Here is a 144,179-nt window from a genome sequence, read left to right on the forward strand (position 1 = left end):
ATGACTCAGTGTGACCTTATTTGAGAAGGATCCAATATGTGCCCAGCCCTTCTGGCCATCATCTATTTGTCTGTAGGTTAGTGGCTGTTAGTACATACCGTACTCTCCTCCCACCTTCAAATCCTGACCTGAGGATTTGTCATGAACCTCCAATCATGGCCAGAGAAAGCACCTAAAGATGAAAATTATATTCACCTCAGGCAGGTGTTTTATAGAGAATCCCTCATTTGCTATTCACAGAAACTACTTCTTGTATTGTATAGGTGAGGTAATTTTCTGCTTTGTTTTAGAGATAAGAAGAGTATAAGGGACTCCTCCAAGGGCACACAAAGAATGCATGGTGAATTTGACACTTGAACATGGGTTCCTGGCTTCATATTGTGTTCTTCCTCTCATTTACCTTAGAGATCTTGGAACTACTTGACCAGCGTATGATAGAGACTACTTCTCACTTTCTGTTTGCATCATCCCATGGCTGAATTTCTGATTCCAAACTCACTATTCAGGATTGACTGCTCCTTCTTTTCCAGTAGCAAGGTAAGCTTCTATATTCTATCTGCACTCTTAGAAATGTAATTCAAGCGAAACCAATAGGGCATCTATACCTGCTACAGGTTATTTAAGCACAGAAATAAATTTCTAAAGCAGTGAGTTGAGGCTGGATATATGTATCAAAACTTCCATCTACAGGGAGTTTACTGATAATTGTGAAACATTATCATGCCATTCTTCTAAATGAGATTAGTAAAAATAAGATGGATAGGTTATGTTCTGATTAAATAGGTCTTAATTTTATCTCAACCACTATCTGTCAAAAGAATTAAGGAGAACTGCAGTAAACCAATGATTAACAAAGTGACAAATGACCTTCTAAAGTCTATCAAGTCAAATGTAAAGAAAAAAGAAAACAAAATTCCTACATACAAGATTACATTCAAATAAAGTATATTAAGACATGTAATGGGCCCAAACACAGATCTACAAGCTAAAGATACCAGCAAACTAGAAACCTCCACCCATTGATCCCTGTGATTCAACTATGGGATAACCATAAAGATAAATAATGAGTCTAAGAAAGGGGACACTTTTGGAGCTCCTGGGTGGTTCTGTGGGTTAGATGTCTGCCTTTGGCTCAAGTCATGGTCTCAGGGTCCTGGGATCCAGCCCTGAGTCTGCTTCTCCCATTCTCTCTGCCCCTCACTCTTGCTAATGCACATTCTCTTTCTCAAATAAAGAAAATCATTTTTAAAAAGGGGGTGGGGACACTGTCAACCCAAGCTAAAACATGGGTGTTCAGAAAGAAATCAAGCCAAACCATGACTCACATGCAGGCACTGGAACAGCCACTCAGGCAGGCAGAGGACAGACAGATTGAGCAACACTAAGGACACAGAAGGTCCCAGGGGACCAAGTGTGCGCTATAGGCCATACTGAAGATGGAGGCTAACAAAGCTTTGAACATCATCCCGGACATTTCTGAAACCACCAGAGAGGCTACCTTTCTATCCTAATACTGACATTATACCTTACACTGATCAGGCTGTGTTAAATATTTGGCATTTTGGTTACTGGTTTTATATATCATTTACTTCTTCTAATAATACCTTGAGTGAGGTCTCATTACTATTTCCATGTTGTAGATGAAGAAAAACAGGTTCTGGGAGTTAAGTTAGTACCAATGACCCTTCAGGAGAGAATGGTAGGGCTGACATGCCCCTGGTCTCAGAACCCAAGCTTTACTCTAGATGATGCCCACCCCTCAGACTGCCTCTGCTGGTTGTCTGAGACCCTGCTGCTGCCATATCCCAGTGCATGGTCTATGCACATCTTTCTCTGTTACTTCACTGTGAAACCCCAAACTCAGAGTTCAGGACATGGGAGACATAGAGTGATTGTTAACTGAGTTAAATTCAATTTGATTTAAATTCAGTTGAGATCAATGGGCTTGGGAATCACTCTGCCTAGGCAAAAGTTTCAGCTAACCAGTAATAATTTTGTAAACTCTGGACGCCTGGTGGCTTAATAGTTGAGCATCTGCTTTTGCTCAGGTCATGAATCTGGGATCCTGGAATCAAGTCCCACATCAGGCTCCCTACAGATAGCCCACTTCTCTCTCTGCCTGTGTTTCTGCCTTTCTCTGTGTTTCTCTTATGAATATATAAATAAAATCTTTTTAAAAATAATTTTGTAAACTCAAGCTCTGTGCCTCATAAGTTAAATGGGGATAACGAGTAATCAATCTCATGGATTTGTTGAAAGTAATAAATGACTATTCAGATAAAGTATCTAGAGCAGTTCCTGGCCCATAAGAAGTGTAGATATAAGCATTTTCTTGATTCAGAGAACTGAACCGACAGATTCATTCAAGACCTCTCATAATCAAGATGTTATATTTTCTACATCTCAGCTTATGAATTTACAAAATTGAAAACTTGGAAAATAATCTGTGAAGATCTTTGACTTCAAAACATGAAACTCAACTGATATTTTGTGCCTTAAATTATTTTATCTAGTCCATATTTTGGATCTGGAGAATCTTGAAGTACAGATTATTACTATAATGAAATACTGTGTATTTAAGGATTGTGTAAATGTATATATATGAATTTCACTTCAGTCCCCAATTTATTTATGATTCTGTCCTTTTATTTCTCATCTCTATAAGGCACCTTGTGATTCCCAAACAACGTCCATGGAGAACAACACAAAAGTGACTGAGTTCATCCTAGTGGGACTAACCAATACCCCAGAGCTGCAGATCCCCCTCTTTATCATGTTCACCCTCATTTACCTCTTCACTCTGGCTGGGAACCTGGGCATGGTGGTGCTGATTCTCTTGGACTCCCGTCTCCACACTCCCATGTACTTTTTTCTCAGTAACCTGTCTCTGGTGGACTTTGGTTACTCTACAGCTGTCACTCCCAAGGTCATGGCTGGGTTACTTAGAGGAGACCAGGTCATCTCCTACAATGCATGTGCTGCTCAAATGTTCTTTTTTGTAGCCTTTGCCACTGTGGAAAATTATCTCTTGACCTCAATGGCCTATGACCGCTATGTGGCCGTGTGCAAACCCCTCCATTACACCACCACCATGACAACAGGGGTGTGTGCTTGGCTATCCGTAGGCTGCTACTTCTGTGGATTTCTAAACACCTCAATCCATACTTGGAACATTTTTAGGCTCTCCTTCTGTAATTCCAATGTGATCCATCACTTTTTCTGTGATGTACCGGCAGTCATGACTCTCTCTTGCTCTAATAGACATGTCAGTGAGCTGGTTCTTGTCTTTGTAGCAGTCTTCAACATATTTTTTGCTCTCCTCATTATCTTGATTTCCTACTTGTTCATTTTTATCACCATCCTGAAGATGCCCTCAGTGGAGGGATACCTGAAGGCCGTATCCACCTGCGCCTCCCACCTCACTGCAGTGTCCATCTTCTATGGGTCATTCATCTTCATGTACATACAGCCCACCTCCAGCTACTCTATGGACACAGATAAAATCGCATCTGTGTTCTATTCTATGATCATCCCCATGCTGAATCCCCTGGTCTATAGCCTGAGGAACAAAGAGGTCAAGAATGCTTTCAATAAAGTTGTTGAGAAGGTAAAACTGCCTTTAAGCTTCACCTCTTAGGGCTGTAGGATCCACAGTCACCTAGCTTCATCTTTGTCAGATTTTCATCATGCACAAACTCACAGTTTACAGCCCACAGTGCATTTAAATTACTGACATGATACTTTCCTCTTCAAAATTCTGTTACTAAAAAAAAAGAATATGTCCAGTTGTGTAACATCTGGATGAGAATAGCCATGAGGACTTTAAATATTTAATGATCATGCTTACCATGAACCTTATTAATTATAACTGATTTATTCATACTGTTCACATTTTCTCCACCACACGCTGATGCAAGCATATATGTAAAACAGGCTCAAGCCCATGAAAAGAAGTGCGTGCAAGGATCCATGTGTGCACAAACATACAAGAGTGGGAAATTTGTTAAAGGAGGGAGCTGAGGAATATTCCATAGTATACATAAATCAGCCATTAGAAATGACAAATACCCACCATTTGCTTCAACGTGGATGGAACTGGAGGATATTATGCTGAGTGAAATAAGTCAATCGGAGAAGGACAAACATTATATGGTCTCATTCATTCGGAGAATATAAAAAATAGTGAAAGGGAATAAAGGGGAAAAGAGAAAATAAGTGGGAAATATCAGAAAGGGAGACAGAACATGAAAGACTCCTAACTCTGGGAAACAAACTAGGGATGGTGGAAGGGGAGGTGGGCGGGGGGTGGGGGTGACTGGGTGATGGGCACTTGACGGGATGAGTACTGGGTGTTATTCTACATGTTGGCTAATTGAACTCCAATAAAAATAAATTTATTAATAAAAGAATTTAACTAAGAAGAATCAGTTTCTAAATGTGAAAGTGTAAAACAGTAATAGTTACATGTTACATGATATGTAATGTAAATATATCATTGCAGCTAATGAATAAATATCATGAGTACAAAAAAAAGGAGGGAGCTGAAACATGGCTAGCTTTTAATAAAAAGTTAAAATAATTAATTGTGGATCAAAGTATAAGTTAAAATATAGGATTTTTTATTTCTCTACTTAAAAAACTACTCCAAGAATCTAAATGAAGAACATGACATGGATTTTTAAATAATGGTAGACCTGCACCCCAATGTTCATAGCAGCAATGTCCACAATAGCCAAACTGTGGAAAGAGCCAAGATGTCCTTCAATAGATGGATGGATAAAGAAGATGTGGTGTATGTATACAATGGAATATTATTTAGCAATCAGAAAGGATTTACACTGGTGTGGATGGAACTGGAGAGTATTATGCTAAGTGAAATGAGTCAATCAGAGAAATGCAATCATTATATGGTCTCACTCAAATGTGGAATATAAGAAATAGTGAAAGGAACCATAAGGGAAGGAGGGGAAACTGAATGGGGAAAAATCAGAGAGGTAGGCAAACCATGAGAGACTCCTAATTCTGAGAAACAAACTGAGGGTTGCAGGAGGGGAGGGGAGTGGGGGGATGGGGGAACAGTGACGGGCATTAAGGAGGGGACATGTGATGTGATGAGCACTGGGTGTTATATGCAACTGATGAATTATTGAAAACTGCTTCTGAAACTAATGATATGTTGGCTAATTGAATTTAAATTTAAAAAAAGAATATTTTGGGACACGTGGGTGGCTCAGTGGTTGAGTGTCTGCCTTCAGCCCAGGGTGTGATCCTGGAATCCCGAGATCGAGTCCCACATCGGGCTCCCTGCATGAAGCCTGCTTCTCTCTCTGCTTATGTCTCTGCCTCTGTGTGTGTGTCTCTCATGAATACATAAATAAATAAAAATTTTTAAAACTTTTTAAAAATTAAAAAAATAAATAAAAGAATATTTGGAAGGGAGCCTAGTATAATTAAACCATTGAAAAATAAAGAAATAAATAAAGGTAGATTTTGTTAGCCTCTATTTTTTCAGAGCTATAATATCCTAAAGGAGTGAATATTTGTCCTCAGCAAGTCGTTTGGTAGAAAAAGTAGGGTCACATGATAGCTTTCAAAATCAAGAAGGTCAGAGAACAAGAAAAGGGGATTGATTGATAATAAAGCAATTTGTCAATTTTTCTATGGAGGACTACCAACTCTTCAACTGTATAAGATAAATGCCCTAAGTAATGATCATGTTATCTATTTTTCCCTCTGGAAATTCTATGAGATGGCTAGTGACCTCATGCAGGGACACTTCAGTTTCAGATGAGCGACATCATGTCCTGCCACCCTTCTCCCTCCCTCCACTTCACTCCCACTGAATTCCCTGGTGTTTCTGGAAAAATCTCAGCTCCTTCCTACCTCAGGGCCTTTATATTTGCTATTGCCAATGCTCAGAAAGCTCCCTCACTTCCCTCAAGGCTTTGCTTAAATGTTATCAAATCCTCAGTGGACACTGTTCCAAACTTGTTCTATTCTTCACAGTCCCTATCAGTAGTCAACTATTATTATCATTATATTTAGTCTGTTCATCTGTCCATCTTCTTCTCTACCTAGAACATACTGTACACAAGAAGCGTGACTTTGATACTTTACTGACGACTTCCCCTCCAATACATACTTTATAGTCAGGTTCACACTAATTTCTCAGTAAAGGTTTGTTAAATTTTCAATTAATCAATTAATTAAGCATAAGTCCAACAGCCAATATATTTGAACCACTGATAAGATAGTTTATCACCTACTATACAAGTCTTTAGAAAAGAATTTAGAGCATTTACTATGATGCAACTAGGGTTTTTTTTCTATTTTCCACTCAGGAGTTGTAAAGCCCACATTAGAAAAGTTAGTCTGTTGAAAACCCACACTATCAAGTAGTTAACATGTAACCATCTTTTAAGCTAGGAGTTTTTCATTAAGTGGTAAATAACAAATCAACTGCATTCCATTTACTAAGGCATAAAAAGACAAAGTACAAGACTATGAGAAGTTTTCTACTTGATTCAATTTTCAAAATTTCTTCATACGTATTGATGATTTCTTCTTTCTAGACAGTCATAAAAAATGTAAGCATCACAATACGTTCCAACACTAAATATAACGTGCTCAATATGCTAACTTGACTTATAATAATTATGTATTTTATTTTGCTCCTTCAGTGAGTTGTGATATGAAAAGTCCCCAAGGAGATTTGCACTCCTGAATCTTCCCCATTACTATAAAATTAGAGACATTGGACATATCAAGGTTTATAAAACTGTGCCTGAGTGTCCTGAGAGGGTCATTTTAATGTTAGTGTGAGGAATGTGGTATAACACGAATATCCCTTTCTGGGCCTAACGTCTATGAAAGTGGTGATTTCTCCTCTGAAACCAGTTTTAAGTAGTTACTTTAAATATATTATTAAATTTTAGAATAATTCTGGATATAAGAAAATTTTACTGTGACACGACAAGTCTCGCCTATTTTAACATTTTTTTCCTATTTTTCCGTTTTCCCCTATTGTAATATCCTAGTTTAGAGGTGCCAGGAAGGCTCACTTATTTAAATGTCTGCCTTTAGCTCACATCATTATCTCAGGGTTCTGGAATCGAGCCCCATGTCAGGCTCTCTGCTCAGCAGAGAGTCTGCTTCTCCCTCTCCGTCTGTGTACTCGCTCTCTCTTTCTCTCCCTCTCTCTCAAGTAAATAAATAAAATCTCTTAATAAAAAAGAAAAAAGTATCATTCTAGTTTATTGTGATACATATGTCAAAACCGAGAAACTTGGTTACTCATTACTATTGCTACATTACTATTATCTAAACTTCAAATATTTTTTTCAGATTTTATTATTTTTCAATTAATGTCCTTTTCCTCCTAAAAGTTCCAAGCCAGGATACAACACTGAATGGAGTCTTTATGCTCCGTAGTCTATGACAATTTCTCAGTCTTTATTTGTTTTTCATTACCATAATAGCTTTGAGAAATACTGGTCAGGTATTTTGTCTAATGGTTTTTCAATTTGCCCTTGGTATTTTTTTCCTCATGATTAGACAGGAGTTATAGATTTTGAGCAAGAATAAGAAATGTCTTTCTTGCCATGTCCTCTCAGGGCATGTATGTTACCAATGTGACTTATCACTGAGGATGTTAACCTTGATCATTCCACCAAGATATTTTTGCTGCTGTATTCACTGTAAAGTTATTTGTTTTCCGTGTTGTATACTCCATTCTTTGTAACTTGGTAACAATGTCCAGTCCACACTCAAAGTGGCTGAGTAATAGACTCCCACTCTGGGGAGAGGGGGGTGCTAAATATATCATTTAGAATTCTTCTAAAACAAAGTCTCTTGTATTTTACTTTGTTTCTTTGTTGGTTTTCATAGGCATGGGTTCATGCATCTTTGTTCTACACTCTGGTAATAATTCCATACTCTGTTATTTGTTTTATTACTCATCTTTCTCCATCATGGCCATGGAGGGCATCTTCCATGTGATTTGTTTCCTTCGGACATGTCTCAATCCTTCTCTTTATGTTTTTGGTTTTGTTTTGCTTTGTTTTTTTTTTCTTTCTGTAAGGATCAGTTGCTCTAGGCTTAGCTTGTATTTTTCCTGTCTCAGCCCTAAAATCAGTGATTTGTACTATTTCTTTTAATTAGAGAATTATAATTAGGAAAAAAGATCTGAGGACTGGGTGTTCTTGTTGCTACTGGGGAGTCACTTCTAGGCCAACTAGGCAAATAGTTATCACATGTGTGTGTGTGTATATGCTCCTGTGTATACAAACAAATCTATCAAATCTACAGTTTTTGTATCTATAATATATATCAAGAGAGAGAGGAGAGAGTGAGAAACATGACTTCATAGGGATGTCTTTAATATAAGCCCTTTTATTTCAGCCTTTCTGCTTACTTCTCTGACCAATTCCAGTTTTTTTTTCAACTCTAGAATATATGTAAAGCCATTCAAAATTGTTAACTAGTGCCACCGTGGGCAACAATTTACCAACTAGGAGATCCCTGGGTGGCGCAGCGGTTTGGCGCCTGCCTTGGCCCAGGGCGCGATCCTGGAGACTCGGGATCAAATCCCACATCAAGCTCCCGGTGCATGGAGCCTGCTTCTCCCTCTGCCTATGTCTCTGCCTCTCTCTCTTTCCCTCTCTGTGACTATCATAAATAAATGAAAATTTAAAAAAAAATTTTTTTTTAAATTTACCAACTAGAGTACGCTCTTTCTGGAATGTTCCTTCTATTTTTAGCCTGTGAAGTTGATAACTTCCAATCAACACATTGTATCAACTATTTTTTCCTCCCCCTTCCTGTGCCTTATTTTGTAATAGTTTGCATTCTGGTCCACAGCCCTCTCACCTTCTAGTTGATTTTTTTTTTTTTTACTTGTAAAGTGATGTGTAAAGTGTAAAGCTTGAAGTGATGTATAATTGTATAGGGCTTGATAAATCCATACGTTCATGTATCTGCCATCCCAATACCATGCAGGATAATTCTATCCCTCTAAAAACTCCCCTATCTGTCTCTTTGTGGACAACAACTTACTCTTCTCTTAACCCCTGGATACAACTGAACTATCATTCATCCTTATAGGTTTTCCTTCTCCAGAATATCATATGCACAGAATTATATAACATGTGGTCTGATTCTTTTACTCTCTGATTTGGGTCTGAATCTTTCACTTATTAAAATACACTTAAAATTATTTATTTTGGGGGCACCTGGGTGGCTCAGTCAGTTAAGCATCTACCTTTGGCTCATGTCATGATCTCAGGGTCCTGGGATTGAGTCCTGCATTGGGCTCCCTGCTCAGCAGGAAGTCTTCTTCTCCCTCTCCCTCTGTCCCTCCCCTTGCTCATGCTCTCTGTCTCAAATAAATAGATAATAAATAAATAAATAAATAAATAAATAAAATCTCTTAAAAGCCAATTATGTTGTTCTAAGAATCATCAGCTCATATCTTTTTATTACTGAATAGTATTCCATTTACCTACCACTCAACCAGTTTACTTAACCATTCACCTTTGGGAGTACATCTGGTTGCCTCCTAGTCTTGATGATTATCCATGAAGCTGCTATAAACATTTGCAAGCAGCATTTTGGGGACATGCACTTTCAGTTTACTGTGGTAAATACCTAAGGGTACAAGTGCTGGGTCATATACCAAGTCCATGCATAACTTGATAAGGAATTGCCAAATTGTTTTTCTTTTGAATTACCACAATGCAAAATGACTGATTATTCCTATGACTCCAAATCTTTATAGTATTGGATACTGTCAGGCTTGGGTTTTGGGGTTTTTTTTGACATTTTAATAGATGCATGGTGATAACCTTTGGGGTTTTAGTATATATTTTTCTAACACCAAATTCTATTGAGCATCTTTTCATTTGTATATTTCCCATTTCTATCTCTTCTGGTAAAAGTTCTGACCATTTGCACATTTTTTGGAATTGTTTGTTTCTTATTGTTGTGTTTTAGGGGTACTCTAAATTTCTATAAAAGAATCTTTTATGCAGTGACATCAGCAAATGGCAGAGTATGAGATACCAACTTCATCCTCCCAATAAAACAACAATTAGCTATCCATGAACAGAAATATCCCTGGGAGGGCTTGAGAATCCACAGTAACACAGTGGAGTAAAGCACCGAGAATAACTGCTCAGACAGCTGAGACATTTGGAGCCCTGCCAGGAACAAAGGTGTGGGTTCTCAGTGTCAGCCACACAGAGAGTGCTACCCTGGTCTCCAGTGCCACTAGGACTCCCCACAGCCTTGGCAGCGGAGGACCCCTGTGAGCCCCAATGCATTTGTTAGTGCAGACCCAAGAGCCTACTCCACAGAGGACAACTGTGGCTTAAGCCACTGAGGTAACCAACAACCGTTGCAGCTGTAGACTCTCTAGAGAGGGAGACAGTGCTGTGTGCCCCACCCCCCAGAAAGAGCCACATTTTTACCCCCTTGGCTTTGGGGCCGCTCCCCCTCCAACAGTTCAGCATCCAGGGCTCAAGAGCCACATGGCTCAGGGCACCCCCGCTGTAGATGCCAGCTCCATGGTGGTTTTGCATGTGCCTGCCTTCTAGACTCTGCATCCATAGCCACTCTGCATGCCCCACCCTTCAGCCACCAGAACCACTGTCAATGCAGACTAGCCTGCTCCTGGAGTCCCAGGGTACAGCAGCTCTGCACATGCCTCCCAGCTGCTCAGCCTCTCCACCAGTGTCTGCACATACAATGCCCAAGCCATCATTCCAACAGGCACGTCCACACACCAGACCCCAGTGCTGTGTTCACTATAGGCATGGCCCTTCTCCAGATACCAGCTCCATGTCTGCTCTGCAAACATTCAGACTTAAAGCACCAAGCTACAGGCACCAGGAGTGCTCATGACTCAGACCCTGAAGCTGCCATACCTCTGACCTATGCCCTCTCTACACTCTGCTCCATAGAGCAAGAAAAGATCCCTAGTAGCTAAAGCAACTTGAGAAAGAAGATCATACTTCCTGATTTCAAACCATATTTAAAAGCTGTAGTAATTGAAACAGCATGACTGTTCCATAAAAACAGACCCATAGAACTATGGAACAGAAGACAGAGCCCAGAAATAAATCAACATACATACAGTCAATTGACCTTTAACAGAAGTGCCAAGAATAAAGAGCGAAGAGTGGGAAAAGAACAGTCTCTTCAATAAATGGTAGTGGGAAAACTGGATATCCACATGCAAAAGAATGAAATGGGACACTCATCTTAACCCAGATGCAAAAATGAATTCGATGGATTAAAGACTTAAACATAAGATCTGAAACCATAAAACACCTAGAAGAAAACACAAAAGTAAATCTCCCTGACATTGGTCTTAACAATGAGTTTTTTGGGTTTGACACCAAAAACACAGGCACAAAAGTAAAAATAAATAAACAAGACTATGCCAGGGGTGCCTGGGTAGCTCAGTTGGTTATACATCTGCCTTTGGCTCGGGTCACGATCTCAGGGTCCTGGGATCGAGTCCTACATCATGGTCCCTGCTCTGCAAAGAGCCTACCTCTCCTTTGGCTTCTGCCTCTCTCTCTATATCTATCTCTCATGAATAAATAAATAAAATCTTTAAAAACAAAACACAAGACTATGCCAAACTAAAAAGTTTCTGGTCCAGCCACTCTGGAAAACTGTGTGGAGGTTCCTCAAAGAGTTAAAAATAGATCTGCCCTACGACCCAGCAATTGTACTGCTGGGGATTTACCCCAAAGATACAGATGCAATGAAACACCGGGACACCTGCACCCCGATGTTTATAGCAGCAATGTCCACAGTAGCCAAACTGTGGAAGGAGCCTCCGTGTCCATCGAAAGATGAATGGATAAAGAAGATGTGGTTTATGTATACAATGGAATATTACTCAGCCATTAGAAACGACAGATACCCACCATTTGCTTCGATGTGGATGGAACTGGAAAGTATTATGCTGAGTGAAATAAGTCAATCGGAGAAGGAAAAAAATTACATGGTCTCATTCATTTGGGGAATATAAAAAACAGTGAAAGGGAATAAAGGGGAAAGGAGAAAAAATAAGTGGGAAATATCAGAAAGGGAGACAGAACATGAAGACTCCTAACTCTGGGAAATGAACTAGGGGTGGTGGAAGGGGAGGTAGGCGGGGGGTGGGGATGACTGGGTGGCCGGCACTGAGGGGGGCACTTGACAGGATAAGCACTGGGTGTTATTCTGTATGTTTTTTTTGTGTGTGTGTTATTCTGTATGTTGACAGATTGAACACCAATAAAAAATAAATTTATTTAAAAAATAAAATAAAATAATAAAAAACAAAAAGTTTCTACACAACAAAGGAAACAATCAACAAAATAAAAAGACAGCCTATGGAATGGGAGAAAATATTTTCAAACCATATATCCAATAATAGGTTAGTATGCAAAATATATAAGGAACAAATACAACTCAATAGCAAGGATAGAAATAACTGGATTTAAAAAACAACGAAATACCTGAGTTTGCATTATTCCAAAAAGATATACAAATGACCAACAGGCATATGAGAAGGTGCTCAGTATCACTGATTATTAGGAAAATGCAAATAAAGATCACAATGAGTTATCCTCCTCACACCTTACACCTGTGTGGATGGCTATATTACAGATGTGAGGTAGATTTTGAGGTTCATTTATTTTGTATATGGACATCAACTCTTGAGCACTAATGTTGTGGGCCAAAGGGGCACCTGCACCCAATGTTTATTGCACTACAATAGTCAAACTATGGAAAGAGCCCAGATGTCCATCAACAGAAGAATGGATATAGATGTGAGATAGATGATAGATAGATAGGTGATAGGTAGATATAGAGATAGACAGATAGATATAGAGATATATGATAGATAGATAGATGATAGATAGATAGATAGATAGATAGATAGATAGATAGATAGATAGATGATAGATAGATGATAGATGATAGATGAAATCTTGCCATTTGCAATGGCATGGATGCAACTAGAGGGTATTATGCTAAGCAAAGTAAGTCAGTCAGAGAAAGACAAATACCATATCATTTCACTCATATGTGGAATTTAAGAAACAAAACTAATGAATATAGGGGCAGGGAGGGAAAAATAAAATAAAATGAAATCAGAGAGGGAGACAGACCATAAGAGACTCTTAACTATAGGAAAAAAACTGAGGGTTGATGGAGGGGAGTTGGGTGAGGGGATGGGGTAACTGGGTGATAGGCATTAAGGAAGGCACATGATGGGGATCCCTGGGTGGCGCAGCGGTTTAGCACCTGCCTTTGGCCCAGGGCGCGATCCTGGAGACCTGGGATCGAATCTAACATCGGGCTCCCGGTGCATGGAGCCTGCTTCTCCCTCTGCCTGCGTCTCTGCCTCTCTCTCTCTCTCTCTGTGACTATCATACATAAATAAATAAAAATTAAAAAAAAAAGGAAGGCACATGATGTAATGAGCCCTGGGTGTTATATGCAACTCATGAATTACTGAACTCTATATATGAAACTAATGATACACTATATGTTAACTAATTGAATTTAAATAAAATAAGTTTAAAAAAAGAATATTACTTTTCCATTTAAATGTTGTGGCATCTTTGTCAAAAATCAGTTGACTATATTGTGTGGTTTTACTTTTGGGATCTCTGATCTGTTCAACGGATTTAAGTATCTACTCTTTCACCAATGCACACTTTTTTTTAGCTTCACCTTAATTTATTTTGCTCCAATACCTATCTATGCGCTGCTAATATTAAGTGATAACATTAATTTAAAACAAATACACCAGAATGTAAACATGCATAGTTTCTTCGAAAAAATAGCCTCAAAAGATTTTTAAGGATGCTTGACAATGGCCTTCATAGCCTGTGGCACATGTTCAGATTTATTCAGTTGAAATAGATCTTGGTCATTGAAGTATAGACAAGGTGTTTGGGAATAGCCACATGCCAATTAGAACCACGTCAACAAATAAGACAAGCATTAAAGGTCATAAATTTTGCCTTAAAAATGAAGTGTAACAATTAGGAAATGAGAATGATTTTCTTGAGGGTCTTGTAATTAGTTCTGAAGGCAATTCTCATTCTTAGAGATTTCTAAAAATTGTTTTGAGTATAGTTGACATACAATGTTACATCAGTTTCAAGTATACATCATGGACATGCATCTTCTCTACACATTATGCTATGCCCACCACAACTGTAGCTACCATCTGTCAGTTTAATAGAGCTTTAGAGTAAGTCATGAAATCAACTAAGAGGCATAATTCAGCTTCTTCTATTTAAGTATTCTAGTAGCTTTGCCCCTTCATGTAAATTTTCAATCAGCTTGTCAGTATTCCCAAAATTCTTCCTCAGATATTGGTTGAGATTAAGTTGAATCTGTAAATCAGCACAAGGAAATTAATATATTAAAGTCTTCCAATCCATGAACATGATATACTTCTCCTGCTGTATAGCTTCTCCTTGATTCTTTTCATTGGTGTTTTTAGTTTTCTACTTTCCAGTATAGCACATGTTAAGTTAGATTCTACCTAATTGCAAATTTATGAACAAGACATGATTATTGTCTTTAGGGTCCACCAATGAACGCATGATTATCTCCAATGTCTATACCCTTATATTAACCACAATAGTCACGTATTTGCTATATGGGGTAACATTATACATTCCAGGCAATAGGATCAGATATTTACCCACAGGAAATTAAACCTCCTTTTAGGAAAAAAAATTGACAACTGTTTAGATACACTTTAATTCCTAGGCATTAGAAACTACCCAGTGTCTCCCAAATGGGATTGGATAAACAATCTATAGTGTCCATATAATAAAATATAGCCAGCAATGAAAAACAAAATTTACTACTAACACGTTATAGGTTGTATTGTGTCCCTCAAGCTTTATATGTTGAAGTCCTAACCCTCAGTATTTCAGAATGTCATATTGTTTGAAAGTAGGGTCATCTTAGTTATATTAGTTAACATGAGGTCCTACTGTAACAGAGTGGAATTCTGGGTCAATATCACTGATGTTTTCATAAAAAGGGAAAACTTGGAGACATAACACAAGGAGAACACCATGGGAAGATGAACACAGAGATCAGGATGAGGCAGCAGAAGACAAGGAACACCAAAGATAGCCAGCAAACCACCCAGCAGCTAAGAGAAAAACATGAAGCAGATGCACCCTTACAGCTTTCAGAGGGACCCAACAGAACCACGTTGCCAGTTCCTTGATCTCAGACTTCTAGCTCCAGAAATGTGAGACAATAAATTTCCATTATATAAGCCATTCAGTTAGTGGTACTTTGTTATGGCAGCTCTAGGAAATTAATACGGCTAACAGTATGGATGGGTCTCAGATGCACCATGCTAACTGGAAGAAGCCAGAGTCAAAAAGGCTCCATGTGTTAAGATTCTCTTTAAATGACCTTCTTGGGCAGCCTGGGTGCCTCAGCACTGCCTTTAGCCCAGGGCGTGATCCTGGAGACCCAGGATCAAGTCCCACATCAAGTTCCCTGCATGGAACCTGCTTCTCCCTCTGCCTGTGTCTCTTCCTCTCTCTCTGTCTCTCTCATGAATAAATAAATAAAATATTTTTTAAAAATGACCTTCTTGCAAAGGCAAAGCAATATAAGCAGAAAATGGTTTAGTGGTCACCATGGGCATTAGGTAAGAAAGGGGTTGATGGCAAAGAAGCTCAAAGATTTTCTTTAGATGATGGAACTCTTCCACATCATGATTGTGTTAGTGGTTCCATGACCATAGAAATTTGACCACTTTGAACAGTTGTTCAAACTATAATTTAAATATACTAAAAAACTTACTGTTTATAAATTACACTTTAATTAGAAAGTAGGGGGAAAACAAAAACATGCATGCACCGTTAACACATACAACTAAGTCCCCATAGGCAATTTAATTTATTCTTTAGTAGGAAAATAAGAGCTACAAATGCCCTCCTAGGGGACATCCCCAGAGAGTTCATGTCTTTGGAACTCCCTCCTGATCCCTATGAGTTAGTCTCTAAAACTCCCAAGATGACTCAATGTGACCTCATTTGAGAAGGACCCAACATGTGCTGAGCCCCTCTGGCCTCCATCTATTTGTCTGAAGGTTAGGAGTTGTTAGTACATGCAGTACTCTCCTCTCACCCTCAAATTCTGACCTGAGGATTTGTCATGAACCTCCAATCATGGCCAGGGAAAACACCTCAGATTAAAATTATATTCATTGACTTTAGAATGACAACCTCTCCGGCAGGTGTTTTATAGAGGATCCTTCATTTGCTATTCACCAACACTATTCCTTGAATTGTGTAGGAGAAGTAATTTTCTGTTTTGTTTTAGAGATAAGATAAGGAACTTCTCCAAGGTTATACAAAGAATGCGTGGTGGATTCAACACTCGAACATGGGTTCCTGGCTCCATATTGTGCTCTTCCTGTTATTGACCTTAGAGATCTTGGAACTATTTGACCAGCAACAGGTAGAGAATACCTCTCACATTACGTTTGCATCTTCCCATGGCTGAATTTCTGATGCCAAACTCACTCTTCAGGATTGACTGCCCCTTTTTTTCCAATAGCAAGGTAAGCTTCTGTGTTCTATCTGCACTTTTAGTGAGAAATGTAATTCAAGAAAAGGCAGTGGTACAGTTATACCTAACTGTACCTGCTATAAGTTATAATCAATTTTAAAATATTTTGATAAAACAGTTGAGTTGAGGCTGGACATAAACATCAAAATTTCCATCAGAAAGGAATTTAGTGATACCTCTGAAACATTATCATGTTTCTCTTCTGCAAGAAATTAGTAAAAACAGTAGTAAATGGATAAATAGTAAATGGATGAATAGTTAATGGATAAATAGTAAATGGATAAAAACCTAATCAGATTGAATAGGTTTAATTTAATTTTATCTTATTTACTGTATCTTGATTTCTCATTGAAGGTAAAAAAAAAAAAAGAAAGAAAAGATGAATGTGGTGGAATAAGCCTCCTTTAAACTATGAAAGGACTGTAATTGAATTAGTGAGGTCCATCTCCTTTTCCCCATAATCTCACTGTAATTATTACTAACACATCTATAAATACTTGCAGTGAAGTCACTAAAAGCACAGCCTTTGACTTGATCACAGCGGGTTTGAATCTTAAATCTTGACTTTTCCTCACATGAACTGCAATTATAGAGCTTTACACAGCATCTCAGAGCTTCAGTTCCCTTCATGGTAAAATGAGAATAATAGTGCTTACGTTATGCAGATAGTGCCTGGCCTATGATGACTTGATTTTTATATGTTGACATTTCAATGGTGCAAAAGTGATATGCATTCAGGAGAAAGTGTACTTGGAATTTTGAATTTGGATCTTCCCCTCCTAGTGATATGCAGTATGATGTTGATTTGTGAAGCTGGGCAGCAGCAGTGAGTCTCAGCTGCCAGTCAGTCCATGGTCATGTGGGTAACTAACCAACACACAACCGTTCTGGGCCTATATGACCATTCTGTGTTTCACTTTCAGTACAATGCTCAATAAGCACATGACATATTCAATGTTTTGTTATAAAATAGGCCTTGTGTGTGGTGATTTGGGCCACTGCAGACTAGTGTAAGTGTTCTGAGTGCATGTAAAGCTGGCTAGGTGAAACTATGATATTTGATAGGTTAGGTGTATAACGTGCATTTTATACTTATGATATTTTCCATTTATGATGTGCTTATCTGTACTTAACCCTAGTGTAAGTCAAGGAAAATCTGTAATGTTATCATGAGGATTAAATGTAAAGGCCCCTGTGTGTATGTATGTAGGTATTACTGATTGTGGAACACAGCATACTTACAAGTGGTTGTGATCATCAGTGTTGGAAAGCACAAAGACTCTACAGGGGAGGCATGTCCAGTGAAGGTGTTAAAGAACTAAGGAGGCCTGCAGTAAACTGATAATTAGCAAGTGACAAGTGCCCTTCCAAGTCTTCCAATTCAAATGCAAGTATTAAAAACAAGATTCTTACATACAAGATTACATTCAAATAAACTATATTAAGACACATAGTGGGCCCAAATACAGATCTACAAGCTAAAGACACCAGCAAGCTAGATACTTCCACCCATTGATCCCTGTGATTCAACTGTGAGGTAACCATAATGAGAGAAAGAATAAGTTTAAAGGGACACTTCTGGAGCTCCTGCATCGTTCAGTTGGTTGGACATCTGCCTTCAACTCAAGTCAGGGTCTCAGGGTCCTGGGATCCACCCCTCAGTTGGGCTTCCTGCACAGCAGGGAGTCTGCTTCTCTCTCTCCTTCTGCCCCTCATCCCTGATCATGAGCATTCCCTGTTTCTCAAATAAATGCAGAAAATCTTTTTTAAAAGGTGGGGACACTTTCAACACAAGCTAATTTCTTCAGAAAGAAATTAAGCAAAAACAATGACTCACATGCAGGTGCTGGAACAGCCACTCAGGCAGGCAGAGGACAGACAGATTGAGCAACACTGAGGACACAGAAGATCCCAAGAGACCAAGTGTGTGCTATAAGCCATACTGAAGACGGAGGCTAACGAAACCTTGAACATCACCCCTGACATTTCTGCAACCACCAAAGAGGCCACCTTTCCATCCTAATACTGACATTATACCTTACACTGACCAGGCTGTGTTAAATACTTGGCATTTTGGTTACTGGTTTTATGTATCATTTACTTCTTCTAATAATACCTTGAGTGAGGTCTCATTACTATTTCCATGTTGTAGATGAAGAAAAACAGGTTCTGGGAGTTAAGTTAGTACCAATGACCCTTCAGGAGAGAATGGTAGGGCTGACATGTCCCTGATCCCAGAGCCCAAGCTTTACTCTAGATGATGCCCACCCCTCAGACTGCCTCTGCTGGCTGTCTGAGACCCTGCTGCTGCCATATCCCAGTGCATGGTCTATGCACATCTCTCCCTGTTACTTCACTGTGAAACCCCAAACTCAGAGTTCAGGACATGGGAGACATAGAGTGATTGTTAACTGAGTTAAATTCAATTTGATTTAAATTCAGTTGAGATCAATGGGCTTGGGAATCACTCTGCCTAGGCAAAAGTTTCAGCTAACCAGTAATAATTTTGTAAACTCTGGACGCCTGGTGGCTTAATAGTTGAGCATCTGCTTTTGCTCAGGTCATGAATCTGGGATCCTGGAATCAAGTCCCACATCAGGCTCCCTACAGATAGCCCACTTCTCCCTCTGCCTGTGTTTCTGCCTTTCTCTGTGTTTCTCTTATGAATATATAAATAAAATCTTTTTAAAAATAATTTTGTAAACTCAAGCTCTGTGCCTCATAAGTTAAATGGGGATAACGAGTAATCAATCTCATGGATTTGTTGAAAGTAATAAATGACTATTCAGATAAAGTATCTAGAGCAGTTCCTGGCCCATAAGAAGTGTAGATATAAGCATTTTCTTGATTCAGAGAACTGAACCGACAGATTCATTCAAGACCTCTCATAATCAAGATGTTATATTTTCTACATCTCAGCTTATGAATTTACAAAATTGAAAACTTGGAAAATAATCTGTGAAGATCTTTGACTTCAAAACATGAAACTCAACTGATATTTTGTGCCTTAAATTATTTTATCTAGTCCATATTTTGGATCTGGAGAATCTTGAAGTACAGATTATTACTATAATGAAATACTGTGTATTTAAGGATTGTGTAAATGTATATGTATGAATTTCACTTCAGTCCCCAATTTATTTATGATTCTGTCCTTTTATTTCTCATCTCTATAAGGCACCTTGTGATTCCCAAACAACGTCCATGGAGAACAACACAAAAGTGACTGAGTTCATCCTAGTGGGACTAACCAATACCCCAGAGCTGCAGATCCCCCTCTTTATCATGTTCACCCTCATTTACCTCTTCACTCTGGCTGGGAACCTGGGCATGGTGGTGCTGATTCTCTTGGACTCCCATCTCCACACTCCCATGTACTTTTTTCTCAGTAACCTGTCTCTGGTGGACTTTGGTTACTCTACAGCTGTCACTCCCAAGGTCATGGCTGGGTTACTTAGAGGAGACCAGGTCATCTCCTACAATGCATGTGCTGCTCAAATGTTCTTTTTTGTAGCCTTTGCCACTGTGGAAAATTATCTCTTGACCTCAATGGCCTATGACCGCTCTGTGGCCGTGTGCAAACCCCTCCATTACACCACCACCATGACAACAGGGGTGTGTGCTCGTCTAGCCATAGGCTCCTATATGTCTGGTTTTCTGAATGCTCCTGTAGATGTTGGAGATACATTCCATCTCTCCTTCTGTAATTCCAATGTGATCCATCACTTTTTCTGTGATGTACCGGCAGTCATGGCTCTCTCTTGCTCTAATAGACATGTCAGTGAGCTGGTTCTTGTCTTTGTAGCAAGCTTCCACATCTTTCTTGCTCTCCTCATTATCTTGATTTCCTACTTATTCATTTTTATCACCATCCTGAAAATGCCCTCAGTGGAGGGATACCTGAAGGCCGTATCCACCTGCGCCTCTCACCTCACTGCTGTATCCATCTTCTATGGGACAGTCATCTTCATGTACTCCCAGCCCACCTCCAACCACTCTATGGACACAGACAAAATCGTATCTGTGTTCTATACTGTAATCATCCCCATGCTAAATCCCATGGTGTATAGCCTGAGGAACAAAGAGGTAAAGAATGGTTTCAAGAAGGTTGTTGAGAAGGTAAAACTGTCTCTAAGCTTCACCTCTTAGGGCTGTAAAATCCAAAGTGATCCGGTTTCATCTTTGTCAGATCTTCATCATGCACAAACTCACAGTTTACAGCCCAGCATTTAAATTACTGACATGGTATTTCCCTCTCTGATGTTTGTCACTAAAAAAAAAAGCTAGTATGTCCAATTGTGTAACATCTGGATGAGAATACTCATGAATACCTTAAAAATTTAAAAAGTTCATGCTTATCATGCATTTTATGATTTATATTCAATTTATTCATATGTTCACTTTTTCTCCACCATATGCTAATGCAAGTATATTTGTAAAATAGGGCTCAAACCCATGAAGACAACTGCAAGGATCCATGTGTGCACATACACACAAAAGTGGGAACTTTGTTAAACAAATTAGCTGGAATATGGCTATTTTTAATAAAAGGTTAAAATAATTGATTGTGGATTACAGAATAAATTGATGTCTAGCATTTTTAAATTTTTTCTCCAAAAACTCCTCCAAGATTCAAAAATGAATAACATGATATGAATTTCTTAACAAAAATATGTACTTTTTGTTGGAACACTTTTTCCAGAGCTAAAATCCTGAAGCAGTTAATATTTGTGTCTTAAGTAGGTAGAAAGTCATTAGGTAGAAAAAGTATGGTCACATGATAATTTTCAAAGGAAGGCCAGAGAATGAGAAAAGGATATCAAGTGATAATAAAGAAATATCTCAATTTTTCTATATAGGACTACTGACTCTTCAATTTTGTAAGATAAATGCCTGGAGTAATAATGATGTCATCCTTTTTTCTCTCTGAAAATACTATGAGATGCTAGTGCCTCTCATTCAAGGACATTTTAGTTTCAGATGAGCTATGTCATGTCTTGCCATTCTCCTACTCATTCCTTCCGCATCATTCACAGTGAGTTCCCTGCTGTTCCTGGACAATCCTAGCTCCCTCCTGCCACAGGTCCTTTGTACTTGCTACTGCCAATGTTTGAGAAGCTCCCTCACTTCCCTCAGGTCTTTAAATGTTACTGTATCACAGTCAATCTACTCCCCAGCCCCCACCGGCACTGTTCTGAACTTGCTTTATTCTTTATGGTTCTGATCACTCCTCAACTATTTTTATTTATCTTTTTGTTCATTTGTTTATCAATTTACCTATCTACCTAGAATGTACACTCTGTAAAAAAAAAAATGATTTTGTCTTCTTTATTAACAACTTCATCCCCAGCATATAAAGTGTAGCCTAGTTCACACTAATTTCTCAGTAAACATTTGTTAAATTAATCAATTAATTAAGCTTTGAGTCCAACAGTTACTATATTTGAACTACGGATAATTTAGTTCATTACCTATTATATAATTCTTCAGAAAAGAATTTTAAAACATTTCATAGACACAACTAGTTTTCCTTCTATTTTCTCATTCACTACGTGTATTCTCCACTTTTAGAAAAATTGGTCTTTTGAAAACTGCATTGCCAAATGGATAATATAACCATCTTTTAAATTAAAATTTTCTCATTAAATGGCATATAACACATGAAACTAATTCTATTTAAGAAATCATACAAAGACAAAGTATATACACTTACTGAATTGACAGAGCTTTAAAGTAAGTCATGAAATAAAGTAAGGAGCATATTTCAACTTTCTTCTTTTTTAAGAACTACTTTAAGTATTCTAGTAACTTTACCCCTTCATGTAAATTACTCAATCAATTTGTCAACATTTCTAAAATTCTTCCTCAGATTTTGATTGAGATTAAGTTGAATCTGTAAATAAGCATGAGGAAATTGACACATTAAAGTCTTCCAATCCATGAACATGATATATCTCTACTGCTGCATAGCTTCTCCTTGATTCTTTTCATTGGTGTTTTTGATTTTCTACTTCCCAGTACTGCACATATTAAGTTAGATTCTACTTAATTGCAAACTAATGACCAAAGAGGCTCTGCAAACAGTATGTCCCTCTAGAATGACATCATGTGGAACCATGTTGGGATTTCAGAGGCTAATGAATAAGAATGAGAAGGGACTTCTAAACCCATGGAGTTCTCAGGAGAATAGGACTCCTTTGAGGGCATCCAGGTTTCCTCATCCAACTTCCTTAAAGAAGAAACAGTTAAACTGTTTCTAGGGACTTTGCTTGATTTGTTAAATGAGCACACAGACACATTTGCCATATGTTGTCATTTCTTCTTTTCCTATTTTTGAAAGACATAAGTAATATAATATAAAGTTGTACTTTTCAGTTTGCTCATTCCTGAGAGTCTGTATAAATGTATATAGTACACCACCCAGATTCATATACAAAACAGTTCTATCCACCCAAAACTTCCTTCTGCTTCCTTTGTGGTTAACTCCTCCCATCCTCCAGACCCTCATAATCTCTGATCTGCTGACCACCTCCCCCCTGCATAGAGTTTTCCTTTTCAGATTATCATATAAGTGGAATGAAACAATATGCAGCTTCTAGAGTCTGGCTTCTTTCACTTAGCATAATGCAATTAGGATACATGAATTTCCTTGCTTGTAACAGTAGTAGGTTCCTGTTGTAAACCCATATTCCTTTTTTTGATATGTAATTCATATACTGTAAAAGTCACCAAAGTATACCATGCACTGGTGTTTAGTACACTTACAAATTTGTGCAATCATTACCCTGGTTAATTCTTGAATATTTCCATCACCTCAGAAAGACTCTACACATGCAACTAGCAGTCAATGTGTATCAAAGGGCATTATCAAGAATGTGAAAAGGCCACCCATAAAATGGAAGAAAATACTTGTTATGCACATATCTGATAAGGGACTAATATCCAGAATATATGAAGAACATTTACAAATCAATATTAAAACAATAAATAACTCGATTTAAAAATGGGCATGCTATTTAAATAGTTATTCAAATAAGGTACACTAGTGGCCAATAAGCACAGAGAAGAAATGTGTGGGAAATATCAGGAAGGGAGACAGAACATAAAGACTCCTAACTCTGGGAAACAAACTAGTGGTGGTGGAAGGGGAGGAGGGCGGGGGGTTGGGGGGAATGGGTGACAGGCACTGAGGCGGACACTTGACAGGATGAGCACTGGGTGTTTTTCTGTATGTTGGTAAATTGAACACCAATAAAAATTAATTTATTAAAAAAAAAAGCACAGAAAAAGATGCTCAACATCATAGTCACTAGAGAAATGCAAGTAAAAACCACAATATACCACTATGTATCTTGTAGGATGACTATAAAAAGAAAATGAGAACAACAAATTTTGGAGAGGTTGTGGACAAATAACTCTAATTTATTGCTGAGAATGAAAAATGGTGTAGCTGCTATGGGAAAACATTTGATAATTCTCAAAAAGTTAAACATAGAGGTTCCTGGGTGGCTCAGTCAGCTAAGCATCCAACTCTTGTTTTTGGCTCAGGTCATGATCTCAGGGTTGTGAGATCAAGTCCCACATCAGGCTGTGCATGAGCATGGAGCCTGAGATTCTCTCTCTCCCTCTCCTTCTTCTCCTCCACTCATACTCTCTCTCTTTCTCAAAAAAAAAAAAAGTTAAACATAGAGTTACCATATGACCCCATAATTTCACTTGTAGGTTTACGTCCAGAAGAATTGAAAATATACAGACACTTGTACAATAACACTCATAGAAGCATTATTCACAATTGCCAAAAAGTTGAAAGATTCCAAATATCCATCAACTGATGAATCAAATGTATCCTCAAAAAATTATGCTAAGTGAAAGAAACTGGACATAAAAGGACAAATATTGTTTGATTCCACTTTTATGAATTAGCTAAAATAGGTAAGCCAATAAAAACAAAAATTTTATTACTCATTGACAGGGGATTAGGGAATAGGAGGAATGAGAGTAAAGCTAATGTATATTGGGTTTAATTTTACAGTGATGGAAGTGTTCAGGAATAAGATACATATGATAATTACAAAATATGAAAGGTGACTGTAGACTTTGAAATGGTCTATCTTATGTGAATTATATCTCAATAAAAAATATTGCAAATAGTGGAAGGGGAGGTGGGCGGGGGGATGGGGTGACTGGGTGACGGGCACTGAGGGCGGCACTTGACAGGATGAGCACTGTTGTTATACTATATGTTGCCAAATCGAACTCCAATAAAAATATTTTTAATAAATAAATAAAAAGATAATATGTAAATGAATGGGTGTGGCTGTGTTCCAATAAAACATTTTTTTAAGATTTTATTTATTTGTTCATGAGAGACAGAGAGAGAAAGGCAGAGACACAGGAAGAGGGAGAAGCAGGCTCCTTGCAGGGAGCCCAATGTGGGACTCGATCCGGTTCTCCAGGATCACACCCTGGGCTGAAGACAGTGCTAAACCGCTGAGCCACTAAGGCTGCCCCCAATAAAACAATTTAGCAAAAAAAAAAAAAAAAAAGAAGAAGAAGAAGGAAATAGAGGACCTTCTTCACACCACATACAAAAATCAACCCAAAATATAAACGTGAATATAAAAGTTATATCTCTAAGACTCTTGGGAGAAAATACAGGAATAAATCTTTGTAAACTTCAGTTGGGCAAAATCTTTTTACATATATAACCAAAAGCACAAGCAACAAGAGAAAAGGTATGTATATTGCATTTCATCAAAATTAAAATATTTATACTTCAGAAAGCACCATCTAGAAAATGATAAGTCAATCTATCATTTGGCAAAAATGAAAGGAACTATTTGAAATCTTAGATAAAAATCTGACATAAAGGAATGGAGTATTGATATATGGTAAAAACTGGATAAACCTTGAAAATGTTATTCCAAGTGCAAGAACCCACTCAGAGATAATCACATATTGTATGATTATATTTATATGAAATTTCCATACAAGGCAAATCTATGGAGATAGAATTAAATTTGTGGTTTCCTAGGGCTGGGGTGCAGGTGGAAGGCAATGGCACTGACAGCTAATCAGTACAGTTTCTTTCCCAGGTGATGAAAATGGTCTTAAATTGACTGTGGTGATGATTACACAACTCTGAACATGCTAAAAAATCATTGGATTATAAACTTTAACAGGTCAATTTTATTTTTTAAGATTTTATTTATTTATTTCTAGAGAGAGTGTGTGTGCACAAGTTGAGGGAGAGGGCAGTGTTTCCTTAAGGACATCCTTCACTAGTTTTAACCACACATCAAAATAGGCAGAGGGAGAGAGAGAGAGATAATCTCAGATAGACTCCTTGCTAAGCATAGAGCCCAACATGGGGCTCTATTCATGACCCAACATCATGACCTGAGCTGAAGCCGAGTTGGATGCTCAACTGACTGAGCCACCCAGGGGGCCCAAGGGGTGAATTTTATAGTTTCTTAATTATCATAACAGTAAAGCTATAATTTTAAAAAGACGTAACAATGATAAGGGGACCAGTACTCAAGGATTAAAAAAAAGACACAGACAACAAAACATGCATAGCTTATTATATGTGTATTAGGCATGAGAAACCATATCATTTGCAGTACCAAATCAGCCTCAAAGTCCAGAGATTTAACACAACAAAGGCTTATTTCTCACTTCTCTTACTACATGTGACTCACAGGTTATGCAGGAAAGATGAAGTCTTTCTGAGTATGTTCATTCAAACACAGCCAATGGAGGTTTTGCCATCTGTAGCTACACTGTCTGGAAGAAGAAGCCTCCTCAGGTATCATGGCAGGGGAGAGGCATTGCATAGGTGGGCACTGGCTTTTCTATACTTCAACCCAGAAATGACACACATCACTTCTTTTTTGACCTATTATGCGGAACTGGTTCATGGCTCTACCTACTTGCTAGGGGACAAGGAAATGTGGGGAGCAGATGCAATGTTTGAGTGCCACTATTTCTGTTCCATGTAATTTGTCATTTTTACTGATGAGAAAGTAGTATGACTTAAATTTATTGACCTCTTGATATGTGCTAGACATCTCATTTAATCTTTAGGATGCTCCTATGAGGGATATATAGTATTATCCTTCTTTTTATAGGTGATACTTTAAAAGTTTTGAGAGACTGAATAACTTGGCCAAGGCCATCCTGCAACGGATGGAAGAACTAGAATTTGAAGGCAGGCCCCATGACTGCACAGCCCAAACTTACAGCAGCAACACTGGAAGGCATTTATGAAGGAGATATAATTCTGTCTGCTGCTTGTTTGTGGTCAAAGATGATTATGCAGAGAAAAGAATGGATCCATACCCTTAGTTCTAAAAATAGGGGGGCAGGAGTCCCCTAAATATCCCCAAAACAGCTCTTTAGCAGTAAGACAAGTGAGTATTTTGTTTTAAAAAACATTTCTAGAGGGGTGCTTGGGTGGCTCAATCAGTTAAGCATCCGACTCTTGATTTCAACTCAGGTCATGATCTCAAGATTGTGAGATCAAGCCCCATGTCAGGCTCTGTACTCAGTATGTACTCTGCTTGATTTGAGATTCTCTCTCTCCCTCTCCCTCCTGCTCCTCCACCCCATTCCTCTCAAATAAATAAATAAAATCTTTTTAAATTTTTTTAAATAAAAAACATTCCTAGGGACAACTGTAAGCCTTTAAGAAAGACATAGATTTGAGAAATCCAGCATGAGTTCCTGATATCACCTAAGCCAAGATTTTAGTGAGGTTTTTATTTTTGTTGCCCAGCATGGCTATGGCGCTGCCTTGCTCATTGGAGGCTCCTCTCTCTAAGCTTCCATTTCCTCGTGTCTTCAAAAGCACTCTCAGACATTATTCTCTGAGAGCTCCTGTCATGTTCAGGGCAAGAGGACTAATCCTGGATCTGGAGCCTCCTGAGATATCCACTCACACAACACTAAATGTTCCCCTGAGATGTGTGGTGTGAAAAGATCACTGTCTCAGCCCTGATGTCTGTAAGAGTGCAAGTTAGGTTCCACAACATAGTGCTCCACAGGTGGGGACGAGCTTCTCCGGCATTAAACTTTTCTGGATGTGGGCTTCTGGTCAACAGTGTGACCATGAAGGTTTTCCATACTCCTTGCCTTGTACTCTTCTTTGTCTGATCCTAGGACAGAAGTAAGTATCAAGAAAACACACAACTGTAACTTATTAGAAAGGAAAGGGTAGTTCTAGAAGGTCCAATCATGTCCATTTTACAAATGAGGAAAACAAAGCCAAATCAGCTAGATCGTAGACACCTTGCTAGCTGGTTATTCATTCCACCACTCTTTCCACTGATTGCAATCAGATATCTTCAATGAATGGTTGGAGTAACTGAGTCAAAAGGGGAGACTGTGACTTCTTGTTTCTTTTATTTAGAATATGCTAGAGGAATAGCGGTGCAAATATCATAGCTCCCTTTCTGAATATCAGGGGTTGCAGAACTTTCAACATCTGTTTGGGTATCTCAATGTAAAGTCATTTTCTATGGGAATGTCAAAGTTTAGACTTTCAGTTTTATTGGCTGAATATCCTGCAGTAATCAAGAGATGAGATAGACCATGGAAAGTAATGGCTCCGATTGTTTAACTAAAATGTTAGCATCTTTTATGCTTTTCAAAGAATTTGCATATTTTTTGTCACATCAGAGCAGGAGAGCAACTTATGAGGGAGATAGCATTTTTTTCACCTTGTATATTAAGAAGATATGGCCAACAGCAAGTCTATACCCTACTGGTTATAAGCAGAACTAGGATAGAATTGAGCTTGTATTTGTGGTACAATCATAGCCACACCCCTACACCTCAAGTTCCTGCATCAGAAGGAGCTGTTTTGTGTCCTAATGTAACTACAGACCATATAGATATGAAATTTGGTCAATATGTTGGCCATTCCTAGTACATCAGTGGAATACAGATACTAACTTTTTTTTTCAAAAATAAGTACAGTTGTATTTGCATGTTTGTGCATTTGGGCCAAATCCGGAAACTCTAGCAAGACATTAAAGAATCGAGGAATCATTAATGGAGGAGGAAGGAGGAAGTAACTTCATTGTCAATAGGGTATTCTGGCACATTCTGGGCACTTTCATAATCATTTTGTAATACTTTAAACACACTTTTATAAAAGTACTTATCACTTTGGGAGAGTAATTTCTAAGGCCAGCTGACTCACCTCCTATAGAAAGTTGGGAATCTTGTTACTCATTTTGTAATACCAGCTGCTGAAACAGAGGTGGCTTATGTGCAAAGCCAGCTATGAGGAGAACAAGAGGGAATTGACACTGAATACATGCCATGTGCCAGGCATCATATTAGTAGGGCTCCATAAATCATTTAATTTCATCTTTTCAGCTGTGTAAAATAGATATATTGGGCGTTACATGAATGAGGTGTTTCACAGACAATGAACTGAGGTTTGCAGAGTATAAGTAATGTTCCCAAGGTTACATCCCATCTAGGTTGCTAATCACTGAGTGATAATTATCTATACTTATATGCCTCTGTTATATGTGGCATAAATAGTCACCTTGGGCTCTTCTTCTAAAAGGTTGTATTTGTTCTATCACCAGATACATTTTTTCCACTCATTCTTTTAGGGTTCACACCTATCTCATTTCTACCAATTACTTTTGCACATCACTCCTTAATTGAGATTTTGATTATTCCATGTATTTTACTGATAACTAATATGTATCTGCTTATAACTGCCTATTTATACAATTGTGCTGACAGGTCCATGCTTTTATCCATGATGTTTCTTCTGCCTGGTATAGTAATAGTGGTAGTAACAGCTTGAATTAGTTGAGTACCTGCTGTGTAATTGACATTATTTTAAGTGCTTTGCATGATCTAAGTTATTCTATTCATCTATTTCAAAAGATGAAAATTGTGATCACTCCCACTTGAAAAACCAGGAACCCGAACTACAGGAAAGATTATTACCTTGACCCACTATTTTGAGAAGGGTTATTTATTTATTTAGAAATTTAATTTATTTATTTGACAGAGAGAGAGAGAGAGAGAGAGCACAAGCAGGGAGAGCGGCGAGCAGGGGGAGAGGGAGAAGCAGGCTCCCTGCTGAGAAGAGAGCCTGATGTGGGGCTCTATCCCAGGATCCCAGGACCATGACCCAAGCCAAAAGCAGACCCTTAACTGACCGAGCCACTCAGGTGCCCCAAGAAGGTTATTTAATATTATGGATTTTAGACAATATTGGCTGTGTTTGAATCTCAGTTCTACCACCAGATTTGCTACTTAGGCAAGTAACTTCTTTCAGCCTCAGTTCCATTTAAAGTAAAATGGGGGCAATAACATTATTTGCCTCCCAGAATTGCTAAATGAGTTAACATATGTAAACAGCTTAGAACAGTTTCCTGACACAAAGCAAGTACTAAGTATTTGTTACTATAATAACTAATAAGCGTTATTATATTTATTGAATTTCCAAAGCCACGACTCAGGAGTAATCATCTCCAGAGATTTTTTCCTGAGTCCCTGTGTTGGGCTTATCATACATCCTTACTTCTTCCAAAGCACCCTGGACATACATACCTCTAATACTTTAAGAATACATTAGAATGAACATATCTTTTGGATAATAGGTCTCTCTCATTTGGCTATTCTCTTTTTTTAAGACTTTATTTATTTATTCATGAATAACACAGAGAGAGAGGCAAAGACATAGGCAGAGGGAGAAGCAGACTCCCTGCAGGAAGCCCAATGTAAGACTTGATCCCAGGACACCGGGATCACAACCTGAGCCAAAGGCAGACACTCAACCACTAAGCCACCCAGGTACCCCTTTCACTAGGCTATTCTTTTTTTTTTTTTTAATATGGACTGCTTCAAGAATTTGCATGTCATCCTTGCGCAGGGACCATGCTAATCTTCTCTGTATAGTTCCAATTTTAGTATATGTGCTGCCAAAGCAAGCACTCACTAGGCTATTCTTAAAGGCAGGGGTATATCATATCCTTCCTTCAGGATGAAGGATTTTTATTTTTTTAAAAGATTTTATTCCTTTATTCATGAGAGACACACACACACAGAGAGGCAGAGACACAGACAGAGGGAGAAGCAGGCTCCATGCAGGAAATCCTGTGTGGGACTCAATCCGGGGTCTCCAGAATCACGCCCTGGGCTGAAGGTAGCACTAAACCGCTGAGCCACCCAGGCTGCCCAGTATGAAGGATTTTTAATCCAGGAGAAATGAATGTGATATATTTGAGTCAAAAGAGTCTCTCGGGTTGAGAGGGCTTCTCATATTTATTCTCATGAAACCCACAGTAAGCTGTTAGGTGAGCACAGCCAAATAGAGCAGATGACATGGATAGACATCCACAGCTTGGCAGAGGATACAAAGTCTCTAGGTGAGAATGAAAGTGACTCTTCTATCTCCCTCATTCTCCATCCTCATGAATAAATCAAAGACAAAGAGATAGAATACATCAGCCTGGGAGAAAAATAAAGACAGTGACAAAGAGAAAACAACTAAAGTTTTGCTTCCACCTTTCAAAAAATAATTCCTTCTTTTTTAGAGTTACTGAAAGATGCCAAAATGTTGCTAAGAAAATGCCAGAAATCATAAAGCTTCCTTCAGGGTCCAATGGTTAAAATGGAGCACTTGATTAAGGGCCCTGGTGAATTAGAAAGAGCAGAGCTGGGTCCCAAATCACTGTATATCTTCAACTATTATGAACAACTCAGTGAGGGTCCCTCAGAGACAGGAAATGTATTTGATGAAGCTTATCCTATCACATGCCAATGACTTTCTTTTCCTTTCTGTTGATTAAGCTTTCTACGTACTTGTAATAAGAGTGCTTGTGAGATCCAGCAAGTAGTGTGAAGGAGTCCTGTTAGTTTAGTGTAATAAAGCATACCGTACAGCAGGCAAGCTGAAATGTGCCTCCAGAGTCATAATATAGTCCCCTTGTGGCAGCACAGTCAGCAAGGACATTCCAGTGTCCTTCCACATCACTTCTAGATGATTGGCCTCGCTTAACCCACCCCTACCTGGTGTTCAGCCCAACTGGTTGCACACAGGCTCCTGCCCTTGACAGGAAGCTGACACATGTGGGCAAAAGACCCTGTTCACAGTTAGTTCCCATGCTAGTGATCAAACAGCATTATCTTGTGTTTGCTCATCTTCTCATAGGTGCCTCTCATGATGACTCCTGAATGACTTTGATGGAGAACGTTTCAGAGGTGACTGAATTCATTCTTGTGGGGTTAACAGATGCCCTGGAGATGCAGGTCCCTTTATTTACAGTCTTCACTATCATTTACTTCATCATTCTGGTTGGGAATGTTGGGATGATCGTGTTGATTCTGCTGGATTCTCGTCTCCACACTCCCATGTACTTCTTCCTCAGCAACCTCTCCTTTGTGGACTGTGTTTATGCCTCAGCTGTCACTCCCAAGGTAATGGTGGGATTTCTCACAAAAGACAAGATCATCTCCTACAATGCATGTGCTGCCCAGATGTTCTTCTTTTCAGCCTTTGCCACTATTGAAAGTTTCCTTTTGGCCTCAATGGCTTTTGACCGCCACGCAGCAGTGTGTAAACCCCTGCATTACGCCACCATCATGACAAGTGCTATGTATACCTCACTGGCCACTGGTTCCTACATCTCTGGACTCTTGCAGTCCTCCATCCATGTTGCCCTCACCTTTCACCTCTCTTTCTGTCGTTCCAACATAATTAATCACTTTTTCTGTGACATTCCCGCACTGTTGGCTCTCTCTTGCTCTGATATCTACATGAATGAGATTGTGCTCTTCATATTGGCAGCATTCAATGTCCTTTTCACCCTCTTGGTTATCTTGAATTCTTATCTGTTCATTTTTATTGCTATCCTGGGAATGCACTCAGCTGAGGGACAGAAGAAGGCTTTCTCCACCTGTGCATCCCACCTGACCACTGTCTCCATCTTCTATGGGACAATCATCTTCATGTACTTACAGCCAACTTCTAGTCATTCCATGGATACAGACAAAATGGCATCCATATTCTACACCATGGTCATCCCCATGCTGAACCCTTTGATCTATAGTCTAAGGAACAAAGAAGTCAAGAGTGCATTTCAGAAAGTGGTTGGAAAAGCAAAGTCTTCACTGGGTTTAGCGTACTAATTAAAAATAGCAAGCAAACCATTGGACTTCTGGTATCTAAGAATTTTTTAAATTTTAATTCTTTCTCATCTTTAACTTCTCTGAGAAGTTTCCTCCCAAATGAGGCTGGGTCTATTCGTGCTTTGGGAATGTGACTGGGTAGGAAAGGTTTTAGAAATCTTTCCAGAAAGAGAATGTTGCTTCTATCTTAAAGTGAAGATTATAACCCTGGATACTATAAGATCTCACACCAAATTGTCTAAAGAGTTTTGCAGATGAATCTCATAAGTGTATGATACCAGAATTATATTTTTAATTACTATAATTCAAAATAACTTTATGATTTTTGTACATGGTATAGAGGCATGATTCTCAGACATTCATGCTCTTAAGAATTCCCTTGAGAGACATTGCAATGCAGAATTCCAGGAGCTATCCAGATAATATAATTTAGTTTATTTATGGTAGAGCCTAGAAATCTGTAGAATTATCCCCCACTATCCACATATACCTGGATCCTGAACTTAGCAAAGTGCCAGTGGTGAGTATAAATAATGAGGGATGCTATGTGACCTTAATCTATTTGGTCCCTGAATTTAATAAAGAAAAATATAGTTTAGAGGGTGAAAATATATCCCTACCTATTCCTTACCTCTCATAAAGTTCATATAAGAGAGTTTGGATAGGGAGGACTGCCTGCATTCTTAACAAGTTTCACCTATATTTCAGATGAGTCCAGTATGCAGATCGCACTATGAGAATTATTTCCCTGGAGCAGTGGTTCAAAAGTATCATTGCAAGATCAGCAGCATCAGCTTCACCTGGAGTTATTTAGAAGTGCCAATTATAGAAACCCCCATCCTACACCTACAGGATCAGACACTCCAGGAATATGGTCTAGCTATTTGTGCCTTAGCAAGCCCTCCTGGTGATTACAAAGCATGCTTAGGTTTGGAAACCACTGGACTCAACCTAGAAACACTAATGTAGAACAGGGTTTCTCAACCTTGGCTGCACATGATAATAATCTAGAAGAGATTTTTTAAAATGCTGCTGCCTGAATCCATCTCCAGAATATAGGGTTAAATAGATCTAGGGATAAGACCTGGCCACCAAGAGATTGTCAAATGCAGTCACTTCCCCAGAGCCTGAGACCAAAGAAAAGAGATAATATTTATTTAGCATCTAATGTCTGCTCATTATTTGCATATGTGAACTCATTCAGATCCCACACTACCTCTGAGGGCATCGACCATATAGAGATGAGGAAATGGCAGCTTAGACACAGGCAAATGGTGGCAAAGTGAGAATTTTGAACCCAAATCCTTGAGACTCCAAAGCATACCCTCTCCAGTTTAGTTCAGCTAACAATTGTTTAACACCATAATAGAATGTAATGGGCATAAAGGATATAAAGATGAAGAATTTTTCTCTTTTGGAGCACCTGGGTGTCTCAGTTGGTTAAGCATCTAATTCATGATTTCCAGTTGAGTCATGATCTCATGGTCATGGGATCAAGCCCTGTCTCCACACTCAGTGGGGAGTCTGTTTGGAATTCTATCTCTCCTCCCTCTGCCCTTCCCTCAGATATAAAAATTAAAAATTTTTTGAAAAGAATTTTTCTCTTTTATCAAAGGCCACTAGTCTTCTCAGTATAACACAATTATCTTTGTAACTAAAGCACTAGGACACAAGGAGACATGAAAAATCACAATAATATTGATCTAACGTCTCCTTGCAACTGCTTAAATATCCTTCCGTGTTGACATTCTCAAGACCCCAAATCCCCATGCTCATCACAGCTCAAAGCAGGAGCACATTAAACAACATTAGTCTTCGAGGCCATCAGAGGTGTGTAAAGGGCACCAGAGCCCATGTGTTCTGTCCATGTATTGCTGCTACTTACACTGAAGCCCTTGCTTTCTGGAAAGGCTTGTCATCCTTATCTTCTAGAAGTTTTGTGTTACATACTCACTTAAATAAAGAAGCTTAACTGGGAATCCTACATGCTCCAGTGAATATCTACTCTTAGTAAGGTGGCAAACCATGAACCTGAACATCAATTGTGCTCGCCTTCACCAAATCCCAAATGACTCATTGCCTTATTGGAAAGAAATAGGAAAAATAAAATAAAAGGCAAATATGTGCCCAGAAAGCCTCCATGCCCTGACCTTCAAAGTCCTTGTGGGCTGGTTATGGGGTATTGGTCACAAGGGCTGTGTCGCACATTCAGCAGGCAGGTTTAGACACTGATTTAACCATGTCTAACACCAAGTCTAACACCCTGTCATGGACATCAATAAAGTAATGTAGCAATTCATCTCCTCTCAAAAATGCTTCTGTAACTTTTTAATAAAAGTGTGTAATAAATGTATGGAACTAAAAGCTTCTGTCGAATTATTTCTGGGAATGGGACATGCTGTAGACTGAATGTGTGCCCCCAACTTTCATATATTAAATCCTAACACCCCATGTGATGGTAGGAGGAGATGGGTGTTTCAGAGGAGGCAGTTTAAGTGTCTGTTGAATGGGATTAATGCTCTTTAAAAAGAGATCCCAGAGGTACCTGGGTGGCTCAGTTGGTTAAGCATCTGCCTTTGGCTCAGGTCATGATCCCAGAATCCTGGGACTGAGCCCCGCATGGGACTCCCTGCTCAGTGGAGAGCCTACTCCTCCCTTCCACTTGTGCTCCCTCTCACCATCTCTCTCTCAAATAAATAAAATCTCTAAAAATTTTTAATTAAAAAAGAGAAAGAGATGTCCCTTGCTCCTTCCACCATGTGCTGAAGTTTGCAAAAAAGACAGCCATCTATGAATCAAATCAAGAAACAGGCTCTCATCAGACACAAAATCTTCCAACGCCTTGACCTGGGACTCCTCAGCCTCCAAAACTGTGAGAAGAAATAAATTTATGTTGTTTATAAGTCACCCAATCTATGATGTTTTGTTACAGCCATCTGAGTGAACTAAGATGAAAGCATTAGGAACAGCCGAATGAACTCAAGCCCTCCCTCAAACTAGTAACTGTGACTTTGATTTTAACAAGACACTGAACTTCAGATCAACTGTGAGGGAAAATCTTTTTAGTTTAGCCACAGAAGAATTAAATGATATCCTTAGCCAGTCAGGTTCAGTCAGGCCAAGAGAGAGTCAAAAGATAATCCCTGGACCTGGCATCTGATGGGAATTGTACACATGCCTGGGGGCTGCTATTAACTCATACATCCACTCTCTCATCTGTACCAGTCTTGATTTTTAATAGGAACCATTAAATGCTTATTCAGTGGAAAATTCAACTAATGAGTGAGGGAATGTGTGACTGGATGATTACACTAGTGGATAAATGAATGAGTGAATGAACTGAGGTTGAGTAAATGAGTCAGCAGCAAGCTGGATCCCTAATAGCTAATTACAGGACTCAAGATTTGCTCATTTTGTGTGCCCAAATAGAAGGCATCTCTCAGATCACCCTGCAATGTTCTTTCTTCCCTCATCCCGTAGAAGTACAAACCATATTCCTTTTCACTAACTAAACCCTACGCTTATATGTTAGAATAGAGTCCACCTGTCACCCTGCAAGCTTTTGAGACATTGCAGGTGATCATGAAATTCAAGAAATTAAAAATGATTAGTTTGAGTCTAACATAGAAACAATAAACAACAGGATGTCCAACCCTTATAAGAGAACCTCTACAGGTAATTATGGAATAGAAAAAAAAAGAAAAGACCCAGGGTGCCTAGTTAAGTGGCTGACTCTTGATTTAAGCTCAAGTTGTGATCTCAGGATCCTGGCATCGAGCCCTGCATCTGGCCCTGCACTCAGTGAGGGGGTCTGCTTGAGTATTCTCTCTCCCTCTCCCTCTGCCCCTCCCTACACTTGTGCACTATCTCTCTCTTTCTCTCTAAAATAAATAAATAAATCTTTAAAAAAAATAATGACTCAATCTTTTCTACCCCCTGGCCTGATAGCCAGAAAGGAAAGCAGAGGTGATAAGAACTAGCATCCATTGAAGGCTCTCACCATAATAGTGCAAGATACTCTAAAGTCTAGATGACAGTGAAAGTCTTTATTCCTTATGGAATCCTCATAGCTCAAGTCATCACTCCTTGAAAATCAGACTGCAAGGACAAGACTTTTTTTCTCTCAGGAATTCTCATTAGGAAGACAAACATCCAGAAAAGGAAGCACTAACAGCCTTACAACCATAAGGAAAATTGTTTCATGAATTCTCTATTCTGAAGGAGTCTCTTGCTCTAGTAGTTGAGAAGAAAGAAAGAAGGAAAGAAGCAAGCAAGCAAGCATGAAAGAAAGAAAGAAAGAAAGAAAGAAAGAAAGAAAGAAAGAAAGAAAAAGGGAGAGATAGAGGAAAGAAAGAAAGAAGGAAGAGAGGGAAAGAGGAAGGAGTACTAATGCAATAGTTAAAAGCCTTTGATATGAGACAATCTGGATTCAAGCCATGTTAATAGTGCCTCAGTTACTCTGTTTGCAAAAGTGCATAATAATAGTCTACTTCTTAGAGTTGGGATAGGATTTAATGAGACAATACATTTTATATACTTAGTATAGCACTTGGAATACTGTCAAGAAATAAATTTTAAAATTATTTTTATTATACCTTTAGCAAAAGTAATAGAGGCAGAATTGGACCATGAATCTCTCTGCCCCATTCTCACTTCATAAGCACCTCACCTTATTTCTCCTCTCTTGCAGGTTCTTGAACTTTCTGCCCCACACCTTTGTTTATATACTACCTCCACCTGAGGACATCTTCCTGGGGCCAAGGACCGTACGGGGAAACGATAGCAAAGACCAAGTTCTCCATCTGACTTTGTTTAACCCACCCAGTGAAGATAGGCTTCATATTGTGATCTCTGTGAGTACTTCATAAAAGTAGCCATTTCTAATGTTCTAGCAAGAGAGAGCCAGGTGTGCTTTGCTGTAGCATGTGTGCATCTTACTGATGGCTTTCCCAAAGGAGTACTATTTGCTGAGAATGTGGATGAAGGGTGAAAAGAAGAGGGAGGATGGGGCAGAGATGATGCTGAGTACGTGTGGATGTGAGAGACTACTCCCGTCACATCCTGCTATGAAGAAGTTGCTTCTTCGAGTTGTTTGAAAACCCTTCCATATAGTTTTTGATGAATTCATCAAGAATCATTTATTCCAATTCCAAACTCTACCATGAGTGTGTCAACATAATTATACAGGCAAACACTTCTGAAATTCTTTTTTGTTTTGTTTTGTTTTTACTTTTTTATTTTTTGTCTTTTGTATATATTTTTTATTGGAGTTCTATTTGCCAACATATAGCATAACACCCAGTGCTCATCCCTCCAAGTTGGGATAAGCCTTACTGATTCGAGGGTTAGAGCATTTGGAACCCATTGAAGGTAATCTGCAACATGGATAAGGTGCTATTTGTACAAACTACTGCAGAACTGTGAGTATATCTCAATGACAAGACTGTTATGCCTGCATCAGGCTAAGTAAGCACTGTCCATCAATCAAGGAAGCTAGCTAGCATTTACTGAGTGGATATCCTTATCAATATTTTTCTTTTTGGATCAAGTGAAATTTCATCAGTAATTGTCCATCTGACATCTAAGAAGAAAGTAATGAGAAAAATCTTCTTCCACTACTCTAAATACATAGAAACTGCATACCATGTATTTTAAAATACATGCTTTTGCTCAAATGTTATGACAGAACTTATAACCTGCTCATGATAGGCTGAAAGTGCTCTGGTAACTTAGTTGGGTGGATGCCAAAATAACATGCTTGCTCATGGCCAAGGTATTCAAATACACAATAGCTAAGTCAAGCCACCCATTGCTTGGGGCATGAAATTATAAATATAAGCACAAACATGGTATCTCATTATAAATGTAATTTCCAAATTAATTATCATCACAGAAATGAATGGAAATGGGGCACATTTCAGCCCCATTGTAGGATGGGATTGACAGGGGAAATGAGAAACTTACAAGTAAGAGATGGGACACAGTTCTTCCACATGTTCTATATTCCTTGAGAAAGAAGTAGAAATTGTAGAGTTTTAAGGTGAGAGAGGACCATAAACATCATCTCATCTAGTCCAACCACTCATAATATAAATGAGAAAATTCAAATATAAAAACCTTTAAAATTTGCCTGAGGTAACTTAGCATTTGAGTGGCAAAGCTCAGCCTAAAATTCACATTCCCAATTGCCCAGGCAAGGATAGTTTTAATGCAGTTTAATACACCTTCTGGGAACCCTGAGCTAGCATGAAAATTTCCCACATATTGAATTTTCCAGGATACCTATCCATAAGTTCCTATGCATTGGATAGATAGGAAGGAGGACAAAACCCTGAGGTCCCCAGATGACAGTTGTCTGTGATTATCATGTGAAGAGTTGCCCATTAACTTTGTCACAGCTGATCAACCCAGAAAATTTCCTCCCAGGTTTTTTTTTTTTTTTAGTTGGATTTGGTTTAAGAAAGGCCACTGGGGAAAATTCCTCCTCTTGGGGACCCATTATTTTAAAACATCCTATAGGGCACTAAAACATCTGGCTAAATCAGACAAGAATGGCCTCTGAGTAAAGAGAAGAGTGCAGAAAAGTATCCTGGTCCTCCATGCAGGACTCCAGCTTAGAATAATTCCAAAGTATCCCTACTTTCCTTGTATTCCTCTTCATCCTGCCCTATCCCGAGAATGGCTTTCTAAAACCCGACTCCTCCTGAACACCAGCACATTCTTTCCCATGCACATCTAGATGTTACAAAGACATCGCCTACTGGTCACTTTTCATTTCTAGGGGATTATACACATCTGGATCCCATGTATCCTTATTTCGTTTCATCCTTAAAGAACAGAATACAGAGGGTCAGGAAGCATTCTGGGAGAGTTGCCTTAATCATCCATAGGCAGAAACAAAAAATTTGCCTTTATGAGTGTTCTTTGATGGCTAACAGAATGCAGTGAATTGCCAAGAGGTAAGGAAACATTTTCAGAGACTTCACTTTCTAAAAACTAATGATTGTTTTTTACCTAATTGATGTTAACTTGCTGTGTGGAATACTTTAGAGCAAGGGTTGGCAAACTAGACTACAGACCAAATACAGCCTCTTTTGGTACAGCCCTTGAGCTAAGAATGTATTTTGTACTTTAAGAGAAAAGAATGAAAGAAAGAGGGAGGAGGTGGGGAATGAGGGAAGCAGAAGAACAGAGAGAGGAAGGAAAGGAGGAAGGGAGGAAGGAAGGGAGGAGGGAGAGAGGGGAGGTAGGGAAGGAGAGAGAGAGAGGGAGAGAGGGAGAAATGGGAGGTAGAGAGGGAGGGAGAGAGGGAGGGAGGGACAGAGGGAGATACACAACACACAAGGAACCCAAGTAGACTACAATACCTAAAATATTTGCTATCTGGTTCTTTATAGAAAAAGCTTGCTAATCTCTACTTTAGAGTGAAGGGGGTAATTTCAACGTACATGTAAGAAGGGTTAAATAAATCAAATGGCTTAATGGGAAAAAATGGCTTAATGGTTTGGGTATAACTATCTGCACTTCCCAAATAAGTAAAATGAGGCTTAGGTTGTCCAATATGGTGTAACTGGGAAGTGGTGAAGCCAGGGCTCAAGCTTAGATCTTTCTTTTCTAGATCCAAAATGCTTGAGCTTGCATCACAACTCCACCACTAAACTAGCTGTTTAATCTCAGACTAATCTTTTGGGACCTCAGTTCTTCATCTGTAAAATAGGCATAACATATTACCTGCCTCATGGTATAGTCATGAAGTGCATCTGAATTAATACATGCAAAGAATTTAGAAGAATACCTTCACCTTATGGCACAAGCTATTATTACTATGTTTGAATATGATTCCAATATGATTCTAAATACTTAGAAGAGTATTTCCCAAATTCTGTTAAACATCAAATCTCCCTTGCATGATTAAGAACACAGATCTTTTTTTTTTTTTCAACAGATTTTATTTACTTAAGAGAAGAAAGCATGAGCAGGGACCGGCAGAGGGAGAGGGAGAAGCAAACTCCCCATTGAGCAGGGAGCCCAACTCAGAGCTTGATCCCAGAACCCTGGGATCATGACCTGAGCCAAACACAGATGCTTAACTGAATGAACCACCCAGGAACCCCTTATTTTTTTTAATTTCTCACAATTATGGTCAAATAATAAATGTTTTGTGAATGCTTAAACACAGATCATTTTTTAATATTTTTTCAAATTTTCCCCAGAGCTGAGACTAAGATTTCGGTAGACATTAGGCACCCAGTATATGCTAGCTAGCTTCCTTGATTGATTGACAGTGCTTACTTAGCCTGATGCAGGCATAACAGTCTTGTCATTGAGATATACTCACAGTTCTGCAGTAGTTCATACAAACAGCACCTTGTCCAGAAGTGCAGAAAGGATGAGAATCAGGAATGCTTCCTGGATAGTTGATTCCTGAATAGGACCCTACCGAAAGTAGGAAGAATGGAAGGAAAAGTCATCCAGGCTGAAGGGCTTTCCATGATTGCAGGAGATACAAGATAGTTTTAAAGTGATTGGAGAGAGTGAACAGTGGGAAGATATGAGCCCCTGTTTTAAAAGTAGACATACTAAGTGAAATAAACCAGTCACAAAGAGTCACACTATATGGTCCCCAGACCACTCATATGACATACCCAGAGTAGTCAAAATCATAGATGTAGAAAGTAGAATGGTGGTTGCCAGGAGGTGGGAAGAGGGGAGATGGTGAGTTATTTAATGGTAATAGAGCTTAACTTATGCAAGATGAAAAGATTTCTGTCAATAATGGTGTTGATAGTTGCACAAAAATATGAACATACTTAATACCATTAAACTATACACTAAAAAATGGCTTAAATTGTAAATGTTGTATTATGTATATTTTACAGTAAGAAATGTTTGAGAGGCAGGAAGAGCTAGGCACAACACAAGGCACTCCGTGTGTATTTTTTTTAAAAAAGAGCGGGGAAGGGACAGAGGGAAAGAGGGACTCTTAAGCAGGCTCCATGCTCAGCACAGAGTCCTACTCCAGGCTCTATCTTGACCCTGAGATCATGACCTGAGCAGAAGTTAAGATACTTACCCCACCCAGTCACCCTGCTCATGGGACCGTCTTGTATATATTTTTATTAACAAGCATATGAACACTGCAGATTGTCAGCTAAGGAAATTGAGCTTTGTAGGCTCACTTATTGAGTAAGTAAATGTCCAAGGCCAGAGAGCTGGCATGTGGGAGAGCCTGGATTCAAATGCAGGCAGAAGGACTTTAAAGCCTGTAAGTTTTCTCAAATGAATAATTAACTCAAGAATTTCCTTCACAGTGGTCAATGGACAATATGACGGGGACAGTATGGGGCAGTAGAGATTTCCTCAGGCTTCTCACATCACCCTGTGTAGATTTCCTCCCTCTCCAACATGCATAGATCCAGACAGAGTTTGATACTTGTATCAGATGCTCCAACAGAATTGTTCTGGCTAATCTATCTTTTCTGTGTAGGTCTTTGCAATGTCTTGGACTAAATTACAAAGCAGTTGATACAAGCTAAAAGAGCAAAATCCAAGAACCAAAAAGTATAGGGTAGATTCTACTTTCTAATAGCCAACCTAGCAGAGTCAAAGTCTTCATTTTGTTCTTAACTGTATGCTCTTCTAATTCCTTTACAATTTCACTTTTGAAGAATATGCTTTTTGGCTATTCAAATCAACTTCAGTATAGGGTCAAGAAATTAATGTTAAAATGAACGTTTGTCCATTATTCTATACTGGGGTTATCTGAAAAATCATAAGAGTTAACACTTATTGAGTGTTTATTGAGCACCATATCAAGTGCTTTTAATGTATTTTCACTATATAGTCACAGAAACCCTATAGAGTAAGTGCATTCATTATCACTCCCATGTTATAGATTTAAAAATTGAGGTACACAGATTTTATGTAAAATGTCCATGGTTACTTCAAACTCAATCAGTCTGATGACAAAAAATATGCTTTTAACCATTCTGCTATGCTGCCTTGTATCATGTATTGGAGACTCATATATTTATGGGTATTTTCTGTTTTATGAACTCTCTATTCCTGCACTGATTTTTTAATTGATATAATTTTGATATATGATATCTTATAATTTATGCTACAATTTAATATTTTTTAAAGATTTTATTTGTTTATTCATGAGAGACACAGAGAGAGAGAGAGAGAGAGAATGGCAGAGACACAGGCAGAGGAAGAAGCAGGCTCCATGCAGGGAGCCTGACGCGGGACTCCATCCTGGGTCTCCAGGATCACACCCTGGGCTGAAGGCGGCACTAAACTGCTGAGCCACCCAGGCTGCCCTACAATTTAATATTTAAAGCAAGCCTCAACCTTGTTCTTTTATGAACATCTACTTATTCTCATTTGGCTGTTCTTCCAAATAAACTTTAAATTCACATTATGAAGCACATGCACACACAAGCACACACAAATGCACACTCAAATTATCTTGGGATTTTTATCAGATTCATACCAACTATATGCGTTACTTTTAAGATACATAATATTTCTAAAATATTGAATTTTCTCATCAAAAACAACTGTAAACAGTTGCTTTAAATTTGTCTTACAATTACATTTATTGACATTTTATATTTGTGTGTGTATGCTATTGGGATTAGAATGTACTTAGTTATTGCTGATACGGAAAAAACTTTTGTGTTTTATGTGAAGTAAAAGCCCTACAGCAAAACAGTGCCGAATCAGTTCATTGAAAAGTAGTTACCAAAAAATTAATTTTAAATTTATTTATTCCTTACAATTTTAACGTATAATTCCATAAACACATGCAAAACATATTATTGCATTTTTTTACCCCCAGCCAAACCATTTCTGTGTGTTTGCTTTTGGTTGGCTGATTATTGAAAACTGCAGTGTTTTCTTACCTAAACCACACTTATTAGTCATCATTTGTAGTTTTCAAGTCAGAAAAATACAAGTATCATATGATTTCATGCATTAAAAAAATATTTTTCATGTTCGTAGTTCAACATTTTGTACACTATTTTATTAATTTGAACAATATCAAATGTACTTGGCTTATTACAGTTGGAAACAAAAACAATGGACTTGATAAGCAAAAACCTCAACTGGAGGGAATGTAAATGCTCAGATGTATGGAAATGAAGACTACTCACCTAGGATTAACTCAGTGTACTGTGGACACTCAATATGCTATTTTACATACAGAAAGGAGATCAAGGTGGTTAAGTACAAATCAGTTAACTACTAGCCATCGTAAAACCTTTCCTTATAAGGTCCTAACAACTTCTCAGTTGGCCACCTTGGGGTTTTCATAGAGACAATCAGATGCCTGTCATGTCTTTTGGTTGGGGATTGTGGTTTATTTCATGTTTTGGAATTTCCAGAACATTTTCAGATAAAAAGAGTGGTAGTTTTATGTGACACTGTATTTTCTTAAAAATATTTTGTTTCTTAACTAAATCTGAACATCTTTATGTTTTAATACAGTATAATGCCCATCTGTATCTATTGTCCTAATTGATAATGTGTCATTCTGCATCTGACAACATTGCTTAAAAGATTTTTGTTCTATGGAATTCTGCTTCCATTTTGTCCTTCTTTTTCTTTTGAATGATACCTTCCTTCTCTCATTTTTCTCTTCAATTTTGGGTAAAGACATATATATTTATATTATATATATGTAGAAAAATAGTCTTTTGTGCTTAACAGTAAAGCGATTAGTATTAAATTGTTAAAGAATAAAGAATAAACTTTTCTCTAATCCTCCTTTCCTCTCTCTCCTTTCCCTTCCCCATTTCTTATATTTTTTTACATCAGTTGAGAGGCTTTAGATCTGGATTGCTATTAAACCTTATTTTTCATAATGAATGTCTTAAGAATTATATCTGAAATTTCTGTTCTTTATAATACAATATTTGAAAGAATATATTTAGATACAATAGTGTTTTACTATGTTTTACTCCTCACGACTTTTATATCACAAAATACCCAACACTTACTTTTTATTTTAATTTTTTAATTTATTTGAGTAATTGAGCTATTGTTTCTGCACAAAACAAATCTTGCGATCCTTTATTTTACTCAAGCAATAAAGCAATTTGGCAGAGGGAGATTCAGCACTTCCCCACTCTTCCTTTGCAGGACACATGTTTGCTAGGAGCCCTGTCCTCAACCAATCCGGCCCCACTGAGTTCTTCTTCCGCGTGTTGACCACCGTCCCAGAATTCCAGGCCCTGCTCTTCCTCCTCTTCCTCCTCCTCTACTTGATGATCCTCTGTGGCAACACAGCCATCATCTGGGTGGTGTGCACGCACAGCTCCCTCCGCACCCCCATGTACTTCTTCCTCTGCAACCTGGCCTTCCTGGAAATCTGCTACACCACGGTGGTGGTGCCTTTGATGCTTTCCAACATTTGGGGGGCCCCGAAGCCCATCCCCCTGGCTGGCTGTGGCGCCCAGATGTTCTTTTTTGTCACCCTCGGCAGCACTGACTGCTTTCTCTTGGCAATCATGGCATACGATCGCTACGTGGCCATCTGCCACCCGCTGCACTACACCCTCATCATGACCCAGAAGCTGTGCGCCCAGATGGTGGCGTGCGCGGTGGGCCTGGCCCTGGTCCTCTCCCTGCAGCTCACGTCCTTAATCTTCACCCTGCCCTTCTGCGGACACCGCCGGGAGATCAACCACTTCCTGTGCGATGTGCCCCCGGTCCTGCGGCTGGCCTGCGCCGACATCCGCGTGCACCAGGCCGTGCTCTACGTGGTGGGCATCCTCGTGCTGACGGTCCCCTTCCTGCTCATCTGTGTGTCCTATGTGTTCATCGCCTCGGCCATCCTGCGCATCCGCTCCGCCGAGGGCCGCCGCCGGGCCTTCTCCACCTGCTCCTCGCACCTCACCGTGGTCCTGCTGCAGTACCGCTTCTGTGCCGTGGTCTACCTGCGGCCCCAGTCTACCTCCTTGGTGGATGAGGACCGCCAGTTTGCCCTGGTCTACACCTTTGTCACCCCCCCTCCTCAACCCGCTGATATACACCCTCAGAAACAAGGATGTCAAAGGTGCCCTGAAAAAGGCCATCAGTAGCAAAGCAGCATCTGAAGCTCTCTGAGGTTTTAGGGGGACTTGAAGGAGGTACTTGAGCATGTGGCAACAGGGGAACTCTTACATACAAATGCTAGATACACATTTAATTCTCCAAAGTTTGGATTTTCATTAACTCTGTTCCTAACATGTTTGGTTGCTACACTTCATTTTTTTTTTTTTTTAAGTTCTCTGAAACCTTAAAACTGAAAACTGGACAGGGATACTGTAGGCTATTGTTCAATTAGCCACAAATTAAAAGTCTACATTTCCTTTGAAGCAATATCATTATCTTTGAAGCCTTTCCTCTTGAGAAACAATGGTCTTCATTGATTCCTTGAAAAATATTCATAAGGAAATTTCACCTAATATGCCTTATTCTTGTGTTTGTCTTTAAAGTATGATAAGTAAATGCCTGGTCAATTTACCCATTTCCTTTATAAGCCTCTTTCACATGTTACAAGGTCCCTGTTGGTGGGTCTAATCTATGCTCCTACATTTCAATCCAGGAATGTACAAGTAGATTAGGAAAGGTGGAGCAGAGCCAGTTTGCTCTGAGAATTAACATGTGTTGAGAGTAAACTGCCAGATTTCCAAGATAAGACCCTAAATTGTGGGAAAACAAGAGTGGATCATCAAGCGTCACAGTCAAACTCTCTAGTGGTCATCCTCTGTATTGGTCAGCATGATTTGGAGAAACAGGATCAGTAGGTTAGAGAGAGGTGTTTTTAAGCAGTTGGTTCATGTGATTGTGGAGTTTGGCAAATCCAAAATGTTCAGCCCAGGCCAGCAGGTTGGAAGTTCCAGCAGGTCTCTTTGTTGCCATCTTGAGTTTGAAGGCAATGGAAGAAGAAACCCTTCCTTTTCTAGGTATCTCAGCCTTTTATCTCAAGACCTAAGTGATTAGATAAGACCCATTCACATTATAGAGGGTAAGCTGCTCTGCACAAAGTCTACTTATTTACCTGTTAATCACATCTAAAAGAACACCTTCACAGCAGCATCTTGATTGGTGTTTGACTAAATGACTGAGTACTATGGCCTAGCCAAGTACTACCCCTTGTCTGTTTGGCACTCGGACTCATCTCCTTAAACCATACTTGATCTCATAAAGACAAGAACAAAGTCATACATCTGCTCACCTGATATAATTATCCTGCATATAACCAAATATTGCTAGCCCTTTCCCCAGAAAAGAACAGACAAGAAAAAAGTCATACATCTGCTCACCTGATATAATTATCCTGCATATAACCAAATATTGCCAGCCCTTTCCCCAGAAAAGAATGCAAAGTCCTTGGGTGATGTTCACCTTTCTCCTTTTTACTCTGTAACTTAAACACTATTATGTAAAGTTAAAACATTTTATGTTAAATTGCAACAGGATGAGAGAGGGAAAAAATACACACATACATGCACACAAACATATTCATTAAAAATATAGAAAAGTACACTCAACTATTACAGTCCTCATTTCTGCAAATGGTATGTGTTCAAAACTGGTATTTATAAATCCCTTCTTCCAATACCCATTCCATATTCCCCTTTTCCTCAGAAAGTATCACAGCTTGTTATGGTTCTTTGCCTAGTAGAGTGACCAAAAATTTTCCTTCCTGAAAGCTCTGGGACTTTAGCAGGACTTTAGCAGTCCTGCTTGAATTGGGTATTATAGTGGTCCATTAATTTTAACCACAGGGCATTGTAGTGCTAAGAAATACCTGATGGGATCTCCTGTATTAAAGGCATACTCTTCATTACCTCCACTGTGGAGCAGCAGTGAATCCCCCCTTCATAATCAGGATCAAGTACCCAAGTCGTGTATTTACCTGTTGATACAGGGTCATGAGGAGCGCAAAATGGCCAGGTGACAGCCTTAATTTCCGGTTCAATAGAATCATTTTTGCATCTCCTGGTGGAATCATTCCTCCCACTAGTACAAAGACCTGACAAAGACCTGTTGACCGGGCAGCCCAGGTGGCTCAGCGGTTTAGCACTGCCTTCGGCCCAGGGCATGATCCTGGGGACCTGGCATTGAGTCCCACGTTGGGCTCCCTGCATGGAGCCTGCTTCTCCCTCTGCCTGTGTCTCATCCTCTCTCTCTCTCTCTCTCTCTCTCTGTCTGTCTGTCTCTCATGAATAAATAAAGAAAACAAATCTTTAAAAAAATCAAAGACCTGTTGACCAGCAGAACTTAAAGTCATGGGGGCAGAAAGCAATAATTTTGCAAGTGGATAACCAGAGTGCCACTCCCATTTCCACCCATTGATTTGTAAGTCCTCGTTATGGAAGGACTAGCTGGCGCCGTAACTAAATCTTTAAAAGGTCATTCACTTCAAGAAGCCAGATGCTTCAGAATGGTGCAGAACATGGTAAGACCATGAACATGGACCCATTTATGTGATTCATTTACTATAAAGTAAGTTCCTTAAGAAAAAAAAAATGTATGGAACACCATGACTGTAAATGAAACACTCTGTAAGTATGTAGTTTTGGTAGAAGCATTATGTGCAGGGAAGACAAGCTCATATCCATAAGTGCCAGTATGCTTCCCAAACAGGATGGGATAAGGGACCCACTGGACACACTGTGTGATAAATTTGGGTTTAAAAATCCATTAATCAACTGGCATCCAGAAGCACCTACTCTGACTAGGGATTCCAGCAACTTCTGGTTTTCCTGGAGCTAGTGTCATTCACTGCTGGGGTATAGCAGTCCTAAAAATTCTGATTATTTTCTTCCTCACAATGTAGTCATTTTGCTAAAGGTCTATAGGTCTGTTTGGAGAATTCAGGGGAAAAGCTTAATGGTATAAATTTTGGCAGCACACTGAGATCCTTCCTCATGAGGACTTAGTCTCCCCTTCATTCCAGGGGTTCTAGGTCTGTACACTAACTTAAGTCTGGGAATTGATTCTCTGTTTTATGATTCCAGTTAGACTTTTGTTTACTTGACCTGAAACTACTCCACATATACAGATCAAGTAAGAATGTAGTAGACTTCTCAACCATTTCACTTCTAGGAACACTGTGATCCACTAGCCAAGGCCATAAGTCTCTGTAATCAGACAATTCTGACCACTGCTTTGGCTCTCTGTGCATTATGGCAACCACACCCACCTTGCCTTTCACAATTATGTACTATCACTTGGTTCTCACCACCCTGGGACCCAATTATTTTTACTGTACATTTCCCAATTTAGTGGCAGCAGATCTTACTGTACTTTCTCTTAGGATTTTCTTTATTTATTTAAAATAGAGAGAGTGCTTACACACATGTGCATAAGCAGAGGGAAGGGCATAGGGAGAAGCAAGCTCTCTGCTGAACAGGGAGCTGGACATGATACTCCATCCCAGGACCCTGGGATCATGACCTGATCCAAAGACAGGTCAACTGATTGAACCACCCAGGCATCTATCAAGGTTTTCTGACAGAGGAAAAAGCAATCACTCAGCTCTTGAAAAATACTGGGGCTCCCCTTACAAATTTTTTTCTCACTATCATTATGAAAGGTTTGTCTTCTGGACTCTCCTGGGGTAGATAAGCAGGTTTTAAATGACAAATCCACTCTCATATCTTATCTCCTGAAGCCTTTGAATTATTTTCTCTATGGTATACCAAGACAGGGCTGGTATTTCAACTCATTTTGGTGTAGACCACCTAACAATCAAATTGTTAGAGCCCTTTCTAATACCCCAAGCTGTAAAATTAATCTAGAATCCATGCTTTGATGGGCCCATGTCATTAAGCTCAGCCTGATTCAGCATTGTGTACCTACCATCATTAACCCACATATGTAATATCCATTTCTACACATATTCCCACAGATATTTGTGTAAATTGTAAAAAATCATGTAGCTCTTTTACAGTGCAATGTACCTGTTCATAATAGGTTAGACCTTGTACCTCACTGGGTACTTGAGACTAGTTATAGGTCTAGAAGCAAAGAAGAATTGTGGGAATGAGTCCTATGGAAAACCAGCAGTGTCTCACAAGGCAAATCCCTCAGAGGAGACCATTACAGACAAGTGTAGGATTAATCTCCTCAGTGGGAGTAGTATGGCTCATTCTGTTGGCAAAGAAAACTCAGAATTTAGAGGTTCTATGCCCCAGATTCATCAGCATTATCCCGTATATCCCAATTCCAACTTTCAAGATCCCATTCCTTCCCAATTATTTTTTTCAGTTTTTTTAAAACTTAAATTCAACTTGCCAACATATAACACCCAGTTCTCATCTCATCAAGTTTCCTCTTCAGTGCCTGTCACTCAGCTACCCCATCCGCCTACCCACCCACCTCACCCTCCCCTTTGGCAACCCTTTGTTTCCTTGAGTTAGTCTTTCATGATTTGTTTCCCTCTCTAATTTTTCCCACTCAGTTCCCCTCCTTTCCCTTAAATGGCCAGTGACTTAGTCATGGGCCAAAACCAGGGGTGGAGGCAGAAGAGGCCTAGAAGCCCCACACTGCTCTGACTAGTGATTCTCATCCCTCAGCACATCCCCCAGCATGCCCTTTCCTGGAAAAGGCAACGTCTGCACTGAAACTACCTCTGCCACCTAGCTTCACTTCACAATCTGGCCTGGGGAACTTGATGGAATATTCTCTACAAGTGAGCAGAAGAATGAAAAGATGGTCTTCAAAAAAAAAAAATGGCAAATTGAATTTTATAAAGGACTATAAAGGAACTATTTCTTATATTCTACGTATGAGTAAAACCATATGATGATTATCCTTCTCCAATTGACTTATTTCACTCAACCTAATACCCTTCAGTTCCATCCACATCATTCCTTCCCAATTAATGCCTTTGGGTTTCAGGAGGAAACCCTGTGAGGTTGGGAATCTCATTTGCATTGCAAATCAGCCATTCACGGAATGAGATTCTGGGTTTGGTTTTCAGAAACCTCAGCTCTGCAACTATAGGACACACTGGTCTCTCAGGGCAGACATGGAAGTTTTCAGGTCATTTATGCAACAGTTGAGAATCAGGATTCTCCAGGAAGCAGAATCAATAGGTTGTATGGGGAGAAAGAGGGGGGAAAAAAGAAAAATTTATTTTACAAAATTGGCTCAGGCAACTGTGGGTCTAGTGAGTTCAAAATCTGCAGGGTAGGCCAGCAGGCTGAAGACCCAGGGAAGAGTTGATGTTACAACTTGAATGTGAAGTTAGTCTAGAGGCAGAATTCCCTTTTCCTCAGGGGAGCCCAGTTTTTTTTCTCTTAAAGCTATCAACTAATTAGATGAGATCCATCCACATAACAGATGGTACTGTGCTTTTCTCAAATCCTCCTGATTTAATGGTTAATCTACCTTATAAATACCTTCAGGAAAATAAGACAAACCGTGAGAGTCTCCTAACTCTAGGAAACAAACAAAGGGTTGCAGAAGGGGAGGTGGAGCGGGGGACGGGGTAACTGGGTGACAGGCATTAAGGAGGCCCCATGATGAGATGACCACTGGGTTAGTTATACTATATGTTGGCAAATTGAATTTAATTTTTAAAAAGTACCTTCACAAGTAATATCCAGACTGGCATTTGATCAAATATTTAGGGACTGTGTCCCAGCCAAGTTAACACATAAAATTGACTACTGAGGCCCAGGAAATGACAAAAAAGGATCTGATATAACTTCAAATCACAGTGGTATTATTTATCTTTCTATATTATAAAACTGTGAGGAAATGCCTTTAACAGCATTTTATTCACTAGGAACTCATAAAGTATTACTTCAAAATGTGCAGTCATCTAGGTCTTAGAACTATATTGAATTTCAAAAAATTCTCACTCTGATTAGTTTTAATCTTCAGAAAAAGATTAAAGCTTTAGTCTAAGTTGTTGAAAGCAGTGTGACATTCTTTTAAAAATAGATAATCTTTTTCTACTCAATTCCCTTGGGATCCTGAGCCACTGAGTTTTCATGCTCAATATTCAGTGGACATTATTAGATGAAATCACAAGAACCAAGTTAGTTCTATTTTTGCCACCGACTTGTTGGATGCTATACAAATCAGGTCACTTCTCTGCATCTCATTTTCTTAATGAAGGTCCCTGGATGATAGGATATCCAAAATCCTCATGCCTGGATATGCTTAAATTTCACTATTTTTTATTTTAGGAATGCTGGGTTTGTTTTTTGTTTGTTTATTTTTCAGTTCTGAGTTCTTTATTACTTCCATTGCATTTGTCTCTGTTTGAATTGCTTTCTTCCCAAGATTTCATGGCTAACTTCTTATCATATATGTTTCAGGTCAAATGTCACCTCCTCAAAAAAAGGTTTTTGATGACCTTCCTCCTCTAATCATTATCTATCTCTTTAACTTGCTATATTTTCTTCATGGTAATCATCACTATCTGATAATATCTAACTGACTTATTTACCATGTTTATTGCCTGTTTCACTAGCAACAATGTTAGCTCCTTGAAAGCAGGAATCATGCTTGTCTTATCTGTCTTTGTTCCCAGACTCAACAGTGATGGGCACATCATATTACATAAATACTTGTTTAATCAATCAATCAATGATGAACCAAACTCTAAATGAGTGTACCCTAAGTCTGTGTAATTATTAACTATCAAAAAGACTGTATCCACTGTGTGTTCCATTGTGAAAGATCTAACAGACTAATGGAGGCAAGGGAAAGAGAAATGCAATAAAGGTAAAGATATTAAAAATTTGCAAGTTTAGTATAGCAAAGTAATATCTGAGCAGAGACATGATCGAAGCTAGAAAGTCTGTATGGTACATCAAGTGAAAATATATGGTTTATTCAAATTCTGGAAGACCACACTAAGGGAGTTATTCAAAAAGTAACAGGAAAGCTAAATATCTGCCCAGTATCCCCCTCAATTCATTCCTTTATGTTCAACCAAGGTTACTAGGGCCCCTTTTTCCATTTAAAATATAAAATACAGTCTTAGTTCCCCAGGGTGATAATAATTTGGGACTTGGGCTGGCCCAGCTATGACAATATGATGAGAGTCAATTCCCTGAAGCAGGAGGCACAAATGACCTTGATTAGCAACCTTCCTATTTCTCAGGAAATTATACTGGATGCTGAGAATGTTGATAAAGGGTTTAATACTGGTCTTCACTTTGACAAGCATACAGCAGCTCTTCCATTGACAGGAGATCCCAAGTGCAGGGACAGTTTTGATTTGGACTCATTATCTAGTAACAAGGGAGATCAACAACCATCCAACTACCTCCTGGGAGATGGAACTTATAGGACAAGACTCTAAATAGCAGAGCAATTTACTCCTCCCACAGCTTTTGGCTCTCCAGGCTCACAGTCCTCCTCTCTCCCTCTTCACCAAAGCAGTCAGACCTCACCTGCTGGTTTCCATCCCTTATGGACATAACCAAGGAGACTGGCTTGGTACACTCCTTTCTCTTCTCATGATGAAGGTAAGAGGAAGTCTTTTTCTGCCTCCTTCTAGAGTCACTATAATCCAGGCACTCGGTGACACCAGGCTAGAAAATAAGTAATGTTTACATATAGAGATTCTAGGGTTTCAGAGCTCCTTCTGCCAACAGCTTACAGCATTTCTCTGAATTCACTTGGAAGGCCTGTTCTTCTGATTAAAATGGTAATAACTAATCTTAGCCTAAAAAATACTGAATGAGTAGCTAACGTAAATTTGGAAAAGGTTTCAGGATTAATAAAAACCCTTTTCTTAAAAAGCACTTCATTTAATCCTCTGCTATGAAGCAGGTATTATTAATATCAATCCTTTAAAAGATTCAAAGAAAAGAGAGAAAAATTAACATTTATTATGCAACTTAATAGGTTTCACACATCAAACCAAGTGTTACTAAGTATTTTATCCCACTTAATGTCACCACAGCTCCATTAGGTGGAATATTATTACTTACATCTTCTAAATATAAGGAAACAGAAATTAATATGAGTTGATCTTCCCCAGTGACATTGCTATTAATAGTAGATTGAGATTCTACCTCAACCTGGTATTGCCAAATCCACCAACCCCCTTGTTTTACACGATGCAAACTTGATATCAAGAGCCACTCTAGTGTAGACTCCCTGTATTTCCAGAATGCACATGGACAAGGTTTCCCACAACACTCTTGCCACCTGGGGCTGGACTGGCTGGAGAGGTAAGAAGGAAAATGCAGATACAGATGTGGGATGTGACTTGGAGACATTGAGGCAGGTGTGAATTCATGAACAGATGCCAGCCTAGACAGATTTCCGGAGATGATGCTAAAGTGCTTTTATTTCACATCTGCCCTAGGCAACATGTTTAGTAACAACTTGGAATAACAAGTTGATGATATGTGGATTTAATAACCTTCACTCTCTTTGAGCCACAAAATCTACTATTTCATCTGTCTAGAATATAGACCCCATTACTGTGCCTACCTCTCTTCTTCTAGTTAATTCCTGCTTTTCAGATGTAAGCTTAAATATTACTTCTTCTAGAAAGCCATTTCAGAATTTCCTAATCAAAACTATGCCAGAGCCACATGGTGTATAATCTTATAACACATTGCTCCTTTACAGCATTTAATCACAGATTATATATATATGTAAAATAGCAAACATATAAGATATATGTAATATATTATCAATCACAAATACAAATATAAATACAGCAGATTGTTTAACAGCCTCTCTGTTTAGGATATACAACTACTTGGTACAACTGTGCCATTTTGATTACCATTGTTATGTGGAGCTTAGCACTTAATCAATACAAAATAAAAATGAGGGATTGCAGGAAGGATAGTTAAGGATAGTTAAGTCACAAATTGTGGAATTTTTTTAAATGTCAATTTCAGGGATGCCTGGGTGGCTCAGCAGTTGGGCATCTGCCTTCCTTTGGCTCAGGGCCTGATCCTGGAGTTCCAGTGTCATCATAAAATTCTCCAAAGTCATCATTAGCACACAGATTCCAAAGCCCTCTATCAAATATAAGTGGAAAACTAGCCCTAGATGTGTTTGTTGTAACTTTCTACATGTTATGTTCCTGAATGGCAGCATTTTTTTCACAATGCAGCCTAATGTTGGTTACCATGTTGTTTTCCATAAGGCTCTTAAATAGGTGATTTAATTATGAAATCATCTCAAAAGTAAAAGGAAAATGAAAAAAAAATGTACATTAGGCTTGGTGATATGGGAGATGAAAATGTAGTTCAGGGAAGATGGCTGCCCTTGAATTTACAAAAAATAATAATCTGTTATTAGGCTGCTTTTGCTATTGCAGTAGATACTTTACATAATGATCTCTTTTACTCCAAACAACAGCCCCAGAACTAAGCATAAATGCTATCCCTATTTCTCAAATAAAGAAACTAAGACCTAGAGAAATTAGATATTGCCTAGCATCACAGAGCCAGGACTTGGGATTATACAAGCCACATCATTTAATTTCAAAAGTCATCTCACACACTGATGCACTGCCTCTACTCCTCATGTTTTAATAAAATGTTGAATATGACAGATGATGTTAGAAATCATTTGGAACATGATTGAAGTTCAAAAAAGGAAAATAGAATGAATAGCTTTTCATGCCCTGGGCTGTTCTGAATATTTGTGACAGTCTAATTACATTTCCCCCTATGCTTGTGACACAGAGCTGGGTCTATTTGGATGATTTGTCCTGGAGTGGTGCTTCTGGATTAAGATTTTTCTTCAAAGCTCATCATAAATAATTAATGTTGAAAATAGGCAAATTGAAACAATATCACACTTTTTCCTTCTTGAATATGAGGTGATCTTGGGAAAACAGTGGAATGGATGCCCTATGAGAGTCATGTCTGTTTATCTCAAAGTCTTTAAGGAAACAACAAATCCAAGAAGGAAGCTGGATTTCCCTTTAGCTCCTTAGAAGAGAAGAAAAATAGAGGGATACTGAGTGTCTTTCCTATTCACCCTCACACTCAGGGGGAGGATTCTTAGATCTCCAACAGCTTATGTTCACACATTTCCCTATACTGCCACAAGTCAGGAGGAGCCCTATGATAAATCTCCCTGTTTCCTTCAAGTCCTGCACTTCTGATTGGATATGGATAGAGAAACCAGGAAAGGCTTTGTATTCCGAGGTTCATCTCTGATATATCTATCTCAGACCTATGTGAACTCTTTGTCCATGGGCATCTTTTTCTTTCTTAATTTTCCATCATTAGACTAGCTTTTCAGTGTTACATCTATATACATGTGTCAATACCTCAGGAGGCATTGTGTGTAAATAAATGTATGAATGAACAAGTGAATGAATGAATAGCTTCCTGCCCTCACCTTAATGACCCCCGTTTTCAAGAATTCTTGACACTTGTTAATTTGCTGAAAGAATTAACTTTCACTGCACTTCCACTAAAAATCATTTTGAAGACCATAAACTTACTTTGCCTCTTCTTCTCAAAAAATTCTTACACAACTCTTGGGACTTAGAAATTAGGTTGTAGATACTTATGTCAGGAGATTTCATGAAAGAGGAAGAAAAGAAAGAATTAGCTCTAATAATTCTAAGTTTCTAACTCCAGACCTATTAGATTAGAATATGGCTCAGAGTGTGAACTAATATATTATTGGTCTGATTTTTCTTCCTGTCTTTATAACTCTTGGCAGAAAACACTCTATTAACTCAATGACCTGGGGAAATCGCTCACTGTTGATGGAATTTGAGTTCCTGGCCTATCCCTCCCACCCAGAGCTCCGTGTCTTGTCCTTCGTTGGAGTCAGCCTAGTTTATACCTTGATCATCAGTGGGAATGTCCTAATTGTAGTGGCCATCCAGACAGAAGCCCGCCTACACACACCCATGTACTATTTCTTGGGAAGCCTCTCGGGAATAGAAATATGCTACACTGCTGTGGTGGTGCCCCACATCTTGGCCAACATCCTACGGCCAGAGAAGACCATCACCCTCCTGGGCTGTGCCACTCAGATGATCTTCTTCATCGGGCTCGGCAGTGCGGATTGCTTCCTCTTGGCTGCCATGGCCTATGACCGGTATGTTGCTATTTGCCACCCTTTGCAGTACCCTCTCACCATGACTTTAACTCTCTGTGTCCGCTTGGTCATGGCCTCTGTGGTCATTGGCTTGTTCCTGTCCACACAACTGGTGGCTTTCATCTTCTCTCTGCCATTCTGCCGGGCTCGGAGTATCGAGCATTTCTTTTGTGATGTCCCACCAGTGATGCGTCTTGTTTGTGCCAACAGCCACGTCCATGAGCAGTCAGTGCTGGTAGCAGCCACACTGGCCATTGCCATGCCTTTCTTCCTCATTGCCACTTCCTACACCTTCATTGTGGCCGCTGTGCTCAAGATTCACTCAACAGCTGGGCGTCACCGGGCCTTCTCCACCTGCTCTTCCCACCTCTCTGTGGTACTGCTGCAGTATGGCTGTTGCGCCTTCATGTACCTGCGCCCCAACTCCAGCTACTATCCCAAGCAAGATCAGTTCATCTCACTGGTATACACATTGGGAACCCCACTGCTCAACCCACTTATCTATACCCTGAGGAACAGTGAAATGAAGGGGACCTTGGGGAGAGTTCTTACCAGGAATTGCCTCTCCCAGAACAACTAAGGGAGGGTACAACCTTCAGGAAAGAGTTTGGTTCCAACTGGTGCAAATCTCCATGCCACTGGGATTTCTCCCAGACAATGTTAAAAGTAATCTTTAAAAAATGGTATAAACTATCTGGATACCATCTAGCTATGTGTGTGCCAGAGACCTTTAAAATGCTTCTACTATTTTACTCAGTAATTCTGTTCTAGAAAGGAAATTAACAAATGAGCATAACAATAGGAAGTGACAAGTATAACACTGCATCTCAGGTATCATCTGGAAAGATAGCTCAGTCAATAAATTCTGACTGAAATAAAATAATAAAAGGATTATATAGAGAAGTATGAGTAAAGGAACCAACATGGATGGCAACACACTTACATACTAGCCATAGCAGGAAGTCATGATCACTCTTAGACCTCAGGCACATAAGAGCATACAGTATTATCAGAGATCAGTAAGAGCTAGATTTATTGAGAGAAAACATTTGGGAGGAACTGTGGCTTTAGGCAGGAAAAGTAACAATTGACAGAACTACAGACATGCAAGTAGAAAGTAGGAAGGTAAATACCCCAACATCTCCCTGCTCCTACCATCCTAAACCTTTATCCTGTCTCCCATTGGCCAAACCCAACTGGAAGCAAGGGGGCAGTGTTGACCAAATGTTCAGTTCTCAGAAATTAGCCTATTGGAGCAAGACAGTGCAGAAAAGGACGTTGAGAATTAGAGGCAAGCAGAAAATAACCAGAAAAAGATTACTATATAGTATTTTATGTAGAAAAGAAAATATGTTAATAATCCCATAATAAAGTATTGGCTAAACAATTAATGTATGTAACAATATTGTTCAGACCCTCTGCCCTCTGATGCATGTCCTCCAACCAACTCTTATTTTCCTGGAAGAGTGAAAGTAGCTTCCATGCTACCTTACTGAATTCTTGTTTTCCCATCACTTATATGTGGTAATACTTTGTTATCTTGTCAGTGTTTGGGGTTTTTAAGGAGATGATTTTTTTATGTTTTTTTTTTTAATATTCTCTATGTCATCTAGCATTTTAAGTAGCAATTGACTTCTTAGTAAGTTCATTTATCAGTGATATTCTATAGTCAATAATCTCTAGTTATATAATTAAAGTAGTGGTTTTCATGCAAGTTTACAGATAGGCAATGAAAAAAGATTTGTGGCACAGCACAAACCTTAAAACCACACTACCTGGGTTTGTATCTTTCTACCTGTGTGACAAGGTAAAAATCACTTAAACTCTCAATGCTTTGATTTTATTTTCAATCAAATGGAAATTACAATAAATCTATCACTAAAGGATCAAATGAATTAATACAGGTTTTATAATAAGCCCTATATACATGATATCAATTATTATTACTATCATTTGGGGGGGGGGTACACAGAGGTAAAACAAAGGAAGAGAATTGGAGAGAATATTTTCACAGGTGATGTTATGAGAGGTTCCCCAACCATCTTCTCTATATTCACTCAGAATGTTCTTCTGAGTTCATCAAATAGAGTTTAGTTCTACACCATTTTCAGGCTTGAGGGTGTTAGCAATAACAATGAAAGGTAAATTTACCTGAGATAATTCCTTATTTGGGGGATTTACCAAAAATTTAAGCCATTTGTGATACTTTGAGGTGAAAGAATTGTATTTTAATTGTAATTTTTAAAGTAGTAATGAATGTAATGACTTTTTAATTTTTTATTTAAATTCAATTAGCCAACATACAGTACATCATTAGTTTCAGATGTAGACTTCTGTTATTCATCAGTTGCATATAACACCCAGTGCTCATTACATCAAGTGGCCTCCTTAATGCCCATCACCCAGTTACCCCATCCCCATACTCATTTCCCCTCCAGTAATCCTGTTTGTTTCCTATAGTTGAGTCTCTTACAGTTTGTCTTCCTCTCTGATTTTGTCTGATTTTATTTTTCCCTCCCTTCCCCTATGATCCTCTGTTTTGTTTCTTAAGTTCCACGTGTGAGTGAAACCATATGATAATTGTCTTTCTCAATTAACTTATTTCATTCAGCATAATACCCTCCAGTTCCATCCACATCAAAGGAAATGGTAATATTTCATCCTTTTTGATGGCTGAGTGGTATTCTATTGTGTATATACATTACTTCTTCATCAAGTCATCTGTTGATGAACACCTAGGTTGTTTCCGCAGTTGGCTGGATGTAGTGATTTTAAAGGAAACCTTTCTCATTCTACCTAAATCTATTGAAATGATCAACAAAATACATATGTTTTAGTCAATTTGGGCTGCTATAACAGCATACTACAAATTGGGGTGCTGAAACAGTAGAAATTTAATCGTTACATTCTGGAGGCTAGGAAGTCCAAAATCAATGTGCAGCAGATCCAGTGCCTGGTGAAGATACAATTCCTGGTTTGCAGACAGCTGTCTTCTTATTGTCACTTCATATTGTGGGGAAAGAAAGAATTCCAGTCTCTTTCTCTTCTTATATGGACACTAATCCATTCATTATGGCTCCACCCTCATGAGCTAGTTATCTATCAAAGACTCCATCTCCAAATACTACAACAGTGGGGATTAGGCTTCAACATTTAAACAGAGAGGTGGGGGTGGGAACACAAACAAAACAAAACAAAACAAAAACAACAACAAAAAACAATGGTAGAAGACATAACCAGGGATCAAACCCAGGCAATATGGCATCAGAGTCCATACACTTAATCAATATGCTCTATTGCTCTTCCCAGAACAGCTTAGTGTCCAGTGCCCAGTGAACCAAACAGCAAGGAGGCAGTGTTACTTGAGACACAGGGTGAAGCAGAGAGCAACAGAGACTGGTCTCAAGACCCTGTACTTGAGACACAGGGTGAAGCAGAGAGCAACAGAGAGCAACAGAGATAAGATAAAATATGGCAGAAGACAAGATAAGAGATTACAGAAAGTCAAAATCATGGAGCAATTTATAGATCATGGTAAGAACTTTGATTTTACCCAAAGTAAGGTGCAAGGCCACCAAAGAGATTTGAGCAGAGTAGAAGCATTATTAGGCTTACATTTTAAGTTATTCACTCTGCCTGCAGAGTAGAAAATATGCTATTAAAGAGGAAAGAGGGGATCAGAGTCTTGTTAGGCATCTATTGTAACAATCTAGGCACAAGTAATCATATTTTGGATATCTTTGAAGGCAAAGCCAGTAGGATTTTAAACAGACTGGACCTGGGATGTGAGTAGAAGAGGGGAGTCAAAGATGACTCCAAAATTTTGTGACCTGTAGAAGTGGAATAATGAGATGCTATTTACTAAAATTGAGAATCCTATGAGAAAATAAAATTTAGTGCAGAAAATCAAGAATTGTTCAAGAATTTTGGGTATGTTGCATTTGAAATATGCTTTGGATATCTAGATCAGAAAAAAAGAAGGCTGGTACCATCACAAATTCACAATGATCAATACCTGGATGGTACTTCATTAAGCTTCCCTGTCCTTATTTTCATCCTCCTCACACTCCTTGGCTAGATTCTTTATTGTCCTGACACCCAAATGTTGGTGCACCCCAGGCCTCAGTCCTTGGTCTTTTTCTTTCTGACTTCACTCACTTCTTAAAGTAATCTCTCTTGATGCCATAGTTTTAATATATTTGTATATTTATATATACTTAAAATTCCTGCAATTGGCTGGCATACAGTAATCATTCAGAAAATATTAGCAATGTTATAAGCTATTCCCCCTGCACTGGACCCAGGGACCTCACAGAAGATTTCATGATACTAAGCTTGGACCAGTGTCATTGCAATTACTGTGGAGCATGCTTGATTATGTGGTATTGAATTTGTTGAGGCTGATTCTACTGAATTCCAAAACCTGGAACTTTATTAAGGAGTCCTCATGAAAGGCAAATAAGTCTATAAAGATCACTGATATGTACTTACTATAATTGAGTTAATTAGATACCATTGTTGGCAAATACCATAAATGATTTCTATAGAACTTTTCCTGATGTTTTAAAAATACCCTTGCTGTACTTTAAAAAGATTTATTGCGGTTCTAAAAAAAATTAATTGTGGCAAGAACACAACATGAAATTTATCCTATGAAATGTGAAGTGTATACTATATCATAATTACCTTCTAAATCATTCAAAAATGTCCCTGTAAACTAAGTATAGGGGCAATAAGTAAGTGTTTCAGATGATTAAAGGAATCAATCTAAATTAGCTACGTATTTATCTGAAATACTAAAAAATAAAAACCACTAAATGTCCAATATTAGGGAATAGTTTAATAAATTGTGGAATATCAATACTACTTATTAGTCGCAAAAAGTGTAAGTGTGAACATGATATTTAAAAAGGAAGACATTCAGGGCACCTGGGTGGCTCAGTGGTTGAGCATCTGCCTTTGGCTCAAGTCGTGATCCTCAGGTCCTGGGATGGAGTCCCACATCAGGCTCCCCATAGGGAGCCTGCTTCTCCTTCTGCCTATGTCTCTGCCTCTCCATCTGTTCTCTCATGAATAAATAAATAAATTTTTTAAATTAATTAATAAAATAATAAAATAAAAATAAAAGGGAAGACATTTAGAGGCACCTGGGTTGCTCAGTCAGTTGATCATCCAACTCGTGATTTTGGCTCAAGTCACAATCTCAGGGTCCTAGGATCAAGCCTGCATCAGGCTCTGCACAGGGCAGGGATGTCTGCTTGTGGATTCTCTCCCTCCCTCTCCTTATGGCCCTCCCTCCACACTCTCACTCTCTGCGTGTGTGTGTGTGTGTGTGTGTGTGTGTGTGTGTGTGTGTGTATGTCTCTCTCTTTCATTAAAATAAATAAATCTTTTAAGATAAAAAGAATAAAAGAAAAGGAAGGAAGGAAAGAAGGAAGGGAAGGAGAGAGGGGACATACTGTTACATGGAAACTATTGCAAGAGTGTAAAATGTTTGTAGGAATGAGGTCATCTGAACAAGTAAATGTATCTGTGTTGGAGAAAAAAGGAAAAAAATCTGAATGCAACCTCCCTATGCACTTGCCCACTCCCTCAGTTATAAGAACTGGCATAGACTTACATGTCCATTGTCATGAATATAAAAAGGCAAACTGTCTTCATTCACATGGACTTTAGATATTTTGGAGCTTTATGGATAAGTTTGATTTGCTTATTTTGACTTTAGAGGAGATCTTTTCATGTGAAGTTGCCTGTACCCTAAGTTTTCCCTTCTTTCCCCTGGCTGGTATGTCATTTCATAGATTAGTTGAATGCCTGGCAGAGGCCTTCCCAGGACACAGGGTAAGTAACCCTTGTATCCCACTTGTCTACAACATCACTGTCTTCCGCTGTCTCTCCCACTGCCCTTACCTTCTTCTGCTTCTTTTCTATAGCACCCATCCCTCCAGCACATTATTAAATGAGCTTATTCTTATTTATTGCTTATGATCTGTCTTCTTCCCTCCAAGAACATAATCTCTATGAGGATAAAATAATTGTCTGTTTTGTATTCTGAAGGATCCCAAGGATCAGAAGTAGGGCCTGGATGACCACAGGAATTCAATAAATATTTGTTAGATATTGAATAAAAACTCATCTTTGATAATGGACATGAAACAAGGAGGCTGAACATGGCTAAAAATTAGTGGCAGCAATGATAAGAAAGTATGTGATTTAAGCCCATGAAGTCTGGAGGAAGGTGGAAAAGGAAGAAACAGAGAAGAAAAACATGGTAAGGCAGAGTTGGAAATATCACTATAACAACAACAACAACAACAACACCTTTTAATGAGTAGGAAAGTATCCACAGGAGAAAAAACTTGATCAAGAAACAAAAATAAGTAAGACAAAAGAAAATGAAGCCAAAGATCAGAAAGAATGATTATGGGAAAATCCTTCATAAATTTTCTGCTTCTCAAGAAAAAGGTACCCACCATTCACATAACTTTAGAGCTATAAGGATCCATGACATCCATTTAATACCATACCTCACATCCCAAATCAGGAGCCCACATGAGAGCTTCAGAACTTGCCTGAGGTCAAAGTACCACACAGCAGAGCACTAACTGGACTCCAGATCCCCAGATGCCTAGGCTAGGGCTGAATTAGTGCATCACACATGGGCCATGAGCTCAGGCTGAAATGAATGTGTGCATTCAACAATGTCACTGGGTGGTTGTCTGGAATACAACATTGAAAAATTCCCCAGTGTGTGCAGGTAAGGAATGAGGATACCCTCATGGAATTCCCAGATAGTAATTGTCTATAGTGACCACTTAGAAGACTTGTCCAGTAATCTGGCTTAGTTGATCAACTTGGGAAATTTTCCTCAAATTCTTTCTACTTGGGTTCAGTTGAAGGGAAAACCACGGGGGAAATTCCTCCTCTTTGGGGACCCATTAATTTTAAAGACATTTCATAAAGGACACTAAACAATCTGATTAAATCAGGCAAGACTGGACTCTGAGTGGATGTATCAGAATCTATTTTCTATCACTAAGAAAGAGACAGCTCTCCTAATTCAGAATTTGAATTAGGATTATTCCATAGTATCATCCTTCCAAAGGACAGCTCTCTCACTCAGCTCCACCTTGATCATAAATTTATAAGAGATGTCTCTTCTCCTGGCTTTTAGTATGTAAAGGACACTTCTCTGTTTTTATCTGGACATTACAGAGGTATCATATACATCTAATTGTCCTCTCCAGGAGATACTGTGCAACACAAAGTCCATGGATCTTCATTGTGTTTTACCCTAAAAAAGTCAGTGGACTCTCCTTATTTTCCATGGCAAGAACTCAACATCTCAGGAAAAGAGTTAACCTTCTCTTTAGTGAATTTCCTTAGGTGGCTGATGGATTGAAGTAAATCTCAAAGCGGTAAGGGAGCATCTCAAGAGACTTCATTCCTTTGATTGATTTGATTTTGATTTGATTTTTAAAAATGGTAATAAGACTGGAACACATGGGTGACTCAGCAGTTGAGCCTCTGTCTTTGGCTGGGGCATGATCCCAGACCCGGGATGGAGTCCCACATCAGGCTCCCTACCGGGAGCCTGCTTCCCTCTCTGCCTGTGTCTCATCCTTTCTCTCTGTGTCTCTCGTGAACAAATAAATAAAATCTTTAAGAAATAAAAATAAAAATGGTAATAAGAGACACAAATTCCTCTCAGGTTTTACTACTGGAGAAAAACATTCCTATATATCAATATTGAATTGTGGAAAACCAATGAGTTATCAGAGTGGCTGTTACTATCCACTTGTGCAGATATAGAAAAGATAACTCTGATAAGTGGTTGATTTGCTCAGTATCATATAGCTAGTAAGTGTAAAACCATAATAAAATAGATCTTTTGCCTTTTCTTTCAATATTTCTTCCATGGGACCACCCTAAAGAGTATAGCATGATATTCACTTTTTTCAAGTAGCATTATTAAACCCTAAGCATTATTAAACCATTCAATGGTGCTATGTGAGGGGGAAATAGTCCATGGTCAAAAGAGTTGGAAATTTTTCAAGTAAAACGAACCTGTTTGCTCTACAATAGGACCTCAGAGAACTTTGTTGTGCTAATATGCATTGGAAATCTTGAGAGGAAGTGACAAAGTTTTCAATTTTCTCATGAAAACTCATTTCTGAAACATTGTGAAGAGCTCATGTTCTAAGGAACACAGTTTAAGAATTAGTTCCTCAAAGGATGTTTCAATTCTTTTTTTTTTTTTTAAGATTTTATTTTATTCGTGAGAGACACAGAATGAGAGAAAGGTGGAGACACAGGCAGAGGGAGAAGCAGGCTCCATGCACGAAGCCCAATGTGGAACTCGATACCAGGACCCCAGATCACCCCCTGAGCCAAAGGCAGGTGCTCAACCAGGTGTCCCAAATGTTTAAATTCTTTTGTTATGTGCCTTGTTTCCTTATGAGGCTGAAGTTGGCAATTATGTCATAATTTTCCTATGTCTATCCACATAGCTGAGCCCAAGACTTTAGTTCATAATGGGCACTCAATAAATATTCGCTTGATTCATTTATGGGGAGGGCACAGTATCTTAGAGTTAGGGTGAGGAGGAGGTTCTCTGGAAGTTCATAGAAGGTGCACCTATCTCTAGATTTGGGAGAAAATGACAATCAGGGAAAGCTTTCTGGGGGAGATGTCACCTGAGCTGAGCTCCAAAAGGATGTATCTAGGGAGAGTGAAGGGATACTCTTGTACAAAGTAGCCAGAACAGATACTGTGAAGTCCCCAGAACAAGACCATGGAAAGGAACTGAAAGTGTTCTGTAGAGCCGGGGTAGAAAGAGCAGTAAAGAGAATGGGAAAAGAGCAACTCTTAGAAATTGGGCAGAACATTTAATGCACACTACTGTTAATTCTCACCATAGCTCCAAAAGGTAACTAGAGTGTAGTTAGAATTCTGAGATTACTAGTCTATCGCAGAACCAGAACACTCACTCTTGTTGGGAGATCTCCTAAAAGCGTAATTAACTTGATAATGGTGTGGTGAGCACCATTACGGGAAAGACCTTGGGGCAGGAGATGTACTGAAGAGTTCTCAAAATATTCAATAAAAGATGTTTCTTCCCTTACCGGTGTGCACAGTGCTCACCTGAGTCTGGACATGCTTTTCAGTAGCAGTACCAGACTCACACTAACTATCCTTTCTGCCTGGATGTTTGCACCCTCTAAGTTAAGTAGCCTTTGATGTAAATGAAAAAAAGAGCTAGAGAGACATATATATAGAGTCCAGTCTCTGCTAACTAATACACTGAATGTGGATGCTGGCTTCAGGTATGCCCATCACCAGCCATATGCCTTTGGACAGGCTTAGTCTTGGCGGACCTCGGTTTTTGCATGTAGGATACAAAAGGATAGAACTGGTCACTCTTGAGTCCCCTTAACAATTCCCAGATACAGATTTGACTTTCTGTATGTTTTATAAATGAGCACACATTTAACCTATGACTAGACCTTGCTGTGGGTTTCGTGGTTCCTTGAATTTCCCAACATTATCAAACTTATTGGTTCAACAAGTACATCAAGAGTTTAATTACTATCCTTCCCACCATTCATTTGTCAACTGAATGTGTACTACCCAAACCCTTCAACGTGTAGTGGATAAATAACCATTGGCTTGAGAAAGCCTCAGTCTATGTGGAGCTGAAGTAATTGCAGGATAACTGGGCTGTAGAAGGAGCCACTGAGTGTTGGCTCTGAAAGGAAGTTTAAAGGGCATGACATTTAACTACAAAAGAATTCAATTTAGTTCAAATCAAATCAATCATGATAGGGATATACTGGTAAACAAGACAGATGTTCTTGCCCTTGTAGAGCCTAAATATGGCCCTGACTGATATGTTTCTCAGACTGGTGCTGCCAGAGTGGAGTGCTTAAACATCAAATCCCCAAGGAAGGAATACAAGCACCCAAAATTGAGTGAATTCACAGGTAGCGATGGTAACAGGGTTGGGAGGTTCTCAGAATAGTTGAGTGAAAAACCTTTGAAAGTGAACGCTGGAGAGGAAAATCCTAATTTGTAAATACAAATTCTGATGTGTTTGGTTTTTCAATAGGCTATAGTCTCACCTTGGATATGTGTGTGAGTTTGTCCTTGAAATCACTCTGTAGTCACTTGTCCTAGCAGACATCACTCTCAAAATACTACATGTCTTGCTTTATCTCCAAATTATGTTTTGCACCAAATGTTGTATGTTCGTATTTAGGTACGATGTTGCTCATTTGAGGTTCATGTCTTACTAAGATAGAATCATCTTTAAATGTTTTCCTGAATCCAGATCTAGCTTATGTGGTTTTCATCATATATAATTAAAATTATTTCACTAAAATCTCTTTTCTTTTTTGTTTTATTTTCTCTGTTGCTCATTTTATTATTCACAGTTTAGCAGAGCAACTGAAAGGCCTGGAGGGACTCAGCTCTAGAAGAATCTCACTATCCATTCTGGAAAAGATAAGAACCAAAGGGTAAATATCTAGAGAAAACTCACTATCCTGAAAAAAAGAGGGGAGGGCACTTACATTCATTGGACGCTTGTTATGTCTCAGACACATTATATATTTGAAATATTTAATCTTCACAAATTCCGTATAAGGCTCCATATTCACATCCCCAATCACACATCAAAGAACCAAGGCTTACCAAGCAACACAATCAGCATAAAATTAAATTAGCAAAAAAAATTAAATTAGCAAATAAGGGGACTAGATTTCAACTCTATATCTAATTGAGTCCAAAAATCCATGTGGTTGACACCCTACCAGCTTTCCTTCCCAACACCATGTTGAAATACCAATGAATAAAGGAAACCTGCTAATTTACTATATATTTGCCAAATTGCGTGTGTTCATTGTAAAATTTGTAAATGCAGAAAAGCATGTCATAAACAAAAAGATTTGCAATCCGACTCATTCTGCAATATCCATTATTAATATTTTCAAAAATGTTCTTTCGTATTTTTATGAACAGATATCATTATTTTTAATGGAATCATGATGTAATGCTTTTTTATAACCTGCTTTTCATGAGCCATCCTCATCTTATTAAGTATATTTATGCAGCATCATTTTCAAATGATTGCTTGTCCTATCACATGGAGAGGCCACAATTAATTTAAGGTTTTTCCTATTACTGATATTTTGGTTGATAGTTTTCACCACAATATAGAACAGTGGTATAATTTTATGCACAGACTCATGGTTAGTTTATTAGAATAAATTCCTTAAAATAATATTGCTGAAGCAAAGCATATGCATCTCTTTAAGTCTTTTATTACATATCACCAAATTGCACTTCACAAATTTTTCTAGCACCTTATACTTCCACTAGCAATATTTGGGGATGTGTCTCTCCTTGCAACTTTAACAACAGCAGATACTATCTTTTTTTTCCCACTGTCAGTTTGTAAGTAGAAAATAGTACCTGATACTATCTTTTTTTTCCCACTGTCAGTTTGTAAGTAGAAAATAGTATCTGATTCTGCTTCATTGTATGTTTATTTGAATATTAATGAGGTTGAATTTGTATGTTTGTATTTGTGTTTTCATATTTCTTTTTTGAATTGCCTATTCAGATCCTCTATTCCTTTTTTCTAATGAGGGATTTTTTTTGCCAGATTATATAAAATTTCATCTTCTACTCAGTTTGCTTATTGTGTTTTTGACCCACAGATCTTTTAAATTTTTATTCTGTCAAAATATCAACATTTTTGTGGATTCTGCTTATTTGCTTGCAAATCATTTGTAGTCTTAGGTCTGAAAAAAGTTCATCTACATTATCTTGTGGTTTTCTTCCTGTTTTTTAAATATTTGAATCTCAAGTCCACCAGAAATAAATTTTGATGCATAACGCATTAGGGAGTTCTTTTTTTTTTTTTTTTTTTTTTAATGATTCACCCATTGCCCTAAGTCCATATTAGGAAATTGATCCTCTCTAACTGATTTGAATAGTGACAATAGTGAATATACATTGACTGTGTACTCTATGCCTTGACTGTTCTAAGTACTTTTACAAAATAATTCGAGTCTCACAACAACCTGAGAAATAGGTACATTTATTTTCAGATCCATTTTACAGATGATAAAACTGATGCAAAAAATAGAGGAAATATAATGCAGTGATTAAGACAAGAGACTCTGGAGGCAGCCCATATTTTTTTCTTTGTTTGTTTTGTTTTTTCCAGCCCATGTTTATTTTTTTTTTAATTTTTTTATTTATTTATGATAGTCACAGAGAGAGAGAGAGAGGCAGAGACACAGGCGGAGGGAGAAGCAGGCTCCATGCACCGGGAGCCTGATGTGGGATTCGATCCTGGGTCTCCAGGATCGCGCCCTGGGCCAAAGGCAGGCGCCAAACCGCTGCGCCACCCAGGGATCCCATCCAGCCCATGTTTAAATTGTCATTCCAACACTTGCTAGCTGTGTGACATTGGGTAAGTCATTTACCCACTCTGTGCATTAATTTTCTCATATGTAAAGCAAGTGTAAGAACCCCTTTCTAGAGGACCATTGTGAAATAAATTAAGAAATGGAAAGTGCCCAAATTAATGCCTGACCCAATGAGTACTATAGAACACTTGGCTACTATCAATGGTTCTTTCTGTTCTAGTGTGCTGGAGCTCTAGTGCTCTGCAGATACCATTTTGATTTATGATATAACATAAGATATATTTTATAACATATGATTGTGATATGTTTTAATGTCTCATGATGCAAATTTTGTTCTGTTTTGGCACATTTTTTTAACATTCTCTTGTTCATTCTTCCAGGGATTTTGATAGAATTATATAGAAGTCACACGTTACTTCAGAGCCAATTAACACTAAAATATTGGGTTTTCCGTACAGGCATATGTATATATATATATACATAGCTTAGCAGTTTTCTTCGAGTAGTTCCTGCTTGTTAGTTTTTAGGTTGATTCACTGGCCTATTTATTATTCACCTATTCATTTTTGTGGTTGTTTGAGGGAAGGGCATTTTCTAACTAACATTGATAGAAAACAGAAAGTCCTACGATCCAAAGCATGGACTACATACTTAATCATTTTACTTTAACTTAAAATATTCCAATTGGCATTTATTTATCAACCTTTTGATATAAAGCCAGGGGCTTTGAGTTTGTATCACCTAAAATCGAAGCCTTTCTTCTCAGACATTACCTACTAATTCCAGTGTTAGCTTTTGTAACAACAGAGTGAACATTTAGACTCACGTTCAATATAAATATTAAGTTATTCCAAATTTCCCTCTAAGTCTTTTATTGTGGTCCAGCTCATATGTTATTCCACAAAAAGTTTTGGCAACTCATAATTATCAAGCACTCAACTCTTAGATTTTGTAATACTTGAGAAAATTACATAATTACAACACAAATACAAGTAATATAAGTTGGTTTGGGAAAAATCCAACTGCCATGTATGCAATTCAGACATAGTAAAATAGCAACAGGTCTCTTGTGTTCAGTATATTATGGTCACCATTTAGTATGTTGAATAGATGTAATGAACAGTGTGATTAATCTGAAACAGCAGTTCAGTGAAGATTATTAGTTAAGAGATCCTCTGCTACATGTCTTTTGGATCTAGCCACTCCAATGACTATTTTATTAGTCCAAATTTTTCAGTTGGTTCTGTTGTGTTTTCAGCTAGATAGTCAAATCTAACTCCTGCCTAACTTTGTCTCCTTCCATTGGTTAGATCACAGAACACACAACGCTAAACTAAAGCAATGCTAGCCTTCCTTTGTCACTGTATGTGCACCTGGTGGATTATATAAATATGAAATTCCATCTTTAATAGAACACAAACTTCATTTAAACTTATTTTCAGAAGTTAAATATTTACTTTTCTTATTTAAGCTATTTTATCTTATATGCTTGCTCACATTTTCTTTGTTTGAGCCTTCTGTTCCCTGTACTATCTTTACTTTTTAAATCAGATCATTTGGAATGGATATGCTGACTTTTATTCTACTGATGATCCTTGTTCAGAAATATATGTTTGAATAGGTATTTCTCTGATTAGTCACATCTAAATGAAATATCTCTTGAGTCTTTCCTTATATAGGCTGTGGAAATTATTTCAGGATTATTTTATTTCCCCCATCCTTCCCTATCAATTTCCTAATGCTACAGTTCATGGTTTTAAATGTGCAGGGTTGTTTTAATTTTTGCATTTTGCATTATGAATATTTTCAAGAACTATCCTCAGAACTTTTTTTTTAATTAATTTTTATTGGTGTTCAATTTACCAACATACAGAAAAACACCCAGTGCTCATCCCGTCAAGTGTCCACCTCAGTGCCCGTCACCCATTCCCTTCCAAAACCCGCCCTCCTCCCCTTCCACCACCCCTAGTTCGTTTCTCCGAGTTAGGAGTCTTTATGTTCTGTCTCCCTTCCTGATATTTCCCAACATTTCCTCAGAACTTTTTAACAATATTTTTTGCATCAAACATTTGGTGTTAAATATATATTTGACTCTTTGATTTCTCAAATCCAATTTTTACATTACAACTTCTCCAGTCCTGGATTATGTGTTCTGATTAATCCCCCAGCAATCAGGAGTCTTTGTTGAGGAATTGTTTTCATTGTATTTGGTCTGAGAAAGTCTGTTGCTTTTGAACATAAGTCACTAAAACCTGGGTACAGAATTCTTTCACACCAATTTGTTTTTCTTAGAACTATAGATACTACTTTATCATCTCTTGGGTTATTACATTGAAAAGTTGTAGTATTTTTTTGTATATTTTTTTTGGAGTTCAATTGAACTGAAGTTGCTTAGTCTATAGGTACTTTTCCCTTCCCAGATTCTTTTAAAGCTCTTTTCTTATTCACCTGTGTGTTCTGATGTCTATTTCAATTCTGTTATTGTATTTTTCATTTCATTATTATCTTTTCTTATCTTGGGCAGCCGCAACTTAATTATTCCTTAGTCCCTACAGTCCCCTACTATGTGCATCTGTCCAAGTCCAAAAGTTTAGGTTCATGACTGGAAATTTAGAAAAAAAAATAAGCAAACAAAAGGATTTATATTAAAAGTGCATATTGGGGGGTACCTGGGTGGCTCAGTTGGTTAGGCATCTGCCTTCAGCTTGGGTCAAGATCCTGGGGTCCTGGGATTGAGCCTTGCATTGGGGGGGGGGGGGGGTCCCAGCACAGCAAGGAGTCTGCTTCTCCCTCTCCTCCCCGCTGCTGTTCTCTCTATCTCTGTTGCTATCTCTGTACCTCTCAAATAAATAAAATCTTTTAAAAATAAATAAATAAAATAAAAGTGTATATCGGAAGGATTGGAATAAAAGGGGTTTGCCCAGTTTTATATGAGCCAAAATAACTCGATGAGAAGTGAACTCATGAATAAATTATAGCCCAGCCATAAAATGGGATATTATAAAACAACAGAAAGCAGAGTCTTGGTACTCAGAACATCAAGAATAACTTTTGTAGACACAGTGTTGCAGCCAGTTAAGATATGATACATACTCTATCATTACACATATGAATTGAAACAGAAACTGATCTGCAGTGACAAGAGTCAAAGAATAATTCACCTTTGTGAGGTAGAAAGGAGATGAAAGGGCATTGAGGGGGACACTTGATGGGATGAGCACTGGATGTTATGCTATATGTTGGCAAATCAAACTCCAATAAAAAAAAATACACAAAAAAAAAAAGATGCTTGTAGGGTTCCTGGAATTGTTCAGTTTGTTCATGTTGGTGATGGTTATACTAGTGTAGTTACTATGTAAAAAAAAACAAAAATCAAAAAACAAAAACTGTACCTTACGATTCATGAACTTCTCTGTATATTTCAATAAGAATGTTTACCAAAAAAGTGAGCAATACATCCATTTGTCTAATTTTGAAAATATCTGCAACTACACAACTCTTCCATTAAATACAAGCAAAGAATTAGCCCTTGTCAATGAGATGTAAAATATCAGAGCAAAAAAAAAAAAAAAAAAAAAGACATTTCACCAAGAATAGCTACATGTCTTTGACATCAGAAAATTCTACAGAGGAGTAGCTATGTCATTTATGGAGATTTCCATGGAAAAAGATTCCATACTCTCTAGTGGGAATCACCCCAAGTGCTGAAATCGGAAAGTAGATACTAAATGCTAAATCAAAGATCAAATTTACAATTCTGCTTTTCTTCCCACAACAAAACAGTTTGGCAGAGGGAGATTCAGCACTTCCCCACTCTTCCTTTGCAGGACACATGTTTGCTAGGAGCCTCAACCAATCCGGCCCCCCTGAGTTCTTCTTCCGCGTGTTGACCACCGTCCCAGAATTCCAGGCCCTGCTCTTCCTCCTCTTCCTCCTCCTCTACTTGATGATCCTCTGTGGCAACACAGCCATCATCTGGGTGGTGTGCACGCACAGCTCCCTCCGCACCCCCATGTACTTCTTCCTCTGCAACCTGGCCTTCCTGGAAATCTGCTACACCACGGTGGTGGTACCTCTGATGCTTTCCAACATTTGGGGGGCCCCGAAGCCCATCCCCCTGGCTGGCTGTGGCGCCCAGATGTTCTTTTTTGTCACCCTCGGCAGCACTGACTGCTTTCTCTTGGCAATCATGGCATACGATCGCTACGTGGCCATCTGCCACCCGCTGCACTACACCCTCATCATGACCCAGAAGCTGTGCGCCCAGATGGTGGCGTGCGCGGTGGGCCTGGCCCTGGTCCTCTCCCTGCAGCTCACGTCCTTAATCTTCACCCTGCCCTTCTGCGGACACCGCCGGGAGATCAACCACTTCCTGTGCGATGTGCCCCCGGTCCTGCGGCTGGCCTGCGCGGACATCCGCGTGCACCAGGCCGTGCTCTACGTGGTGGGCATCCTCGTGCTGACGGTCCCCTTCCTGCTCATCTGTGTGTCCTATGTGTTCATCGCCTCGGCCATCCTGCGCATCCGCTCCGCCGAGGGCCGCCGCCGGGCCTTCTCCACCTGCTCCTCGCACCTCACCGTGGTCCTGCTACAGTACGGCTGCTGCAGCCTCGTCTACCTGCGGCCCCGCTCCAGCTCCTCGGTGGACGAGGACCGCCAGATCGCCCTGGTCTACACCTTTGTCACCCCCCTCCTCAACCCGCTGATTTACACCCTCAGGAACAAGGATGTCAAAGGTGCCCTGAGGAATGCCGTCCTCCATAAAGCAGCCTCTGGTGCCAGTTGAAGCTCCAGGGGCCTGGGGAGGCTGTCTGTCAGTTGCCATGACGATGAACTCTGAGCAACGAATATGGAATTAGAGTACTTACTTTCCCACACTTTGAGTTGCTCGTTCTTTTGCCATATTTGTCCCCTTGTCTCCATTCTGCACTTAGTTCCTTGAAGCGCTCTGAATAAGACTGGAAATTTTAGGCAAAACTTTCAATGCAGGACCTCGAGTCTGCTGGCCCTACAGTTTTTTTTTTAAGATTTTATTTATTTATTCATGAGAGATAGATAGATAGATAGATAGATAGATAGATAGATAGAGAAAGAGAGAGAGAGAGAGGCAGAGACACAGGCAGAGGGAGAAGCAGGCTCCATGCAGGAACCTGATGTGGGACTGGATTCCGGGTCTCCAGGATCATGCCCCAGCTGAAGGCAGGCACTAAACTGCTGAGCCACCCAGGGATCCCCTGCTGGCCCTACTTTAAAGGTTCACGGCTCAACCATGGCAATTGCTCTATCAGGACCCCTACCCCCACCCCATGCATGCTATGAATAAAGGCTGGTACCTTCTGACGCCCTGCCTCCTATGAGGGTGAGGTTGCTAAGATCTATTCAGAGACATATATCTTACTAAAAGAAATATATTTAATTGTTGTTTTAGATTAAAAGGGGAGTGTATTTTTTTTTAAGATTTTACTTATTTATTCATGAGAGATACAGAGAGAGAGAGAGGCAGAGACATAGGCAGAGGGAGAAGCAGGCTCCACGCAGGGAGCCTGATGCAGGACTGAATCCCAGGACCCCAGGATCATGACCTGAGCCAAAGGCAGACGCTCAACTACTGGGCCACCCAGGTGCCCGAAACAGGAGCATATTTAATGGATCAATTTCCTTCCTTCCATACATCCCGACTGGTATCCTTCCTTGTCTTTCATTCCTGGGTGTCAGGAAGTGGTCAGACTTGGCATCCATTGACTAAGCACGTACAGGGAGCCATTCATGCTGTGGTGTGGAAGCTGCATCTGCTGATGTCTGTATAAGCCATCTGTACTGCTGGCCTTCGCATGGCTGGTGCTCTTCTTCCTCACCTCTATCCGTGCTTTCTGAATGGTTGTTGTTTGCAGACCCACTCAGCAGGTGGCGCCACTGGTCCTGCCACCGCAGCATTGTCCTGCTGGCAGGTGGCGGTTCCCTGCTCCTGGACCTGTGCCTGGACCACAAACAACCCTCTGTAGAATTGGCTTCTTCTGTGCTTTGCACAGCGGACATCACGTTGCCCAACCTTCTCATTTACCCTGCGGAACAATGAGGTAAAGAGGGCTCCAAGGACAGTTCTTACCCAGAAATGACCTGTTCCAGAACAGCTTGGGGCCTGTCAGGAAAGGGTCTGGATCCAGCCCACAAAGTGACTTTAGTTAGCAATCCCAGGAAGAGCGAGAGTGTCCTCCAGTGAGTACTATAATTAATGTCAGGACTTGGTATGACCTTTTTAAATGCCATAGGGCTAATTATACCAAAGCCCTAAACACGTTCCTTTTCATTGATTCAATAATTCTTGTTCTAAAATCATAACCCCCAAAAATTAAGTCAAAAACTAAAACTATAAGGCTGACATTTATAAAATGAAAAGATGTTAAAATCTCACTCCCAGTGTTGGACACATGACTACAACATACTTACCATTGTATATAAATTGATGTTTTATAATAAGGGACAATACTTATCATTATAATAGTAAGTGATAAGAGCTAGGTATAAAACTGCATTTACAAGAGCCCAGTTTAGTAAAAATATAAGTGCAGAATAATGAACAGAAGAACACCAGAAAGTTAGTGGTTCTCATCTGTGATCTGTAGAATTATAGATAATAGTTTCTTCTTTATTAATTTATTCATTTTTCCATGTTTTGTAAAATGAGGCTGTATTACTCTCATAAGCAGAAAAATGATAATTTCTGAAAGGAATCCAAGGCTAAATATAGATTTATTTTGCCACAGAACTCAGAGCATGATCCTCCACCTTTCATATTTTTCCTAGGCTAGCACTTTTTGTTTCAGTTACTTCTCTTTGAAACTACTGTTTTTGTTTTTTTTTTTTTTTTGAAACTACTGTTTTTGATGCTTTTAGTTTTTTTTAAGATTTTATTTATTTAAGAGAAAAAGAAAGCACAAGCAGGGGGAGGGGCAAAGGGAGAGGGACAAGCAGACTTCCCACTGGGCTCAGAGCTCCATGTGGGGCTCAATCCTTAGACCCCAAGATCATGACCTGAGCTGAAGTCAGATGCTTAACTGACTGAGCCATACAGACTCCCTGATGCTTTTAATTTTTTACATGATACCACATGGGAATAAGGAGAAGGACTACACAGTGTTAATTATTCTGGGAACTGTCATGGGTTTTAACAATGTATTAGAAATGCCTTTGCTTCTACCTGAATGCTAGAGGAGAGGAAAAAAACTCCTTGGTTGGCAGGTTGCTTATCAACCTACGCAGGCCAAGCCACATCAGGACAGAATGAATCATTAAATGTACACACTGTGCGAGGCATTGTCGGAAAAGCAAACACAAGGAAAGCTTCCAACTGTGTTTCCATGCCTCCTTTCATTTTTATCTAATGTCACAAATCATATAGAAAATTAACTTGGAACCCAAAAAGAAGATGAACTGTTACTCTATCAGGAAGAAGGCTCTAGAGCGATGATCAGTCCTTTCAGCTGAAATCCTAGGCTGCTGTCCCAGTTACCTTGTTCTACAGTTTTTAGCTGAATTAAAGTTCTTTTTTTCCTTTTTCTTTTTAAATTAAACACCACATTACATGCAGTACAATATGAGAATCACTTCCATTCCCTGAAATCACAGTGTTTACAAATAACTTTGCTAGAAACATCATCATGTCTTCTTCTTCTTTTTTTTTTTTTTTTTTGTATTTTTTTTTTATTGGAGCTCAACTTGCCAGCATATAGAATAATCATGTCTTCTTAAACTTTTTATCACTGATACCTTGACACGCTGGATTTCTCCAGCTCCTTTCTTATGATTCAATCAGTACATGAAGGAAGGGTTAGCCACAGTGGTGGGAGTAGGGTTTCCACGTGGGAATTTCTTCCCTGCATTTCTCAAAAACAATTATTTATTTTCAAACCCAAATTCTCAGAAAAGGTAGATGAGAAATTTGGAAAACTGGAAAAGGTATTATAACTCTCCTGCAAGAATTAAAGTATAGTAAGCAACACAGAGAGGCTACTGGTTTAGAGGAATCCACTCTAGTTGAGGGCAAAACAAGAGCAGGAAACATGACACTCAGAGTCAAAGGTTAAATTTATGTTTCAGCAATGAGGACAAGAAGCACTGGGTGAGAAAGAGTCACAACTGGAGCAGTCTTGCTGGTAGCTGTTTCCATGTGTGAGTTCATGGCCCTGTCTGCTGCTAACAGTGAATCATCCTCGCAAATAAAATAAACATTCATAAGTGTATATGCCTAGGAAACTTTATACAAATCCAAGAGTGATATTCCAAGAAATAACACATTTTGGAAGCAAATAAGTCCTTAGATTGGTGGTTTTGACATGTGATTCTGCACAGTACTGTTAATGTTAAAGGGAGATCTGAATGTTTCTTTATACAGATACCACCCAGTAATGTTCATGGGAATTTTCCAGCATTTGAGTATTTTCTGCAGTCTGCAGTACTTGGTAAATACCAATACACCTAATATTAGTAATTATTAAATTTTAAATACCTATAATAATGAGTAAAGAGGAGAAAGAATGGCGAGAATCTTTTTACATGGCTTAATTTTTTGCATTCCTGAAAATCTCTAGGAATTCCAATTTCTCCTTCCCTTATGTTGAAGACCAAGGAAACCATATAAGGAGTGTATGTTTGTGCATGTGTGTATTGTCCAGTTACAGCTAATGAGTGCAGATGGAGAGATGGCGACATAAGAGAAGGATGGAATGAAAGAGATGAAGCAACAACACATCTTGGGCAGATTGTTTGCTTTGTGGATATTATATGCATCAGAAATAAACTACAGTATCACACCATCAAGCATTGCAACAGACATTTTCATAATGACAATCACATTCCCATTCCTCACCCCCTCTCTCCCTCTCCTTTTCCCTCTCCTAGTAGTTACTTTGAAAACCACATTATAAAATTATGGATTTTAATGAAAATAATTAGAAGCTTGAAATATGGTGGTATTGCCTGAGCCTCTCTTTGCCCACCAGCTTCAATCTGAGAATTGTTCTAGTCGCTTCTTCTTGATTTCAGTCCAGCTCTCATAAGCAGGAAAAAGCATGGTGATCATAGCATTGGGAAAAAGAAGCTACTCAACAGAGATGGTGTACAATGTTGTGTAACCATCCCCAGAGACCACAGATCATATACTTGGTGATCTTTATGAAACTATTTTAGAAAGACACTTTGATGCCATAATACAATTGCTTCAATAAATATTTATTGTGGGCATTCATTTACTCATTTTTAAACAAATATTTAGAGAGAATCTACTATTTGCCAAAGTTTCTGATTCCATGGATCTAATATTCATGAGGGGTAAAAAAAAAAGACAATACATAAATAGACAAATGCTATGAAAATAAGGAGAAGAGGGCAGGGATTTGGGATAAAGAAGAGTGTTGAAGGATGGTGACTTGGAGATGATAAAGAGCCTATATTATGTACCTGGTACTGGGCTATGCGCTTGAATTCATAGACAAAACATAAGATACCTGCTTTCAAGGAGGCTACCAACTATGGGGAACAGAAACACACAATTATAAGTCAATCTTTTTTTTCTAAAGTGGAGAAGAATAATATATGCAAGAAGCCCATGGTATAAGATATGCCCATGCCTTCCTCAATGTAAGTTTTGGTAAGTTCTTGCATGTGTTCTCAAAGAAAGGTTTATATCATTTTCCATGACCAAGGAGCTCTTAGAAACACTGACTCCAAAATGTCTAAGATTCCCTCCACTTGCACATATGAGACCACAAGCCTCCAGCAAATCCCTGTAAGTATATGTAAGTGTCCACTGGCTTGTTATATCTTGACTCTTCTTATTTCTGAGAAACTGCCACATATCTGGTCTCCTCTCTTGTCCAGTGTGGACTAACTTCCTATTAGACCATCTTGGAGGATGATAGCTTCTCTCTGGATGTTACTATAAGAGCATCCTTGGCTTCACACTGCCTCCTAGCTTCTGTTTCCAAAAATCCCACCAAAGATTTAATATCTCACCCTTTGCTTATCTGGGAGAAAAGACAAGGCAAAAAAAGATTTTTCCATGAACTCCAATGTGAACGTAATTCAAATTTCACTTTAAGCAAAAAGGAAAATGTAGTGAGCTTACTTTGTTTTTATTATATTTCAATCAAAATGTAAATAACATACAATAAAATACATAGATTTCAAATGGTTCAGTTTGACGTATTTGGGCAATTGTATTCAATAATAAAATCTTTCCATCACCCTGGAAATTTGTCTTGTTCCTCTTTCCAATCAATTCCTCTCCCTGCCGATCGACCACTGTTCTGACTTTTATCCCCAAAGACAAGTGTGCCCATTCAGGAATTTCATATGAATGGAACTCATATAGTAAGTATTCTTTTGCATCTGGCTTCTGTCGCTTAACATGATGTTTTTGAGACTTGTACAGGTGGCTGTGTATTTCAGCAATTTGTTCTATTTAATACCTGAATCGTATTCCATTGTATGAATATACCACAATTTGTTAATACAATTTCTTTACCCACTGTAAGCTTGATTCTAATGTCTCCTCTGCACTCCTGTTTCTGAATCTTTTATGCTTGACACATGAAATGGGCACTTATCATTGGATAGGTACTCTGACCCCCATAATCCAGATCTTCTGCATTCCCATGCTTCACAGGCCAGAGCCTAACACACGTGTCTCAACCAGGCCTTTCTGGAGATATTTTGTTATCTGAGCTGTTGGTGATTTTTATCAGTGTTTATCTCAGACCAGCTGAAAGAGGAGGCTGGGAGTGTGGAGCTCTTAAGATATACTCCCAAGGCTGCTGACACCTCAGAACAAACAAAAGAGAAGGGCCTAGTGTCTGTTGAGCTGCTAAGTAGGTTCCAGGGACCATAATCACCAGTTTTTTTGGTATGCAAATAGGGGATCTTATAGGTTAAGTGACATGCCTAAGGTCACACACCCATTAGGTGGCAGAGCTAGAGGTCAAAGCCAGGTCTGTCTCACTTCAAAGTCCCTGCTGCTTCTACTACCTCTGCATCAAAGAGCATAACCAGAAAACACTTGGATTGGAAACCACTTCATGTGGTTCTACTTTTGGTTCTAAGCCAAAACTAATCAACTGATGTTAACAAGTCATCCACCCCTCAATTTACTCATTTGTACAATGAGTGATGCCTTAGTTGAGCTTTGCAGTGCCCTCCAGCTCTAGATTCCATGACTGTTTGTGGAATAACTCCACACTGCGGAATTTATAAGTGACTAGAAATGATTAGTAAGGAAATGGTAAATGCAAAAGCAGCACCTTTCCCCGTCATTAAAAGCGTGCCAGGATCAGGTTCTAAGTTACAACTTTTCAACTTTACTCTTCTTTTTAGAAGCCTCCATATTAGCAACATTGGTCTCTTTACTGAACCCAGGTCATGGGATACAGTCTTACAGCCTGGCCTCTGCTCATACCATCCTCCAGCTTCAGACTCCCTCTCTGTGTCTTCCCACTTATGTAAACCCTACCTATGTTAAAAGAATGCCTCTAGTTTATGCCCACCATGAAATATTTACTTATTACCCCAGACTACAGATAGTTCTCTCTCTGAATTCCTGCAGCATTTTCCCTACTGTGCTTGGTATCTGACAGCAAACACTGTATTTGTCTCCTCCTGCCACTGGTAACTTTAAGCTCTTACTTCTTGATCACATCTTCTATCTGCAAGTCCACTATAGACTCCTGGAAGGTAGAACCTGAGTGTTAGCCCTCAGACTTCTCCATAATACTTAGGCCAGAACAAGAACAGGATATGGAGAAAAGCCGAAGTAATGTTTTATTAATAAACTTTGAACAGATCAAATATAGTTGGAAGCTTAGGAGATTTTCCTAAGTCCTTTTTTGAGAGGGCTAACCCTCAGTTTCTACCTTCACAATTTCACAGCATGGCAGAAAAAAGGGACTCCCAGTTCCTGAAACCTTGAATCAGGATAATTCCGAACTCTGGAGGAAAGACTGTAATGAACAATCACAACAACCAGAACCTGAAAGGTCAGGACAACTAAGTATTCATACCCCTCAGGGGAACAGAAGACAACAGAGATCAGCCAAAATGTGAGCCAAGAGCTAGGGAATCTAATGAAAGATGAAAAAGAGAGATGAAGAATCTCAGTCAGAGCCTTTAGGGCCAGCTACAGGCAGGAGGACTGTGACTTGTTTTGCTAACACTCTTGCTGCAATTTTCCAAGAGATCAAGACTGACCACCTCCTTGCAGGGATCTCCACAGGGACATCATCACCCCCACGTGGACAAAAATTAGTAGTCGGAGCTGAAAAAAGAATCTTAGATTTTTTTTTTTTTTTTTTTAGTGGGGGTTGAGAAGCAAAGGGAAAGGAAGAGAGAGAATCTTAAACAGGCTCCACGCCCAGTACAGAACCTAGTGCAGGACTAGATCTCATAACCCAGAGATCATGAAGTGGGTCAAAATCAAGAGTCAGACACTTAACCAACTGAGCTACCCAGGCACCCCAAAAATCTTAAATATTTTATCCATTTGTGGCTCTCCAAAGCTCATCCCTATCTGACAAAATCTTATTCTGTAGTATTTACTTTCATAGGAGCTGGACAGGATTGAAGATAAAAGATATAAAGGGTCTTTAAGAGATCACTAATGGAGGATAGTCAGAAGAAAGGCAGGATAGGGGCCCTATCCTAAGAGGAAACTACCCTTAAATGGAAAAAGATCCCATCTTGTTATTCCACACCACCCTGAAAGGAGCCGAGTAAACAACTACCTGATGGGTAGATGAGCATGTGAACAAAAACTTGATTGGGTGACAGGTGCATGGAGGGTTAATCAGATTAAAACAGCTCACCAACAATCTCATAAAATCCCTAGACTTAGAAACTCCAACAGCAACCCCTCAGGTCCTCTCCCTCTTTGGGAGCTTTGTACTATCGTCCAGTAAACTTTGCTTTGCTACCCACCACTCTTCATCTGCCTACCTCTTCCTCTCCAAGAACCCCATGCACTGAAGGAAAAGAAATCCTGAACCAGTACCTGGGCAATAATGAATACAAGATTGAGAAATGCTGCTCTTGACTGACCGAGCTTATATTTCCCTTCTCGGAGTATTTTTACTCTCTTGGAAAAATGGAGGCCCCACAGTGTGGTATGAAATGTAGAGATGAAAGCAGCATGAGTACAGCTGAGTAGCACAGAGGTGGGTGAATTAGACACTAACCCTATAAATACCGTCTCATTTCTAAGGACACTGCTTGCCTCCCAAACTCTCTTTCCAAGGCCTGAGCCAGCAGACATCCACAAGAACCCAAATACCAAACCTGCTAACACAAAGCTCCCCTCGTCTTCCAGACTCAGATTAATAGCCATGTTTCAGAACATGGTTCCTGACTTCCTGTGGGGCCTGTAGAAACATAACTCCAGCTGATTAGGTGGTGAGGGAGCTCTCTTGAATGAGATTAGTGCCCTAAGTGCAGCTTTTGGAATCACTTGCCCCAAGACTTCATTGCAGTTTCAACATCAAACTGGAATTTTAAACCAATCTTGGATTATCTGATCAGCAGCAGTGAGGTCATCCATGAGGTGGGTTCTCTTCCCCATGAGAAGATGAGGTGAACTATACAACAAGATCTCCAGCCCTTCCTCCTAAGGGAATATGGCCTTGCCTTGAAACAATCCTTTTCTTTTATTAAGAACTTCCTTGTCTCTCCTCCTACTTTCTTTAAAAACTTCCCATTTTGTACAGATCCTCAGAATTCTCCTCTACTTGCTAGTGCAATGGCACTCAATTTATGAATCCCTTAGTAAAGCAAATCAGATTTTCAAATGTACTTGGTTGAATTTTGTCTTTTAACACCATGAAGGGCCTAATTGGATGACTAGAAGTTCAGAAGAGTCAAGTCCCCACGGTCAACAAGAAGCAAGAGATGACAAGGAACATCTTCAGGTTCAGATTCAGGAGCATCTCTTCCTTTTCTCCTCCCTGAACTCCTGGCTGTGGTATCTCCTTGGAGTGGAGTTCCACATGCTGAGTGAACACGTCTGCTAACTGATTTTGGTCCCTTCGTGCTTATGTGCAATCTCCCTGCAGTAAAGCATTTTGCCATGTTGTTTGCATCTAGCCTTGCCTCCTTCCCTCTGATGTCCTCACCTCCCTATCTTCCAAACAGAATGTCAAGATCTAAATTCTTGCTCCCGGGTCTGCTTTCTAAGACCCATGCTGAGATAGTAGTTGTCTTAGTCATTTCAGGCTACTATAACAAACTATCATAAATGAGGTGGCTTATGACAACAGAGCTTTATTTCTCACACTTCTGAACGTAGGAAGTCTGAAATGAAGGTATGGGCAGATTCATTGTGTGGTGGGAGCTCACTTCTTAGCTCATAGATGGTTGTCTTCTCCATGGCAGAAAGGGAGAGGGGACTCTCTGGGGTCTCTGTTCTAAGGGCACTAATCTCATTCAAGAGAGCTCCCTCATGACCTAATCACCTCCAAAAGACACCTCCCCAACCTCCTACTACCACCATTCCAGGGGTTAGGTCTCAACATATGAATCTAAGGGGGACACAAACATTCAGACCATAGCAGTAGTAGAAGAAGGAACTCATAATTATGTCTCATGGGCAAGGTGCAGAAATAAATGCTATGGTTCCACCCACATTTCCTACCTAGCTCTGACCAGATGGATAGACAATAGAATAGCTCGCCCTCTCTTTCTTCTCCATTACCCAGTTATTTTAAAAATTACCAGTGAATAACTATACAGTTAGTCTATAGGTCAAATCATTTCCTGTTGAGGAGGGAGGGAGTGTTCCTGGTTTGGGCAAGAAATACCTGCACTATGTTAGGAGGCACATGTAAGCATTAAAAGGGATGTATTGATTTAGGCCCTATCTCTGGCTATATAGCATTCCTTGCTCCTGCCCATATCAGGGTTTGCCCATTTCAGTATATCTGTGAACCATCCCAAATCATGTCAGTATTTTTTTTAAGATTTTATTTATTTATTCATGACAAACACACAGAGAGAGGCAGAGACACAGTTGGAGGGAGAAGCAGGCTCCACGCAGGGAGCCTGATGTGGGACTCAATCCCAGGACCACAGGATCACAAACTGAGCCAAAGGCAGACACCCAACCACTGAGTCACCCAGGTGCCTCCAGTATGTTTCTTTTCAATATTAAAACCTAGAGTTTATTTCATTCATTAGTCACAGCTAAGAGCCCTGACTGTTGAATTCCTGAATCCTGGGATTCCCTTCCAACACTACCATCCATTTAAGAGGTACAAAGGCATCTCCCCTTCCACTACAGATGGCATCTCTTTGGAGTCATAACCCCTACTGCAGGAATTTCACTCAATTCTTGAGGTATTTACTAAGTGCTCCTCCTCTACTAGGCATTACATAGGAAACAGGAGTTCAAAATATTTATCATCTCTGAGAACACAAGATACACAGCAAACAATTCACTTGCTCCAAAGAGCAGCAACAAGGAAAGCACAAGTGGAAAAAGACACCTGAAAACAAAAAAACAACAACAACAACAAAAAGCAGAGCTGCCCATCTATTCCTCATTTACATCACTGAGGCTGGGATTTGAAAACAAAGGTTTGTTTGAGGAAAATGCTTCAGGGATATGATCCCCAGTGACATCAAAAGAACTAAATGTCCCCTGAGAGCCCAGCACCAGGACTTGTACTTGGGAAAAGAGTTTGGTTCTGAAAAATACATAAGAGCAGCTCTCAGGCTCTCCCCTGCTACCCTGTCAACAATCAGTTAAGCTAATGGGTCTAGATTCCAGTAACTTCCTGAGATCTTACCATCCTTCAGAGGTGGGTCTTTTTAGACATTAGTGCTGCTCTTCACCAGATAGACAAGTGCCTCAGGGACTCAAAACAATTAGTGTGGGACTAGGGGACAGTGGGAGAGACAGTGGAGGAAGGTGAAATTAGAGATTGTCACTCAAAACTACACATGTCACCTTTTGCCATTTTAGTCAAGCCCAAACCCAGGGCTCAGTGAACACAGGATCCTCTAAGGCAGGTCTGTGTCTTGTCCTGAGATTTAGATATAGATGTATGCCAGTTCATCTCATTGTAGCTTTGGGTGGGAGTCTCCCCTCTGTAGGTAAGTTTCCTCTCTCGGATTTGTAAGCCAAGCTTCTCAGGGGCAAGGAGACCTGCTCAGATCTACTCTAGGTATCCACTGCCCTTTGGTTTTCCAGAATCCCAGAGGAGGAGGATTCCTGGGTTTTGGCTTCCCCACGGAAGGAAAAGTCATTTGGGGTTGTGGCTATCCCTAACTTTTCAGAGATTAGTGAAGAAACAGGAAGAGTGAGAGGAGGCAATATGAGGAGAGCAGAAAGATGGGAAAGAACCCAATGCTCTGGCTCTGGGGTCACAGTTCTTTTCAATTGGCCACAGAGAAACCAGACTGGGTCCAGTCTCCCTTCCCTGGCCCCGGGCTACACGTTGGGTGGTCATTCTAGCTTCCTGGTCAATTTTAGTTTTAAAGATAACTTCTACTTTGGTACTAAAGACCCACTTCCAGGTATTCAAAAGCCTAGCCCAATTTCAAACTTCAATTTCACATGCTTCAAAGCATGGGTCCTACCCCCAGAGCTCAGGTAGCCTGAGTATGCGTAGTGGGAAGGAAGAATGGGAGTGGGTACTAGGATTAAAGTCTTCAAGTCTGCTGCCATGGAAGACTGGCAGTGGGTGAATTTAATGTGGCAGGCATGCTCTGTCATGACACTATTTGGGGTTCTCTAGAAGCCTCCTTTCCCAGACAACTGCTTCAGGCAATGAATTTTCTCCCTGATTTTTTATGATCCCCCTTTCACGAAAGAGCCATTCCATGACCTCACTGCTACAGCTTCCTCTCCTCTGTCAGGCTACTTTTTTGGCTGGAGTCCCAACAGCAACCGACAGCACTTACTTGACCTGTGGGAAACTCACCTACTCATGCCATGTCGTGGTGAGGGTTCAGAATTGTCCCCACCCCTGCCACAAGGGCCTAATCCAGTGAGCCTCTCACCTTTAGAAGTGGGACACAAACACAAGTCTTCAGGTTCTTAAGAAGCCCCTTAAACTTTCTCCGTTCTTCACCTAACATCTAGCCATCAGCAAAGCAAATGTCTGGCTTCCCTTCCTGTACACATTGTCCAAGAGCAGCTCTTCTGGCGGCCTCCCCCTAACGGGAGTGTGCAGGAGCACCCACATGGCGGTGTATTTCAGTAAGCACTCCTAACCTCCACCTCATGTCTCCTTCCCAAAAGCTTCACTCAATGGCTCTTCCCATTTGTGTCTTCTTAGATTTCAAGATGAAAGTGAATGCTGAGAAAGGGTATAGGGCCATTCTGTTCATTTTTAAGTAATTCCTTTCAGGGATATCTAGCGTCTTTAGAATATGGAGTACATCTCTTCTGTTATCCTTGGTTTAAGACATTTAACTACATTTAACTACATTTAACATAACCATAACTCTCAGAGTCATGCTCAAATTTAAAATGTGTTCATGGAGAAATGTCTATGGTGATGGCTGTCTTTCCTTTCTAGGGCATTTCCTGAGTGTCTGCACTGCTGACATAGTTCCTTTTTAAGTAGTCTCTTAAAAGTTTGTTTTGCCAAAAACAAACTCCACCTTCTTGCAATGGCCATAGCCAAATGGTACCATACTGGTTTTTCTTTGGGGGCATGAAGCCCTTGTGTTTCTTTCTCCAGATCAGCAGATATATGCATCAAGGAAATCGAACCACCATCTCTGGGTTCCTCCTTCTGGGACTCTCCAGCCAGGCTGAGCACCAAAAGCTTCTCTTTGTGCTTTTCCTAGGTATGTACCTGGTCACTGTGGTCGGGAATGGGCTCATCATTCTGGCCATTGGCTTGGATTCTTACCTTCATACTCCCATGTATCTCTTCCTTGCCAATCTGTCCTTTGCTGATATTTCCTCCATATCCACCTCAGTCCCCAAGATGCTGATGAATATTCAGACCAAAACTCAATCTATCTCCTATGAAAGCTGCATCACACAGATGTACTTTTCTATTGTGTTTGTTGTTATTGACAATTTCCTCTTGGGAGTCATGGCCTATGACCGCTTTGTGGCTATCTGCCACCCTCTGAACTATGTGACCCTCATGCAACCCAGAATCTGCGTTTTGCTCACAGTCATTCCATGGGTCCTCAGTAACGTGGTCGCCCTAACACACACCCTTCTGCTCATTCCATTGCTCTTCTGTGACAGCAACATTCTCCCACACTTCTTCTGTGACTTGGCTCCTCTGCTCAAACTGTCCTGCTCAGACACAAGTATCAATGAACTCATGTTGTTTATCGTGGGCTCATCAGTTGTCACCTTCCCCTTTGCCTTAATTCTCTTCTCCTACATCTGCATTGTCAAGGCTATCCTGAGAATCTCATCCATGGAGGGAAAGTGGAAAGCTTTCACCACCTGTGGCTCTCATCTGACTGTTGTATTACTCTTCTATGGGACCATTATAGGGGTTTACTTCTTCCCCTCATCCACTCACCCCGATGACAGAGATAAGATTGGTGCAGTGCTCTTCACTGTGGTGACACCCATGATAAACCCCTTCATCTATAGCCTGAGGAACAAGGACATGAAAGGTGCCCTAAGAAAGCTCATTAATAGAAAACATTCCTGCCTTTGATGCCCTGGACATCTGAATTCTTTTTATCCTCATAACCATTTGGATGATTCTGCCCAGAGTTTGTGGCATTGATGTGACAGTTCAGCTTTAGATCTGCCTTCTATTCCAACCCTTGAGGGGTTGGGGCTTTTCCACATAGCTCTGGTCTTGGAAACGAAGCCCTAACCCCCTTGGTAAGTCACAAGCATAATGCATATCTTGATTCGAATCTATGTTACTACAAATGGGTGCAAATTGTTTATACCTCAGACAATATCAACTGAAGGTAGTACATACAGTCTCTGTTTTACAGCTTTGAAAACAGTTGCTACTAATTCCTTTATTCAATATAGATTTTTCTAGGTCCACTTTTCTCAAAGTTTGTTTTGCCAAAACCACTATCCAGTAAGATGTTCATAGAAAGGTCCCACATCCAAATAATTTGGAGGCAATCCTGAGCTCAATGAAGCAAAATGTCTTCTCAGAGACATTTGGTACTTCTCAGAGCCTTTGGTATAGTATACAGTTCCAGGAGGATAGTATGGCATGTAGCAATTCTCAAAACTAAACTTAATCATATATAACCTGATTCATCACAAAGTAGTTCATAGGACCAGTATGCAAAGCACATTTGGGAAAATGCATTCAACAAAAAATCAGAGAACATACACATAGAAGGCTCAGGTCTAGTCCTGACCCTTCCCTGAGTAGTTATGAGATGTAAGGCATGTCAACTCACTTTCTTCAGCCTATTTTCTCATCTATAAAATAAGGCCATTGGTTCCAGTTGTTTCTCACTGAGGGTATATATTAGAATTATCTAGAGGAAATTTCCTAAAGGAATTCACATTCTCAGACCTTGCAGGTGCCTTCTCTGCTCAACCAGCTGCAGTGGTCTTGGGTTCAGTTTGGCAATTAAACTCACAATATATACCAATTGTCAAGCTTTGAGAAAACTGTAAGGGTACAGGACAGCCACACAACATACACAATGACATGACAGTAGAGGTCTCATGATTCCCAGGCACAGCTTCTAAATATCTTGGTCTTTCCATACTTGGAATGTTCATGGTCATGAGAGAGAGAGTACTCAGTGGGTGTGGACCACCTAGGTTCAGGAAAACTTCAGCTCTGGGGTTCCTTAGGCATTATGCCTTCTTTCTTGACAGCCCCCTTAAGGGTATATGACTACCCCTGTTCTGGTGCAGCTGCATCTCAGCAAACGTAAGTTTCTCATCAAATACGGACTCTTCCACAACCAATTTTAAAAACAGATAAAAGTGGTCAAGCGCTTCAAAACCATTACAGCAGAGCTGACCTGCCTCTTGGATCCAGCATACATGTAGACAGTTTTGGAACCTATTGCAAGAGGGATTAGACCAACAGTCAAACCTCAGACTTCTTTGAGGCTGACAAAGGCTACAAACAAAGTTTTACTGTTTTCTTTCCAAAGTTCACCCTGCACCTACTAACCCAGACTCCAGCGAAGGAATCAGGCTCTTATATTCTGGAAATGTCCCTCAGGTGACCTAAAGCATTATTGAACCACATGAACTCTGAGTTCCACTCCTGCTCTGGGATTTCTGTGAATCTGGATGCCAACTGGTTGATGGAGATGTCTGCTGGAGATATCTCTACCTCAAACATACTCTAGAGCTTCCCAGAAGAGCGTGGTCTTTTTCTCTGTCCGGATTCTTTTTAAAAATATTTTCAGCTTTGGAGCAAACTATTACTAGTTATTTAATCTAACTCCTCTAACAATTGTGTTGTAGTATGAGGAGATTTGGTTCTAAATCCTGGTTTTTCAGGAAGTTGTGATTCAACTGCATGATCCAAGGAAAATCATCTAATTTACTTAAGCTGTTTGTGGCTAAATGGACATGTATGTCAGGCAACTACCATAGTTCTTAGTATATCATGGACACTCGGGAAAAAAAAAAAAGTATTCCTCTTTTGTAACTGTCCCCTGGCTCCCAATCTCAATCCACTTGCCCTACCAAACTATGTTTATCCCCAATCTAATAAGACTTCTCTTCTTCTCTAAACTTATAAAAATCTAACCTCTTTAGGAGGAAATATATAATCAGCCACCCACCTTTGTCTCTGGTATCTCAAACTTTTATGCTTAATTTGAGTCTTTATTATAAATTTAAAATCCACTTGCTTTTATATGAGTTACCAAACTAGCCTCTTAGTCCTTCCTCAAATACCTCAGAATCCACCCAGTTCCACCCACAGCTCCCACATGAACCCTGCCTTCACTACTACACAGAAAGCAGTAGAGAGTCCTAGATTTGTAATCAAGAGACTTGGAGTCTGTAGCTAACTTACTGTGTGACAAGCCATGTTACCAACCTCAGTTTCTTTCTCTGTAATATAACAATTGGTCTAATATGAACAAAGAAGATACTACAACAGCATTATCATGAAAACCCATTTATGTAGAATAGCATATGCAGAAAGAGATGCCTAGGAAAAGAGTCAACAGAATATTGACAGTGGTTGTTTCAGATCGTGTTTTCCAATAATGGTCACAAGAATATTTCCATCCTTGAAGAACTTTGCCACATCCTTATCAAAAAATGGGAGTCTGTGTCTCTCTCCTTGAACCTGGAGGACTTTGGGGCTGTTTTGACTAATAGAGCACCCTACAAGTTGTCCTGCATGATTTCTAAGACTCTTAGAAAAGCCAATACAGCCTCCATCTTCCAGCTTCTCAGGACATGCACCTCTGGAGCTCTGAGTTTCCCTGTAAAAAGTCCCACTACTCTGAAGCCACCATGCTGGAGAGACCATGTGGAAAGGTCTCAGAGAGTCAGAGAGAGATGCCCAAGGAGCTCCAGCTGTTTCAGCCTTTGTGTCTCTGGATGACTCCCATCAGTCTCCACCATGGGAGTGAGAGAACATTTAGCTGATCCAGTGTCCACATGGGCTGTCAGCACCAGAGACCCCAAGTGAAAACTGCCTGGCTGAGTCCTGTCAACTCCTAGAACTGTGAGAGGTAACAGTAAAATGACTGTCCTTGTTTTAAGTCCCTACATTTTGGGGTGGTTTGTTATACAACAGTACGTAACTAAATAGTGGGTTTTGTCTCAAAAAATGCAGGGATTTACATAACACTGTTATTGCTTTAACATTTTACACTGACTGTCACTGTAGGAAGAAAAATATTTTTTTTATTTTGAGAAAGATAAACTATCTTGCCTCTTACACCGTCATGCTTAACATGGTTCCAGAATCTTCTCAGTTACAGAAACATCAATTGGGCAGATCTGTAATTTTCTCTCTTCTGGTTTCATCCAGCCCAGTATGTGATAGAATAACAACCAGCAGGGTTAGAACCAGGTAATATGGTTTGAATTGGTCATCATCCTTGTGGGCCAGCCCTCCATTTCCTCCAGCTCCTAGGCTCCAAACCTTATCCAATCTAAGACACAGTTCCATTCTCAGTGAGTACAGGGAAGCTAATTTGGTAGGGATGGATTTGGATGCAAGTTGGGATTTTGCTTGAGGAAGTGAATTAGGATTAAGTTTAAGACACAAAAGACAAATGATTAAGAAAATAAAGAACCGCAAAGTTTTATGAAAGCCTTGACAACTTTTCACAGAAAAGAGGCATACGTCTGGACCTAGATGCCCGAATTCCTCTAAAAGATTCTTGTATTTGTCATCTCAACAAACATCTGTTTGTTGCCTTCTATTTACCAGGCTCTGGCTCTGGCCCTGGGACTAAAAGGATGGGTAATTCACAGTCTGTGCCCTTGATGCATTCACAAACCAGAGAGAGAAACTGACACAAAAATAATTTTAAGTGATTTGTAAGACAGGATAAACAAAGACAATATTTAGCCAATAATTAATGTCATTAGATTTTAGAATACATAAAGATTTTTCGCAAAGCACAGTCAACTGAACTTTATACTATTCTTGTGCTTTTGTGATAGCCGTACCTGAAAAAAGCCAATTTGTGGACTTACGAATATATTAACAGAAACCCCTGCCACCTAAATGAAGGTAACACAAATGCAAGATAAATGTTTAGAAAAATAAACTGAAAAAAAATCCATACATGGTGGTAGGCATGACTTGTAAAACCTGATTCAGGGAGGAGGCTGGTGGGATGGGGTAACTGGGTGACGGGCACTAAGGAAGGCATTGATGGGATGAGCACTGAGTGTTATACTATATGTTGGCAAATTGAATTTAAATAAAACATTTTTAAAATAAAAATTAAAAAATAAAATAAAGATGCCTGGGCTTTTAAGAGACCTTTACCATAATTCATAAAGATGGAAATGTAGATAACTATCTACAATACGAAATAGAAAAATTAATTGCTCTAATAAACATAAGCACATACAAAAAACCTAATGCATAAAGTGTCAGCAAATATGCATTAATTCATTTACTAAACAAATAAGTTCTGAGTTCCTAGTGAGAGTTCAAAAGCAAAACAGGACAGTGTCATTGCTTTCCTGGCTTTTCCTTCACAGAGGAGGTGACAGACAGGGATGTATGAATAAATAAATGATGGCCATACTATGATGTAGCAAGAAGGCCTGTGATAAAAAGTGAAGGAGGGTCAGAGGGTAGACAGTGACCCCGCATGGACTAGCTAGCTATTTGAGATGGAGAGGAGAGGAGTTGGGGAAGGCCTTTCTTAGGAATCTGAGCAGAGAACTGAAGAAAATAAGAGAATGATCCATGAGAAGACCTGGGTAAACACAGTCCAGGAAAAGGGAAGAGTAGGCGAGAAAGATCCTGCTGCAGGAACAGGGTGGCACCCTCACAGAACAGTGAGCCAGGTGGACTAGGGAGGATGGGGAGGTAAACAGTCATGGTGGTAGCTCGGGACCCAACTTGGCTGAAACCGTTTCAGGCCATGGAGAAGATTTGGGGGTTTTTTTGTTTTTGTTTTTTAATTTAAATTCAATTTGCCAACATATAGTATAACACTCAGTGCTCATCCCATCAAGTGCCCTCCTTAGTGCCCGTCACCCAGTCACCCCATCCCCCACCCAACTCCCCTTCTGCAACCATTTGTTTTGTTTCCCAGAGTTAGGAGTCTCCCATGGTTTGTTTTCCACTCTGATTTTTCCCAACTCAGTTTCCCCTCCTTTCCTTATGGCCCCTTGCACTATTTCTTATATTCCATATATGAGTGGGACCATATGATGATTGTCTTTCTCTGCTTGAGTTATTTCACTCAGCATAATACCCTCCAGTTCCATCCACGTGGATGTAAATGATAGGTATTCATCCTTTCTGATGGCTGAGAAGACTTTGAATTTTATTTAAATATTTTCTGTATTTGATCCATGGAACTGGGTGAAATTACCTAGGGGCGACTACAGAGAGACAGAGAAAGACCTATGACCAAGCCCTGCATGACTCTAACATTTAGAAATATGGATCCAGCACAGAAGTCAGAGAAGCAGGAGCTGGGGAGGCAGGAAACTAGAATAAAGTCAAGTCAGGAAGACTGAGGAAGAAAGTGAAAATTATTCCAAGAAAAAAGAGGGATCAGCTGTTTTAAATATCACAGAAGCCAAACCATCAGCCATTTGATCTTCCTTTGTGATCTGCTCATCACCCTGGGGCAGCAGTCATCCCCAGCAACCTACCAGTCCTGCAACCTCAGAATCCAATCCACATGGACTCCTAACTCTGGGAAATGAACAAGGGGTAGTGGAAGGGGAGGTGGACAGGGGGATGTGTTGACCGGGTGACGGGCACTGAGGAGGGCACTTGACGGGATGAGCACTGGTGTTATACTATATGTTGGCAAATCAAACTCCAATAAAAAAAAAAAAAGAAGAACAATCCACATGGAAACCACCGCCCGCACAACACTTTCCCAGAAGATGAAAACATCTCAAATTTCTTCTTTGTTCCCATTTTCCTTCCATTGCTTATGCCCTTCTCTCTTTATTCTCCTTTTAATAGAGGAATTTAGATGACTCAGAAGTACAGTCTCCTTTTAAAACTGGCATATGGCTTCAGGCAATACCATCTGTGATCTTTTTAACCAACCAAGAATGCTCAGGAACATCTTCTACTTTTTTTTTTATAATAAAAGCAATACTATATTGTAACCAAGTACAGTTTATCCTAAAAATACAAGAATCACCTAACATTCCAAAAGCAATCAATGTAATCTACCTATTAATAAGCACAAAATAGGGACTTCTGGGTGGCTCAGTGGTTGAGCGTCTGTCTTTGGCTCAGGTCATAATCCCAGGGTCCTCGCAGGGAGCCTGCTTCTCCCTCTGCCTGTGTCTCTGCTTATCTCTCTGTGTCTCTCATGAATAAGTAAATAAAAATCTTTTTTTGAAAAAAGCACAAAATCAAACTATATGATCATCCTAGTGAATAAGAAAAATCTTCTGACAAAATTCAAAATCCATTAATAATTTAAAAAAAAACAAACTCTCACAAACTAGGAATCCAAGGGAACTCCCTTAAGCTGACAAAAAGTATCTATGAAAACCCTACAGAGTGATTAGTGAAAGTTTCCCCTATGATCAACAACAGGAGAGGAACGTGCCATCTCATAATTTCTATTCAACACTGTATTGGAAAGGAAATAAGTCAGGCAGAGAAAGACAAACACTGTATGATCTCACTTGTATGTGGAATCTAAGAAAACCAAACACAGAAGCAGAGATTGGATTTGATAGATGACAGATAGATGATAGATGATAGATAGATAGATAGATAGATAGATCAAAATAATTAAATACATATTAAATGGTAAAAAATAACAATTGGCCAGTGTTTGGAAAGAAATATTGAATTCTTAAGCCATTACTGAAGATTGACAAGGAAGACATGAAGGCAAGGTCGGTGACTGCTTGGAAGCACCATACTGAGGAACTACGAACTACGTATTGGAAGCAACAGAAATCCAGATGCTTCTGAAATGATTTTCTCCAACCTGAGAATTGGAGCCTGGGAGGGACAGAAGGGGAAATGCCCAAAGAATATCATCTGGGAGCACACCCTTTGGAGTGAGAGAGACGAGATAAGGTACTCTCTGGTCAGCTGCTCCTTGCTGCAGAACTTGGGCAGGTTGTATCACCTGTTTGGCTTCTTTATCCTCCTTTTTGCTAAATGAGATCAATCAGAATGACTTTCCATTCAAGTTGTTAGGACTAAAGTAAATCATTCACATAAAGCTTTTAGCATAGTGCCCAGCATTAATTTGTGTATTTAAGTGTATGTTCCTTTAAGAGTCAAGTTAAGAAAAAACATTTAGTGAACTCCACTTCTGGAGGTGTCTGGACCCAAGGCTGATCTCAGCCCAGAAGAGAGGTTCCAGAGAGCTCTGAAATGAAGAGGCCTGCAGATGCCCACTGGGCTGTGAACCCTGGGACAATCACCATAATCACACTAATTAATGTTTACAGAACTTCACCCAGCACCTTCCTGTTGCCCACATGCACCGAGTTGCCATGAGAATAAATGTGATACACATAAAACCTGGCTCAGAGTAAATGCTCTATAAGTTTTATTTCACAGTTGAGAAAACAGACTGACAGGCCCTCACTAATCTGAAGTCATACAGCTGTGAAGTGACAGCCTGGACACTTTGGTGCCAAACCCTGAAATCTCCTATAACACAAACGCCTCTATCCCTTGCCACAGAAGCTGAGGTGTCAGAGAAACACTTGCATGGAAGTTAATGTTGGAAAAACAGCCCCCAAGATGCACTCTGTGGGGTTGTTTTACCCATTCTGCAGCTTCTAAGTGATTTGTGCAAAAACACATACAAAGACTGGCGTGTAAACTTAAATCTCTTGGCTCCCAGGGCAATTTTTCCTCTATATCTTGTCCTAAACATGCCCAGCCAACTCTTTTCTAAAAGTTTTGTCCTGTAGGTCCTTAAAATGAAAATTCCTAAAGCTCAGAAGCTGCCATTTATTTAACGTACACACGTCATTTGCTCATATACAACAACAGGCGCACGCACACACACACATACAGACACCTGCTCTCACATCATGCAATACTAGCACATCAGGGCTGCAAAATAAATGTGTTGACTGCCTCATACCTTTACAGATTGGACTTGTATCTTTTCTTTTCATGATAAAAGAAAAAATAAATATGCAATAACAATAAATTCCAGATTGAGTGACTGAAGATTGTAGAAGCAGACCGTGTATGGCAAATAAGAGCTCAGGCTCCGCTGGGCTGGAAGCCCCATTCAACCAACCACTTGCTTCCTGTCCTGGGGAAAATTGCTCAGCCTCTCTGAATCTCTGGTGCCTCCTCTCCCTATAAAGCAGAGCTAAGCCTCCCCATGTCGTGGTGAGAGGTCAGATAATTCCTGCAGCACACATCACAATTCCTAGAAAGTGGTAACTGTCTGAAAAATGTTAGTTACTATCCATAATTTTTTATTATTAGCCAAAATCCACAGAAACATTAAGAAGGAAACAATGAAAGAATAAATGATGGGATTTGGAAAAATCCCTTTGGATCAAAACAGAAGTTGCCTTTGTAGACAGCTTTTGGATTTGCCAAATATTTTTACTTCACTCATTAAGTAAATGCTGTGTACAGCATTCAACAGATATTACCAAATAAGACAGAGATGGTCCATGCATTGGATCCTCAAGAATCTAGTCCTATAAAGTAGGTAAACACACTTGGCAGATAAAAACAAACAAACTGAGAACTAAGGAAGTTGGACACAAAGGTTGACTCTGGAACCTGAGAGTCATGTATTTATTCCACACATATTTACTGGGTGCCTTTTATGTGATTACTAGGTGCTGTGCTAGGTGCTGTGCTAGGTGCTTGGCTAGGCACTGCACACCACAAAAATGAATCTCACAGATAAAAATGCTTCACCTCATGTAGTCTACTTTTTAATTGTTGAGATTGAGACAACATCAAATATGCAGCATATAGTATATCAGATGGTGGCAAGTATTTCATAGAATAATAAGTCAGGAAGTGGAGAGGGGAAGTTCGGGTGCAATTTTAAGTAGGGTTGCCTGGGAAAGTTTCCCCAAGTAGGTGCTACTTGAGGATAGGATGGAGAAACGAAGGAACAACATATTTGGCAAGAGTCCATCTAGGGCCTTCCAGAAGCCTTTGGCCTGTTCAGAGCTTTCTTAAATGCCTCCTTCACTTCCTTATTCCTCAGACTATAGATGAAGGGGTTCAGCAGAGGAGTCACCACTGTGTAAAGCACTGACACCACTCGGTCTCCCTCGGAGGGCTGGTCCTCGTTACCTCGCAGGTACATGAAGATGAGGGTGCCGAAGAAGAGGGACACAGCCGTGAGGTGAGACGCACAGGTGGAGAAGGTCTTGGCCCGGCCCCCCGCAGAGGGGATCCTCATAATGGCCACAACAATAAACAGGTAGGACACCAAGATCGCCACCACACAAATAGGCATGACAAAGATGGCAAACACAACAATGACCACCTCCTGGGTGTAGCTGTCCCCACAGGTCAGCTTTAACAGAGGGGGAAGGTCACAGAAAATAAAGTCAATCTCATTGTCCCCACAGAAGGAGAGGGAGAAGGCTGTGACTGTTCGAACAAAGGCGCTGGAGAAACCAGCCCCATAAGCCCCAGCCACGAAGCCCCAGCGCGCCTTCTCGGTCATGATGGTGACATACAGCAGGGGCCGGCACACGGCCACGTAGCGGTCATAGGCCATGAGGGCCAGCAGGTAGCAGTCGATGGAAGCAAAGAAGGTGAAGAGGAAGAACTGAGTGGCGCAGCAGGTGTAGGACAGCGCTGCCCCCCGCTGCAGCAGCACCACCAGCATCTGCGGCACGATGGTGGACGAGTAGCAGATGTCCACGAAGGACAGGTGGCCGAGGAGGAAGTACATCGGTGTGTGCAGCCGGCCATCCACTCGGATCAGAAGGACCATCCCCGCGTTCCCCAACAAGGTGATGACATAAAAACCCAAAAACAGCAGGAAGAGAGGAAGCCCCCACTCAGGATGCTCGCTGAATGCAGTGAGGAAGAACTCGCTCACGATGGTGTGGTTCCTCCTGGCCATGCGCCTGTGGAGGACTGACAGGAGAGCCAGGTGAGGGGGCTGGAGGCAAGTGCAAGTCATGGCAAGTAAGAAAGCTTTAACCAGGGTATCTGAGGGGAAGCACCGGACTCAAACAAAGTTTGGGGTCTAACTGGAAATGGACAAACACAGAGCTCACTATAAGGTAAGATAAAAAGTTGGGCACCTGGGTGGCTCAGTAGGTGAGGCATCCAACTCTTGGTTTTGGCTCAGGTCATGATCTCAGCGGCAAGAGCTCAGTCCCCACGTCCTCTGGGCTTGGTTCTGGTAGGCGGGGGGAGTGGAGTCTGCTTAAGATTCTCTCTCTCCCTCTGCTCCTCCTCCACTTCTCTTCCTCTCTAAAAAACAATAAAGTAAAAAGTGATGAATGCTTCAATTACACTAAGAATGGACAGCAAGTGATTCCCTGACTTACAAGTCAGCTCTTGTATTTGCAACCCTGTCCCCAATTAGCTGTTTGATCTTAAACAAGGCACTTAACCTCTCTGAACCTCAATTTCCTCTTCTGCCAGAGGGGGATCATAATATCTGCCCTACTTACCAGATGAGGTTAATGCATAGATTAAAACAGATGCAAAAGTGCATTGGAAAGCTAAAAGCACTGCATGTATATATGGTAGCTATTTAAAATTTTAAATGAATGTTTTAAGGAAGGAAAATTTATATTCTATGAACAAAGGAGCATGAACCAAAAAAAAAAGTTTAAAAAGCCCATTAGCAATCAGCAATGGGCTCTGCTTGTAGGAATATTTCTATTCTCAGTCTAAAAGCAGGCATGTTTAACAAATAGCTATTATCCTAATTAGGGGTGGCTGGCTTATTAAGGGTTTTTCATTTGTTGTTTTTTGTAAATACTAGCAATAACCTTGGAAGCAAAACAACCACCATAAGCTCCTTTCAGCACCTAACAAAACACAGTAAGCACTATTTGGTTGTTCTCACCATCCTGGAAAACAGCAGTAGTGTGATAATAGCATCCAAATTTGAAAGCAGAAATATTTCTGCACTCTGGTGTCTTAGGCTTGTTAGAGGATTCTCGGCTAATGGATGTGAAGTCCTTATAGGGTTCTAGAACAGGGATGTAAAGGAGGACTTTGATTCTATTTGATTACCTGATGCACCAGCGGCCAGGCCAATATGGAGCAGAGCCATTAGCAAAAATAGCAAAGGAAAGAAGTTAGATCTGGAAGCTGCTGGCTGGGCACGGACCATCATCACCTGAATCTCTCTTTGTTAATGCCTTCCTCCTTCATGTAGCATTTCCTCTGCCGGCAACCCACCGATCCAGAGGAAACCTATGTTCTAGATCACCCACGCAAGACGTGTGACCCTAGGCAAGTCACTTTTCCTTTCTGAACTTCATTTACCTTGTCTGTGTTCCCTTTCAATAAACAATGATACAGCATGAGTCCATAATCATAGCAACCAAGGTGAGGTGAGGTGGCTTCCAAACCTCTCTATCTAGCCTCACTTCATGGAGTCTCTCTCTTTCCTCTCACCTTTGGCAAAATAATAAATCCCTGACACTAGAGATTCCTGGGACTTTGTCAGACTCAGACAACAAAACAGGTCTAGAGGGATTAGCCTTTCTTGCTGAGCTTCTGATCCAGGAGTAGACCTTGCTGGCGGTGCTTCCTATATTCACTGCCCCAGCATCATGCCTGAATTGGTCCCTGAGGGGAGTCTCCAGGGAAAGGCAATTTATCCTCATGTGACTTCTAGCGAGGTGTCTAAGATCTTTGAGGATGTCTCTCTAATTTCCAACTCCAAAAGCCTCATCCCATGTCCTGCTGTCACTCAGCAGCATCCAATGGGGCTGGTTCTTGGTCTTGCCACATTTCTGCTTTATGCCAAAAGGAATGTGCTTTTCTGAAGGTTTCCTATATCTCAGTTGGGAATTTTGTCAAGGGATTTGCCCACTGCCACTCTAGCCAGCTCTGACCTGATCCCAAAAGGAGACTGTTTTGTAAGTGCAAGTTTTACTTTCCATCACCAAGAATTGGTGACTCTGAAAGTTCACCGTTTGGCAGAAACAGAATCATGCAAATGGGGAGTCACGAGAAAAATTGTTGGGGAGGCAGATGTGTGAGTGGTAAACAAACTTCTACCAGGCAAACAGCAAATTCTTTATGGTGATTGAGCTCTCCTCCATAGTACTGGTTCTCAAACTGGTTCTCCTGGTGCATAAGAATTGCCCAGGGAATTTATTTAAAACATGAATACTATCATCCCACCTCCAGAAATTCTGATAGAGTGCCTCTGCTGCCATGGGGCGCAGACTTCTACATTGTTAACAGGCTTCCCAGGTGGTTCCAGGGAGGAAAATACATTTACTGTTCTCACAGGTTTGAAAATCCCTGTAGACTGTATCGCTCATGTGGAAATTCATATAGCATAGCAGCATATTAAATGATCCATGAGGTCCTATAATTAAGAAACTTTGCTAACGCAGGGCACCTGGGGGGCTAGTCAGTTAAGCATCTGACTCTTGGTTTCGGCTCAGGTCATGTTCTTGTGGGTTGCGAGATTGGCCCCACCTTGTGCTCTGTGCTCAGTGCTCAGCAGGGAGTCTGCTTGGGGGTTCTCTCCCTCTGCTCCCCCCATGCACACATGTGCCCTCTCTCTCTGGAATGAATAAATAAATCTTTATTTTAAAAAGGAGAAGAAACCTTGCCAACATTCTTAACCCACTGTTTCCCAAAAATATTTGACCACAGAACCTTGTTTGCACTGAGAGCAGATTAGCAACTTTGCAGAATTTGAGTTCCCAGGGATGGGATGCCTTATGCATTACAGCTCTGAAAAAGTTCAGCAGTTGACCAAATGCCAAACAGCAAAGCCATAATCATTCCAAGAAAAGACATCTCCTGATGACTCATCATCTCGAAATCTGGCTCCATTAAGTCTCTGCAGACTGGCTGCCCCAAGAGCAATGGCTCCTACTGTGAAAGACTTTGGGAGGGGGTCAGGCAGGCAGTAGCATCCTTCCAGACAGATTCCTCAGGAGCTTTTTAAAAAAGACTTATCTTTCAGTTCTGAAGAGGGTCCAATGGCTGATCTCCTGCAGCCACTTCTTCCCCAGGAAAAATAGGCTGCTGAGACCATCAGAACCCTACTTTCAGGAAGCTATGGTACAATTTTAAACTACCATCAGATAATTAGTAAGACTTTAGTCACCATGAGGCCAGCCTCAGGAAGCAGAATGGACCTCAAAGACTGTAGACCCAAATGTCACACTTGTGAATATTGGGGTCTATATAATACAGGAAGGGAAGTTTAAAGTTATGTTGCTGAGAACTACAGATATGACCAACTTGTCTCCTGATTTAGAAATTCAGGGCTTGGTGGTAGCTGAACCAAAATGTGAAGGGGAAATCCAGTAGAATAATAATAGCCCAATAAAAGACCATGTAAGTGGCTTACTATAAGCCAGCTCACTCTTCTAAGATGATAAATGATGATGATGATGATGATGATGATGATGATGATGATGATGATGAAGATAGATAGATAGATAGATAGATGATAGATAATTAGGTAAAAAGAAAGATAGATGGATTAGCTGATTGAATCCATGCAACAACTCCATGAGTTAGGTACTGTTACAATCCTCATTTTAAGGGGATAAGAACATGTAGGCAGACAGTTGAAGCAGATCATCAATACTGCCAAAGTGAGGGGCAGAGCCAGAGTTTGAATCCAAGCAGTGTGGCTCCAGAATGCCTACTCTTAACCTCTATACTCTATTGCAAATCCTCATGAGGATGTCTCTGAACCCCATATTTGGGGTCTTTATATTCTTTCTAGCCTTTTAGAAAAGAAGGACTGGCCCTAGAATGGGACCTATATTGCAGAGTAAGCAGATTATCATAGAAAATTCTGAGAGTACTTGGCCAGGCAGTATTACAGCCCCAGAGAAAGGATGGACTCAGCATTGCCCTCAACCCCATATGACCTCACCCTTCTAAGGGCATATGATTAGATGAGGAGAAAACTTGACCTGAGCTGATCGCAGGAATAATCCTTTCTTCCTCCAAAAGGCTCTTTTCTTGAACTACTTTAAGTGGGTATCTGTTTCTTGTGGCTAAGGAGTCACATCTCACAATCTGCAGGAGGTGTTAAAAAGACAAGTTTGGGTCTAAGGAGGACATGTCTTCAGTATTTACCCTGGGATCCATCTCTGTTATCTTCCACCACCCATGGTAGATCTCATGCCAGTAATTCAAGGTTGAGGACTGCTGTGGGCCCATAAATTTACTTTGGAAGCACTTATCCTGATGTGACAGTTCATCATTGTTTTCCCCACCCTCACTTTAGATATTGTGGAACTGCCGGATTTTTAGAGGATCCCATAAGATCTAGAACTACAGGGGACATTAGAAGTTAAATGGCCTGAGCTTTCCAATTCATAGGCAAACAGGCTGCAGTCCCCAAATGGGAAGATAGTCAGTGGTTGGATCAGTTCATTTGATTTCCAACCATAACTTTTCAAGGCCGAACTGGATAACTGGCACCTTACCCAGTGCCTCCTTACTGCTCCCAAATACAGAAAAGGCCCCAAATAAAGATGACCAGATAATCAAGTGAGTTTTTCATGATTCAGTTCTAATTCTTAAAAATGCATTATCTGCCCTTCCTAAACCCTGGTACAAGTCTCTGCCACTGCTTCCTTGATAGTTGTCTCAAAGTTTCCTTGGAGCTTCTATATCTGAACTTCCCAAAATGGTGGAGTTAGAACTTTAGGGATCTAGTCGAGCTCCTCATAAATGTGGAGAATGAGATCCTAAAAGTCATTCTGGGCTTCTCGATGAAGTCTTTCTTCTCAGTTGTAAGCCACAGAAGCCCAGCACCTAACATGCCTGAAACACACAAATGAATTCACTTCAAGACTTAAAACCTTGGGAAGTGCAGAGGAAGGTGCAGCTAAACATTAGGAACAACTGGGACTGGTAACTCTCATGAAAACAAAAATTTCTCTAGTGTCCATAATGGTCTCTATCAGCTTTAGTTTTTCCCAACCCAACTTCTTCCACAAAGTAGAAAAAAAATGGCCAATGGTTATGTCCACCCCTCACATGCCCCAGCTTTTCCACCACAGAAAAGATGAAAATCACTTTTTCTGGTGCCAAGTTAAAAAAAAAATCTAAGGAAGGCCTCAGACGTCATATGACCAAGGGACAAGGTACCAGGATTGGCCTAATGTTGGCCAGGTGCCTACCTCAGGGCCAGTCAGTGGAATCCAGAAAGATGGGCTCTACAGAGAAGCAGAAGTGCTCATGTGAACTCAGGGTCAGATTCCCAGATAAGAGGGGATGCTAGTCTGCTTCTAAGCACCAACTTGGGGAAGCAAGAGGCATTAGAGCTGGAAGCCGATGTGTCGCTGTTGTTTAAACAGTTCATGTTTATATCCTCCCGACAGATCTAATTACCATCAACAGAGCATTGGAAAGACAATTGCTGTTTGATGATGTCTTTAAGCTTTATGCCTGACCACCTAAGGCCCATGCAAAGTGTGCAGAGTTCATCTCTGGCCACTCCTCCTTCCTTGGTTTGAGGCCCAGTCCCACACTTCTCCATTACGTAGGTTCGGGTGCTCATTCATCCTAACCTTTGCTCAGGGAGGGCTCCCTATCAAAAAAAGTGGGTGGTGATGCATTATGTGGGTCCTCTCTTCAAATACTTTATACTTTAATAGGATTAAAGGCCAGATATATAGAATGTCAGACCACAGAGGAGCTCTTAGAATTCTCATATTCCAGCCTCTCCCCAATTTTTCAGGTGGAGAAATTGAGGTACAGAATTGGGAATTCCCTTATGGAAAGACACAGAGCTAGTTAGTGACAGTCACCACCCAGCATTCTTTCTATCAGCCTCTGGTCCCCAGAAAAGAAAGCCACACAAGCTGATTTTAAGCAAAGGAATGGAAAGCAAAGAAAGGGGATCAAGAGGGAATCATGCCCCTTCTTGATTTCTTGCAAATTATGCCTTATTGCTCATGTCTACTGCAATCAATGTATGGTAATATCTACTAACTGGGGCTGCCCCTAGAAGAGCTATGGTTTTTCTTTCTCCACCTCCTGGACCAAGCAGTGTGGTCCCCAGGACCTCTCTTTCAGGTCTGAAGCAAAAAAGGCTGGGAGAGTCTCCTGAAGCCACCAGAGAGCCCATGATACCAATAAGTCCCTTCTTTGAGAGCTCCTGGAGGACCTGGCTTCCTTCTTCATGAAGGAAGGCAGGCACTTGAGGAGGGGTAGGGGAGGCATCCAGCTGAGTTCAGGCAGGAGACCAGGAGAGTGTGGGTAGAGTATTATACTCACCATCCCCTTATTGAGCTGGATATCCAACATCTCTCCAGAAGACCTTTTTTATTACCCTTTTAGGTATTACAGCCACATTCAGAACCTTCCCACAGATGGTATTTTCTGGTCTGAATAGCATAGTATGCTCTATGCAGATTTTTGAATGATTTAATCAACTACATATTTTCTATTAAAACAGGACTTTTAAAGTTAAAATATCTCAACAAAACGAATCACAGTTTGTTTTATTTGAATGACTTCAACACAAGATGTAGCAAGATGTAAGAAAATACCAACACCTATTTACAACCAGGTAACCTTCATGTTATCAACTACTCTTTTAAAATATCTAATGTAGGGGTGCCCGGGTGGCTCAGTTAGTGAACCATCTGACTCTTGATCTCAGCTCAGGTCTTGAGCTCAGGGTCAGGGGTTCAAGCCCCTCATTGGGCTCCACACTGGGAGGGGAGCCTACTTTTAAAAAATAAATAAACAAAATAAAAATACCTAGTTTAACTCTGTCTGTACTTCTATACATATGTGGATACCTCAGGATATTTTTCTTTTTTTAATTTAACTTCAATTAGCCAACATATAGTACATCATTAGTTTCAGAGGTAGAGGTCAGTGATTCATTAGTTGCATATAACACCCAGTGCTCATCACATCACATGTCATCCTTAATGTCCATCACCCAGTTACATTTTTCTTGACCATCCCTGAGCTCTCTATATAGAGTAAAAAGTGTGTGACATCCCCTATACAACACTGGGGCTTTATGGCCACTAGTTCCTACAGACAGTTCAGTTGGCCCCTTCCTCTTAGACAGCAGCCTTCAACTACCTGCTTAGAATTCCCCCTGCTTAGAAGGAGTTGTCTCCTTAGGCCTGGCAGCTCATTCTCTTAGCATTTACTTTCAATTCATGGTGTGCTCCATGCCTTCCAGAAGATTCCAAGAGAGCAGATAGCTATTTGGCATACTGCTCTTATTCATACAGATCCCATGTTGTCTCTTCAATCAGGAGGAAACTTCGCATAACTGATCTGAGCTTTCTAAGCCCTTCCTTAACTTTTGCCACCACCTATAACACAGTTCACTTGGAAGCTATCTATCAACCATCCCTCTTGTGGAGCTGTGGATTTTCAATCTGGGCTTTCATAACCAGACAAACCACCATTAAATGGATCGAGTATTTCTTATGACAATTATAATATATATTTTAAATCATCCTGTCCTCTAGAAATACACATAACATCTTTGAAGATTTTAATGTGTTTTATTTTACTGCAGGTGATCTTAAATTGAGTATCCTTTGTACAAGTTCACCTTGATTCTTCAACTTTTCATTTAGCTGCTTCTTCCAATTTAAAATCCTGCTATTGGTATTCTCTGCTTTTCAAAAGTTCATGTTGCCCCCCTTTGCTTTTACAAAAGACCTGTTTTTGGCTAACTGAAAGAAATCCAAAGAGCATTTTCCCTTTTACAAAAAATGACAAAAGGCCAAAATAACATTCAGCAGACACCCCGAAGAGCCAGAGCAGCCCCACTAAGCTTCCTCCCCAGGAACTACACTCAGCTGCTCAGCGTCAAGCCACCATAACTCTGAACTGTGTCTGTGAGCATCTGTGCTTTATCTCAACTTATTCTACATATCTATTAGCAAGATATGTCCTAAGGTATCAGAAAAGCCTAGGAGAGGTTATTTTGGTGATCTGGAAATGCTCAAAAAATTTTCCATATAAACTAGTGGTAATTGCTTCTTTGCTTTATGCCAATTTTGGCTTAAGAAAGGTTTCATAACAAAAAAAAAAAGAAGAAAGAAAGAAAGAAAGAAAGAAAGAAAGAAAGAAAGAAAGAAAGAAAGAAAGAAAGAAAGAAAGAAAGAAGAAAGAAGAAAGAAAGAAAGAAAGAAAGAAAGAAAGAAAGAAAGAAAGAAAGAAAGAAAGAAAGAAAGAAGAAAGAAAGAAAGAAAGAAAGAAAGAAAGAAAGAAAGAAAGAAAGAAAGAAAGAAAGAAAGAAAGAAAGGTTTCATAGGAGGCCTTACTTTCAGATACCACGGCAGAGCTATACTGGAATCCCAGGTATGACACTGCATTTTTGGCTGGCTGAGTTTGGAATCATCCCTCGTTTGCAAGATACCGTCACCTCCCTTTTCTCTTCCATGATGGTTTACATCATTCATATGCCTGGGATCTTGTCTTTTGATATCCAAGGGACAGGGAGAAAAAGAGTTTGACTTCCAGGAATAAGGATCAATATAATAACAGAAAATGAGATGTGAGTGGCCTGTTCCTCTTAGTGCCTTGATTGAGCACCTGTGAGTTAGAGAAGTGAAGATCAAGACCAACAGACTCTGAAAGCCTTCAGACACAGGTTGAGCTATTACAGACACAGGCATCCAATGCAGGATAACCCTCCAGCCCACCAGTGTATGGAATGCAGCAGTGCTCTGCCTCCCTGAGATCAAAAACTGTAAGGACGTAAAGTCTATATTGATGATATACACACTGCAGATACTCTCATGGATGGGCAGTGGGAATGGTATCAATTCACAAAGTGGATTCTCCGCAAATAATATGACATGTGGGGGCTGGAACAGGTGGGGAAGAAGGAAGAACAGGATATACTTCCAGTGATGATCAGAATTGACAGGCATGTCATCCTAGGCAATTTTTTGGTGATTCCTGTCAGGCACTCCTATAAACTACTGCAAGAGCCTGAAGAATACTTTGAGCAGGGTCAGCTTTATTAACTGGACCATCGAACTACTACTTTAATCATTAAACATGAATGCAATCTAAATGTTGAATCCTAATTGATGACATAATTCTGAAGTGTATCAGAGTGAAGAGTACTGATACTGATATCAGCAACTCACCGTGAAATGCATTTTTAAAATAAGGTGGATTGGAGGACGAATTAGTGGATGGGTAAATGAATATCTGTGATAAAGCAAATATAACAATATACTGGCAATGGCAGAATCTAAGTATTAGGTATAAGGAGTTCACTATGCATTATTTTAAACATTTCTATATGATAGAGATCTTTCATAGGAAAGTCTGCAACAACTGCCATCTTGTTTTATAGTCACAGACCTGTCATGTGCCACATCTGGATTACCCAGGATTTAACTGCACATCCATTTGTCATTTGGCCTGGAAGTTAGAGCTCTTCTCCCAATCTTCTTGCGGGTAGCCTCTTCCTTTTCTTCTCTGTTCTCTCTGGAACTAAAAGTTCTGGTTCCTTTTTATACCTTGTACCATGACACATCTATTTAAACATTGAGCGTGCCATGAATAATGAACGTCCAGAACACTGGCACTGCAGAAGACATGATTCTCAGTATTTTCCAAGTTGGAAATGATCAGTACAACTCAGCTCTTTCGAGAACTTTCCTCAGGGCCTCCTTCACTTCCTTATTCCTCATGCTATAAATGAGGGGGTTCAACATGGGGATCACTGTTGTGTAGAACACAGACACCACCCGATCCTCCTGTGAAGAGTGGCCAGAGTTATCTCTGAGGTACATGAAGATGAGGGTGCCGAAGAAGAGGGACACAGTCATGAGGTGAGAGGCGCAGGTAGAGAAGGTCTTGGCCCGGCCCCCCGCAGAGGGGATCCTCATGATGGCCACAACAATAAACAGGTAGGACACCAAGATCGCCACCATGCAGGCAGGGATGACAAAGATGGCAAACACAACAATGACCACCTCCTGGGTGTAGCTGTCCCCACAGGTCAGCTTTAACAGAGGGGGAAGGTCACAGAAAATAAAGTCAATCTCATTGTCCCCACAGAAGGAGAGGGAGAAGGCTGTGACTGTTCGAACAAAGGCACTGGAGAAACCAGCCCCATAAGCCCCAGCCACGAAGCCCCAGCGCGCCTTCTCGGTCATGATGGTGACATACAGCAGGGGCCGGCACACGGCCACGTAGCGGTCATAGGCCATGAGGGCCAGCAGATAGCAGTCGATGGAGCCAAAGAAGGTGAAGAGGAAGAACTGAGCAGCGCAGCAGGTGTAGGACAGCGCTGCCCCCTGCTGCAGCAGCACCGCCAGCATCTGCGGCACGATGGTGGACGAGTAGCAGATGTCCACGAAGGACAGGTGGCCGAGGAGGAAGTACATCGGGGTGTGCAGCCGGCCATCCACTCTGATCAGAAGGACCATCCCCGCGTTCCCCAGCAGGCTGATGACATAAATGGATAGAAACAGGAGGAAGAGAGGAAGCGCCCACTCAGGACAGTCGGTAAATGCAATAAGGAGGAATTCGCTCACCAAGGTGACATTCTTTTCTGCCATGGAGCTGGAGGTGCCTGACGCGGCTAAGGACGAGAAGCCAGGTCAGAAGCTGTAAATAGGACTGACCTGATTTCTAGCTTATGCTCATTTAGCCAGTGCTATGGACGAATTATGTCACCTGCTGTGTGGGACTTCAGAGATGACTGGTCTTGGCTCCTGCCTTCAAGGGGATTCTGAGAGACAGAGTCATCATATATGTCAAGAAAGCCATGCATGTGAACATTTCAGAAGAGGATTGCACATTCTCCCACCTTTATTGCTAGTCAGCTGTGAGCTCCTGTGAGTCAAATGACCATTTTTAAAATCTTTTTAAATATTTTATTTAAATTCAATTTGCCAACATATAGTATAATACCCAGTGCTCATATCATCAAGTGTCCACCTTAGTATCACCCAGTGACCCGCTCCCCCATCCACCTCCCCTTCTGCAACCCTTTATTTGTTTCCCAGAGTTAGGAGTATCTCATGGTTTGTCTTCCTCTCTAATTTTTCCCCATTCAGTTTCCCTCCTTTCCCTTATGGTCCCTTTCACTATTTCTTATATTCCACATATGAGTGAAACCATATGATGATTGTCCTTCTCCGATTGACTTATTTCACTCAGCATAATACTGTCCTTAACCAAAATTTCCCGGTCACTCCAATAGGGGCTGATACATCCTGTCTACCAGGAGAATATCTATCTCAGGGCTTTGTTGCTTTTTCTCTAAGACCACAGTTCTTCTCTTAGTTCAAACCCTCGTCATCTCTTGCCTGGATCAAAACCACAGCAGTGCAACTAACAGCTCTCTGCATTCAGACATACTCCTTGCCAAATCTTGCTCTTCATTGCAGCCAGAGTAATCTTTCTAAGACTTTAATTAGATCACGCCTTACTCCCCTGTTAAAATCCAGCTCTGGTAGCCCATCACAGGTAGTACAGGATGTTCTGAAGACCCCTCAGCATGTCAGAGAAAACCCTCCACAGGGTCCTCCCTCCCTACTTCCCTGGGCCCCTTGCTTACCTCTTACAGCTCACACCTGGGGCCACACCCCATCCTCTCACACGACTCTTCAGCCACACTGGATCATTTGCAGCTTCTCTAATCCCCATGTTCTCTCTCATCCCTGTGCCTTCTACAGGCCACCTCTTCTGGCAAAACACCTTATATTTCCCATCCCCAAGGTCGGATCATATGTCTCACAAAAAAAAGTCTCTCTTGAGTCTGTCTTCATTGGGTCTAATATGCCTTTGTAGAATAAATGAAGTTGTCAAATAAGATACAAAGTACCTTGCAAAGGGAAAGGCTCTATACAAATGTTCAAGTGATTATTTTCATTTTCTGAAAATGTTTAAAAGCAAAAAAAAAAAAAAAATGTCGTGAAAACCAATCAACATTCACAGAGATCTTAAGCCATGCTTACGCTTCATCTTCTATTCTCAACCTAACAAGGAGCTTCCTTAACAGAAAGCCACTGACTTAATTAGAGCCTCTTAGTTTGCCAAAAATTTATTTTATAAAACTGATATTGTCCTTAATAATAGAAACACAGAGATAGACACTATTCTAAATGGGGGCACCTGGATGGCTCAGTTGTTAAGCATCTGACTCATGATTTTGGCTCGGGTCATGATTTCAGTCAGGGTCATGGGGTCGAACCCCACATGGGATGCCCCACTCAGCAAGGATTCTGTTTGAGATTCTCTCTCCCTCTCCTTCTGCCCCTCCTCTCTCTCTCTCTCAAATAAAAAAATACATATTTTTTTTAAAAATGAAAGAATTATTCTAAATTATTTCAATATTAACTCATCTAATCCCCATGACCACTTTCCAAAGTAGGAACTTTTATTATCCTGGTCTTACAGATGAATCTGGAAACAGACCGAAGGAGATGATGTCACATGCCCAAAACTGCACAGCCAGTAAATAAAACTGTCATTAAGAAGAACGCTGCACACAGAAGCACTATGTGTATCATTACTGGGCTTTGCACACATTACATGTCTGCTCCTCTGGCCCAACTGGACATGCAGTGATAGCTGCGCAGCAATCAACTCCTTTCCGAAAGCTGATGGGGACTTTTTGTGCTAACGGACAGAAAGTCCTTGGCAGAGTTGCAATGCAGCAAGATAAAGAAGATATTTGATCATCTTTAAAGCATTAGATCTTGGCAGCTAGTTGAACTGATGTACTGGGGCGGGGGGAGGGGAGCGGGGGGGGAATTATAAATAAAAGAAATTGGATCTGGGGATCTGAACTGAGCATGAACCAAGAAAACTGGATCCATTCTCTCCCTTGAATCTCACTCCACCTTTACCTGGCCAGCCCTCTTCTCTCTACGTCCTAAGAGGTCATTAGTCTTCCACGGCTCAGAGCATCCTACAGGTTATAGGGGAAAGACTACCACTCTGGCAGCAGGAGGCCTGAGTGGTTCCTGCCCTCCCATACCTGCTCAACTATGATGATAAGCAGGTGACTTAATCTCTTAGGGCCTCAGTGTCCTTTCCCCTCCCCCCACACTCCACTCACACACAAAACATAGTGACTCAACCTAGGAACAATCATGTCGTAGCTAACTGAATGTCAGTGCCTTGTCTTCAACCACCTTGCAAGTTCTGATCTGTCAAGAACTCTCTTCTCTCTGCCTTCAACCTGTTTTCTTGATCTGGGAAATCTGGTTAAAAGGAATATCTCACCCTGGTTTTTGTTCAGTCGCAGGCTGAGATAGAAGCTGGAGACCAGCCTCTTTTTATGGGCTCTTGGCTCTAACACAATCCCCTTTAGGAGAAGACACTAATAGTTGGTATAAAAGCTCTAAAGTCCCCAGTCGGTGGCTAAAGTGGTGTCTAAGGAAAGGCAATTATTGCTCACGTGGATTTTTAATGAGGCTCCTGGTCCCAGTCCCAGCCCCCAAAGCCCTGTGACATGCCCACTGCACGAGGGATAAAAGTCCTGCATCCTCTAGTCTAATTTCTCCGGTCAGAACCATGTCAGAAACAGTGCCCATTGCCACCCTTGTCATAGTGGCCATATCCTACAAGAAGGGTGTTTTTAAACAGAAGGTTTTCATCTGCATAATCCAGAAGCACAAGCCCAGGAAGACCTCAGAAGACATGTTGTATCTTCTAAATTTGCCCTCCCTAGGGGTGGAATGTTTCATTAAGTGTCAGGCTCTCACTCTCCCTCTTACTCACTCTCTCTCTTAAAAGCAAATAAAACTATGGGGAAAAACAACAGCCTAGTATATTGCCCAGAGGAGAAACTGGCAAGTTCTTTCTGTTGGCATGGCCAGCAATCTGCATCTTTGACACTGTAATATTGTTTAAAACCCAAATTCGTAAGCATTTTGCCAAGTCACTGAATTTCAACACATTTTAGTTCAGAAAAAGAAATAAGAGTAGCGGGAGGGAGCAAAATAATTGTTCTCTTTGACAGTTAGGAGAAGAGAAAGAAAATCACACCACATCATTCATTAACCCATTACTGTGCTAAGAATTCTTTAAAAAGAGCATGAGATACAAAATGAAACAGACCTCTCCAAAAGAGAAAACACATGCCTCTCCACAAGGAATGTGCAATCTAACAGATAATCATCCATCTGACAAGGTTACAAGCACTAAACTCTTAATCAAGGGGATGTACACAAGGTGTCATGGGGATTCAGTGTAAATCAAGATTACTTATAGGGGGAACAGATCAGGGAGGACTTCCCAAAGGAGGCGATAGTTTGGACAGAGGTAGGGGGGCAGGGGTGATGGGCAAAACTCTTCAGGAAAGGGAGCCAATGTGAGGAAATTTCCAGGGTCAGGACAGCCTGGGATAATGGGGTGGTACAAGGCAGGTCCAGGACTCAGGTGAGGTGAGTAAAGCATTCATCTTGTATGCAAAAGTTAAGGTGATACTGAAAACAGTAAACAAGGTATACAATAATGTAAGATAATTAAAAAGTCAAAATTAACGCAAAAAAAAAATCTAGGGGGAGCAAAATATCAAGCTTTCAAATAAAGACAGCAGTATCATTGATTGTCCTTCTGCCTCCATCTCTAACGGCTTAGCCCAGCAATGGGACTAGGAGGTGAGCTTGAAAAAGAAGGGCAAGACCAAGAGCTTCCAGGAACAGGTTTAACAAGTGCTTTTTAATCATCTGGATGTATTCCATTTCTTTTCTCTCTGCCCTCCACTTAGGAAAAGAACATGAAGGGAGGTCAATTTAATTAAGATCTAATCCTTGCAGAGAGGATCCTCATTTCAAAGCCTTCTCTTTATCTCTTCTCACTAGAGCCCATGGATTGAGAGATAATTCCTCATTTGTATCAATGAGGAAAAAGGGACAAGAGGAGTCCAAGGTCATTAGTTAAGTGGCGAGTGGACTAGAAATTTGGTCTGGCCCATGCATACTGGTTGCTAATGGTCTCTGCCCAGACCACAGTCTGAACTGCCCAAGAAGACATTGTTTAATGACACTTCCCCACCCAACACACACACATGCACATATACACCAAAGCTCATTGGGTGAAAAGGTGAATCCTCTGGGCTACGCTGTATTAACAAATTACCTTAAAATCACAGTGGCTTTGCACACCATCTGTTTACGTTTGCCCATAGAAAATCCAGGTTAGGTAAGTTGTCCTCCATCTGATAGCTATGATGTTTGAAAGAGGTAGGCACCTGGGGGGGCTCAGTCAGTTAAGCATCTAGGACCTTGATTTCAGCTCAGCTCATGATCCCAGGGTCATGACATCAAGCACTCTGTTGGGCTCTCTGCTCAGTGTGGAGTCTGCTTGAGATCCTCTCCCTCTGCCCCATCCCCACTTGTGCTGTCTCTCCCAATCTGAAAAAAAAAAAAAAAAGAAAGAAAAAAAAAGAATGTTAATGCAGGGGATGAGCAGGGAAATGTCATCATACAGGATATCACTAAAAACCAGGCCCCTGGAAGTGGTCTGCCTCACTCCCCTCCACATCCCCAGGGACCAGAATCCAGTCATCCAGTCACATGGCTTCTGCAGGGGATGCTAGATATGTGCAGAAACACATAGATATTTGTGCAAACAAATGTATGGGTTAAAATCTCTGCCACGTCTTACGTTTTTTGTGCAGAACAAACTCTAGAACTATCCCCCCCACCATGTTTCCAAGGACACTCAAGGGCTCACTATTTCCCTCTGTTTTCCTGCATCCACTAAAGCATTGTTGACATGCATGCCCACTTCAATGACTGTTCACCCTTCCCAGAGCCACATCACACCAAGCATAGAGCTTGGCCTTTTTCCTTATTCCTTCATTCTCTAAAGCAAAATTAACATGATGTTTATTTGGGCAACTGACTGACTTTTAATAAAGATGTTGTAGAAAATGTAAGAGGTTCCTGGTACTAGACAGAAGGGGGAGGGGGATTCCTCAGACATTCCCATCACAGGGAATTTATCACTGGCTGCTCCTCACCATTGCCTTAAGGCTACATGTTCCCAAAAAGACCCAAAATTTCTCTGCTCAGATAATCTATTATTTATATTTCTCTTCTCCTGTTCCCCAGTCTTCCAAATTCCTACCCAACTTCCACTGGAAGAAGACTCAAAATTGTTGAGCCCCACATCGGGATCCCTGCACAATGGGAAGCCTGCTTCTCCCTTTCCCACTTGAGCTCTCTGTCACTCTCTCACTCTCTCAAATAAATAAATTAAATCTTTTTTAAAAATTCCAGTTAGTTAACATATACTGTGATATCAGTTTCAGGTGTACAGTGTAGTGATTCATCACTTACATACAACACCCAGTGCTTATAACAAGTCCCCTCTTTAATGCCCATCACCCACTTAACCCATCCCCCACCCACCACCTCTCCAATAATCCTCAGTGTGTTCTCTATAGTTAAGTGTCTTTTTTGTGGTTTGCCTTTCCTTTCCCCCCATGTTCATATGTTTTTGTTTTGTTTTTTAAATTCCACAAGAGTGAAATTATATGGTAGTTGTTTTTTTCTGACTTTTTTCACTTTACATAATACTCTCTAGCTTCATCTACATCATTGCAAATGACAAGATTTCATTATTTTGATGGCTGAGTAATATTCTGATATATATATATATATATATATATATATATATATATATATCCCATGTCTTCTTTATCCATTTATCAGACAATGGACATTTGGGCTCTTTCCATAGTTTAGCTATTATTGATAAAGCCACTATAAACATTCAAGGTGCATGTGTCCCTTTGAATCAGTATTTTTGTATCTTTTGGGTAAATACCTAGTAGGGCAATTGCTGATTGTAGGAGAGCTCTATTTTTAACTTTCTGAGGAACTTCCACCCTGTTTTCCAGAGTGGCTGTACCAGTTTGCATTCCCACCAGCAGTGCAAGAGGGTTTCCCTCTCTCTGCATCCTCACCAACATCTGCTGTTTCCTGAGTTGTTAATTTTAGCTATTCTAACAGGTATAAGGTGGAATTTTATTGTAGTTTTGATTTGTTAATACCTTCAATTTCAATCATACATTAGAGATTCTTAAATTTCTTAATCAAAATGCTCTTTAGGTGTTTTTCTCAACAGAGAGAATTTCTCTTTTTAGGAAAAGAAAATTAGATCAAACCCCAGCTAACATTTAAATTTTTTTCTTACTTTTAGCACACCAAAAAAAGGACTCAGGGCTCAAAGATGTCTGGAAAACTAGGTTATATGAAGCTAAACAATTGTCTTTACTAAAGGATTTCTCAGAGACCTCAGTATAATAATATACTTTACAAATCTCTGAAATGAAGTATATATTATGCAGCATTTCTTAAAAGTATTTGACCTTGGAATATTTATTTGGCTACTGTGGTGTGACAAACAACCACAAATTCCGCCATACATGACAACAAGCATTTATTCTCACACTCTTTAGTCTATGGATCAGCCAGGATTTGGCTTTATCAACTTGGCTTTCCTAGCTTGGCCAAGCTGGAGCTTGGCTCTCAATTTGTTTCACGTGTCTCTCATCATCTATGGGACAGCAAGCTACCCAGGACATGTTCTTCTTCCAACAACAGCAGAAGTGCAAGTGGGAAAAGCCATATTACCAGAGCACATTTCAAGTCTTTGCTTGCATCAGGGATGCTAATGTCCAACCAAGGAAAGTCACTCCTTCGAGTTCAGCATCCTAGAGCAGGGGAGTAAATTCTACTCACAGTGGAAGATGAATAAAGCAAATATTTTCTCAACAATAATCCAGTCTTCCCTATTGTCCATAAACATTCAATCAATCAATCTACCCATCAATCAAATGCCACATACACTTACCACCTCCCTGCAAGCTTAAAAAAATTACATGATTTGGATCAAAGTTTAGATTGTGTGATCTCTACCAGGTCCAGATGCAGCTCGTCTTGGTCCAGAAAACTATGAACTAAAAAAACAAGTTTTCTACCTGCTCCACAAACACTCAACCTACATTGGTGAGCCAGACAGGATCACCACAGTAAACACACTCATTAGAAAAGGAAAGAATGGGAGGCACGTGGTAGTTACTGGTCCATAGCAATTCTGAAATCCTACTAGGCAGAGATCACCATGTTCCCCTCACCCTGAGGTAAGAAATATGCCTCATGAGAATGTGAATCTCCTGCCTGGTGGCGGGTGGGGGAGTGAGTATTTCTCATGGACGTTAGAGCTTTTTCATATCCCAAAGTGCCTTAATCCTAAATGCAGTTAGCCTTTCCTCCTTTTTTAAAAAAGATTTTTTATTTATTTATAAAAGTAAAAGTGAGAGCAAGAGGGAGAGAGCATGAATGGTGGGGAGGGGCAAAGAGAAAGGGAGAAGTGGAATCCATGATGAGCAGGGGCTCAATCCCAGGACATCGTGGGACTCAATCCCAGAACCCTGAGATCACAACCTGAGCCAAAGGTAGCCATCTCACTGACTGAAACACCCAGGATCTCACCTTTCCTCTTTCAGTTAGGATTCTCTAACCCCTTAGAGTTTACAAGAAAAAAGACATAAATTTTGGTCAGGAGTATGGATCCTAGTATCCAATGGCCTGGACTGGAATCCTGGTTCCATTATTTTCTAGCTGTTTAGTCTTGGAAAATATTCATAATCTCTCTGTATTTCCTGTATATTGAGAATTTTAGTACCAACATCATAAAGGTTCTGGGGAACAAATCAACAAAAAAAGCAATGGATGAGAGAATATAAAGCTACTCTTCAGTAAGATACCTTGTACTTCACCATCAGCAGGCTCATTCCCAGACCACTTCCCAAATTCCACCTTTCTTACGATTTCCTATCTAAATCTCTATACATTCACTGATGTTGTAGAGTTCACACCAACTCATTAAGACAGCAGTAAACCTTTCTACGCATTTTAATGCATATAGAACCAATTAACTATACTTGAATACTTGTGATAACCACAAAAATAGCTACTGGGTATCCACTATGTGCTGGGCATAATACTAAGCACTTTACATGTAACTTATCACTTAAAAATTTTTAAATGTGTTTTTTAAGTTTTTATTTGAATTCCAGTTAGTTAACACAGTGTACTATTAGTTTCAGACATACAGTATAGTGATTCAACACTTCCATACAACAGCTAGTGCTCCTCCCAACAAGTGTACTCCTTCATCCCCCCAAAATAAAATTTTAAATCACTTAAACAAAACATAGCATTCTCACTCCCACAAGGAAATATTCTCACAAGTGATAAGGCCCTCTTTCTTTGGATGATAGTTCTCACAAATCCATTATGCAATTCCATCCCATCATCTCTCTGACCCATTTTGGTCTTCTCTACGTCAATATTAATGTTACTGCTGATATCAACCCTCCCTGTTGTTGTTATTACATAATTTAATTTAAAATACTTAGCAACATTTCTGCCCATTAAATATGGGATTTCTTTGTTGATATTCTGCCCCCATTTTCCATCACTTCCCCTGGAGGCAAGCTTCATGGGAAACTCCTTACTGGAAGATTCTCTACCTCTGAAGGCCTGGTTCCATGCTTTGTATGCTGTGAACACTTGCAAACAATAATGAAAGCCCAGATGGTTACTTAAACAGAAGACGCTTTTCATGAGCATTTTGCAGAGCTCTGATGATAATGAGTACAACTTGGCTTTATTAAGAACTTTCCTGGGATTCCTGGGTAGCTCGGCAGTTGAGCATCTGCTTTTGGCTCAGGGTGTGATCCCGATCCGGGGATCGAATCCCACATCGGGCTCCCCGTGGGGATCCTGCTTGTCTCTCTGCCTGTGTCTCTGCTTCTCCCTCTGTGTCTCTCATGAATAAATAAATAAAAATTATTTTTTAAAAAAAGAACTTTCCTCAGGGCTTCCCTCACTTCCGCATTCCTCAAGCTATAAAATCAAAAGTTCAGCCTGGAGCTCACTACTCTGTAGAATGTGGTCACAGCCTTTTCTCCTTCCAGGAACTTGTCTAAATCATTGCATACATCAAGAAAAGCTCGAGTCACAAAGGTCGCCCCAACTGTGGCTATATATAAGGCAAAGGTAGAGCAGGATTTGGATGACAACCTAATTTGCAAATGTTTAGATATCCTGACTGATGAAAAGGTAAATGAACAGGATCAAGCTAGTCTGGTCAGAACTGTAGAGTAAATCACATATAGTAGCAGAAATCACATAAGGAGAAATCAAATATAGCAGCTCCCTGCCCCCAGGTCAGTGCCAGCAACAGTGGGAGGTCACAGAAAATGAAACCAATTGATGAGGGCGACAGAAGGAGAGGGATATGTGATATGCATAGATAGGATTACATTTGTCAAACGCTCTAAAATATGCAGCCAGACTTTGGCAGCTTCTGCCAGACATCTTGGGAGTCATGCTGGTGGCATAAAGCAGGGGTGACAATGGCTACAAAATAATCATAGACGCATCTGAAAATCCAACCAGTATTTCCAAAGATGAGACCCTAATTTCAGTCAAGTAATATTTGAGATTTTAAGCACTGGCTTTCCACCCCTGCCATCAATTCCCACTACCCAATGCCCTCAGCTCCTTATAGCCTTGTTTTACCTCTATGATTCAGGAAACACCCATTACTTGTCATTCACTTTTCCTTCAAGAGCAGACCTGATATTTCCTGGACTAAAGGAAACAATTAAATATCTAAATAGATTTTTAAATGCATTTTTTAAAAATAGTCTTGACACTAAAGCTTTTAATTGCAAAAGAAATGGTTTTGAAAAATAAGATTTTCCTTGATATTCCCTAAAAAGGATCTTTTAATTTAATTAGCAATCCTGGAAGACAGGAAGCAGAGAGTTTATATCTTGAGCCTAAAATTCACACTATGATAGAGTAGACTCATTTCTTACTGAAAAAAGGAAAGAAAAGATGTTATCAGCAGGTGGGAGAGGAGAAAATCAGAGTATCCTGATTAGATTACAGACATATAGCTAGATTATGTATAGATAGATTATAGATGTTAAGAAGGGGTTAATGCCCCAACACCCTCCAACCCAACATGATTCCCAAAGGAGGTCAGTAGGTGATGTAAACCCCCATTTCATTTTGTAGAAGTCTGGAAGAGAGGATACCTGTGCTTTACTTTCTCAGGTGGTGGTAAGCCTACTAAGGAGACTCTGTATCCAACATGGCAGCAGAGCCACATACCAACAATGGTTGATGAATGTGTTTAGACAGAGGGACTAAGAACATTTTCACAGAATACTGATACCTCACTATAAAAAAACTGATGAAAAGGATTGAAACACCAAAGGAGCATTACGGTCGTACAAAAAGAATGCAGAGTATAAGTTTTAAGAGAGAAGCCATGATGAGGACAGCAGCCCATATGATCATATGACAAGAGGAACCAGAAACAATTGGCTCCCTCTGAGGAGGATAGTGAAAACAGAGGAATTAATTGTACTAAAAGTCCTACTCCCAATGCCAAGATGATACATTAATCTTCTGGGAATTTAGATTACTCCCAAGAGAAAGAAGGGAATAAAGGAGGAGAGAGAAATTTGAACTGATTTTGAATCCTAAATAAGCCATGTTTAAAACTGAGTTTCCTTGGGGTGCCTGGCCAGTTCAGTCTATAGAGCATCTGATTCTTGATCTTGGGGTCATGAGTTCAAAGCCCCACATTGGATGTAGAGATAACTTTTATAAAAAGGAATAGAAGGGGTGCCTGGGTGACTCAGTCAATTGAGCATCTGCCTTTGCCTCAAGTCATGATCTCAGGGCCCTGAGATCAAGCCCCACATTGGGCTCCCTGCTCTGTGGGGAGTCTGCTTCTCCCTCTCCCTCTGCCCCTCCCCCTTGCTTGTTCTCTCTCTCTCTCTTTCTCTCTCTCTCTCTCAGGCAAATAAAGAAAATCTATAAATAAATAAATAGGGATAAAAAAAACTTTTAAAAAGGACAGTAAACAATAACAAATTTTTTAAAGAAGTCTAAAAAATTTTTTAAAGTAAAACAGAATTACTCTGGGTTGGGGAAGATTCTTTTCCTTTCTTTCTTTCTTTCGCCTTCAGTGGGAAAAAGATTGAGTTCAGTTAAAATAAAATTTTAAGATGTTATTTTTGTTGCCCGCCTATACTGCGACTATAAATTTTATAACTATTATACCTATTGGAATATAGAGCAAAATGTCAGCAAGAGAAACAAGAATCATGAAAAAAATTACAAGGCACAAAAAAATAGTTATCTGTTTAATAAAAGCTCAAGGAGAATATACAAAGAGAATGATAAAACTTAAGAAATAATTGAAGGAAGCTCCCTTGAGCTAAAAACAAAAAAACAAAACAAAACAAAAAACTTAAGCCTTTAGACCAAAGAGCTCACCAAGATCCTGATACCAATATTGAAAATAGGCATACTTCTAGACTCAAGAATAGTACAAGTAGAGGGGCCTGGTTGGGTCAGTTGGTAGAGCATTTAACTCTTAACCTTGAGGCTATGAGTTCAAGCCCCACATTGCAAGTAGTGTTTACTTAATAAAAAAAAAAAAGAATATTTTAAAGAATACAATGAATACACCATACATTTCTGTAAAAGAAAAAAATAAAACAAAACAAAGTGATTTATAAAGGAACAAGAAAGAGACTACCATCAAATTTTTATTTACTATATCAAATGCCAGAAGTCAAAGGAAAGAAAATGTCTATAAAGATTACGGAAACTGATTTTGATCTAGAATTTAATTCCTAACTATTCTCTCATCACAATGTAGGGCACAAAGAAATTACCAAAGGTCTAGCCAAAAAGAATACCAACTATTTTGACATATAATAAGAGCCTGTTCAGTTACACTGGAGACAAAATGGAACTCATACCGAAATTTCAAGTTATTTAGAAATTACTGATTAGTATATATTAAACTCTGTGAACAATCAAAAAGGAGAAAGACTAGCCTTGTAAATGCATTCATTAGAAGATACAGAAAATGAAATAAACTAGGTGTGTTGCAAGTAAATACTAACACACATACAGATACACACACACTCAGGAACAAAAGAAGCCAGAAGGAAGTAAAACAGGGAAAGAGAGGAGAAAAAGTAAAAGTTACAATATATATGACAAATTGTTTAGTGCACTTGATAAATAAAACCAGGAGCTGGCTCTTTGAAATGATCAGTACAATAGAAAACATATTGTCAGTCCACTCAAAAGAGACAGACAACAAAACAAGTGAACGCCACTAGGACTGAAAAATGAAAAAAATACAGTCCATAGAGGTCATTTTAAATTATGAGAAAGAATAGATCATATATATCAGATCCATAAAAAATTAAATATGACCCGGAGCCATGTGTATCGATAGGGATAAAAATGAAATCAAAGATGGATTCATAAAGGTTTCAAAAATATCATTATACTTCTATCTTTTTTAAGATTTTTTTAATTTATTTACTCATGAGAATACACAGAGAGGAGAGAGAGAGAAGCAGAGATACATGCAGAGAGAGAAGCAGGCTCCATGCAGGGAACCCGATGCAAGGTTTGCCAACTATTAACATTTTACTATGTTTATCTAATATTTTAAAAGATAAAAGTGGGGCAGCCCGGGTGGCTCAGCGGTTTAGTGCCACCTGTAGCCCAGGATGCAATCCTGGAGTCCCGGGATCGAGTCCCACGTCGGGTTTCCTGCATGGAGCCTGCTTCTCCCTCTGCCTGTATCTCTGCTTCTGTGTGTGTGTGTGTGTGTCTCATGAATAAATAAATAAGACATTTTTTAAAAAATTCTTTATATTTTCTGGATGATTAAGATATTACATAATAAAAATTAAAGTAGGATGCCCTATATAATTTTTTTAACATTACATTTGGAAATCTAAATGTCATCCTTTATTTCTCTGGAAAAGATAAGTTATTAAATTAGTACAGAAGAAATAGAGAGCTAAGTACATCATCAAAGTCGAAAAGCAATTAACCCCACTTGCATCAAAGGCATCAGAATAAGATAGCTTTTATGGTGATATTCTTTGGAACCTGCAAAAAATAGTTCCTGACATATTTAAACATCAAGTATATAACAGATATAACAACACTAGTAGTAAAACCAGAAGCACTGAGGGGGACACTTGATGGGATGAGCACAGGGTGTTATGCTATATGTTAGCAAATCGAACTCCAATTTAAAAAAATACCAAATATATATTATATATATATATATATATGCCCAAATAAAAGTGAACATTAATCTCACTTAACTCAATTACAAAATTTTGGAATAAGTTAACAAAGTGAGTCAGTCTATTGGTGTAAAAAAATAAACCTTTAAGGATACTTCTTCTGAAGAAGCAAGGATAGTCCAACATTAGAAAGTCTCTTAATGTTAAAAAAAAGTCTCTTAATGTGATTTATTTTTAGCATATGCTAAAAGAAAATTTCAAATGGCCATAGTGATATATGCCCCCCAAAAAAATGCTTGATAAAATTTAACACTTATTCTTTACTTCAAAATATAGACAACAAAAAGAACAAGTTTGAAAATCAGGAATAGACTTATTTATGTTGATAAGGGAGGTTGTATTCCAGAAATCAGCAGTGGACACCATACTTAATGGTGACACACTAAAAGCATTTCCATTGGGATGCCTGGGTGGCTCAGCGGTTGAGTGTCTGCCTTAGGCTCAGGGCCTGATTACAGGATCAAGTCCCACAGCAGGCTCCCTGAAGGGAGCCTGCTTCTCCCTCTGCCTATGTCTCTGCCTTTCTCTCTGTGTCTCTCATGAATAAATAAATAAAATCTTTTAAATAAATTAATTAATTAAATAAAAGCATTTCCACTGACATCATGTCTGGAGCAAAACAGCTGCCCTTCACAGTATTTATTTAACATGTCTTTAGAAGTTATAACCAATGCAACAGATTTTTTATATAAAATAAACTGTTAAAAATTCAAGTGGAAGTGGAAAATTGTTATAATTTATGTATTATATATATTGGTATGGAGAAAACTAGAAAACAAACTGAAAAATCATCATAAGTTCATAAGAGATTTCTGTGTGACATCTACATGCACGAAAAACATTTTTAAAAATTAATAGCTATAATTGCCATGCTGGTAGCAGCAGCCATATGTGACTATTAAGCTCTGGATATGAAGCTAGTCAGAATTAAGATGTATTCTCACATAAACACTGGATTTTAAGGATTTAATATGGAAAAATAAAGTAAAATATCTTATTAATAATGTTTATAAGTTATACATTGAAATGATAGTATTTTAGATACATTGTGTCAAATAAAATATGCTATGAAAAATTAATTTCACCTATTAATATTTAATGTGACTGTAAGAAAATCTTAACTGTATTTGTAATTCATACTATATTTCTATTGAACAGTGTTGGATTAGACAATGCAACAAAAGAGAGATTTTAATTCATACCATAACACAAAGTACAATCACTATTTAAGAAGCAACTTAATAAGTATCATTCTATATAAAGAAAATTATAAAATCCATTATTATAAAATCCATAAAAGACATAATTTTATAAAATTACAGAAATGGAAGACACAGGGCACCTGGGTGGTGCAGTTGGTTTACTGCCCAACTCTTGGTTTCAGCTCAGGTAGTGATCTCAGGGTCGTGAGATGAGTCCCACGTCAGATCTGTGTTCAGCAGAGTCCACATGGGATTTTTTCTCCCTACCCCTCTGCCCTTCCAGCTCCTGCTCTCTCCCTTTCTCTCTCTCTCTCTCTCTCTCTCTCTGTCTGTCTCTCTCTCTCTCATTCTCTCTCTCTCTCTTTCAAATAAATACATGAGGGGCACCTTTGTGACTAAGTGGTTGAGTGTCTGCCTTTGGCTCAGGTCGTGATCCCAGGATCCTGGGATTGAGTCCTGCATTGGGCTCCCCACAGGCAGCCTGCTTCTCCCTCTGCCCATGTCTCTGCTTCTCTCTTTGTGAATAAATAAATAAAATCTTTAAAAAAAAAAAATAAGTAGGTGGATCTTTAAAAGAAAAAAAAAAACAGAAGACATGTATAAGTGGGAAGAGATTGCAATTTTGTTAGAAGGGAAGGCTCATTAATAATGTAAGAATGTCAGTTCTCATAGAATTAGATCTATTATTTCAATGCAAGTCCAATCCAATGAGCTTTTTGTTTATGCTGTTTGATTGCTCGTGAGGATTGTATCGATGACTCCTACAAAGGGCCACTCTTTCGCATGCCTTTTGCAGTGTGATTGAAGCTTTGAGAAAGAGTGTGGCCCTTGACTGGGGTCATAGAGAGTGAGTCAATTTCCCCACCCTTTGAATATTTGCCTGCCTGTTTCATGACTGTATTCAGCAGAATGCAGCCGAAGAGATGGCATTCTAAGTTCTGAGGCTCAGCCTTCACAGACCTTGCACACGTCTGCTCTGATTCTGAGTCCCTGCCACTGCTGTGTGCACAAGCTTGAGCTAGCCTATTGGAGGATGAGGCACCGCTGGGAGGAGAGCCCAGTGGTCCCAGCCAAGGACTGCCTCCAGCCAGCTAAAACCCCAAATATGTGGGAGAACTAGCCAAGCTATGACCCAATCCAAACTTGACCACAGATATATGAGCCTCCCCAGCTAAAATCAGAAACACTATCTAGCTAACCCATAGACTCGTGAGCAATAACAAAAGCTTTTGTCTTAAGCCAATGAGTTATTATGACAGTGGGTAACTGACACATTGATAAAGCATTGACAAGTTGATCTTAAAGTTTATCTAGAACTTTGGATGCATCACCAAAGACTGAAATATCTTGCCCTAACAGACAGCAAAATACATTCCAAACCTTCAAAAATTAAAGACACTAAATTAAACACTACTATAGGGTTAAAATATATCTGGAATTGGGGGGAGTAAGTACTGAAAACAAACTCAAGAACATGTGGAATAAGATATGAAAATGAAGTGTCAGATTAATGGATAAAGAAACTAATAAATAGTATCCAATTAGCTTATCACATCAAAAAACAATTTATGAATCAAAATTATCCACAAAAATATGAGAGACTACTTTTATAAACTTTGGGTAGAGAAGGACAGCAGGGAAGCTGGCATCCTTTATCATGAAACTTAAACATTGCACCTTGCCCGGTGTTGGAGAAGCTTTGGGGGGCACCTGGCAGGAGCTGATACGGCAGCAGTCTGGGCAGGGTGCCACAGCAACTAGGTGAACCAGAAAGAAAGAGACCAAATACCTAAAATCATAAATCATGGGAATCAATAAAACACTAACAAAAATATTTGAGAATCCCAGGCTCTGTACGCAATGCATTTAACCAGATATCATATATTAGGATAAAGGAAGTTAGTAACTATTATTATTGTTGCTGCTGCTGTTATTATTATTATTATTATTATTATTATTACTACTACTACTACTACTACTATTACTATTACTATTACTATTATTTGGTTAGCTCAAGGAGGCTTTTTGGTGACACACCATTTCTGCCTCTTTCTTGCAAGTTGAAAGGCTTAAGAGAAGCAATTTTTAAATAAGAAGTCTAGGGAGTATGTTGTAATTTTCTTGCACTGAATAAACAGCAGAATTCCCATGTTCAACCCTGGAGCCCCGGGAGGTGCATAATCTTTTACAGGTTGGATCTTCTGATGGAATTTCCCTAAAGATGTGTGCACTGAGGTACCTGAGGGGAGGGGTTTCCCTAAAGCATTACTCGCTGGGGTGCGTGAGGTCAAGGAACATATTTACTCTCCCTCTGCCACTGCTGACAATACCTGGCCCCCTCAGTCAACAAATACTCATCCACTGTCTACCAGGTGCCAGGCAAGGTCCTGGAAGTGCTGGGAACATCAGCAGGGAGGCTCACATGTGCCCCTCTGCCGCAAAGCCTGTTGGGAAAAAAAAACAAAAAACAGACATTATTAAGTGGTTTGTGTATTTCAAAAGCAAGCCCAAGGGTGCTACAGGAGCAAGCCACCAGCAAACAGTCTCTCTGGGGGATCAGGGAAAGCTCCATAATGTGGCAAAACTTATTTGAGAGCCCAGAACATGGGAGATACCGTTGGTAAAACAGTCCCTTCACAAAAGCAACCACGAAGTCATGAAGCCACGGGTGGTAAGAGCAAATGATCAGGAGAGTTTTAAATGAAACCCTTGGAAGAAACAAAGGTGGTCTTCTCTCATTCCATACACAGCCTGTGTTACGTGCTAGGAGCTATGATAAACAGGTCCAGCCTGGAGGAATGCATTCTCTTAGCCATCATTTGTTCCACAAATATTTACTGGGTGTTACTAAATGCCAGGAGCTGCTTTAGCCACTGAGGACACAGCAGAGAACCCTGCCCTTATGAACTTACATAGTTGTGAGGGGACAAAATAAAATACAAAAGGAAAACCCGTAGTATTGTTAGAGGATTGCTGTCCCCCTAGGACCCACGGTTCCTGGTCATGCCACTCCAAAGAATGAAGAAGGAGACCAGACCAAGACCAGCAAAGCAAAGTTTATTGAGCAAGAGTGTAAAGCTCCAGGAGAGGGAGGGGACCTGAGAGGGTTGCTGTTTTGGCATTCAAATCTAGGGGCTTTTTTTTTTTTTTAAGATTTTATTTGTTTGTTTGTTTGTTTGTTTGTTTGTTTATGAGAGACACACAGAGGGAGGCAGACACAGGCAGAGGGACAAGCAGGCTCCCTGCTGGAAGCCCGATACAAGACTAGATCCCAGGACCCCAGGATCACGACCTGAGCCAAAGGCAGATGCTCAACCTCTAAGCCACTCAGGTGTCCCTCTAGGGGCTTTTATAAGCAATTTAGGGGAACAATCTTAAGCATCCTGAGTGTGGGCCCCTTGTGATTGGCTGCTAAGGTGTGCCAATAATGGCTTTGGTCATACACCTATTTACCTACCGGATTATTGTTCAAGTGTTGTTAGTCTTTTGGGCTGACATCTAGAGACTAGCTGCTCCCACTTGTGATAGCGACCAATGTTTTACGGTTACTTGTTTTGTTTCAGGATGTTTTGCAAAAGTCACTTTTGCAGAGACTGCTAGACAGGATGCTATTGTGGTCTTGTCTAAGCTGTAAAACAGGATCCTAGTGCAATTTTGTCTTAGCTGTCTAGGCTTTTTTGCTTTTTTGTTGGGAACCCTGGCCCTGACTACCTAAGTGTCCAATGAATTCCTAACAGTATGTCAGATGGGGTAAGTGCTATGCAGAAAAATACGGCAGAAAAGCATGTCAGTGGGGTGGCCTGGGTGGCTCTGTGCTGTTGAGCACGGAGCCTGCTTAAGATTCTCTCTCCCTAAAAATATAAATAAATAAATAAATAAATAATAAATAAATAAATTCTCTCTCCCCTCTTTCTGCCCCTCCCCCACCCCAACCCCATTCCACCTCCCCTGTTCACAAGTTCTCTTCTCTCAAAAAAAAAAAAAAAAAACAGACCACCTGGATGGCTCAGTGGCTGAGTGTCTGCCTTCTACTCAGGTCGTGATCCTGGGGTTCTGGGATGGAGTCGCACATCAGGCTCCCCAGAGGGAGCCTGCTTCTCTCTTTGCCTATATCTCTGCCTTTCTCTGTGTGTCTCTCATAAATAAGTAAAATCTGTTTTAAAATTTTTTTAATTAAAAAATAAAAAAAGAAAGAGAAGGATGCTAGGGAGATTGTTTGCAATTTCAAATAGGGTGCTTGGAGGCTGCATGAGGTGATATTTGAGCAAAGATTCAAAGGAATCAAGGGAGCAAATTATAACAGTATCTGGAGAAAACATTACAGCAGGGGGAATAGCAAATGCAAAGATCCTGAGGTGAGATCACTGCTGGTGTGTTCAAGGGTCCACAAGGAGTTCAGAGGTTCAAAGTCTATCAGAAGAAACAGTAAGTATTACATGGCCAACAAGTAGATGAGAAAATGCTCCGCATCACTGGCCATCAGGGAAATACAAATCAAAACCACAATGAGATACCACCTCACACCAGTGAGAATGGGGAAAATTAACAAGGCAGGAAACAACAAATGTTGGAGAGGATGCAGAGAAAAGGGAACCCTCCTGCACTGTTGGTGGGAATGTGAACTGGGGCAGCCACTCTGGAAAACTGTGGAGGTTCCTCATAGAGTTAAAAATAGACCTGCCCTATGACCCAGCAATTGCACTGCTGGGGATTTACCCCAAAGATACAGATGCAATGAAACACTGGGACACCTGCACCCCGATGTTTCTAGCAGGAATGTCCACAATAGCCACACCGTGGAAGGAGCCTCGGTGTCCATCAAAAGATGAATGGATAAAGAAGATGTGGTTTATGTGTACAATGGAATATTCCTCAGCCATTAGAAATGATGAATACCCACCATTTGCTTCAACATGGATGGAACTTGAGGGTATTATGCTGAGTGAAATAAGTCAATTGGAAAAGGACAAATATTATATGGTCTCACTTATATGAGGAATATAAAAAATAGTGAAAGGGATCATAGGGGAAAGGAGGGGAACTGAGTGGGAAATATCAGAGAGGAATACAAAGCATGAGAGTCTCCTAACTCTGGGAAACCAACAAGGGGTAGTGGAAGGGGAGGTGGGCGGGGGTATGGAGTGACTGGGTGACGGGCACTGAGGGGGGCACTTGACAGTATGAGCACCAGGTGCTATGCTATATGTTGGCAAATCAAACTTCAATAAATTATATATATATATATATATATATATATATATATATATATATATATACACATATATATATGAAGGAAGTATTTTAAAACTACCATGACAACAGATGATGCCACGTCGTTTTGCTAATGAATGAAGGGAGAACATGGCAGACTTCTGGTGCTGGGCAGCAGAGAGAATGTTGGCTATTGCTAGAAGAACCTGGGCAGCAAGGTCAGTGTTACACTGAACCACTTTGCACATGACAGGTGGGAAAAAACTGATTTGGCAGCATGGGGATGGGTGCGGACAAGGCCAACCCAATCATTCTCACCTGAAACCCACCTCACCTTCCCTGAACAGTATTTTTCCACCTCTGTACATTGTTCTTTTTTTGCTCATGACCTGCTCTTCTGCGATTGTAATCTCAGTCTGAGGGTGTAGAAAACACTGCCGTGTGCCGCAGCAGGACCCCTGGGTCTTCCTCCGCGTCCCCTGCCCCTTCCCTGACTGGCTGTGTGATCCTGGGAAAGCCTCCCATCTCTCTGCTTCCACTTCCTCAGTTGTTTTATTATCCCCCCTCCCCACCTCCAGTTGAGAACAAGAATCTGGACAAACTGTAATATCATGATTATCTCTTCTTCCTCTTTCCCACTCCACCAGTTCTTACGTGTGGTTACAGGTAGGGTGGGACACGTCCTCGGTCTGTGGGCTCTGGCCTCCCACAACACTCGGCAAGTGTGCTCTGCCCCCGCACCTTTGTGGCCAATCAATGGCTGAACCGCGTCCCCAAGGAGAGGTCACTGCTGATCTTGGGGTTCCTTGCACCTTCTCTCCCATCCGCATTGGTAAAAGCATTTGCCCTGTTGGGCCATCCCTAACAATGGTTAAGGGAGCCCCAGTTCTAGTTCTGACTTGTCCTGTGAGGAGTCACCAGTCTTCCAGAGTCCGGTTTCCTCTGTCTGAATAATGAGGGTCATAGGCTCTGCCCCCCTCACTAGCTGTGACCTGGGAAGAAGTCATTTTGTAAGTACAGGGCTCACTCCACACTCTGCCCAGAGGTAATGGAAACCTATTCACCCAGGGAAAGACAGGGCCCATTGTAGCTACCAGTCTGTCCCTCTGGGGTCGGCTACTTCATCAACTTTCTCCCTTTAATCTTCAACACAAGAGAAACCTTAGGGAAAAGAAGTAGGACAAGCACAGTGCCCGGAGAAGCAATTGGCACAGTCTGCAGGTTGGCATGACCTTTGCCAGCTCTCAGTGGTTGAGAAATGGTGGCAATTATTCTTAGCATCTGATGCACAAGCATTTTATGAGTCTCAAAATGTCCAGGCAAAAAAAAAAAAAAAAAAACAGAAGAAAGAAAAAAGAAAGAAAGAAAGAAAGAAAGAAAGAAAGAAAGAAAGAAAGAAAGAAAGAAAAAAGAAAGAAAGAAAAGAAAGAAAGAAAGAAAGAAAGAAAGAAAGAAAGAAAGAAAGAAAGAAAAAAAGAAAGAAAGAAGAAAGGAAGGAAGGAAGGAAGAAGGAAGGAAGGAAGAGAAGAAAGAAAGAAAGAAAGAAAGAAAGAAAGAAAGAAAGAAAGAAAGAAAGAAAGAGAAAGAAACGAAAAAAGAAAAGGAACAAGGTCAGGGAAACACTCCTATGATAAAGGGGGTACCGGGGAGGGTAAGGTGAGAACCACCTGCAAATTCAGTCAGGGTCTCATTTTTCACTGTGAAAGGTACTCTAGATTCCCCAGGCTGAAACTCACACAAACACACACAGACACACTGTTAGCCTTAAAACTAGAACTGCCAGTTATTTCACCAGCAAACAATGGGCTTATTTGGGAATAGCAGAGATGTGCTATCGGGACAAACATGCTGCAGCGAAAGGACAGGCAAGTCCAACAAGAGAGAGGAACATGCTTTTAGGGAGAAGGAGAAGGAGGGAGCTAGGAGGGATAATTTTAAACGCCCATTGGAGAGAGGCAAGAGTTCAAGGTGATGCTCCTCTCCTTGGCTGAGTAGCAGGGGTAGCTGATTTCCTGTAGGAAATGCAATGTACACCTTTTCCTGTTGGGTCCTGTACTTGATCGTGTTTTCCTGCAGCAGTTGCTCAGCCAGGGGGTCTGTGAGTGATCATTCCTCCTGCAGCTGACACTGAGTAGGAGCCTCCGCCTCCCCTTCTAGCATTCTGAGTCCACTTTCATGAGGTTTCCTTTTATTATAACTTCCCACAATACATACACCTATTTCCTGCCTTCAAGAATTACATAAGCTACCACGAGAGGTAGATCATATATGTAATCAATCATTTCCAAACCAGGATAGAAATCCAAGGGAGATAATATCTAAGGAAGTGGCATTTGAGCTAAAACCTGACACACAATTGCAAATTCCCTATTCACCTTGACTTCCCTTATTTTTCTCTGTAGGAATTATCTAAAATAACATTTAATTCAGTTATTATATTTCTGGTCTATTGTCCTCACCCCTACGTAAACTCTGACCACGGCTTCTCCTTCGCTTTTTTCCCACCGTATTCCTTCTAGTAGAGAAAAAAGCAAAGAGATAAAAACTGATGAGCTCTTATATTTGCCAAGTACCTTAGACCTTTCAGAATAACGTCCCCTTCATTTTATCCTCAGAAGAGCTCTATGAAGAACTGAGGTCCTTTGACTCTCCCCATTCTATTTAAGCAGTAACATAGGCAGAGGGTAGGGGAAGGGGATGGAGGGTTGCTCAAGGTCATTCACCTAACACCCGCCAACCATACAGAGGTATCTTAGAATCTCTCCTGGCATTTAGGAGGCACTTGAACTACAGAAATTATGATTTCATTTTTCTTATACCATATTTTTCAGAAAAAAAAAGTATTAAACTACTTTTTTAATGCTATCAGCTGGCACTGTGAATATTTTTCTGACTCCTTTGACTTTCTTGCTTCCTTACAGTGCCAGAAAATAATTACCCTTCACTTTAGCACCCTTGTTTCACTGGGACCCGGGAAGGTGTTTTTCCCTCTATCAGAGGGTGGCATAGATCGTTTGGCTAATGCAAGGCTCCTGCCTGTCCCTTGCTGCTTAATAGCATGTGTTCATGAATCATATCATTAGTACAGTTGCAGGTTACAGAGTCTGAGTTCTACAACCCTGACAACCCATTATTACAATGATACTCCTTCTATGTATCATTATGAAAAACCCATTTAAACAAAATGCAATATTTCTAAAAGATGAAAAATTATTTTCTCCAAGATGTTGGGACATTTTTACTGATTATGACTTCTCATTACTGGTAACAGATGACACTAATGGCATGTGAGTGTGTTACACAGTTACAAAGGGAGGTTAGAATAACTGTCAGGAGCTTTCCTGAAGGGCTTCTTCATTTTTTGTTTCCCCAGGATTGAAATCAAAGCATTCCCTGTAGGAGCCCAAAGTCCACAAGGTTTTTCACGAATGCCCCCCAGCTGCTGCCTACAATACGATTTGTTGCAGGCTGAGTGGAGGATGGTGAGATCTGTTAAAGATTCCTCAATTCCTCCAAGCTATCATCAATCTAACAATAAATTTTTTTATCTGGACTCTGGAATATCAGCTATGTGGGTTCTGTATATATTCCTGGGGGACATCTGGACAAGAATGTGCTTCTATTTTGTTGTTCTCTACCAAAGGCTGTGAGAAGCAACAAAAACAAGGCCCCTGACATCCCCATTTCTGTGGGCCTGTAGTCTGAGTCCCAGGTGATGATAGGTGATAGTCCTTCCTTTGCCAGCATATACCAGGAAATGTCAATTTCTCATCCTACGACAGGGAGGCAAGTCCCCACGGTGTCACGTGATACCACATGTTTTCTCAGAGTCTGGTTTTACACATGTTACTCCTGATATCCCCTGATTTTTGTACTAGTTAAGATATTTAGAATCAAGTATCAGAAACCGACTCAAATGAACTGAAGATTTTTTAAAAAGGATTTATTGGGAGGACTGAAGGGATTCTTACAGAACACACAAGCAAGCACAAAGCCACTTAGAGAGCACATCTCCTGACAACCTACCAGGAACAGGAGCTACCAAGCAGTGTAGCTTCTTGGTACCAGGAGCTACCAAGCGGTGTGTCTTTCTTTTTCTTTTTAATTCTTTTACGTTTTATTGAAGTATAGTTGACACACAATGATATATTAGTTCAGTTGTATACATAGTGATTTGACAAGTCACAACCTTCTTAAAATTACAGTAGGAGCACATGTTGTAGTAGTAAAAACAAAACAAAACAAGAAAAACAATAACAAAAAGAGCAGACACCTGCACCCCGATGTTTCTATCAGCAATGGCCACAATAGCCAAACTGCGGAAGGAGCCTCGGTGTCCATCGAAAGATGAATGGATAAAGAAGATGTGGTTTATGTATACAATGGAATATTACTCAGCAATTAGAAACGACAAATACCCACCATTTGCTTCAACGTGGATGGAACTGGAGGGTATTATGCTGAGTGAAATAAGTCAATCGGAGAAGGACAAGTAGTGTATGTTCTCATTCATTTGGGGAATATAAATAATAGTGACAGGGAATATAAAGGAAGGGAGAAGAAATGTTGGGAAATATCAGGAAGGGAGACAGAACATAAAGACTCCTAACTCGGGGAAACGAACTAGGGGTGGTGGAAGGGGGGAGGAGGGCAGGTGTTGGAGGGGAATGGGTGACAGGGCACTGAGGTGGACACTTGACGGGATGAGCACTGGGTGTTTTTCTGTATGTTGGTAAATTGAACACCAATAAAAATTAATTAAAAAAAATAACAAAAAGAGCATTGATGATTTGGTTAGGCATAAAAAGAAAGGTAAAAATCACCTTTTCCGGGATCCCTGGGTGGCGCAGCGGTTTGGCGCCTGCCTTTCGCCCAGGGCGCGATCCTGGAGACCTGGGATTGAATCCCACGTCAGGCTCCCGGTGCATGGAGCCTGCTTCTCCCTCTGCCTATGTCTCTGCCTCTCTCTCTCTCTCTCTCTCTCTCTCTCTCTCTGTGTGTGTGTGTGTGACTATCATAAATCAACAAAAAAATAAAAAAATAATAAATTTTAAAAAAATCACCTTTTGCACCCCACTCAGAGTCACCATGCAGAGACAACCACAGGAACTAGGGCAACATCTGCTCTGAGGTCTGGCTTCTTCCTCTACCTAATTGCTGAATCTTTTTGAGCCTTAGTTTACCCAACTGTAAAATGGGAAGAAGAATAACAGTTGCTTTGTAGGGTTTTTGCAACAACTAAATGGGCAGCGTTTCTTCACCTCTCATCTCTGTTTCTCTACATATCGACTTCCTCTTTCTCTTCCCCTGAAGAATTGCTTCCTTTGTAATTCAGTCCTCATGACAGCATTCGGCCAAGCACTGCTCTCAGTAACACATACCGCAGGTCCAGCTCCCTAGAACAATTCGTCTTTCATGGGTGCAATTTCCAATTCCTGCAGAAGGGTCTTCCAATCGCCCACCTTGAGTCAGGTGGCCTCTCCTGTTCCAGTGAACTGTGGTCATGAAGGTTGGGCTACCTTGGTTATTGAGCATCCATTTCTGTCCTTTTGGCCATGGTGTCTCCAATGCTGGGAATGAGAGTAAAAGCATTCAATGGCTCTATTATGAACCTTGGCAGTCTCCAAAGGCATGTGATACAGCAAAAACCTGGATTTTTAATGCAACTGTGTAATACTCATGACTCTGGACTGCTACCTCCAGACATAATCTACTCATTTCACTTAAAATGATTACTAAGAAACCTATCTAAAGCACAGCAGACCTAGGAAGCCATGTTTCTATCATATGACCCAAACTTCATGTGAATGTCCAAGGGACAACCTACCAAATAGTGTGTGGACCAGTTGATCCATATTCTTTCCCTAGAGAATTCCAACCAAGAAATACAGATAGTGTGATCAGTTTCATTGTAAAACCTTGACCTGATTCATCATGTATATTTGAGGACTAGTGGCCATGTTGAGTCCTTTACAAACAGTGGAAGTTTATAAAAAGAAGGACACAGGTCAGGGTGAAGTAGAGAGAAATCAGACCACACAACCCTGAGACACAAGAACATAGTTTTGGTTGCCAGTGCTTCTGGAGTCTATTTCCTATGAGGTCTGGCCACAGCTTGGCCTCATGTCCATGAAATTCCTATTTTGTCTTTACAGTAAAATCTCCCACTTCTACTGAGCTAGCTTGAGTAGAGTTCCATTTGCCACAACCAACAATCCTATGAAAGCCCAGGAGGGTGTTGGGTGGGGAGTGAGCCCTGAAGGGTAGAGATCGTCTCCTTGGCCAGTTAGCCATAGAACTCCAAAGAGAATCAGGTCATACTCATACCTACTCACATCTGCCTCTTCAGTTTTCATAAAATAAAGTTCTCAGAGTTCTTAAAACACTGCCAACCTGTTTTCCAGGCCTTATCGGGACTTGCTGGTGAGAGGTTACTGGACACTGAAACACCAATGCAGTTTTTCCTGGGCAAGATGTGCTATGCTCACCTGGCTGACAGGTGATGGTCAGCAGAACTTTCAAGTCTGACATAGGGCATGAAGCATTTGCTCCTGCAACCATTTCATAATCTCCTTCCTTCTTTCCCTCCATCCCTCAATCCCTCCTTCCCCTTCTCTCTCTTCCTCTCTCTCTCCCTTCCTTCCTCTCAACCATTATCTTTGTTGCTAGAGGAAAAGAATGCAGTGATGGGTGAAAGAGACACAGCCCCCGCCCTGGAGGGGTTTATAATCCAGCCGGTAAAATAGACAGTGATTAAATATTAAAATACCACTCCAAAATGTAAAATCACACTTGTGTCAAGAACTACAAAGGAGATATATAAGCAGCTATGAGACAGGACCAGAAATTCATGATTCCCATCAGAGGAGTCCTGGGAGGCCTCCTGCGAAAGTGAGCCGAGATGTGAATGTCAATAGGAATAGGTAAGAAGTGTGTAGAAGAAGCACAAGGAAGGGATGACCTGGGCAGGTTCTGGACTGGAATTAGCCAAGGTCATATATTTGAGAGACTAGAAGGAGCCAATGTGACCAAGGCTCAGGTGAGGGGAGCATGGTGCATAATAAGCAAAGGAGTTGGGGAAGGCCAAAGTATGTAGGGTCTTGCAAGCCATGTTCAGGGTTTGGTCTTCATCCTCAGAGCAACTGAAACCATATGTTTCAAAGCATCAGGTTGACTCGCAGGTTATTGGAGGCAGTGCCTCTATCCCGTAGGGAGTTCAACCTTTCCTGTTCTCCCTCATCCACAGCCTTCCCCTATTCCTCACGATAGTCTCATAGGCTATTCTGTACCTGGAACCATCAGGCATTGACTTTACAACTAGAGAGGGCTCTATTATCCAGGTCATTAACTAAAATTACCAAATGTACATTATATATACATAATATATATACACTTTATATGTACAGATACAGATATATGTACTTGATAGATACTATATACAGATTATGTATATATATCTTTATATCTGTCTATAAAAGCATATAGATAGGAAAATATCTAGAATGCTATTTGAGAGAAGGGTTTTAGCTTCTAACAAGTATCATCTAGGGTGAAATTTTCTTAGGTTGTGGTTGATATTCTGGACTCAGCCCGCTCATACAGCCACTCTGCACTGAGCAAAATGACTAGAAAGAACTCACCACAAAAGTAAGAATCAGAAACTGTATTCTCTGACACAGAGTTACAGAATTTGGATTACAATTCACTGTCAGAAAGCCAATTCAGAAGCACAATTATAAAGCTCCTGATGGCTCTGGGAAAAAAATGCACAAAGGATTCAAGAGACTTCAAGACTGCAGAATTTAGATCTAATCAGGCTGAAATTAAAAAGCAATTAAATGAGATGCAATCCAAACTGGAGGTCCTAATGATGATGGGTAATGAGGTGGAAGAAAGAGTGAGTGACATAGAAGACAAGTTGATGGCAAGGAAGGAAGCTGAGGAAAAAAGAGAAAACAATTAAAAGACCATGAGGAAAGGTTAAGGGAAATTAATGACAGCCTCAGAAGGAAAAATCTATGTATAATTGGAGTTCCAGAGAGCGCTGAGAGGGACAGAGGGCCAGAAAGCATATTTGAACAAATTATAGCTGATAGCTTCCCTAATCTGGGGTGGGAGGGCAGGAACACGCACTCAGATCCAGGATATAGAGAGGTCCCCCACTAAAATCAATAAAAACCATTCAACATCTCGACATTTAATAGTGAAACTTGTAAATTCCAAAGATAAAGAGAAAACCCTTAAAACAGTGGGAAACAAGAGATCCCTAACTTATATGAGGAGAAATATTAGATTAACAGCAGATCTCTCCACGAAGACCCCACAGGCCAGAAAGGGCTGACAGGATATAGTCAGGGACTCAATGAGAAAAGAACATGCAGCCAAGAATACTTTATCCAGCAAGGCTCTCATTCAGAATGGAAGGAGAGATAAAGAGCTTCCAAGATAGGCAGAAACTGAAAGAATATGTGACCACCAAACCAGCTCTGCAAGAAGTATTAAGGGAGATACTGCAAAAGAAAGATGAAGCCCAAATAAATAATCCACAAAAACAAGGACTGAATAGGTATTACAATGGCACTAAATTCATAACTTTCAATAGTAACACTGAACGTGAATGGGCTAAATGACCCCATCCAAAGATGCAGGGTTTCAGACTAGATAAAAAAGCAAGAATGAACAAGGGGTGATAGAAAGGGAGGTGGGCAGGAGGTGGAGGTGGAGGTGACGGGGTGACAGGCACTGAGGGGGGGCACTTGATGGGATGAGCACTGGGTGTTATGCTATATGCTGGCAAATTCAACTCAAATAATAAATAAATAAATATAAATAAATAAATAAATAAATAAATAAATAAATAAGCAAGACCCATCTATTTGTTGTTTACAAGAGACTCATTTGAGACCTAAGGACACTTCCAGCCTGAAAATGAAAGGTTGGAGAACCATATACCATTCCAATGGTCCTCAAAAGAAAGCTGGGGTAGCAATCCTCATACCAGATAAATTAAAATTTATCCCAAAGACTGTAGTAAGAAATGAAGAGGGACACTACATCATACTTAAAGGATCTATCCAACAAGAGGACCTAACAATCATGAATATTTATGCCCCTAAAGTGGGAGCTACCAAGTATATCAATCAATTAATAACCAAAGTAAAGACATACTTAGATAATACACTAATAGTAGGAGAATTTCAACACAGCACTTTCTGGAAATGACAGATATTCCAGGCACAACATCACCAAAGAAACAAGAGCTTTAAATGATACACTGGATCAGATAGATTTCACAGATATTTACAGAACTTTGCATCCAAACGCAACTGAATACACATTCTTCTCAAGTGCACATGGAACTTTCTCCAGAATAGACCACATACTGGGTCACAAATCAGATCTCAACTGATACCAAAACATTGGGATTGTCCCCTGCATATTTTCAGACCACAATGCTTTGAAACTTGAACTCAATCACAAGAAGAAATTTGGAAGAAATTCAAACACGTGGAGGTTAAAGAGCATCCTGCTAAAAGATGAATGAGTCAACCAGAAAATTAGAGAAGAATTTAAAAGATTCATGGAAACTAATGAAAATGAAGATACAATCATTCAAAATCTTTGGGATACAGCAAAAGCAGTCCTAAGAGGGAAATACATCGCAATATAAGCATCCCTCAAAAAATTGGAAAAAACTCAAATACACAAGCTAACCTCAAACCATAAGGAACTGCATAAAGAACAGCAAATAAAACTTACACCCAGCAGAAGAGAGTTAATAAAGATTTGAGCAGAACTCAATGAAATAGAGATGAAAAGAACTGTAGAACAGATTAAAAAAAAACAGGAGTTTGTTCTTTGAAAGAATTAATAAGATAGATAAAACATTAGCCAGCCTTATTAAAAAGAAAAGACAAAGGACTCAAATTAATAGAATCATGAATGAAAGAGGAGAGATCACAACCAATACCAAAGGAATACAAACTATCTTAAAAACGTATTATGAGCAGTTATACACCAATAAATTAGGCAATCTAGAAGAAATGGATGCATTTCCGAAAAACCACAAATTACCAAAACTGAAACAAGAGGAAATAGAAACCCTGAACAGGCCCATAACCGGGGAGGAAATTGAAGCAGTCATCAAAAACCTCCCAAGACACAAAAGTCCAGGGCCAGATGGCTACCCTGGGGAATTCATCAACCATTTATTGAAGAAACCATACTTATTCTCCTAAAGCTGTTCCAAAAGATAGAAAGGGATGGAATACTTCCAAACTCATTTTATGAGGCCAGCATCACCTTAATTCCAAAACCAGACAAAGACCCCACCAAAAAGGAGAATTATAAACCAATATCCCTGGTGAACATGGATGCAAAAATTCTCAACAAGATACTAGCCAGTAGGATCCAACAGTACATTAAGAAGATTATTCACCATGATCAAGTGGGATTTATCCCTGGGATGCAAGGTTAGTTCAACACTCATAAAACAATCAACGTGATAGATCATATCAACAAGAGAAAAAACAAGAACCATATGATCCTCTCAATAGATGCAGAGAAAGCATTTGACAAAATACAGCATCCATTCCTGATCAAAACTCTTTGATTTGTAGGGATAGATGGAACATTCCTCAGTATTTTAAAAGCCATCTATGAAAAGCCCACAGCAAATATCATTCTCAATGGGGAAATATTGAGTGCCTTTCCCCTAAGATTAGGAACATGACAGGGATGTCCACTCTCACCACTGCTACACAACATAATACTAGAAGTCCTAGCCTCAGCAATCAGACAACAAAAAGAAATAAAGGCATTCAAATTGGCAAAGAAGAAGTCAAACTCTCCCTCTTTGCAGATGACATGATACTGTACCTAGAAAACCCAAAAGCCTCCACCCCAAGATTGCTAGAACTCATACAGCAATTTGGCAGTGTGGCAGGATACAAAATCAATGCCCAGAAATCTGGCATTTCTATACACTAACAATGAGACTGAAGAAAGAGAAATTAAGGAATCAATCTCATTTACAATTGCACCCAAAAGTATAAGATACCTAGGAATAAACCTAACCAAAGAGGTAAAGGATCTATACCCTAAAAACTACAGAACACTTCTGAAAGAAATTGAGAAAGACACAGAGATGGAAAAATATTCCATGCTCATGGATTGGAAGAATTAATATTGTGAAAATGCCAATGCTACTCAGGGCAATTTACACATTCAATGCAATCTCTATCAAAATACCATGGACTTTCTTCAGAGAGCTGGAACAAATCATCTTAAGGTTTGTGTGGAATCACAAAAGACGCCGAAGAGCCAGCAGAATATTGAAAAAGAATACCATAGCTGGGGTCATCACAATGCCAGATTTCAGGTTGTACTACAAAGCTGTGGTCATCAAGACAGTGTGATACTGGCACAAAAACAGACACATAGATCAATGGAACAGAATATAGAACCCAGAAATGGGCCCTCAACTCTATGGTGAACTAATATTCGACAAAGCAGGAAAGACTATCCACTGGAAAAAGGACAGTCTCTTTAATAAATGGTGCTGGGAAAATTGGACAGTCACATGCAGAAGAATGAAACTAGACCATTCTCTTACACCAGACACAAAGATAAACTCAAAATGGATGAAAGATCTAAATGTGAGACAAGAATCCAACAAAATCCTAGAGGAGAACACAGGCAACACCCTTTTTGAATTTGGCTACAGCAACTTCATGCAAGATACATCCATGAAGGCAAGGGAAACAAAAGCAAAAATGAACAATTGGGACTTCATCATGTATGGTTTCACTCATACGGGGAATATAAAAAATAGTGAAAAGGAGTAAAGGGGAAAGGAGAGGCAATGAGAGGGAAATATCAGAGAGGGTGACAGAACATGAGAGACTCCTAACTCTGGGAAATGAACAATGGGTAGTGGAAGGGGAGGTGGGCAGGGGATGGTGTGACTGTGGGACGGGCACTGAGGGGGCACTTGACGGGATGAGCCCTGGGTGTTATGCTATATGTTGGCAAATCGAACTCCAATAAAAAAAATACAAAAAAATACATATAGATAGATACATACAGAATAAGGGAAAGACAGAAAGACAGACATACAAAGAGAGAGGCAGACAGGGACTATGGATTGACACCGTGGAAATCTCAGAATTTCCCCTGTCTCCAAAATATTTGCTATCATGACATTATTCCATTTGTTAAGTTCTTTATTTACTATTTAAACTAAAATACATATTTAAGCCACATGGCCATTAGTAACATACCTTTAATATAGCAGAGACACTAGATGTATTTTTTGTTAGTATCACAAGATGTCACTCACCCAGAAGACCAATTTGAATCAAAGAAAAGACTAAATTACAGCTTTATACTTGAACTAATTGCTAACAAAGTCATTCTGAAGAATGTTTTAACGATTGAATGTTAAGACTGCTCTGCCCAATGTCACAGCTGATCACAACGGATCTCCAGACCCTACCTCATGGGTCTCCATCTCCTCCCCTCTGTGCAGGACTCAAGGCCATGATCATGACTATTCTGTGAAGTTTCCAAAATAGTGAATACAGAATAGGGCGATGGTAAATGGTTATTTTAAGAATAAAGTGGAGGAGCACCTGGGTGGCTCAGTGGTTGAGCGTCTGCCTTCGGCTCAGGTCTTTATTCCAGGGTCCTGGGATCGAGTCCCACATCAGGCTCGCTGCAGGGAGCCTGCTTCCCCCCTGCCTTTGTCTCTGCATCTCTCTCTGTTGTCTCATGAATGAATAAATAAAATCTTTTTTAAAAAATAATAACCTGGAATCTTTTTCAATAATCACAATTCCTTATAAAGAAAACAGGCTAATGCACTAATCAGGCTAAAAACTAATCAAAGGCTTTTCTTAAATCTATCTTCTTGATGAGGCTATTAATTTGCAGCCGTCTATAATGCCAATATCATTTTTTTCCCCTTGGCAGTAGGGGCAATGTTGTTTTGAAACAGTCAGTCTAAATGAACAGACATCCCTGTGTATTTCCTCCAGATCTTCACTTTGCCAAACCTGAGCACGCCCTGCAGGGAATTCCTCTTTATGCAGCGGTGCCACTGGCATCAAAATGAAATTTAAGATCACTCGTTCTGTTTTTCCAGTAAAGAATTCCGGTTCTATTTACAGAAGCCAAATGTTAACCATTTTTGTGAATACTCAGAAGTTTTCTTTGCCTCAAGCTCTGTGTCTAGATCAGTCTGCTGAGGCTGCCATAACAAAATACCACAGACTGGATGGCTTAAACAGTATGGATTCATTTTCTCACTTTTCTAGAAGCTGGAAGCCCAAGATCAGAGCGTCTGTGTGGTCAGATTCTGATGAGTGCTCTCTTCCTGATTTGCAGATGGCCACCTTCTTGCTGTGTCCTCACATGGTACAGACAGCAAGCTCTCTGGGGTCTCTTGTTACAAGGACACTAAGCCTATCAGATTAGGGCCCCATCCTTATGATTTCAGTTAATCTTAAGTACTTTCTTACTTCAAATACTACCACACTGGGATTTAGGGCTTTAACATACAAATGGGGAAGGAGTGGAAAAAATTCAGTGCATTGCAGCAGTCGATACCCATAGGCAGACCCTACGTGCATGGAAAAATTGAAATCAAAATATAGTAAAATTTGAATAATCCCGAGGATTTGGAGGGACTTACCCTTAGCAAGGCTTGAAATTAAGAAGCTTAAATAGAGGGACCTCTTAGAGAACTTTTTTCCCCTTGAATAAACATCATCCCCACCTTCATTTATGTTCTTGATTGCACAATTATGCCTGTATACACATGTGTTTGTGTATAACATATAATACACATCATGTTATACACATCATATTATACACATATAATACACATCACATAATCAAGTTAACAAAGTCTTGGTTCAAGAAACCTTTCTAAAAGGAAGAACCACTGGAGATTACAGATGAGTGTTATATATTGATAACGTATACTGAGAACAAAAGCCTCTCCCTCAAGAAACCATCACTAAATGAATGTCAAAGGCTTCTGCCTTTACTCCTAACTGACCACTTCTGACACCCAGTAGAACTGTAAAAAAAGTTTAATTCAGGGGCTGAGTGGCTCAGTCAGTTGATTTCTACTCAGGTCATGATCTCAGGGTTATGAGATCAAGCCCGGAATCAGGCTCCACACTCAGCGGGGAACCTAAATGGAGATTCTCTCTCCCTCTGCCTCTCCCCCCAACATTATACATGCACGTATACATGCTGTCTCTCTTAAATAAATAAATAAATCTTTTAAAAATTTAAATTCAATTAACCAACACATAGTACATCATTCATTTCAGATGTAGTGTTCAATAATTCAACAGTTGTGTATAACACCTAGTAATAAATCTTTTTTTTTTTAAAAAAAAAAAAGGGGGTTAATCAATTGAATCATAAGAGTCTTGAACTACTGATCAAATACCACCATCAGGAAAGAGACCAGGATGTCACAAGGGCACATAGGCTGATGGAAGTTCCTACAGAAGTGTGGAAAAAGCAAAGTTAACTCCATTCAATTAATAAATATGTTAATCGAGTACTTACTACATGCAGAGATTGTGTTAAAAGAGGATCAGTCCAGACAAGAAGACAGGCACGTTTTGAAAAATACTATGGGCCAAAATGGTGGAATGAATGGAGACCCACCGGGAACAGAGAAAGAAGGAAGAGGTCCTGCTGAGCCTTGGTGGAGCCTTGGTGGAGACTTGGTGGTTCAAGGAGGGAAGGGCAAGGAGCCCATGCACTGGGAAGACTGAATGGAATTTCCTGAGTTGGAGGAAAGGAAGTGGCAGGGGTGGATAACAGGCTGAGAGAGAAAGTGCTGGGAAAGCTTCCCTAGAGCAAGTGACAGCTGGGCTAGACATGATTGATAAGGGGAGTGCACTGAATAGAAAGCCAAAGTAATGACATTCCCAAACCCAGACCAGCTTGGACAAGGCCCCAGAGGGTATGAGAGTGTGGTTGCTTTGGGACCCAGCAGATAGACCCCTGTGCCTTTTTGCCATTTCCCCACATCCTGAATCTGAAGACCCAGATGTGACTCTCCCAAAGTATCCAGCAGTTGCCCACTGTACCATCCCACCCTGCCTCCACAATCGCTGGTCTTCCCTTCTGGAAATATCTTGAGATCCATGTAATGATGTTCCCCAGCTGTCACCACCACCTTTTATCGAAACCTCCCTGTCCTTGTTTGGGTCGATAAAGGCTTTCTGTTCTCCTTAGGGACTATGTAAAGGTATTACTCTTGCCTGTAAAGACATCACTGGCTCAGAGTTTTATTCTCTCTTGAAAACAAGTGAATGTCAGCCAAGGTCCTTGTGGCTTTGCTCAAAGGACTAAGTGGTTCTGTGAGAATTCCAGGCACCAAGACATAGCAAATGGGACAAATATTTGGAGATAGTACAGCTGTCCTCCAACCATACTGATCATAAAAATAGCTTCTCAAGGCTTATAATTATTTTACATTTCTCTGCTATTTATATGTAGTTAAGAGACCCAGTAGTTCTCCCTTCTG

The 144,179-nt window shown here is 40.1% G+C and overlaps 9 protein-coding genes and 1 non-coding gene across 10 annotated transcripts; 7 read left to right on the forward strand and 3 right to left on the reverse strand.

The window, feature by feature from the left end:
* The first annotated feature begins 2,692 nt into the window (after positions 1–2,692).
* Positions 2,693–3,637, forward strand: LOC121471581 (olfactory receptor 5B2-like). The gene has a single exon (XM_041722373.1). It carries the CDS (start codon positions 2,693–2,695, stop codon positions 3,635–3,637), a length of 945 nt encoding a protein of 314 aa, XP_041578307.1.
* A 16,190-nt stretch (positions 3,638–19,827) lies between these two features.
* On the forward strand, positions 19,828–20,772 carry LOC121471582 (olfactory receptor 5B2-like). The gene has a single exon (XM_041722374.1). It carries the CDS (start codon positions 19,828–19,830, stop codon positions 20,770–20,772), a length of 945 nt encoding a protein of 314 aa, XP_041578308.1.
* Positions 20,773–30,484: 9,712 nt separating this feature from the next.
* On the reverse strand, positions 30,485–30,591 carry LOC121472447. Its single transcript, XR_005982913.1, has one exon. It is a non-coding gene; the product is annotated as a U6 spliceosomal RNA (small nuclear RNA).
* Positions 30,592–31,833: 1,242 nt separating this feature from the next.
* Positions 31,834–32,787, forward strand: LOC121471896 (olfactory receptor 5B12-like). Its single transcript, XM_041722779.1, has one exon. The coding sequence runs from the start codon at positions 31,834–31,836 to the stop codon at positions 32,785–32,787; it is 954 nt and encodes a 317-aa protein (XP_041578713.1).
* A 12,272-nt stretch (positions 32,788–45,059) lies between these two features.
* Positions 45,060–45,875, forward strand: LOC121501496 (olfactory receptor 10Q1-like). The gene has a single exon (XM_041773556.1). The coding sequence runs from the start codon at positions 45,060–45,062 to the stop codon at positions 45,873–45,875; it is 816 nt and encodes a 271-aa protein (XP_041629490.1).
* A 10,604-nt stretch (positions 45,876–56,479) lies between these two features.
* Positions 56,480–57,424, forward strand: LOC121501436 (olfactory receptor 10W1). Its single transcript, XM_041773465.1, has one exon. The coding sequence runs from the start codon at positions 56,480–56,482 to the stop codon at positions 57,422–57,424; it is 945 nt and encodes a 314-aa protein (XP_041629399.1).
* A 15,689-nt stretch (positions 57,425–73,113) lies between these two features.
* On the forward strand, positions 73,114–74,067 carry LOC121471583 (olfactory receptor 10Q1). Its single transcript, XM_041722375.1, has one exon. The coding sequence runs from the start codon at positions 73,114–73,116 to the stop codon at positions 74,065–74,067; it is 954 nt and encodes a 317-aa protein (XP_041578309.1).
* A 12,910-nt stretch (positions 74,068–86,977) lies between these two features.
* On the forward strand, positions 86,978–87,955 carry LOC121501466 (olfactory receptor 1S1-like). Its single transcript, XM_041773504.1, has one exon. The coding sequence runs from the start codon at positions 86,978–86,980 to the stop codon at positions 87,953–87,955; it is 978 nt and encodes a 325-aa protein (XP_041629438.1).
* A 9,064-nt stretch (positions 87,956–97,019) lies between these two features.
* Positions 97,020–97,964, reverse strand: LOC121501301 (olfactory receptor 9Q2-like). Its single transcript, XM_041773237.1, has one exon. It carries the CDS (start codon positions 97,962–97,964, stop codon positions 97,020–97,022), a length of 945 nt encoding a protein of 314 aa, XP_041629171.1.
* A 9,685-nt stretch (positions 97,965–107,649) lies between these two features.
* On the reverse strand, positions 107,650–108,585 carry LOC121471584 (olfactory receptor 9Q1-like). The gene has a single exon (XM_041722376.1). The coding sequence runs from the start codon at positions 108,583–108,585 to the stop codon at positions 107,650–107,652; it is 936 nt and encodes a 311-aa protein (XP_041578310.1).
* Between the last annotated feature and the right edge of the window lie 35,594 nt (positions 108,586–144,179).

The sequence above is a fragment of the Vulpes lagopus genome, chromosome 11 (genome assembly GCF_018345385.1).
Source record: "Vulpes lagopus strain Blue_001 chromosome 11, ASM1834538v1, whole genome shotgun sequence".
Lineage (NCBI taxonomy): Eukaryota > Metazoa > Chordata > Mammalia > Carnivora > Canidae > Vulpes > Vulpes lagopus.

Coding starts and splice junctions, on each gene's coding strand:
- LOC121471581 (XM_041722373.1), top strand. CDS start 2,693: ATGGAGAACAACACAAAAGTGACTGAGTTCATCCTAGTGGGACTAACC.
- LOC121501496 (XM_041773556.1), top strand. CDS start 45,060: ATGATCCTCTGTGGCAACACAGCCATCATCTGGGTGGTGTGCACGCAC.
- LOC121501466 (XM_041773504.1), top strand. CDS start 86,978: ATGAAGCCCTTGTGTTTCTTTCTCCAGATCAGCAGATATATGCATCAA.
- LOC121471584 (XM_041722376.1), bottom strand. CDS start 108,585: ATGGCAGAAAAGAATGTCACCTTGGTGAGCGAATTCCTCCTTATTGCA.
- LOC121471582 (XM_041722374.1), top strand. CDS start 19,828: ATGGAGAACAACACAAAAGTGACTGAGTTCATCCTAGTGGGACTAACC.
- LOC121471896 (XM_041722779.1), top strand. CDS start 31,834: ATGACTTTGATGGAGAACGTTTCAGAGGTGACTGAATTCATTCTTGTG.
- LOC121471583 (XM_041722375.1), top strand. CDS start 73,114: ATGTTTGCTAGGAGCCTCAACCAATCCGGCCCCCCTGAGTTCTTCTTC.
- LOC121501436 (XM_041773465.1), top strand. CDS start 56,480: ATGACCTGGGGAAATCGCTCACTGTTGATGGAATTTGAGTTCCTGGCC.
- LOC121501301 (XM_041773237.1), bottom strand. CDS start 97,964: ATGGCCAGGAGGAACCACACCATCGTGAGCGAGTTCTTCCTCACTGCA.